Below are 129830 nucleotides of genomic sequence, written 5' to 3' on the forward strand. Positions count from 1 at the left end.
CAGTGTCATGCTCGTGGACGGATCGCTCGGGCCTTGATTGCGCGATTCGGGCCCGTGCCATAGTGTTCTCACCTTACATTGACATTCCATCTATGCACGGTGATGCTTGATGCAACGAGATAATTGAATAAGCAAAAATAGACCCAATCCCGAACTGCTGGCTCAAAAAGGCATTCCCAATGGCATCGCTAGCGCTCGCACACACAGCAATGTGAAACCCAATTCTGTACCAGAGATTCATGCCGCGATGTAAACGTTACAGTCCTTTATTGGACAGTCATGGCACGAAGGCGGGAGGTGTGTTTCCTTTTGATGTGACTTGATTAGCTTGTGATGCCAAAGGGGTGACTGTAGAATTCTTTTCGTGGGCAAAGATTAATGAAAAGAGTTTGCAGTAGGCGCAGGTTTGAAAGACTGAGTGGAATTCCCTTCCGACGTGGTACGACAAACAAGACTTACTGCATGTTAGACGCTACATTTGGTAGAACAATGTTTTCTGTGTCAGTATTTGATTAAACCAGCGTTTGTGGAATGAAGTAAAAATAGTCTTTAGAATTCAATCAATTAATTACACCATATGGACAAGCATTGTTGACGATGTCGCAGAGCGATTTTCTACTGTGTAAGACTTATAATGAATTAGCATTGTAATTCGTGACATTGTTGCTATATTCAATCGACAAGTGAGATGTCTTTGCATTACTTGTATTTGAAGTCTTATTGACTTTATTAGCTCGTCTTTATCAGCAACGCAAGAGTTTTGAATTCATTTGTTATTTCTGATCAATAATTGTTGGAGATTAGTACCAATAAGTGTTCAAGTTTCCATTGTAGTTGGAAGAAACGACTGTTTCGCTGGACGACTGAGAGAGATGCGATCAAACTGCCTAAAACAGAAGAGGTTATCTCTACAAAAGATTTAAAAGCAATCTGAGTAAAATAAGATAAAATTGTAAACGAAATACGCGATCAATTGAGACAACGGATCATTCACTGAAGTTTTTTGACGAATCATGCCTGGAATTTTGTAAGGAAACAAATCTAATTGCATAATTAAAGTGCTGTTCATTTAAAAATCGATCACTCATCACAAGCTGTAAAAGGACCTTTCTTAAAAAAAAATTTTCACATCAAATGAAAGGTTTTTTAATTGTTTTTTTTTTACTAAAACAAGCAAAAAATTATAATTTTGATGTACGGATGAACTCACGGACTTTTCTTTTTATGCTTCCCATCAGCTGCCGCACAACCGATTTAGCAACTTCAGCAGCTTTTTTTCCAATAATATGCCAATTGTGAGGCTGTTTTGGTGGTTTTGCCTGTCTTTTTCAATTTTCTATTCATTATCTCCCAATATTGTTGTATCGGCCGGATTCTGGACAGTTCGGTGGGTTCAAATGCTTGCGGATGACGTCCACGTTGTTATTGGTGTACCATTGTACCACATCCCGACTGTAGTGAAAGCTTGCACATCTGTTCAGAACATTATTGGGCCTTTGTAAGCCTTGATGAAAGCCAAAACACACTGTTCCAGACACTACTATTTGTAAACTGTTGAGTGTATCGATTTATTGGTTATGAAACCCGGGCCGTTGAGGCCACAGCTGCAGATGGCTTGCCATACCATCAATTTACGGGCAAATTTGTCGGCAAAAACGAACTTATATTTATCGGGGACATCACCCCGAGCTGTGGCAACATAAAATTTTTGACCAGGAACCTGTCTGAAATCCATTTTCATGTACGTTTCGTCATCCATGAGAATGCAACCCGTCTACCTCGTCAAAACCTGGTCATACAATTTTCGGGCGCGTGTTTTTGCGATTAAATTTTGCTCTGTTGGGTACTTTGATGCATGAAAAGAGCGGTATCCTGCTCCTAACCGGATTCTTCTGACGGTACTTATGCTGGCACTGTATTTTTTGCAACATCCCCATCGGATAGTCCAAAGTAAGCTTTCAGCGTCTTTGACACCTTCCCGTTCAGCTTACGATCCACTGTTTTTGATCGACGATTTTGTTTAACCTTTCTAGTAGTACTTTGACACTCCCGAAACCGTTTTAATACACATCCAACTGTAGAAGCGGCGATTTTCTGGAATTTGACAATTTTTCTGCTGGACCAAATTGGATTTTCTAAGTGAGTGTGCACAATTAATTTACGACGTTCCAGTTCCATGGTCAAAAACAACTGTAAACTTGCACGGACTTGCAAAAACACTTACACTACTTGAATGAGTGCTCCAATACTGACACATAAATGTCAAAAAGTTCCATATAGCACCACTGGTGGCGCTACTATACATAAAATTGTCTGACCGAATTCTAAATGAACGCACTTTGTTTTTAATGATCTTCAGGTGTAAATGAACAACTTAAAGAAAAAAGAACGAAACTCATTGATGAAAGTTAACGTTTCCAAAGGCATTTCATTGATTATTGTAGAATAATGTTTCTACATTGAATATTTGTAGTATTTGCAGAATATTTTCGCATGTTTTTCTTGTACAGCAAGTTTGTGAATAGGAATGGATGAATGGCATTTCAATTAAAATCAAAGAAATTGTTTGACACGAATTATACCTGCATCTTCTGATACAAATGTGTTTTCACTGATTTCCACTCCAACGTTATACTTGTTATCTTTTAAAAACGCATTCTTAACACATCTCCGAGACACTCAAAATCGAATTTCACAACTTCCTTGCACTTGCCTGATTAATTCAACCAGCTACACGTTTCTTTCAAATCAAATTGGACAAAAAGGTTCGTTTGGTATGACTTTAGTGAGTCGTCGAGCAACAGCAAGCGTTTGAGCTACAGATAATCAGCCTGTCAATTTCTCAAACTTAATCACCTCATGCGTTAAAGGAGAACCGATTATCCTGCACGAAAAAGCCAATCAAGCCCACTGTACTGTACGAAAGGGAATTTTATTAGATCGTACTTTCACAAAAAGAAACACACAATCCAACGAACCGTCGTGTGGAGCATATGAGCGGTAGAGTTCTATGCCGCGTTTGGACAGGCTTGCAGGTTCCAGCTAGTGGCAGCAATGCGCGGATCATCAACATTATCATCATCCGCACCGTACCAGACGTCATGTTTCCTAAATTGTTTGGCCGGTAGGTGGCGGTGTGGCACAAGCACTTAACTGGAGCAGCCCAAAACCAATTTTCCCAGCCCACATTCGCTGAAAAATTAATTGACCCTTACGCAACGGTTTCCTAAGCCCGTTACGCCGTCTCCTTCCAAGTTGGCGCTCAGCCCGGCCGGTCTGTGACGGAGTGCAGTATCGCATTACCATCTGGGTGCTGCTGATAAAAATCAACCTTCCCTTTCGCCCAAGCAGGGTAGCTGATCTTCAGGTGCCGTGACATTCCATCCCGTACTACTACTGCTCTCTTTTCCATGCAGTTCGAAGCGTGGCACACTTCTTATGCTTCATCAGCGTTCGGAAAATAAACCTTTGCACTCGCGCTGGCCCATTTATGGCAGAGAAGAAGGAATTATCGCACACGAATTATTGCTGGGAGATTAGAAGAAGCAAATGGAGCAGCAACGTGTACACTCTAGCGGCCACTTCTTCGAGCACAATCAAAGATCCATTAATCAATCCTTCAAACATTTCAATTTCCACGCCGTTGTTGCCCATTGCGTGTTGGTTCCCATGCCCTGCATGAACACATACACAACCGTCGGTCACCGGGCATTTCTAACTAGTGTTGTGATTTTCAGCATTTCCTTCGCCCCTTTCGGACTAAGCTTTGGACCATAAAAGGGACATCGTATGGTGCGATCGTAAGGAACTTCGTTCCCCTGCGGCAAGATGGAAATGGAGACAGCAGAACAATTACTGTTTCGTGTCATCGTTACCTGGAGCATGGATCAATCATACCCTCACCATCGGCGCGGTGTGTTTGCGCGAGCTGGAAGATTATGTAAAAGCGCCACCCGACATCCCATACAAAACGCTTGCAAACTTCCAACATCGACGTGGGAAGCGTGCAGCTTGTTGCGTTTTGGGGGACGAAATTGTTGTCCCGAAGGTTGTGCGATCGTTGCTTCATGGGATTCGCGTTGGTGGGTGGCTGTCGATCATAGTCGAGGCGTGTTCGGACGCACCTCTTTGGCTTATGTTTCCATTATCGAGGGCTGGCAAACGATTAGCATTATTCAACGTTGTTGCTGTTTTCCTCTTTTACCAAGGAGTTTGCTACAATTGGATGCCTAAAATTGGATTAGCAATTCTCAACCATCAAGGGGATCGCTTACGTTTATGATTTATGGACCACCGTCCACCATGCCTGGCGTTTCATGTGCGCAAGCTCGCAAAACACGACGTAATCACGAGCGCTTCGTTCGTTGGGAAAACTATTTATTGAGTATGGAAAAAGATACACACTGCTGAGATCGATTCTTTGGTACCGCTTGATGCGAACCGCTTGACCCCCGATTACGCCTACTCCAGGTGTTGATTGCTGTAGCTGTAGCCGTGCTCACCGTGAACCTCCCCGAGATAGGCGTGCTCCTGGCCGTGCGACTGCACGTGGCCACCATGGGTGATGTGCTTGACGTGCGCCTCGAATCCATGCAGTTTGTCGGCCCGATACACCACCACCCGCTCCGTTCCGTCCGGTTCGAACAGCGAGTAGACACCCTTCACAACATCGCCGTCGCGCTCCTCCCAGTGGCTTTTCTGGTCGCCGGTGTGCGGATCCTTAACGCCGTACTCGAATTTGTACTTCGGGTAAGCGTAATAATCGTGCGGTTCGTGGTGCTCATAATCCTGCGCAATCTGTGGCACGACCTGCTCGTGTTCACTGGACGCTTCCGCCTCTTCGAGGTGTTCCACAGCGACGGCTGCTTGAAGCGCCAGGAGCAGACAGGCGATGAACAAAAGCTGGAAACAGAAACCCGAATCGGAACACTATATTCAGCACATTCTGCACAATAGTTTTCACCACAGAAAAAAAAGACGAATCAAAATCACTGTTCTTACGCACTTGCTTCATGGCGACCAACGGTGTTGCGCACGATTTTTCCACACACAAATCACTTTCGCTGCGTCTGCACTGAACTGACACTTCTTCGCGACTGCTTCTCTACACCTGTTAAGCTTTCGTTTTATATGAAAAGCATAAAATCATTTACGGTACCACACGCACCACTCGTTTGGCAAGTCCATTGGAACGTTGAACGAGGATTTTTCTCCAATTACTATTGGCAATCGAAAGGAGGGTAAAAGAAAACACAAGGCACACATCATCAAACGTACCTGCCCCATAATCACATTAAGTTGCATGAAGCAATGCTCACATTCCCTTTGTTGTAAGGCAAATAGTATTAATTTTGCGCGTTTGTTTGCACTGCCGAACTGCCGCATGCCAAAATAACTGCACCGAAAGGGAATTTGGCTCCAATTTGCGCAAAAACCACAGGAAATGGCGGTATTTGACCGTAAGGGTGTTTTCAAAGGCTCTGTGCGTGAGGCCAGGAAGTGCGTCGAATTTATGTTGAAGGTTGGCCAGAGAATGGATATTCTGTTTGCGACATGTTCGTGTGCTTCACCAAGAGCTATGAGCTCGACGAGCAATTTTTTTTCTCAATCATAAGTTCTTGAAGTTCATTGCCTTTTTTTACTAGTTTGATGAACTTTGATTATGAAAAAAACAGTACATTTGTTTAACCAAATATAAAACCCAATTAGTTTTCAATCATAAATGCTATAACATTAAGATAACGAATCGAAGAATTTGAAACAAAATAATAGATATTAAAGGGAATATTAATTTATGTTAAATTAATGGTTGCTTTTAAAAATATTACAATAGAATAGACATAAAAGAATTCAGCAACACAGTAATAATACTTCTTCGCTTCTGGCCCAACAACATAAAGAAGTCTAGAGCTCTGCAATTTCTTGCTTTCTATGAGTTTATATATCCGCAGCTGGATGATCAGTCCTGCGTATGGCGGACTGATCAGGATGGGATTTTGGACCAGTCCTGTCATGTGAAGACACCGCTTAATACAGCACATTCATTCAAACCTGATCAACTGCTTTTAGCACCTACATATTAACACCTACAGACGCTTTTTGTTTTGTGCTATTTCTTGTTTGAATTGCTGCTTCTCATCGTCTCGTTTAGCTTACAATTTGTAGATTATATTAAGATTCAAACAGTATCTCGAATGACATATCATTAGGAGCGCACTATCACGTAATGCGCGTCCGTGTCTTGTGTGGCTCGGTGCGCACTACGACTTGCGCAATGCTAACATTAAATATGGGCGTTGCGCTGTAATTGATAAAACTCGCTCAAGTCTCGGTGCCCCACTGTACTTGCAGTTTTCTTTTGCGTCTGCATTTCTCCGGCAGTGCAGTGACTAGCCGGTCGGTAATGGCTAGACGAGTGTATCGACACTCGATCCGGCCGGTTCGGTGGTGAGTGTGGTCCGGTTTAGAAAATATCATACCTGCCCACCAGGGGGAAATGAATTATTATACGTTTTAATAACAACACTTCAGCTCGACCGTAATTGATTGATGACTTATCACCAAACCGTCACCATTCCTACGCGCATACTTACCTGTGTCTCATTTGGCTACTTAGCCAACGTCTCCCGCGTCCCGGTACACCCTTTCCCAACAGGGTACACATGGCTCATGTAATCACGCCCGTGATCACAACTGGGCTAAACAGAAGCGATAATCATCATTAAGATATTATCATGTAATTTCTTCATCGATGCTAGGCGGTAAATAAATTGCGACATCTCGCTTTGTCGCTCGGGATGGGTTAGGTATGAGCAACGGATCCCATGGGGATTATATCCAAGTGTTTGGTGGGACTAATAGGCCAAACACTGTGCAGTGGGCAGCAAAAAAACAAAATAAAAACACTTTGAAAGATGGCCATCATTCTCCAAACTGCTCTGCACAAATTAAGATGCTGCAGATTGTGATAAATGGTCCCCGCAAGGCACTGGTGATTCCCGCCAGTCGAGAGAGTGTTCCAAGCTGTTGCGAGCCTGTTTGAGCGTAGCCAAGCAGTTAGTTTTCCTTTCGTGGTTCATTTATTCACGAGCAAACCATTTGTGGAGCTTTCGGTAAAGGTCGAACGACAAAAATGGGTTGCTTGATAGCGATACACGATCATTTATCAATGGGTTATGGTTCAAAAGTGATTACGTTCCGCTGAAAACTGAGCCTTCATTGACTGCATAATTAATCTTAATATTAATAAATCAACAAAACTGCATTTTTTGGACAACACTAAATATACTCTGTATTGATCATTTCTTTTGTCATAGAAAACGGAACCAGCTGCTTTGGTTCTACTAGTGGTAGCTGCAAGCGTGTCAGCGATAAGGGTAGATTGGAACACTAACACTGGACCAATAGTTCCCCCCACCAGCACGCCAGCCCCTGTTCCACAACCACCGTTCCGTGATCCAGCTCCAGTGTGGGAAGATCAATCCGATGACATCCCGAATCCTAACCCTTACAGGTGGGTACTTCGCTTGCTTTTGGATATTAAAATTTCTTCTAAATCGATGACTTCTTTCACGAACCATAGGTACATTCTGCCACCTCCATCGCGTCCCAAGTACAATGACATCACACTGGAGCAGCGCAAACAATCGCAACAGCAACATCACCAGCAACCCCAAAACGGTGCTCAGCCCACCCCGCTAGCGAATCCTACGCAGGCCTCCACGACTGCCGCTCCGACAGGACAGATAATTGATAAACCACAGCCCAACCAGCAACCGGCTTCCGGAGTTAATGGCGTACCCCCGGCACAGCATTCGACAGCGCACAGTCAGCCAGCTCAGCAGCAACAGCACATCGTGCCCAGTCTTGCCGTGCAGTACGTGCCAAACAAAGGTCTCAAGTACTATGCCGTCGTACCGAGACACGCGGAAGTGTCGTACGGATCGGCCAAGCAGGCCCTACTAGCCACCAACGATCTCTACCACCAGCAGCAAGCCCAGAGCAAGCACGATAAGTACGATAAGCTCAACGGAAAGTACAATCCCAAGCTGAAGAAGTACAAGGCCTACGAGAAGGTTAAATACATGCCGTACATTGTGGTAAGTGCATTCGGCCACGCATACGATCCACTGTGAAATGTGTGAAATAATGCAGCATTTTCGCGAGTTTCCCGTGTCGCATGATTTATGCACGAATTTCTAATTTAATTGAATGCTGCCACCGGTGCTGGCTTTATTCGGCATTCGGCTTGAGGTTCGTGGCTGTGGTTGCGTTTAAGTCTTTTGTCATCGTAATTCGCCACCACCGCAGCGTGCACAGTACCTTGTGACAAATATGTTCCTTTCATCGCGCTAATGCTCCTTTTCTTTGCGCTTTCGATCGAATTGTTATTGAAAAATCTGTTTGTTGTATGTTTGGGTCCGGCCGGTAGGTCGTGAACGCCCTGCTGAACCCGGCCGGGTATTACAGTACCTGTCGATACACGCTGCCCGAGCAAGTGGCGAAAGGTGGCTTAGAAAGGTGCTTTTATTTTCCGGTTACGGTTTAGATTTTTCGCTACGGTGACTTCACATCTGAATGTAACTGATCTCTTCGTGCCACTCCTCGATACAAGCGACGCCCCGGCTGGATGGAAAGAAAGTCTATCCACACCCTCCACACACGCTCCCATGATCCAGATGTCTGAGCTTATGCGCTCATGTGCGCTTATGTCATCGGGCGACCATGGGCCACGATTGTCGCAGCCCTCTTTTGCCGCGACCTCTGCCATCTACTGAGCTTTCGTATGTGCTCGAGTACGGGAGCATGGCAGACGAGGGCATACGAGGGCACTTGCTAGCGTAGTTACCGTAACGAATAACCCGTCTGGTCGTGGAACCAAGTGGGCAAGTGGATAATAATAAGGCGCTTCCCTTTACGAAAGGCGTACTGGGTAGGGAGCCTTTTTTGTCGTCTATTTTTCGTTACTTTCTTTATCTAGACACACACACACCGGATGCTGCATCGGTGCTGTGCTAATGAATGACCGCATAATGAACGCAGGCACACCCCTGTTTTTAGACTTAGGCGTAAGGGTGCAATTTTGTGCTTTTGTCTTCATCGCGATCCACAGGCAAATTAATCGAAAACTACTGCCATCCAATTGCGGCTAATTAACTTTCCTTTGCTAAGGGACGGGATCTCGCCGGTAGGATAAGCCGCGTACGAAACTTCGATCCGATCACGGACGCGATCAACCGTCGTGTCCAAATCCAATCCACAGACTATATCAGGTCAAGATTATCAAATTGCAATTACGTAATTGTGGCACGGGCACGGTTCATTTCTTCGCCGCTCGTTGCTGCCGGCGTTGTCGGCACTTTATCTCGTCTACACCCCTTTTGCGATAGAGAGAGAGCGCCACGAGCTAAGCAAACCGACCCAAAACCCCGAACGGCCATCATCGCCTATCGATGGCACGCGAATGGAAAGCATCGAGTACCGGTCCCGGCCGTGGCACCGTGTGGCAACACCACCAACGACACGGATTGGGAATTGATTGGGAAAATGGGAACACTTCTTCATGCGGTCACGTGCAGATATGGGAGCGATGTAGAAGCTAATGGCCGGTGGTCCCTAAAATAGGGAGAACCTTTCAACCTGACACGATCGGATAGCGGGAACGGTTTGCAAGGGAAAACAGTAAGACTGTTTCGTTTTTTCAGCGTTCCTCCTGTTTTTGTCACGGCAATTAGTTATGCTCGTATAACTGCAATTGCGACAAATATAACGTGTTGCGTTTGGTCGTGAAAGGAATTGTTTGGTTGCTTTGTTTGCTTTTCTTTCGATTCCTCGCTATGATGTGGTTGAAACGAGAGGAGTTTTTAAATTTACATCTATTTAACCTCATTAATGAGGAAAAATCTCTTCCTTCAGATAACCTCATTGAGCTTGAAGAGAAACATATTTAACCTCTGCTAATTGGCTGTGGATTTTTTTTGGTAGTCTCAATTATGGTTTTCCATAACTTTCTCTGGTCCTGTCAACAGAGTGTAGTATTTTTTTTACTTTCCATGAATAACCACCAAGTTTACAAGCATGCGCTTGAACTAGTGTAACAAAACAATAAAAAATATACCAGCTAAAGTTATTAACAGGAACTTATTGCCCTGTAATGAGCTTAATTTAAAGTCATTAAGATGATTGGTTGTCATTAATTTGCCGTTGAGTTTCCGTTGATAAAACATCGAATATTAATCGAGTGCCTTCCCACGTGTTCCTTCAGCTCCGGCTCGACTGTAACTACCGTTCATGAAACAAAACTACATGACCCCATCGATGCTATCCAGTTCGGCAAGTCATCGACCCATAATTAACTGGGTCCAAGCTTAATAAATTCTTTCTATTTGCCCTTCGTTTTGTGGGCAATATTCGTAATTTTCGCGCTACAGACAACTGTTTTCACATGTTGCATGATATGAGATAATCACGCCACCCAAAAACAGGCCCGAAAAGAAGGTGCCAAAATGGGAAAAACTCTACAAAATTGGCACTCGCGTTTTGGTTAGCGTGCGTCAAGCATGCCCGATGACATAACTGACATTTAAGGGTGTGTCTCTTCTGGATGGTCAAACCGTACTTAGCGCATTAAAGAGAAGCACCGTTTCTGAATCACTGTAAACGCATTAACATAAATTATGCTCTGCATAGCATCTGCTTTTTTTTGTTGTCGCTTGCATCTCCTTATGTGACTCATTGTTTTTGTTTCTCTTCTTTTACATCTCTTTTCAGTACTACGATGCTACCAAGCAACAGTTTTACTACACTAGTGTTCCTTCAAATATGGTCATAAATAATAGTTTGTAATGTACAGAGCAGGAAGGCAATCGTTGGAAAAGTAAATGCATACAGAAAGAAAAACAACAGCATTGTTAGAAAAATGATCCCGTACCATGCCAATCCCATACAATCCTTTCTGTTGTGAGATTTAAACAAAAAAAAAATCCCCAAAGCAACTGGACTGGAAGAGACAGCTCATGTTGCGTATTTTTTTGTCATGTTACCAAAATTTGACCTACCATATTCGCTAAACGTACGTGCATGATGATTGACGGTTCGCTTTAACCGATGAAAATATCTAAGCATAGGGCACGATAGTAAGACACAGCATGCCATGGCAAACATTTTCATTATATCAGACAGAAAAAAAGTCATTTAGCTCAACACAATCCACAGATGCACAAAAAGAAGCACGCATTTCATATATTTAGATTAAGCAGTAAGAACAGGTAAGGCAAAACTGATGAAAGCATTTGAAGAATTTCTAATATAAAAAGGTACATAAGAGAAACACACAGTTATAAGCGCATTGAAGGATGGAAAATAAAAGAACGAAACGACAGGTAGAAACAAAATGTAAATAAAGAAGAAGATGAAATAAAAAAAAATAATGATATTAAAATTGTATGTGAGTTCAAATGTGCATAGCGTGAAAGAAACATTGAAACACCATAATAAAAATGTATTGTATTAAGCATCGCACACACAACTTCAACTCTTCTTGGTAAAGTAATTACTGATCTGCTTGCAACTATTCATTAAACCGCATCCTCTAAGGCTGAGGCCCATTGAAAGTGTGCCTTCCACGTGCTAAAAATAACATATGATGAGCAAACATCCTATCGCAGCAAGCCGTTGATGCACAGGTGCCATTAAGCGGCCCATACCCGCGATGCTCAATGTCGAAAGGGAAAGGTGTCTTCGATTGCGGACTTATTCTAGTGGTGCGATCTGCGTGCGTTTTGTGCCGGCGAATGTAAACAACTTCTGATCGTACCGACTGCTATAAAGTGAACGTCCTAGGATGTTCTTGGACGCTGTGGAGCTCGCTGCTCCACATTCACTTTATGATGAAGATGATGCGCCATGCAAACTGGCACGTGTCTAGAAAGGGATGTTATGATTTAACAAACGTATGCAAAACTAATTGATTTTGAAAGGTAGACAACCTACCATAATCAGCCTGTATTTGTGTGATTGTATGTAGATTGAAATTCCTCAGACATAGAGGACATTTATGGTGTAAAGATGATATGATTGAATACGAATGCCAGGTGAGCTACCTTTAGTCGACCTTCATCATTCCGTACACTAACGCGATGATTCTCCGTCAATGATGCGAATGTACTGCCGGTGCAAGAAAAATCGTGCCAATTTTATCTTAATTGGAAGTTTTCGAAGATTTCATATGACCTCCGTCCGCGTCAACTAGCGGCGACCTTTACACGCCGACTGACCGCTTACCAAAACCGGCCCCAAACAGTTTGACATTTTCCAAGCGCAAGAAGAAAACCAGCGTGAAGTTGAACTTTACGACGTGAAAAAACGATCTCGCTTAACTAGAGCACCGTTGGACGGGGCTTAAAATTTCACTCTTTTACCCTTTGCGTTCTTGACGGCACTCGGAAATGGCGATCGAGGCTTCTAAAGATCATCAACTCAAGGTGGTACCGGGCGGTGCGTTTTGGCCATTCCTTTTTGTTGGTGGATGCCCACTATTGTAGCATTAAATGCCATCTTCAAGGTGCACTAGCCTCCGTTCGGCATGGACTGAATGCACTCGGCTGCCCTTGTGAAGATGCAAGTGAAATTTGAAGCTCAAGCCCCTTTTTGAAGCGAGCCAAGCAAGATTTCGATATGGTTGTATTGTTGCTTGCTGCGTTTTTTTTTCTTGCATTATGTGCGATGGTGCAGCTGATGCTTCTGCTCGACAACATCCACACAACTACGTACGTGGCGTAGTGTGGCCCTATTTGATCGGGTTCCGGTGCAGGGACTTGTCGTTCGCTTTTTCTAGACACTCTTCCTTACGATGCACCACACTCGATTGCCATTTATCATTGCAACCACAGCGGCAGAGGACATGAACATGAACTTTATCGCCTTCCCACCATAATCCTCTCTCCCTCTGAACCCTTTTTGCAAAACGCCTCTCGGCATCACTTACGTACGGCCTGTAAAAACGCTTTACGATTCATTTCGCCGCGCGCGATATGTTTGCTTATCGTACTAGCGAATGGATTTTTCTGTTCATCATGCCCCATCTACGGGTGACCTGAGGCAACATAATGTACAGTGCGCTATAAGTTATGGTGAGTTTCGGGTGTTATTTTTGCGGTACGGTTTTGTAACGAGTAGCTGCACGCGTTCAACCTTTTCTGCGCATCCTTCGTGAGCTTTATCGTCACCTCGGCTCGTAAAACTCGCGTGCTTTTTTGTACTGGGTGTTGGCTGTTTGGCACATTTCACCGTAAAAGGTAGTCCGCATGCGTGAACAGGATACAGGGTTGATATTTAAGTACACTGACTTTTGTTACTTTTTAAGTGGGTAAGCTTTTTATGAGGCCGATATTCGATGTCTTTAAAAGAACATGTAAATTAAGTGTGGTTTTAAGAGGTTTGCAAACTTAACTCAACAATGAAGTTTATCTTCAATAAAATAATCCCAACAAACATAAAATGTAAATACATGTTATCATGTAAAGTTTTGAATAACATAGCGTTAATTTATTATTATTATAACAACAATTGCGACTTCTTAAAAATTGTCATCAACTTTTTTATTTCAAAACGATTAAGGTCCTTTGAAATCATTATATTCCCAATTTATCCCATTTTATGATTTGCCATAATATTTATTAACAAAACACATATTAACAAACTGAACGTCGAAATGACACGGTATGACACGGTATGAGATTATTGACACTGTATAAGAAGAAAGAAGAGAAATATAGTCAACACTCTCTAAACAATGAACAATAAACATTGTGTAAATTGACAAATGAAGTAAATTCTGTAAGCAAAGATAAAAATAAACTTTAAAGGCCTATACTCTCTAGTAAATAGAAAATTCATACTAAATCTGCTAAATAAATTGCATCTCTAAAAATGCTTGCATCAGACCCCTACTAATGTACGTTGCTCCTGCATGGAAGAGTTGCGGCAAAACCAACTTTAAGAAGTTACAAACTTGTCAAAACCAATTATTAAAAAATTATCTTAACTAACCTATCATGGTACCGCACTGTTGATCTGCACAAAAGAACAAACTCCCATCTTATTACAAATTATATCGATCTCATTTAATGAAAATATTACAACAAATGCCAGATTAGTACAAATTCGTTTGTACAACAACTAGTAGAAAAATCTGGGTAATCAAGTGAATGTAGGTAAATTAGGTTTTCTAAGTATTTATTTGTTTTGTTCTTGAGTTTTCTTTAGTAAACGATTTTTCTCGCGTCATCCAGTCCTAACACTCATTATAAAAAGACAGCTGGTTTCACCTGTTTACGCTAAAGCAAAAATTGTATCATGCCGAAAAGATTGATAATTAACTTTAAATTTCAAATGTGATGTCACATCAAGAAATTGTAAACGATATAGAAATACGTAACTAATTCAACAATTGAAACAAGTTTGAAAATAAATACGAATATTGAACTTTTTGAACAACTGAGGTTAAATCTCTCTCGAAACAACTTTCAACTCACCATCGTTGCCTACGATCAACTACTCAACCATCAATAAATCATCCTTAATCACTACAATTGACTGCAAATCACGCCTCTCCTTTCAACAGTTCCCAAAGCACCAACTACCTCAATTTCCATTCCGGGCACGGTAGCAAATGGACTCCTTCCCCGTCGCCGACACTTATCAGCCACTGATCATCGCCATCTGCCCGTTCGAACACCATCGAAAGTGTAACATTGTAGCACCCATCTGTGCAAACAATCCGATCCGTCTAATACGTACATACGAACCGTTTGCGGCCGACTTTGAAATTGATCTCCATTGATCGTAGTATGATACAGAGTGGGCAAGCCTTCTCGGTGAGTGCTGCATCGACACCTTGCATCCCTTCAGGCCGCACAAGGAGTTGGAGTTGCAGATCAATCAGTCGATACATATGGCACGGCGACACTTGAAGCACCGTGGTGACTCTCGAGATAAGGTGTGCAGGTAGAGCTAGAATTAGAACGGGTCGCCATTTACAGCGTGCGACTGGTGAGCGTTGAGAAATGGCAAAGTTCTTGCACAAAACTTAATTTAGCCGCCGTCTATGATCGAGTTCAATAAAATTCGTTCACCAATCGCCTCATACAAGGTGAGTCTGGTACGGGTGGGACACACAGTGACGGAAGCGGACGGTGACGGTACATTACGTCAAATCAGTGATCGTACAATCTATTCCGCACGATCGTCTAAAGTGGATGAGTTCCAGCAAACGACAAGTCAATTCGCAAATAAATTCAAGCGAACAAGTGGTTTTATTGGACAACCGCTTCAAAGCACCGTCCCAAATGGCGATCCTAAATGCCACTCAGACGTTGCTAATCGGGAAGATTAGGAAGCTATTTATCACGATATGCTACGCCTGTACGATCACTAGGCTGTCCAGCACACCAGAACAAAAATAAAACAGTCCCAAACGACTTCCTGAATGCACTGAACCCCTGTCCCCCAAAAGGTGATCGCTGGTTGTGGGAGCGTTACAAAAACAAAAAACAGGTTTTCTTTGGCGTGCATTCTACAGGACACCAGCGCTAACGAGCGAGACCTTAAAGTGTAGCAAACCAGTTGCTTAAGATGCGACCCGGTACACCGGTGCCACCTTCTTGGACACCGTCCTCGGAACGGTTTGGGACGACCGGCCTAGCTATACGCCTCAGCGATTGCGTCGCGTTCTTGACCTTTAAGCGAAAGCGGTGAACGGAATCAAGATGCCCGCGGGAAGGATGTGAATCCTGTAATCGGTGCTGTGAGCACACCCTATCGACCATAACGCCTCCAGATGACCATGGAAGCGTAGAACGGACGGTCCTGCCCCGAACCAGCGATGCAGTAACCGCTTGCGGGGATTTGTAGATCGCGAGAGTCGTTGTTTTTCCCATGCGCAATGAACCATCTTTCCGCCCGAAGGTACACCACTACCGATGGGGCAAGTGTTCTGGCGCATCCAAGTAGTGGATATGAGCTGCGCAATGTGTTTCATTATTTTATTTCATTGATTCTCCCGGCGTGCGGTGCAGCTATCCTTGTCGGGATTTGGGATGTAGTAAGCAGTGAATGACGCAATAAGTGACTGACATTTCGTCACAAGGTCGACGAGTGCTCTTTATCGAAGGTACATCCGAATTCCACCGCCCGAAGGATATGAAACATTAACATTATCAAATCGATTGAAAACATGCGCAAAGGTCTAGCATGTTTAATGTTTGGGTTTTTAAACAATTTTGAAGGCCTGGAATCTGATTTAAACGTTTTAGACCTCGTTCTTTAGAATAGATATGTAAAAGTAATTAAAATGAAAAGTAATGTAAATCAACATAATATATATTACGGCTAAATTGTATGTACTAAAAATAGTTGTACTTAAATAGTTTTATAAAAAATAAATGTTACACAACAAATTACAGGCCTATGCTAAGTAACAGGTAGGTTGATAATTTGGCCTATGACAGTTAAACACGTTTTTTGGGATTTTTTTTTTTTGTTCAACTTACATCACTTCAAGGGTGGTACACTGATTACAGCGATCTTTCAATTGCTCGATACCATTTTTGTAGTAGTATTTGCCCCTTGCCTCAAAAAACGTCTTTGTTTTGGCGATCACCTCTTCATCTGACGAAAATTTCTTGCCACCGAGCATCCTTTTGATATCTGAGAAAAGGAAATAGTCACTGGGAGCCATCTCTGGGGAATACGGTAGGTGGCGAAGCAATTCGTAGCCTAATTTATGAATTTTTGCCATAGTTTTCACTGATTTGTGGCACGGTGCGTTTTCTTGATGAAACAAAACTTTTTTTTTCTTCAAATGTGGCCGTTTTTAGGCGATTTCGTCCTCCAAACGCTCCAATAACTTGAAATAGTAATCGCTTTTAATGCTCTTTTCTTTCTGAAGGATTGATGAAGATTATTCCTTGCGAATCTCAAAAAATTGACGCCATAACCTTGCCAACTGATTGTTGCGTTCTCCCCGTTTTGGAGCAGGTTCATCGCGTCCAGCAGCGGCGGATCAAACGGTAAGCGGAGTAGGCGGTCGCCTAGGGCCTCGTCGTGTTGGGGGCCCCAAACAATTTGTGCCAACTGTGCGATTTTTGGGAATTTAACAGCAGAGTTAATTTATAGGAAAAAAATTAATCGAAAAGGTAAAAAATTGATAAAATACATCTTCCTTGGTTATACAAAACATTTGTTTCTATGTAATGATTTAAATGCAAAGAAGAAAATCGACTTTGTGACTTTAAAGTATAAACGAAATTACACCAGGACCGGAGCACTAATTTTCCCGTTAATCGCGAAAAATTTCTTTGAAAACTACCGGTTTTCGAATGTATAGTACCAGGAGAGCATCCACGGAAGAGGTAGCACCTAGTATAGCTATTTTGGTCGAAAACCGCCGAAAAGTATGCAATATTTAAACACTAACTGTCCCGTTGGTGGAGAAAAATTTCTTCGAAAACTACCAGTTTCCGAAAGTATAGTACCAGGAGAGCATCCACGAAAGAGGTAGCTCCTGGTACTGCGCCGTAAGGTATGCAATGTTTATACACTAACTTTGCAACCAACTTGCAATGCAATGCGCCGTAAGGTATGCAATGTTTATACACTAACTTTGCAACCAACTTGCAATGCAATGCGCCGTAAGGTATGCAATGTTTATACACTAACTTTGCAACCAACTTGCAATGCAAGTTGGTGCATGCAAGAAACTTGCAAGATGGCGCCCAACTTCGTACTTGCATGCAACAAACTTGCATGCAATCTTGCATGCAAGTTTGCATACAAACTTGCATGCAAACTTGCATACAAACTTGCATGCAAACTTGCATGCAAACTTGCATACAAACTTGCATGCAAACTTGCATGCAAACTTGCATACAAACTTGCATGCAAACTTGCATGCAAACTTGCATGCAAGAACTTGCATACAAACCTGCATACAAACTTGCATGCAAACTTGCATGCAAGATAGCATGCAAGAAATTGTACGAAGTTGGGCGCCATCTTGCAAGTTTCTTGCATGCACCAACTTGCATTGCAAGTTGGTTGCAAAGTTAGTGTATAAACATTGCATACCTTACGGCGCATTGCATTGCAAGTTGGTTGCAAAGTTAGTGTATAAACATTGCATACCTTACGGCGCAGTACCAGGAGCTACCTCTTTCGTGGATGCTCTCCTGGTACTATACATTCAAAAACTGGTAGTTTTCAAAGAAATTTTTCACGACCAAAGGGAAAGTTAGTGTTTAAACATTGCATACCTTCCGGCGGTTTTCGACCAAAATTGCTATACTAGGTGCTACCTCTTTCGTGGATGCTCTCCTGGTACTATACATTCGGAAATTGGTAGTTTTCGAAGAAATTTTTCACGACCGAAGGGAAAGTTAGTGTTTAAACATTGCATACCTTTCGGCGGTTTTCGAGCAAAATTGCTGTACAAGGTGCTACCTCTTCCGTGGATGCTTTTCTGGTATCGGAAATCTGAAAATAGCTGGTTGGTAAGGAATTTCGTACCAGCCGACGGGAAGTTTGTGCGAGATGAACGATGTTTTCCGTTTCATCCATCTTCCTTACACTAGCGATCGCTCTCAAGGATTTGATAGTATACAATGCAATAGTGATGGGCAAATTTATTCCACACTGCAGGTGTCACCTCTTGAAAAACATGTTTTTCTGGTATCGCAAATCTGAAAACAATTGTGTTGTTCATGGTCTTAAACATCAACATGAGCGAAACAGGTTTCGAAGAAATTTCTCTGATTGTTACCGTGAAGTAAACCAATTGAAAACTGTACCTTGGGCGAAAAATCGTAGAATGCGTTGGACTACTCAGGATTCTTAAATGTACGTAAATCGTAAAAAATGTGGTGTTATAGTTTTCCTTAGCGCATACAAACGTTTATATAAAGACTAGCTTACTAGGCCCATTTACAGGGCTACGCAACAGAACTCTGAGGTGTACGCAATGGAGCTTTTTCCGAGACTTTGCTGGTGTTGTTAAATCATGTTTGAAGTACACCTCCCTAACACCGATAATGCCGATAATTATAAGCCCCTCTTTAAAAGTTCCGCCCTGGGCCTCCAAGGGGATTGATCCTCCACTGGCGTCCAGTCCACTCGGATGATTGTCTATTGAACTTTTAAATGAAGTAGAGAAGCCAAGACTCATCCATGGTTACATATTGACGCAAAAACTCGGATTTATTTCGCTTAAACAGCTCCAAACACTGCTCCGAATCATCAAATTGTTGTTCTTTTTATTCAAATGTGAGCTCACGCGGCAGCCATTTTGCACAGAGCTTTCTTATATCCAAATACTTGTGAATGCTATGTCCAACACGTTCTTTAGACATCTTTAGGGTGTCAGCTATCTCGATCAACTTCACATTTCGGATGCTTTTAATAACTTTGTGGATTTTTTTAATGTTTTCGTCAGTAACCACCTCTATTGGGCTTCCACTGTATTCACCGTCCTCAGGGCTCATTTCACCACTTTTAAATTTAGCATACCAATAGTTGATGGTTGATTTTTGTAAAGCAGTGTCCAAAGACTCTTCATCAAATCAATTTTTGGTTTCACTGTATTTTTCCCCTTCAAAAACTAAAATTTTATCATCACGCGAAATTTCTTCTTTTCCATGATTACTCAAAGCGCAAAAGCTACGTCACACAAAATGCTCTAGCTCATTAGGTTGTGGCCCGAGTGCTGTCAAATTTGGACAGAATTCCTTTGAAGGTTGGTACAAACGATATATGATATGGATATAATTCTTTTAGTGCGATATATGTGTTAGGACAACCAATTATTAGCCGACCTGTTATATAGCCATTTGGATAAACCTATCAAAGGACTTCATAAGAATAGAGTTACACAATGTGGCAGTTTCAGTATTTCGTTGTTGTTGTTTATTTAGATTTTAAATGAGTTCCACATACTTTTACTATATTCCTCGCGAACAGACAGTAGCGATGTTACGGACTCAGTACAAGTACTAAACTCCAATGTCACCGGACGATTTGCCAAAGATAGCAAAACAGCTTACCGCCAACATAACCGGTTGACGTCTTCATTACACAATCGTCCCCGCGATCGTCTTCAGCGACATGCATTTCCTCCGGCCTGGGCAACAATTCCGTCCCGTACCAACTGTTGATGCTACAAAAGCCACCGGTTTGCCCTTACCCGATGACGGCATGATTGCAGCCAATGTCAATCACGGCCGCTCGCTATGCAAATTGCCGACCATTGCGTTCGCTGATGGCAAATGGGCAACGAGTGCGAGGGCAACACACATATCGCGGTGGTTTGTGGTTGTGCCGGAACGTGTGGACATTGGTAATGTCCACTTGTGCGAATTAAATGTTTGGCCTTGACATAAACGGGTCATACCGTAGACAATGAGAATGAAAGTGATTTGCTATGCTACATTCTAAATGTGAAATTAGGAAGTACAACATATTTTGAAACAACTATGAGGTAGTTTATGTTAGAATGCTAATAAATTTATGAATAATCTATTTATCAATTAGGCGAGTAATAAATAATATTAATTAATACACAGTGTAGTAATTCTTTTCATAACAAATTAAACAATTAAAAGCTGTATACTTCATACATTTCTGAAAGGACTTTGTTCGACACTTCATAAAGACAAACCATGCCTGCTCGACCAAAAAAATTTAAAAACTAATTGCTACATTTTAATTATTTACATTGCAATACTCAAACGAAATTTCAATAATAATAACATTTTCCATGCTATATTATACACATACCACAGATGGTTCGAATGTTCTAGTTACAGTTGTAGTTGCACACGACTAACGAAAGTAAACCACTGTTTACTCAAGTTCAAGAATTAAGGTCTAGCCCAAGAACACCCAGCCCTTACGTCGCGTTCATTGAAGTGCATCGAACAGTTCACCCACTTTCTATTTACCCAGCTAAGGCAAACCTCAGAGCTCGCCGTCAGAATATTGTGCAATTGTTATAAAAGCATTGCATGGCCAAAATCGTACCATCAGTTTGGTTGCTTCAACCGCAGGTGCATCTTCAAGTAGTCAAAATGTTTAAACTCTTTACAATGGTTTGCCTCGTCGCGTTCGTGCATGGAGCCCAAATCAAGCAGCTCACGAATTACGAGACGGTGGTAAAACACGAACAGCAACACACAAGTCACCAGCTGGAGGAAGTCGATGCGGGTAAGGAGTCGATCGAGGAGTCGCAGGATTATTACGCCTATCCGAAGTATCAGTTCGAGTACGGTGTCAAGGATCCGCTGACGGGCGATCACAAGAGCCAATGGGAAATGCGGGACGGTGACATCGTGAAGGGTATGTAGAACGGCGACATTGTGCCGGTAGTGAGTAGAATCTGATGATGGTCTGCCGCCTCCAGGATCGTACACGTTGGATGAACCGGACGGAACGCAGCGCATCGTCGAGTATCGTGCCGACGATCGGAACGGGTTCGAGGCGATCGTGAAAAAGATCGGCAAACCGAAGCATCCGGAGGAGATCGATGGCAAGAAGCTGCAGGAGTCGAAGGGAGCAGACGCCCACCATATCGTCGGGCAAAGCTACAGCAAACTGAAGAAGTACAGCTGATTCAAGACCTAGACCCTTTGACTCGTGATGGAGTCATAATGCAATTTACATAAAAAATATATAAATCCAATGGATCGTTGCAATACACTGTTCACGATGAGTTTCTATTGGATAGCAGTCGCTGTGACTTCTTGGTGAAGTGGTTCCAAGCAGGAGTAGCGGTTCTGCAGGAGCAAAATCATCATGTAAATGATTAGTAACGCACAGCGTGGGTATTGAACGACAATAGACAAACAGTGACGAAGAATAATACCCCAAGGAATTTTGCGCTGTGCTGTTTGCTTTTTATCTTCGATTGCTGCACGGCATTACATTATGATGTAAGTGTAATTATACTCATGTTGTGTGTCAAATTGACCAAAGATTTTATATGCTGCTGATAGTGCACAATCTCAGCGATCGTTATCGATATCGACAAAATATTTTAGTTTCTTTAGAGCATCTTAGAAAACCTATGTTCTAAAGGTCTGTGTGAGCATTTCCGGCTTTATACTTTTGGTGTTAGTTGTCTCCGAAATTTCAGCTTCGTTTTTCTTTAAAAAATTCAGAAACATATCGATCTCTGCAAAGAATCTAAAAAATACAAACCACAAAACCTTTGACGAGCAAATCCTGCACATGTAACAGTTGACCTACTAGTAAACCTACTTCTTTTTTACACTCTCGGTACGACCTCGTATATGCGGGCAATAGAAACCCACAATTATGATTTAAGTGTATACATAAAAAAACATCGCGCTTAAGATGGTCCTGCCATGCTGAGACTCAGCGCTGGTTGCCGATGTACAGCACATAAAGAACAACAACACACCTGTCCACAATCAACCACACTAAAACGACCTAAACCCATCACCTTTCGCGCAAGGTAAGTCCTTCGAGGTTTTACCACTAAATGAAACGGTCCACCCGTTGATTACTCCATTGTACTACCACGTCTGTGCGCGTGTAGTTCGGCGAGCCTCTGTACAGCAGTTCCCCGCTCTGTGGCAACATTTTTTTTTCCAGAGCGTGCTCATCTTCGAAAGAGTGTTCGATTTTATCTCACATTTTAGACGTACACGGTGCATTGAATTAAAAATCATCATAATAGTTAAAATACTCACACACGTATACAACTGCTCCTTTCCTGCTGTTGTTTCGTTTCAGGCGTCGACCGCCAAGGGGGGTTTGAGTTGAGATCCGTCATCTGCCATCACCTGCTAGTACAGCACGATCGTTCTCCCCTACGGCACGCCGGAGGTTAATACCGGTGTTCGGCACGTTGATGCTCACAACGATGTTGTTGATGCTGTTGATTGCGTTCCATTGCGCTCGGAGTCTCCTCCAACACCCCCAAACTAATCGGTCCATTAATCGAAGATTTTTCTACCATTCTCCATCTCTCTCTCGCTCGCCCTTAATGGAGCTGAAGATTGCGATTGGACCCTTGCCGGATCCTAATGGCCGTGGCGTGCGGTCGCGATCCTAGGCGCACCGTCACGCCACAATCCAATACACACACACACACACAGCCACGTACATCATCGCATTCGATTCGAACAATTTCCTCTCGCGCACTCAGGAGGGTGCGCATCGGAAAACCTAATTTTGTAGCGCTGCTCCAGACGAACGGCAGGCAGAGTTTCATCATCCATCGATCGATCGATCGGTGTTGTTGTCGTCGTCGTTGCAAATCGTCGCTGCGGTTGCGACATCAGCGCATCAGCCGTGGTACAGGGTGGCCAAAACTGTTCGTAAGCTCCTATCAGCTACTGGCATAGTGTTGAGGTTTGAGAAAGAAAAAAAAAAGCAAACGACGAAGAAAGCTCGTTTACCACGGGTACCAAATGCAAAGACTATCACGAGGCATCGTAGAACTGGAGAGGTTGTGAGTAGAAGATCCAAGGGAAAGAAAGATTTCATGATTTCATGCACTGTCGTCTGTGTCATGGTGTAGCTGCAACTTCGAGAGGGAAAAAACACGAAAAATACTCAATTAGTGCTTCCCGGGTGTTGTTAATGGTGGTGTAGTAATTTGATAGTGTGCTAGCGATTTTGGCATCGTCCGTGCTGATTGATTGCGCCAAGTTAAGGCTTCCTGTCTCCTTCCCACCTGTTCGCTCCCTCTGTTTGTGCCATTCGCGAGATTCAAACACAATTCGTAAGAAGTTCTATCCAGCCAAACAACAGCAAGGTGAGTGATTGTACTACCATAAGAAACGAACCCGCGTTACTAACCCTCACCTTCACAAAACGGCGTCCATCTGGTGGCAAACGAATGAAGCATAAAGTACGTGATTGATCGCCGTTAGTCGTTCCTACGCGACCGTGTACCGGCGCTTGGTGAGTGCCGAAGAGGCTTCTTGATTTATGGACCACAGCGATTGCAAAACGACAAATTCACCGCAGGATTAAGTTCGTCGGCGAATGGCTCGTAGTGGTGGATGGCTCATAGTGAAATGGAATCATTCATTGCAGCCGTGGGCTGAACTTTAGCCACGGTTTACTGTCGTTTGGTGAATAAAAGCCCGAGCAATAGTTTGTAAGCCGGTCAGTTATGATGGATTATTACAAATAAGCATGGAATCGGTGCACGAGATGGGAACATTTCGCGCAAACTTCGTTAGTCTAATTGAAAATGGAGTGAAAAACTTTCCTGCCGTCACGATAGCCCAATCGTTCCGATGCTTCCCATTGACCACACGATCGTTCGGAGCGACGCGGATGGGAAAATTACTCAATCGCGTAATCAATTACCAGCCCAACGTTGTTGTGTGATAACGACTATCGCTGAAATATTATAAACTTTTATTAATCATGGCTCGATGAGCGCTGTTTCAAGTCGATTTAAATGGAAATTTCTATTTTCACCAGTCATTAATCATGTAGATAGCTTTTGCACAAAAGAAAATAAAACAAGAAAACAAAAGGAGGTCTATTGGCCAGCGTACGACACGGTACTGTGCACTGCAAATCGTTTTAAACCGGAGCAAACACCGTCGGCGCACTGCTGTGAACAACCTTCGCGCGAAATTCACACGTTTTGGAACGCTTTTGTATGGATGAGCCAGCAGTGCCGCTTACATTTTGACCTTTTTTTCGGTGTGCGATGTCACCCGCTTCGGCAGGCTCGGTATGTGGAATCGTTTGCACAGTGGATCATATTCAATTCGCATTCGACGATTTGATGAATGGTAAACCAGCCAGAGAGTGATTCAAACTAGTAATTTGTAGAATTCGTGCACGATTTGATTGGTTCGCTTCCTACGCTTAGATGTCTCCATTCGGCGTGAGTGATGAATAGTTGTGGTACATTCAAGACACCATCTGGTGAATCTGGAGGACTGTTGTTGCCCGCGAAGCTGGAACCTTGTGGTGGAGTGTGTTTGAAAATAATGTTTACCAAAGTGCCTTATGTCGATCACGCATTGCTGATGCTTAAGGCTACCTCATCGCTATTAACTTATAAACTCGTAAACAAGTGATGTCTGTCATGAACGTGATGGATGGCACGTGGGCAATCGTAACAACATCGAAAGACCAACAAATTTACATACTTTTATTAATTGAAGGTTCTATACCATTAGGCTAATGCTTTGTGCACCAACTCAATTTAAAATACACATCAAAATTAAAACTAAGAAAAATTGAGTTTATTTCTAATAAATTTAAGTTATGTCACTTTTGAAAAACAAGCTTGAAATGTTATATATTTTATCAAAATATTTGAATATGAGTAATAGAACTTTGCTATGCAATTTTAAAAGTTCTTCTACGCTTAAATTCGCACAGCTGGCTTCAAAGATCGCTTCGTCGGAAAGAACTTCAATGCCTCAACAGCGAGGAACGGACTTTAATCTAATTATAGCAACATTGTATGTAGCCAGAGAAATGAATTATTTATTAGACACAGGCCTTATTCATTAGACACAGGCCTAACCACACCAAAACAACCACCCTTAAAGTTTTCAATTAACGCCTAATGGTTTACTTCCCTCAAAATGGGCCTTCGGTTTGGTACACCCGAACAATCCTTTTCTTTTGTAGCACCAATAGACAACGCCCTGTTGTAGTGACTTATCACCGGTATGCTCAGTGAACCTTCACAGAAGGGCACTTTATCATAAGCTAGCGAATGCCGTACCGGCACCTGCCTTGATTGTGCAGCCTGCTGATCGTTGCATAAACTATTTTTACGAGATGTTAAGAAGATTTACGATCGATTTCGGCACGATCCAAACAACCGCTCATGCTGACAGTGTGAAGAGTTTGTACTGCCCGCTTCATAACTTATCCTTATCGGCATTCAAGCCAGTCCCGTACGCTTATGACCCGATCGCATCACGTAGCTTAGCAGTTTAGCGATCGATAAGTGACGGCAGCGCAGAGCGTTCAACGGCGTTCAAACGATGGCCTATCGCGAGTGCATCAAACTTCCCCACTGCAAAGCGACGGGTGGTGTGAATCGGCTTCAATCAAACCGGCCCAAGACTTGGACCAAATCGGTGTGGCGCTCCAATCCAAGCCCAGTGGGCTGATAAATTGTTAATAACCCACCCATAAAGGAAAATTTATTAGCCGCAAGGTTAGAGATGGCGATGAAGCCCTCCGCTCGATGCAGTAACGTGCAGCGATTTTATGCACTGGCAACCGGCATTGCTGGCTGCACTGCCAACGGGACGACCCGTTTCGTTTTTCCCCGTGGAGACTGACGCTCGTAGTCACGTGTCGCAAGAGATGCAACCGCGGCGATAGCCTTACGGACGGAAGGCCACTAGCATGCGCCCGAAATGGCCGGAAAATAGACTCAACCTAAATTTTCCAAATCGCTCCGATCCTGAATTGGCAGTGTTTTATCACAGCAGTTCGTTAGGATCTTGCACGTTCGGGCAACAGTTAACACCTGCATACGCGCAGTCTGTTGGCCACGTTCATCTGTTGCGGTTCTCACCCTACCATGGAAATTTTGTACAAATCAATGCTTAACACTTACTGCAATAAGTAGTGAGCAAATCGATTTCTTACACAGGGGAATACTGGCTGCTCTAGTGGCGGCTGTAAATCGATCGATGTCCATTCCCTTCGACGGCATTTAGCTATATGTCACGAACGTACGCTTGCATGTGTAATGATGGTCGATTTTCTGCCTGCTCGCGATGTGATCAATGTGCTTTTCAATCGCAGCTTAATTAGTACCTTTAATTTACATGCAAATCAGACCTCTCGAATGGTGTTAATTTGAACAAATAGAATGGTATTCGCAATTATTGATGATGGCAAATCGATTTTGAATGCATGTAGTTGGACGCAAACTAATGATAAAATTATGTGCGATTGCTTTGGAAGTATTTTTCCTCTTTGCTCTTTATAAGGACAGCATCTTTATTGGATATCATTAATAATTATTGAAATCAACAAAAACCAAAAGAAAACACATACCTCATCAAGTACCGATTCTTCAGCATTTAAGAAATTTTAATACGATTTAAATAGCAGTAGCTGCATATCTAAAAGGCAGCAGTATATTAATGTTAAGGCTAAAAAGTATGCTTAATTAGCACTAAATTATTGTAATAGAAAATGAAAACTATATCGTACACTAGGCCGACCTTAAGATAAGCGTGCTATAGCTGGAATTATCCAAATTTCAAACTGATCCAACGATGATAATCGGGTGATCTTTCTTGTGACCTTTCCACCGGCTAACCCTGAACCGTAGGATGGAAACGCCAGCCGCACCATGCAGACACCCGGGTGGTGAAAAATTAATTATAACGGATTAATTTGCTGCACCGTAACGGCATTGTGATGACCGCAAAAGTTTGGCGCCATTACAAGGAGACAAGGCAACGAAATAAAAAAAATGCCACTTCCATCCAGCGACCTTCACTCATCCCAACGGACGAGCGGCGTTGGCGATACGCTTGAGATGGTGCTGGACAAAACTATGCGAACCTTCCAAGCCCTCCGGAAAGTAATTAACATTTCAGATCATCGCTCAGTTGAGCACAATGGTTGGGGAATGGGTTTTTTTGCCTCCCATTTTTTTTTCCTCGTCCACTACAAGTAATGCACACGGCAAGATCACATCTTTACGATCAATCCATCAAGTCCACTCTCGGGTGTGAAAAGGGTTCATGAACTCTTAGCTTTCAGTGTGCTGGCTTGCTAGCAACACTCACCCATAGGTCAACCGAGCTGATGTTTATCAATAAATTAACGACGCTTATAGTTGCTTTCAGCGAGTCACATCGATGCTCATAACAGGTTACGAAAATGCATGCTTTACGACAGAGATCGAAATGTGGTGATATGATTTAGAAAAAGAATGAAAAATTGAAGGGTGATATAAATAAGGCATTATGGGCTGTACAACTATAGCCATAAGTGTGGCTAAGCGTGATTGCTGCAACGGCCGAACACTCAACAGAGCCGGTACCAAATCACATCCAGACAGTACAGACAGTGGCTTACTGGCAAAATGTATAGATTTGACAGTTTCGGATTCTCAGTATTCTAATTCTACCAAAACCATGTCATATCTAACCAAAGCTAAATCAGGTCGAGCCTACTTAAGCCATTGGAGTATCAAAAACATGGTAATTATAACTGAGGCTTGATGACGAGTATACACATTTTTAAAAAAGCATTTAATTTTTTTAAATACATATTATTTATAACAGTGTTCTAAGAGTTCCTAGTAAAGTCGATGCAATGTCCGTAATAAAGAAATAAAATCGTAAAGCAACTTTACATCATAAATATTAAGTTTAAATGGTTGTTACATCCTGCCATCATCTTTTTCTTCAGAACTGATTTGGAATTGATTTGGAAAATATTTGGTTAGTAGTCTAATAATACTACTAAACGACTGCCAATCTACTCAGGGAAATTTGAATATTTTTTCAACGAGCCAACGCGATGTCCGAGAACTCCATTCTGAAGCAAGGAATGGTAACATGAACTTCTTGCCCTTAGTCATCGGGGAATACGGGAACGGCACAATGAAACATAATACCTGATTCTATGATATTGTAAGAACAGTTATGCATTGATTGTCTACATTACTTAGTAATACGACATGGCCGTTCTTCGTGAATTAAAATAAATACTGTACTACTAAATTATTTTTCATTTATATATATCAACATTTTCCTCCCTTTGTTATTATTAGAGCCATTATCTACATAAAAATCTTATTCAAACTATCTAAAGTGATCTCATTTGCACACAATACGGTCGATCGATTGCTTCGCTTTGATACAATCTTCCTTCCGTTGTAATGTAAAATTGAATTTGCTACCTTACCGGCATAATGCAATCACCTGAGCAAGGTCATATGTAAGACAAGAACGTATATTTATATGTTTCATAAAATCAATTCCATTTCAAAACACGATGAATATCTAGCAATAATATAAACTGCTCGGGAACGGCTGATGACGCAACGGCAGCACGCAGGGTGTGACATTTATCATTTAGACCTTGAGCAATTTTAAATACAAGGATGAAAAAGCCGACGCCAGCGCTAAGAAGCATGCAAGTAAACAACATCCCGTGAAATCGGTTCATCATAACCTGATTTGCATAAGAAGAAACAATACACACCAGTCAATCCAGCCGGAGCGGGTCCAACGGCAAGAAATTGAACGCGCCACCATATCGCTCTCGATCGCATCGGATCTCTTGCAGCGCAGTAGCCAATGCACGATCTCGGCACCGGTTGAAAATTGGTTCATCCCAGACCAGTTGTAAACCAAACACCACGAATAAACCGTTCGCAACTTGTCGCACCTTTTTTCCCAACAGTTCGTAGCAGTTGCTTGCAGTGGCGGATCTAACGGTGGGCGGAGTAGGCGGCCGCCAGGGGCCTCCAGGCGCCAGGGGGGGGGGGTGCTTTTTAGTAGACAAAGGTGTATAGAATGTATGTCAGAAAGCGAAGAATAGAGGGGCCCCGAGGAGTACAACAAGGGACCCCGCGAAAAAAATTGTTCGCGACCACCCCCCCCCCCCCCAGCATTTTTAATTTGAGGCCCCGACTATCATTCCGCCTAGGGCCTCCAAGGGGATTGATCCGCCACTGGTTGCTTGATTCCCTACGTCTTGATCGGCCAAAGTGCCCGATTGCCCTTGAGCAGCTTATTATTTTGCACACGACAGTACCGGTCATGCTGAAGCGCTTCAATGCCAAGTTCATGAAACTACATCGGAAGCGGTGTGGCGAATGATGACATCACAAACAAACAAAAACTGACACCTAGTACGGTGCGCGAAAAACAACAATTGGGAAGTGATTCCGGTCCGCCAAACTGCCCGAGGGAATCGCGCAATACCGTTCACCCCAGAATGGAGGAACGGCTGGGCGCTGAGTTTCTATAGGAAGAAACAAAACCAAGCTGCATCGCTAATGATTCATCGTCGAATGCGAGGATGGTAGGGGACCATATAAACAGACAGAAAACTCCATAAACGACAGCAAAAAAATCGAGTGTTCCGTTTCCTCGTGTCACTGATGGACAGGAAACTGATAGAGATGAAACCGACCGCTTCCATGTTAAAGAAGACGTTCATCATCATGTCTTCAACACGTCAAACGGGCTCTTGTCGGTATCTAACGAGCTTCAATATATCCTAATAAGCCACCGTTAGCTAGAGCACGAAACGGATGGCAAAAAAAAAGCACTCACACTGTACTTAAATGTTCCGTTTCCTGTAAACAAACAAACGGTTGGATTTGCGGAAAGGGAAAAACCCTTCGGGGAGTTCAGCAACCTGCACCTGCCATTCGTCACGACAATGGCCGAGAGGAAGCATCAAGCAATCAAGAACCACTATACTTGAGGTTTGTTCGCTTTGTCTAGGTCCGAGCAGATGATCTTCTTGAACAATCGGTTCTAGCAGATCGTGACGAGCAATAGTACTGTTGAAGGCTTAAACGATTCTCTGCCATACTTGCTGTTCCCGTTATAGTGACTCATCCAACAAGGAAGATGAGGTTTAATTTGTTCAAGGATTCTTCAAACTTAAAAACATCATTTTATCTATGTTTGACCCGAAATATCATAGCAATTGAATGCATCATTAACATAGGTCAACAAATTGTGTACATTACGAAAAGTTTATTAATACCTCTAGAAAAATGATAAAAGCCGATCTACACTAACATCAACAAGAAAAACAATTAAAAAGCTTATACATCCACAAGTCCCGAATAACAAACCAAAAATGCAAAACAAGCTTACATTGATTTAAAACCTCTAATGACTCGAACGATCACAATAAAATAGTATATAAACATTTATAAAGACGATATAAAAAGAAACCATTAATTAAACATTAATGAATCTCTACCATCTTCCAAACGCCAAATTGCACTGCAATCAAAAATTGAACCAATTATCAGTATTGAGTCATACCTTAATTGAAACGCTCCTGGTTAAACATTAATGCAGTAAAAAAGTTCTTCAATAATTCATAAGACGGTTGCTTTGCTTCGGTAAATTCCAACATCTGAATCATATTCCACAGGCTTCACATTTGGCGAATGAAACCAATGCTCCGAGAAGCGTAGCTTAAATTTGATCAACCTAATCAGCTCAACTGTCCAAAAATAACCGGACAACTGAACTTTAGCGTTCGATCAATCAAAACAATTTCTGGAAGTATTAACACACTGTCGGAAGCGGGATAAATATCTCATCCAAATGTCAGACCCATTTTCGGGCGACCCACGCACATCGACGGCTGCAAGAATTTGATCGTTCCCCACCGGCACTGTTTACTGTGTTTACAGTGGCTGCTCCTGGCAGAGGAGACACTGGGGATACTTCATCACCCGTTCCACGAGCCTCAAATTATATTCACGAAAAGGTGACAACTGGATGGCCGGCAGCTGTGTGACTGCCAGGCAACTAAAACAGTACTCCGTGCTGGAAAGAACACACATCGCGCAGCGTGATTTTCACCCTCAATCCTGCGACGCAAATACCAAGGTCAATTGCTTAAAATTCGGGAGCAAGTGAACGGAACGGCAAAACCCCTTGCTGGCGAGAAATCGCCGAGAGGTAAATGACACACGGCGATCGTTCGGAAAGTTTTTGAACTTTAACGAGCCGCAAGCGACGAACCGGAGGAACACACGAGCGATGGTTTTGCTAGTCAAGGGACTGCGCGTGCCTTTATGACAGGAAGGAGAACATTTTTCATCCATCCACAGCGCTACCATTGTTGGCTACACCCGGGCCATTGTACGTTGGAGTTAAAATTCTTGTTGCAGATCGAGAAGATAATAAAGAATGATTCTCAAAAACCTCATTCGCGTATGATTAACGTACGATGCTAATGTTAAGCGTTCTTGTTGTATTTTGGAACGATCCGTCCAAAACAATCTTCAATCTTCCATCTAGCAACATTAACATGCAGATGTACACTTTTGGACGCCGTGCTTGTCTAAAGCGCTAAGAACAATCTCTCCGTCTAATTCCTTCTTATCTTCACCACATTCCAGATGAACCTGTTCCCAACGGCCACCTGTATATGGCTCGCGGTACAACTTTGCCTCCTGCTGACAGCCGGCGAACACTTGGTCGAGTTCGTGTCAAATTACCAACAGAACGCTGAGGTAATATGTGGCTGAGATATAATTGCACAAACAAAAAATCGCTTCCTTACATCAGGTGTAACACAGCGCGATACGATACGAATTACATATCAAATACTAATTAAGGTACCAGTTTGTTCATTCGCGCCCTCCCATTTGGCACACCCGATATTGCTTGGGGAATGTGAAGACTGGCTTTTTTCGCTTCGATCGTCTAACATTTGGGCCCAGTGCGCGTTTTACTCAATCTGCTTCAGTATCGAGATACCCTTGCACTGGCAATAAATCAAACCGTGTGCGCCCGACAAGAAACCAAAACAGAAAAAACAACCAGACACCCAAGCCCTCCGTAAAGCGGCGTCAGTGTGCCAAAGCTTACAGGGGTCTGAAATTTTCGTCGAGAATTTACGACGCTTAAATTACTTTCAATTAGCGAAAGTGCACATATCTCCGCACTAACCCTTGCGTTCGTTAAATGCCCGAAGAAACCATGGAAAAGCAAACGAAGCAGGTTGCAGTCAATCATACAAGATCGCACGGACCTGGACTTTGACTGGATGCTGGTAAAGTTCGATGTCGAATGCGGCCAGAACTTGACCGGTGGCAGTCAGTTTGCGTGCTTCGGATGTTAGCCACCTTGCCATGGTTAGTTACCGAGATAATAAGCTCCACCTCATGGGCCCATGTTATCTGGAGGCCATTTCGAGATCAGTAATTATGGTTCAATTAGGAAATTGAGTAGCTCTGAGGCGCTCTGTGAGAAATTGTAGCATATTTTTAACGACAGCTCAGCAAAAGGTTCTAAACGATCTATTTTAATGTTGCAGATTGATTATTCGTTTCGGTACTACATCGATCATCCTCCTTCCGGGGTGTCGTTTGATCACTGGGAGAATCGGAAGGGCGATCACGTGCACGGTGGCTACGGTGTCCTGGATCCGGGAGGATTCGTACGCACGGTGCACTATGAGGTCGATGGCGATAGTGGCTTTAAGACGGTTATTAAAACAACCGCTCCAGGTAAATGTTCACTCAAAAGTGACTCCTAGTCAAGTAAATGAAATTGTCACATTATCCATACTTGCAGGAAGCTCCCAACAGTACAATATACACACTGGTGGCAGAAGGACACCTCCTCCACAGCCGCTTTGGAACACCAAACCGGTTGCCTTCGTGCAGGGAGCCCATAAATCGTAGTCAAGCCCTTGGATGCAACAAAAATGCACTTCGATAGTGTTCCAGCAACAGAGCACACGCGATCCAGCCATCCCTTTTGGAAGTGCTTGCAGTTGCATAACATGAAACTACAAACATAGTTTCCCCACAAATCATCCCGGTAAGCAAAGGAAATGGTTTGACTTTACCCATGTTGTCTTCTCGCGTGACATCGACCAATGTTAGGTGATAAGTTGTGCTTATGTTTTCGTGTTAATAAATCAGCGTTCTCACCAATGCTCCTAACGGAAATCGTAAATGAATTCATTATGTGTTAATTTCATACGCACTGCTGGAAGTTGGTCGGATATCTTTTGTCATTGAAGACTTTTATCGACCAGAGATGATTTACGCACGAACACTATGATTATGGAAGGAAAAGGTAAAGGTCATTTTTATGATTTATGCAGATGGATTCTTTGTTCGCTATTGTATACTTTGCCTTGAAGAATTACACTGAAGATATTTGAGATGCTATTCATATTTAATATCATATTTAGTTAATTTTTTTAAAGAATATCAAGGAATGTAAGAGTAAATCTCGAGATTGTACTACATCGACGACATGAAAGAAACGAAACGTAACAGATTTAAAAAAAGACAGTAATAGCTGGAGATGCAAGTTCCACTCGAACTGTAACCTTGCTCGCAGGTCAAATTATTATGTCTACTACTTCAGTGCTTAACATAACTACAAAGATTTGTTGTCGTTTACTTAAAATTCATTCATTGCAATGTGCCATAAGTAATAGGGCTGAACATCTTACAAAAATACTAAAGGCTCAAAAGTTATAACTACATTTATTTGTTTTCTAAAAGTTTTCTTAATGCGATTACAATATATTCTTATGTAGTGAACATGAAAATTTTAGACACACATTTTGAATTTTCGCTTTAAAAAATGTTTAAAAATGATGTTTGTCGTTAATAAAAACATCATATTTATTATCCTTATAATAATATCAATTACAACAATCTCGAAACAATCCATCACAACAATCAATTACCAATATTATTTTTTAGTTCAAATTCTTCGAATGCCCATTCGTTTTCTACCTCAGTTTGTTCCGTTCCGTGTTGCAACACCCAGCCAGTCCTGATCAATAATTCTTAAACATATAAGACGATGTTAAAGAGTTTCACAAAAGAAAACAACAAGGGATACTAGGTCTGAGGTCTTTTATTATCTAAAATCTTGCTCGTATTTCCAACCCAAGCATCGCTCGTCCGGCATTTCGTATATTGAGTCACTCGTATTACGAGATACTAATATCTGGAGGTATCACTCTACTTAATATTAATTAATGTGAATTAATAGCGAAAAGAAAGTGCCGATTGATTTTCTACATTATTGCCATAAAGTCACAAGAGCATTGAAGTAAATCCGAACAATTTGTAAATCTACCCATTAAGAAAACTACGTAGAAACGTAAGTCACTGAGAGTTAGTTAAAAATATAGAATTTAGCAACATACATTCTTCCTTTGGGCTAAACCATCGAAGATGCCAAAACATTTGTTTTTTTTTCCTGAATTGCCGCTCCGTAATCAGATTTCATTAAAGCACCACTTTAATTTTACGTTCGATTATAAGTGTTTATCAAGGCAGCGGCACATCAAACGGTAGACGGAGTAGGCGGTCGCCTAGGGCCTCGCCGTGTTGGGGGCCCCAAAAAATTTGTGCCGATTGTGCGATTTAATTTGATGCAGAATTAATTTATAGCAAAAAAAATTAATTTAAAAGGTAATAAATTGATCAAAAATATCTTCCTTGGTTATATAAAATATTTGTTTCTATGTGATAAATTAAATGCAGAGAAGAATATCGACTTTGTGACTTTAAATTATAAATGAAATTGCACTACCAGTTTTCGAATGTTTAGTACCAGGAGAGCATCCACGGAAGAGGTAGCACCTGGTAATTTTGCTCGAAAACCGCCGAAAGGTATGCAATGTTTAAACAATAGCTTTCCATACAAACCAGCTGTTTTCAGATTTCCGATACCAGGAGAGCATGCTTTTCAAGAGGTAACACCTGATACCAGGCGGGCAAGCACAAATCACGCGCTTCCCGGTAGTTGCAATCCCAAGTTGTTGCATGTAAGATGTTGCTTGCCAGATGTTGCGCAACATATGTTGCGCGACATATGTTGCATACCAGATGCTGTGCAACACATGTTGCGCAACAAGTGCTGTGCAACATATGTTGTGCAACATCCTGGTACTCGGCTGGTATCAGGTGTTACCTCTTGAAAAACATGCTCTCCTGGTATCGGAAATCTGAATATAGCTGGTTTGTATGGAAAGTTAGTGTTTAAACATTGCATACCTTACGGCGCAGTACCAGGAGCTACCTCTTCCGTGGATGCTCTCCTGGTACTATACATGCAGAAACCGGTAGTTTTTGAAGAAATTTTTCTCCACCAACGGGAAAGTTAGTGTTTATATATTGCATACGTTTCGGCGGGTTTTGAGCAAAATTGCTGTTCAAGGTGCTACCTCTTCCGTGGATGCTTTCCTGGTATAGGCAATCTGAAAATAGCTGGTTTGTATGGAATTTCGTACCAGCCGACGGGAAGTTTGAGCAAGACGTAGGATGCTTTTCGTTTCATCCATCTTCCTTACACTAACGTCCGCTCTCACGGGTTTGATAGTATGCAATGCAATAGTGATGGGCAAATTTATTCCACACTGCAGGTGTCACCTCTTGAAAAACATGCTTTCCTGGTTTTGTAAATCTGAAAACAATTGTGTTGTTCATCGCCTAAAACATCAACATGAGCGAAACAGGTTTCTAAGTCATTTCTCTGATTGTTACCGTAAAGTAAACCGATTGAAAACTGTACCTTAAGCGAAAAATCGTAGAAGGCGTTGGACTAATCAGGAATCGTAAATGTACGTAAATCGTAGAAAATGTGATCCAAGCAATTCTTCTTAGCGCATACAAACGTTTATATATAGACTAGCTTACTAGGCCCGTTTACAGGGCTACACAACAGAACTCTGAGGTATACGCAAGGGAGCTTTCTTTCCGAGACTTTGCTGGTGTTGTTAAATAATGTTTGAAGTACACCTCCCTAACACCGATAATGCCGTAGCAAAATTATAGGCCCCCCTTTAAAAAATCCGCCCTGGGGCTCCAATGGAATTGATCCTCCACTGTATCAAGGTTCCAAACGATTTTGCAATGAAACACATTGAAAAAAGGCTCATGGTAGCAGACAACAGGCTATAAATACATCCCCATTTGATTAGATCGAATACATTTTTTGCACCGTTCATCATAAGCCTCCGCCTGCCATGCGCTGACGATCAATAGACATTAAGTTCAAGGGCACAACGGTTACCGAAACTGCTCCAAACTATCCCGAGTTCAATCAACTGCTGCCGTGCGAATAAATCGATTCGTCGATAGTGCGAAGCGAAGCATCACCACAAAACCCTCCCCAAACTCCGCGAGCATTCCGATGGAGTTGAACGAAAGTGAACGATTGCTCAAAACATTCAGCACTCGAGCAACAGAAGCTGCGAGACGATCAAAGCTTGTAGTGCTATAAAGCTCGGAAAGCTTCAAAGCGAAGCTTAGTACATTTTATAGCAATTCATGCTTACAGAAACTTAACTGAAGTAAGCTTCGAACTGTTTAGTACAAGCAGTCGTTTGGAATCAAGGGTACCCTCTACCAATGCAACAAATTATCGTTATTTTCACCAAAATTAAAATCCTTTTGAATAACCGTTGGATAAAGCAATTGATTGCATCTTTCGTTAAAACTAAAGAAACGAATTTACGTTTGAATTGATTTTCTATTTAAAACTTATCTTAATTGTTTAGAAAATATATGTGTTGTAGCTTCAAAAAGCTCATTGACATGTTTTCACTTAAATTGAGGATGGATTATATGTTACGATTCCATTGCAGCTTGAAAACAAACCCAATCCAACAATAAAAGATTGACCAGTAAATAAAAAAGGTATCAAGCCTTTGCCAAACTGTAATCCTTTAAAAAATGGACTCAACAATGTACATTAATTTAAATAAATGAGTACCAGGACTTAGTCAGCTGAAAACACAGCCTCCCTCGGTGTCGCATAATCCGTTGTTTCAACCCAATTCGTAGCCCATTCAACTGGGAAGCCACGTTACACAACCGGCCCGTCCATTCGGTACACCATCCCGGTCCGGTTTTTATTGTTGTTCATCTTCGGGAAAAACAATCATCACATGAGCGCTCGACCAGGGTCTGATATAAGAAAAGTGCTCGTACGCGTCAAGAGCGCACCTCCTTCAACAAGGGAAATACTCTCACTCTCATTAATCACAAACAAATAAACGTGGAGCTGGCGCCAATCCTTGGTGCAGCCTCTTGTCGTTCAATAAGCGCTTGTGCGCCACCAGCATGTGGTGAATTCCAAGCGGAGAATAGTGGATAGTGCCACAAACACACAGCGTACGTATCGCCAGAAGAAACATAATAAAGGAAGAGTGGAGCAGCAGCAACAGCAAAAAAAAGGAACACGAGTGGAGCAAAAGAAAACTAATAGCACCAACCACCACCCGCAATGCTTCACAGCAGCACCAGCAGCAGCAGCAGCAACCGAAGCATCGAATTCAAGTTCAACATAATTTTCTTCACTTTCAGCTTCATTCGCGCACGCTTATTGCATCAATCGTGAAGGCTCTAGTTATTTTTTTTATTACACGCTGCTCTTTAGTGGAGCAGGCTTCAGCGCTCAGAAGTAGGTCATTCGTTCGGCGCCGACTTCGTACCGGTCGAAGCACGAAGATCACTGCTCACAACGGTAGCACACCGCATCAGGCACGCGTCAGAAGCGCGATTGTTTCCGCGAATTAAATTAACTTGACTTACTGACTGCGCAGTGCCGACTCGGTTTGAGCTAAATATGCAAAGCTTGTAGACGTTTTGGGTGGGAATTTTTGACATTCCAAATTAATTACTAGTGTGGCTAGCAGCAGTCGAAACCAGCTCCTGTACAGTATTCATTGAACATGATTAAACTATTCCCTCTGAGGTAGTACGAAAGTGAAAGTATACATATATCCACTAATAGTTGAACATACAATTAAAATTAATATTAAATGAAGACATCTATTTAATACAGTTTTTTTCAATTCAGTCACTTATATTGACAAAAATGTTTTACTAAATATTAACAGTATAGTTTAGAAGTATGAATTTGACTTTGATATAAAAGCCTTGCATTTGCATTAGTAAATATATTGCTAACTCATTTTATTCCGTTTGGAATTTAATGAAAATACTGGCAGTCCCCGAGAGCCATTATTATAGCGGACCGCAATAACCAAAGAAAAATCCGCGTAAGTCGAATCCTGGTGTAAATTCGTTTATACTTCAAAGTCACAGAGTCGACTTCCTTCTCTACACTTCATTTAATCAACGAATCATGCGATTTTTAGAAAGAATGCGTAAAAATAAGTTAGAAAGAAATGTTTTATATGACAATACAAGTATTTTCGACCAATTTTTAACATTTGTGCTTAAATTTTGTGCTATAAACTAGCTCAGCTGTCAAATTTCCAGAAACCGCGTATCTCCGAATCCACGTGTAAGAGGAACCGCGAATCTCGGGGACTGCCTGTATAATACAAAATAATGTAAAGTTTATCGCTTTATTGTGGATCAGCTAACTGTGAATAAATTGAATTTTTATTTTATTTATTTATGATTCATGACGGCATTTGTCTTTTTTTCAGGTAGATTTGCATATCAACTGATTATGTTTTAGGTATCTGAAATTTTAATCCGAATTTCGTAGCTTAGGAATATTTCAAAACAGGGAGCTGGGACATTATTTTCATTTACATAACTTTTGAAATTGCCATCCGTAAATGCTTGTCCCAATCTCTGTGTAGTTTTATTTTTAAAATCTTCCCATAATTCCTTTGTTTCTTTTTGGGCAAAGACTGTGCAGTTACCAATAAAGCACGCAACCTTTTTAAAGATTGAGTTAAAACTTTAGGAAACTTATTTATCTAAACATACTAGTAGTTTTATTTTTAAAATCTTCCCATAATTCCTTTGTTTCTTTTTGGGCAAAGACTGTGCAGTTACCAATAAAGCACGCAACCTTTTTAAAGATTGAGTTAAAACTTTAGGCAACTTATTTGTCTAAACATACTAAATATTACCCAGGTTTGCTGGGTTTCGAAGGGCTTAAGGATTGAACGTGACTTTAACTCAAAACTTACAAAAAAACACTTAAAAATGCTAAAGTATCCCTCTTCATAAACACTTCTCCTACTGACGATCGTTTGTTTCATCAGATTTCATCGAATAATAAGCATGTCATCTCGCCCATACGCAACACCACACGCACAACTTTATGCCATCGATTGGATCAGATTGAATTCAACTCACTATTTCGATTTCCCTACGCAATGCGTTCCCGCCTTAGCAAAAGCACCCCAAAAAAATCAATTTGAAGAAATTTTTAATTGCATACTCGTGGAAATTAACCACCATCATTATCATCCAACAGGGCCCTACTAAACAGTTATTAAAGTGTCATCTGTGCGTGGAAACCCAGCCAAAACTCGGGCACCCCACCGAGGCGAACCCCTGCGTGGATCCGGCAGCATGACGATCAGCATTCATAACGAAATAAAGCGATCAATCAGCCCACAGCCGATGCAGCAATTAAGGCATGCTTTTTTACGATTGATCCATAACACGGAACAACCCTATGGCTTGCCCAATGCATGCGGGCTTCGGCAGGCGCTCTCTTTCGCTGAGGCAATAGTAAGCCACCGCTTTGCTTTGGGCATCACGAAACCGTTTCCCGAGTGTCACACGTACGCCACACGTATGCTTATTCGTGTCTACCCTTCTCCGGCATGGTGGCAAAGCATAAAATGATGAATAAAAAAACTAAAAACACACACATAGTTCTGGCATCTGGGAGAAAAAAAAAGATTGCCACTGGCCTAGTGGCCCCCAAACGGGAGCATAAAATATCGTAGTAGCTTTTTTTCTTCCCTCCCTTCAATCAAACCCGCCGTTGCTGAAGGGAGTGCAGCATAGTATTTTTTTTGCGTTCCTTTTTGCCTTTGTCATGTTACGCTAATCGAGCATCGAACGACGATCGGGCAATAGGCCCGCACCGCACATATGCTGCACAACCTGAACTCATTTCGATAAGTACCTGTATTTACCGGCGAAACCCACCCTCGGCCCCGGGAATGTTCATACGTCCGTGCTCTTAACACGATTGCTTCACGATTGCAGCAAAGTTTGGTCAATTTTCCTGTCCACCATTTGTCGCACCACCTATTTTGTATCGGTCTGCATTTGAGTTTGATTCTTTCGATGACAATGCCGACTCCGAAGCGGCAAGGGATAATTTTGAAGCGCAAACAATGTTAAGCATTGCAAACATAATCGACACCAGGTGTTGGAATGGCAATGTTGCGATAGTACCCCGTTGTTCCCTTTTATCGACTGCAAAAAACTACGGCAATGAAAGCACGTTGCGCCAAGCAATCGAAGCAACTTTACCTATCGTAATGCGCACCGATAACGCTCATCCATGCAAATCATTGAGTAAAGTTTTGTTTCTTGATAAAAAACCGAATTGTATGGTTTTGGAAACACATTGCTGAATGTGAATGTTGGCGAATCATCGTAGCTTTATATTTCGAGAATGTTTTATTAACACATTTACAATAGAAATACATTGATAACATCAAATCCATTATTGAATTTCTGCTTTGTTTGATAACGTTTAACTTTCATGATGCCGAATCAAAGCCAGGTCATTAAATCTCTCCTTACTTCATAGCATTATACATGTTTTTTTGTTTTGGTTTTAATCTTCTGGTGTATATACATCACTTGCTGTGATCATTTTTAAGTTCTTATTGTTCTGTTCTGGTTGTTGTTTTTAGTTATCACGCTTTTACACTTCAATAATTTGATGTTTTTGCTTCAAGTTATTTCGTTCTGTAGGAATTATTTTATTATTTTTAAATTCTGCGATCATTCTGCTATTGTTTATAAATTTTATATAATTAGTTTAGATATTTATCACACATGTTAACTATCAAGAATCATTGTAACCCAATTTTTATTTTTTTTTTTCAATCCAGAAGTTAATACAAGAAAGGAAAGCTATACAAGTATATGATTTACTATCTTATAAGTGTTCTTAAACCCTCTGTGCAAATTTGTTTGTTTGTGCAAGTACCAGCCCATTTACAGCCTCCCATAGACAGTAGTTAACTCAAATTTGACGAAAACAAAAACATCTCTCTTCCTATTTCCATTTCTCAATTCTCATTTTTAGGAGCTTATACTATCACTTCATGTGATTGAAAAAACAAACTTTTCCACCTTTCATTACAGTTTTCCACCCAAAACACCCCGGCCTCATTGTAAATCAAACGCCCATCATCACCTTGAGCTAACCGCATCCCCTACCAACATGCACAGTGGTGACAAAGATTTCTTTGCCACTATTTTCTAGCCGTTTGCCTTGAAAATGAAACATCGAAAATTGCGCTGGTCATGGCACGACATCTAACTTTCATCATGAACCATATAAAAACACCTCTTCGGTGCCCCTCTTGACTAGGGGTGGATTTCTTTTTTCCCTTCTTCTTGTAATGCTTGTACCGATCGATCAAGCTCAATGAGATGAGAAAGGCCGTCCGTCGCAACTGTGGCGGCGTACTTGAAGTATTATAACTGCGTGCTGAATTTTATAGAACACGAGACATTGATCGCATAATGATGCTGTTAGACGATCAGTTCTCAATTAAAGAGGGCTTTGAGATTCTAATGCCCATCATATTCACGGGCTTTCGTTTCATTAACCTTCTTCGCAATGTGTTCAGAAGGTTTTCATTGGAAATATGATTATTAGTTATTTTTCTTGTTATTTTATTTTATAATGTTGAAGTTTTTACCCATTATAACAAATTTGTTATGTATTATTGAAACCTTATAAATGTCCCGCTTTAAACTACAAACGAAACCTATCAAACGATTAACACATAGTGTAGACAACCGATCCAGTAACACCGCACCGTTTCGATAGCGCACCACAAAACATCTCAATCATTCACTACGAATCAAACGAACTGCACCCAATTGTTCGCTGCAACGGATGGGAAAGCGCTGTTTTACGAGCGACCGACGGGTTTTCGGAACTTCGGACCATAACTTACGTTGCGCTGACGGACGCATTTCCGGGCGACTTGGCACAGCGGGTTGATAATTATATTTTCCTTCTCTTTTGAGGTTTGTCTCAAGTCTCGAGACAAAAACGTGCTGATAAACATCTGAGCCAAAAACAAAGAAAGGAACTACTTCATAAGGAAAGCAAGCACACATGCATAACACCTTAATCAATTTATGCAATATGCGTGAGGTTTGGTATTTCGATATGGTGTGTTTAGGGTATATCGTTATGCAATGGAGGAATAGATCAATCACAAACTTTAACAGCCAAGCAAAGACAAATAAACGATTGATTTTGTTAATTCTTTCCATTATTAATTGTATCATTATATGAACTACCATAATCTTTAATTTGGAGTAGTTAAAGGACCAAAAATGTAATCGTGTAACAGTTTAAGATATTTCTAAAACGATTAGCACGACTAATTAGCCGGAACGTTCAATCGGTACGAAACAATGATTAAAATAACTGGTTTGCTACCTTCATTTTCGAACCATATCGTGGTCAAGATCGTGGAAAACGATTTCCTTATATCACGAAACACGTTATTTAACTCACAAACATTGTCGACCTGCCCGAGTGACACAGAAAATCGATGCACGCAATGCTAATCCACCATCGGAATGTCGCTCAATTACTAGCGTCAGCGTTAATTAACACTTCACATGCCTCATTGCACAGACAAAGTGCATCTGAATGCACCTTCTCGGTATGCATTCGACAACTACCGATGCGTTGTGTGGTTTTGCTGCACCAAACAAAAAACTCAAATTTTGGCAATATGTTCTTGTTTTCTGTTTTCTGCGCTAATGCTTGCAACATAAACCACCTCCAACACAAAAGCCCCTGCTGCTGTCGCAATCTGGTTCCCATCGGAGTGTGTTCGGAAGCAGAAAAAAAACTGTACGCATTCGAACCCTCTATGCACGCTAATGGGGTACGCTAATTAGCCTGTGCAGTAGCGCTTTTTGGTCGATTTTTTTCAATTTATTGCACCCCGCACCCGAAAGCACCTTTCAGCACAGCCGAACGGGGTGTGACACGCGCTACCCTTTACCCTCTTAAGCTCTGGCTTGATGGCACGCATGCGTGAAGCGCTTTTCATCATACTTCCACTCAACTTCCACCCAGCAAAGTGGAAGTGGAAAAATTAATCTCAATGTCTTCGCGGTCCGCACACGACTGACACACTGACGTAGTTCTTTACGGTTTCTTTTTTTTTTGTTTTGCGCCTTTACTCTCCTTTTGGCACGCTCGGAAAAGTGGCGCTGGAAAACACCCGTTGAAGACATCCATTGTGTGCGCACTGTTGCACTGTTTTCGGTTGAACCGTGTTGTTAAGGTTTATGGCCACAGGTGTTGGGCCGGACAATGCGGTGCGAGAACGCGATACCCTTGCGAGGTTCAAGCAGACTCAAAGCGCTGCACACCAACACCTTCAATTAATTGCCACTGATGTCCGTTTGGAAGTTCTTTGAACCGAACCGTAGCGACGGCCTCAGGGGATGCCTCGGCGGGAAGGAGCGTGGCGGTGGCTGTGTCCTCGAGAATCAATGGCGCACGGGCGTGTGTGTGCGGAGTGCGTTTGGGGTGTTTGCAGTCGAGCTTCTTTGCAACCCCGAGCTTGGTGGAAAAATGCTTCAACCATATAAAACCGTTCGGTCGAGCACAGAACTCCATCAGACGAGCAGTTTAACGTGCAAAGGTACAGACCTAGTAGTTCCGGAGCAGCAGAAGTTCCTCAGTGCATCAAGCAATAGACTGTGGTTTTGCATTCGTCGTAAGCGAGCGATCAATTCCGTTTGGAAAGAATGTTGCGAGTGAGTTTCCTCCAGTGATTTTATTCCTAAAAAATGTGAACTAGTTTGATAGACATGGAGTGTGGAGTGATTGGAACTTCCAAAAAAATGCTATAACTCGTGAAAAGTGTGAAGTTCTTTGATGCAAAATTGTGCAAAGTAGTGTTTGCAGAAACTAACTGCATGTATTAGTACTAGATTGAACAAATCATCACTCTACACTTCATAATATTAGTGAACAAAACTCTTAATATCTCAGCCTGACACGACGCAGTTCTAAATTTTAAAAATGATCAATTTTGATTCTCTTCACCAGTTTGTGTCTGCTATTGCCATACTGGCAGCAACTGCCGTCCAATCGGCCCCAGTTGAACCGGCTCAGTATGCATTCGTTACGAAGCACCACCACGTTCCGGAGCATCATCACGTGCTCGAGCATGTTCACCATGTGCCAGAACATCAGCTGGCCGTACACTATCCGGTCGAGCTGCTCCAGGACCACCATCATCACCAGGAGCCACAGCTTGTGCTGAGCAACGATAAGTACATCGGGGAAGCTCACGAGTACCATCATCACGAGGCTCCAGCCACCAGCTACAGCGAGGGCAACGACTACAGCACACTGTATGGTGGCAATCATGGTTCGCACCTGTACGATAACTACCAGTACGGAGGGCATGACACTGGCTACGCCAAGAAGTACGACGAGTACAACGCATATCCCAAGTACAGCTTCGAATATGGAGTAGATGATCCGCATACCGGTGACCACAAGAAGCAGTGGGAATTCCGTGATGGTGATGTTGTGAAGGGTACGCCTCGTAGTTAACATTTTCTTGCTGGCAGTTATGAGCTTACATTACATTTCCCTTCCTCCGACCAGGTGGATACATGCTGAAGGAAGCCGATGGAACGACCCGTGTCGTTGAGTACACCTCGGATGACCACAACGGATTCAACGCGGTTGTGAAGAAGTTCGGCCATGCCCACCATCCGGAACCGGTAAAGCAACATAACGCCTACGGCTACATCGGTAACTATGCTGGCGCGTACGCCACCGGGGACCATTACAGCAAGGGTGCCACCAGCTACGCCAAGGTTTGGAAGCAACACTAAATCGCAATGCAACGAACACCAAACTGCCTCAGCGATCAGCAGATGTTTCGGCATCGTCCAAGATGCTCTACCTGGCTGACCGGGAAATGCCGTTGAGATTAATCTAGATTATTTCAAACCAATCCGAACCGCATTCTGTAGGAGAAGAATATTTATTATCGTTACTGCAAATACTGCTAGACACAGCCACGCCAGTACTAGCTGGCTGATTGCAAACTGCTCGTGCTCTTTTAAAATAAACCCTATCTGTGATTGAAGTCAATCGATCGTTTCTAAATGAACAGTTAAATGAACAGTCACAACAGATTTTCAGATCGATATTCGCTCATCAACATAATTCTGGAATAAGCGGCGGATCAAACGGTAGGCGGAGTAGGCGGTCGCCTAGGGCCTCGCCGTGTTGGGGGCCCCAAAAAATTGGTGCCGATTGTGCGATATTTGGAAATTTAGCAGCATAGTTAATTTATAGCACAAAATCTAATTAAAAAGGTACTAAATTGATCGAAAATATCCTTGTATTTCCTTGGATATCCTTGGTTATATAAATCATTTGTTTCTATTTGACTAGCTATATCGGCCCGGTTACACGGGTACGCAGGAGAGGTATGCAATGTACTCAAACTCCTTCTTCTTTATCGGCACGACATCTTCAGGATGTATAAGCCTACCATTTCTAGTTTTTTTTTACTTTATTTACCCGTAGGATAGTCAGTGCTGCGTACGGAGGTTTGGTGGTCCAAATGAAATTTTTCCGTGGTCCTATCTTGTACAGACCGACTGCGCTACCAATACACCATCTGGCCGCCCCGTGAACCCTTATATGCCCTTTTACTTCAACCTATTCATGTATTTTATTTCTTGAACGGGTTTTTGTCATCTGTTCGTGAGAAAAATTAGTGAGTGCTTTGTGGAGTTGCATCCCTATAAATGGCTACTGACTATCAAATTGTGCCTGAGGAGCACGTAGTGTGTTTCATACTGATGTAAATGTAACGAAATGATCGCAAGTGTCTTCACGATGACCGACGAGATTGGCCCAGAAATTCTTGGATTTGTTGACGCACGGACAACCGACCTAAAATTGAAACATCAAATTTAATACGCAAAATTTTATCGAACGATCGAAATTCACAATAATATGTGCAGGGCCACGAGAGTTGACAAATTTGTCCAATGACCAAATAAACTGGGCAACTTTGAAAACCACTATACCAAACACGTGAGAACGATCGCTAATAAGTAAGATCAATAAAACGGAAAGCATCCTTCATCTCGCTCAAACTTCCTGTCGGCTGGTACGAAATTCCATACAAACCAGCTGTTTTCAGATTCCCGATACCAGGAAGGCATCCACGGAAGAGGTAGCACCTTGTACAGCAATTTTGGTCGAAAACCGCCGAAAGATATGCAATATTTAAACACTAACTTTCTCGTTGGTCGAGTAAAATTATGCAGCAATTTTGCTCAAAAACCGCCGAAAGTTATGCAATGTTTAAACACTAACTTTCTCGTTGGTCGTGAAAAATTGCTTCGAAAACTACCTGTTTTTTAATGTATAATACCAGGAGAGCATGCACGGAAGAGGTAGCTCCTGGTACTGCGCCGGAAGGTATGCAATCAACTTGCAATGCAATGCGCCGTAAGGTATGCAATGTTTATACACTAACTTTGCAACCAACTTGCAATGCAATGCGCCGTAAGGTATGCAATGTTTATACAGTAACTTTTCATACAAACCAGCTGTTTTCAGATTTCCGATACCAGGAGAGCATGTTGTTCAAGAGGTAACATCTTCCATCCCCCTCCCCCCTTCCCCTTACAAGATGGCGGACAAGATGGCGGCCAAGATGGCGGCCAAGATGGCGACCAAGATGGCGGACAAGATGGCGGACAAAATGGCGGACAAGATGGCGGACAAAATGGCGGACAAGATGGTGGACAAGATGGCGGACAAGATGGCGGACACAAGATGGCGGACAAAATGGCGGACAAGATGGCGGACCAAGATGGCGGACAAGATGGCGGACAAGATGGCGGACAAGATGGCGGACAAGATGGCGGACAAGATGGCGGACAAGATGGCGGACAAGATGGCGGACAAGATGGCGGACAAGATGGCGGACCAAAATGGCGGACCAATATGGCGGCCAAGATGGCGGACAAGATGGCGGCCAAGATGGCGGACGAGATGACGACCAAGATGGCGGACAAGATGGCGGACAAGATGGCGGACAAGATGGCGGACCAAAATGGCAGCCAAGATGGCGGACAAGATGGCGGACAAGATGGCGGACAAGATGGCGGCCAAGATGGCGGACACAAAATGGCGGACCAAGATGGCAGACAAGATGGCGGACAAGATGGCGGACAAGATGGCGGACAAGATGGCGGACAAGATGGCGGACAAGATGGCGGACAAGATTGCGGACACAAGATGGCGGCCAAGATGGCGGACAAGATGGCGGACAAGATGGCGGACAAGATGGCGGACAAGATGGCGGCCAAGATGGTGGACAAGATGGCGGACACAAGATGGTGGTCCAAGATGGCAGCCAAGATGGCGGACAAAGATGGCGGACAAGATGGCGGACAAAATGGTGGACAAGATGGTGGACAAGATGGCGGCCAAGATGGCGGCCAAGATGGCGGACCAAGATGGCGGACAAGATGGCGGCCAAGATGGCGGACCAAGATGGCGGACAAGATGGCGGACAAGATGGCGAACCAAAATGGCGGACCAATATGGCGGCCACGATGGCGGACAAGATGGCGGCCAAGATGGCGGACGAGATGGCGACCAAGATGGCGGACAAGATGGCGGACAAGATGGCGGACAAGATGGCGGACAAGATGGCGGACAAGATGGCGGACCAAAATGGCAGCCAAGATGGCGGCCAAGATGGCGGACAAGATGGCGGACGAGATGGCGGCCAAGATGGCGACCAAGATGGCGGACAAGATGGCGGACAATATGGCGACCAAGATGGCGGACAAGATGGCGGACAAGATGGCGGCCAAGATGGTGGACAAGATGGCGGACACAAGATGGTGGTCCAAGATGGCTGCCAAGATGGCGGACAAAGATGGCGGCCACGATGGCGGACAAGATGATGGACAAGATGGCGAACAAGATGGCGGCCAAGATGGCGGACCAAGATGGCGGCCAAGATGGCGGACAAGATGGCGGACAAGATGGCGGACAAGATGGCGGACAATATGGCGGACAAGATGGCGGCCAAGATGGCGGACAAGATGGCGGCCAAGATGGCGGACAAGATGGCGGACAAGATGGTGGACAAGATGGCGGACAAGATGGTGGACAATATGGCGGACAAGATGGCGGCCAAGATGGCGGCCAAGATGGCGGCCAAGATGGTGGACAAGATGGCGGACAAGATGGTGGACAAGATGGCGGACAAGATGGCGGACAAGATGGCGGACAAGATGGCGGACAAGATGGCGGACCAAGACGGTGGACAAGATGGCGGAAAAGATGGCGGCCAAGATGGCAGACAAGATGGCGGACAAGATGGTGGACCAAGATGGCGGACAAGATGGCGGACAAGATGGCGGACAAGATGGCGGCCAAGATGGCGAACAAGATGGCGGACAAGATGGTGGACAATATGGCGGACCAAGATGGCGGACAAGATGGCGGCCAAGATGGCGGACAAAATGGCGGACAAGATGGCGGACAATATGGCGGACCAAGATGGCGGACAAGATGGCGGCCATGATGGCGGACAAGATGGCAGATAAGATGGCGGACAAGATGGCGGACAACATGGCAGCCAAGATGGCGGACACAAGATGGCGGACAAGATGGCGGACAAGATGGCGGAAAATATGGCGGACAACATGGCGGACAATATGGCGGACCTAGATGGCGGACACAAGATGGCGGACTCAAGATGGCGGCCAAGATGGCGGACAAGATGGTGGACAAGATGGCGGTCCAAGATGGCGGACCAAGATGGCGGACAAGATGGCGGACAAGATGGCGGACAAGATGGCGGACACAAGATGGCGGCCAAGATGGCGGACAAGATGGCGGACAAGATGGCGGACAAGATGGCGGACAAGATGGCGGACAAGATGGCGGACAAGATGGCAGACAAGATGGCGGACAAGATGGTGGACAACATGGCGGACAACATGGCGGACAAGATGGTGGCAAAGATGGCGGACAAGATGGCGGACAAGATGGCGGACACAAGATGGTGGACAAGATGGCGGACAAGATGGCGGACAAGATGGCGGACATGATGGCGAACACAAGATGGCGGACACAAGATGGCGGACAAGATGGCGGACAACATGGCGGCCAAGATGGCGGACCAAGATGGCGGACAAGATGGCGGCCACGATGGCGGACAAGATGGCGGACAAGATGGCGGACAAGATGGCGGACAAGATGGCGGCCACAATGGCGGACAAGATGGCGGACAAGATGTTGGACAAGATGGCGGCCAAGATGGCGGACAAGATGGCGGCCACGATGGCGGACAAGATGGCGGACAAGATGGCGGACAAAGATGGCGGCCACAATGGCGGACAAGATGGCGGACAAGATGTTGGACAAGATGGCGGCCAAGATGGCGGACAAGATGGCGGACAATATTGCGGACACAAGATGGCGGACAAGATGGCGGACAAGATGGCGGACAAGATGGCGGACAAGATGGCGGACACAAGATGGCGGACAAGATGGCGGACAAGATGGCGGACAAAGATGGAAGCCACGATGGCGGACAAGATGGCGGACAAGATGGCGGACAAGATGGCGGACAAGATGGTGGACAAGAGGGCGGCCAAGATGGTGGACCAAGATGGCGGCCAAGATGGCGGACAAGATAGCGGGCCAAGTTGGCGGCCAAGATGGCGGACAAGATGGGAGATGAATGGTGACCAGTGGGAGGTGGGTGGTGACCCGTGGGAGGTGAGTGGTGACCCGTGGGAGGTGGGATTTGACACGTGGGAGGTGGGTGGTGACCCGTGGGAGGTGGGTGGTGGCCCGTGGGAGGTGGGTGGTGACTCGTGGGAGCTGGGTGGTGACCCGTGAGAGGTGGGTGGTGACGCATGGAAGGTGGGTGGTGACCCGTGAGTGGTGAGTGTTGACCCGTGGGAGGTGGGTGGTGACCCGTGGGAGTTGGGTGGTGGCCCGTGGGTGGCTGGCCACGGCCAATGACGGCTAATTGACGGCTAATTGAAGGTCAATCGACGGCTAATCGACGGCTAATTGAATGCTAATTGAAGGCTAACTTACGGCTAATAGACGGCTATTTGACGGCTAGTTGACAGCTTATTGACGGCATATTGACGGCTAATCGACGGCTTATAGACAGCTAATAGACGGCTAATCGACGGCTAATCAACGGCTAATCGACGGCTAAATAGCATGGAACTGGCATGGAATTGCTTAAAACGTTGCGCGCCATCTACCGCCATCTTGCTCGGCTAGTACCAGGTGTCACCTCTTGAAAAACTTACTCTTCTGGTATGGGAAATCTGCAAACAGCTGGTTTAGTATGGAATTTCGTACCAGTCGATGGAAAGTTTGAGCGAGAGAGATAAGGGATACTTCCCATTTCATCCATCCCACTTGCATTGGCGATCTCACGTGTTTGACAGTATGCAATAGCAATTACGATGGGCAAATTTGTCCCAAGCTGCAGATGTCACCACTTGAAAAACGTGCTCTCCTGGTATCGTAAATCTGAAAACAATTGTGTGCGCGGCTATGGTATAGTGGTTTTCACAGTTGACCAGTTGATTTGGTTGAAGAAACGCTGTTCTTCAGGGATATTTGCCATGCAACATTCAGTTATACTTCTTCGATCTTAACTTAACTTAAGAAAACACTCAAGCACCAGCATTTGGTGGTGAAGTCATTCGCTATTGTTTATCCTGCAGCGGGTATTAATCACACATAATCTCCTAACACGGATGTTCAGTCATACGTATGAACGCATGTCTGTTCGCGATGAACTGCGCCTTTGCCTCCTTTCACGTAAACCAGGTATTGACCAGTGCCGGAACAACACACCGACTGCAGGCGAGATGGGTCATGTGTGTTTGTGACGATATCACCGGTATCACGGAATATACACGGGAGATTGTGCTGCAACATCGTGCCAACATCGTCGATTAGCCGTTGATTAGCCGTCGATTAGCCGTCTATTAGCTGTCTATAAGCCGTCGATTAGCCGTCAATATGCCGTCAATAAGCTGTCAACTAGCCGTCAAATAGCCGTCTATTAGCCGTAAGTTAGCCTTCAATTAGCCGTCAATTAGCCGTCATTGGCCGTCGATTGACCTTAAATTAGCCGTCAATTAGCCGTCATTGGCCGTGGCCAGCCACCCACGGGCCACCACCCACCTCCCACGGGTCACCACCCACCTCCCACGGATCAACACTCACCACTCACGGGTCACCACTCACCTCCCATGCGTCACCACCCAGCTCCCACGGGTCACCACCCAGCTCCCACTGGTCACCACCCACCTCCCACGGGCCACCACTCACCTCCCACGGGTCACCAACCACCTCCCACGTGTCAAATCCCACCTCCCACAGGTCACCACTCACCTTCAACGGGTCACCACCCATCTCCCACAGGTCACCACCCACCTCCCATCTTGTCCGCCATCTTGGCCGCCATCTTGGCCCGCTATCTTGCCCGTTAACTTGGCCGCCATATTGTCCGCCATATTGTCCGCCATCTTGGCCACCATGTTGGCCGCCATCTTGGCCGCCATCTTGGCCGCCATCTTGTCCGCCATCTTGTTCGCCATCTTGGCTGCCATCGTGTCCGCCATCTTGGCCGCCATCTTGTCCGCCATGTTGTCCGCCACTTTGTCCGCCATCTTGGCCGCCATCTTGTCCGCCATCTTGTCCACCATCTTGTCCGCCATCTTGGCCGCCATCTAGTGTCCGCCATCTTGTCCGCCATCTTGTCCGCCATCTTGGTCGCCATCTTGTCCGCCATCTTGTCCGCCATCTTGTCCGCCATCTTGTCCGCCATCTTTGCCGCCATCTTGTCCGCCATCTTGGCCGCCATGTTGTCCGCCATCTTGGCCGCCATCTTGGCTGCCATTTTGGTCCGTCATCTTGTCCGCCATCTTGTCCGCCATCTTGTCCGCCATCTTGGCCGCCATCTTGTCCGCAATATTGTCCGCCATCTTGTCCGCCATGTTGTCCGCCATCTTGGCCGCCATCTTGTCCGCCATCTTGGCCGCCATCTTGTGTCCGCCATCTTGTCCGACATCTTGTCCGCCATCTTGTGTCCGCCATCTTGTCCGCCATCTTGTCCGTCATCTTGGCGCCATCTTGTCTGCCATCTTATCCGCCATCTTGTCCGCCATCTTGTCCGACTTCTTGTCCGCCATGTTGTCCGCCATCTTGTCCGCCATCTTCTCCACCATCTTGTGTCCGCCATCTTGTCCACCATCTTGTCCGCCATCTTGTCCGCCATCTTGGCCGCCATCTTGTCCGGCATCTTGTCCGCCATCTTGTCCGCCATCTTGTCCGCCATCTTGCTCGCCATCTTGTGTCCGCCATCTTGGCCGCCATCTTGTCCGCCATCTTGTCCGCCATGTTGTCCGCCATGTTGTCCGCCATCTTGGCCGCCATCTTGTCCGCCATATTGGCCGCCATCTTGTCCGCCATCTTGTCCGCCATCTTGTGTCCGCCATCTTGTGTTCGCCATCTTGGTTCGCCATCTTGTCCGCCATCTTGTCCGCCATCTTGTCCACCATCTTGTGTCCGCCATCTTGTCCGCCATCTTGTCCGCCATCTTTGCCACCATCTTGTCCGCCATGTTGTCCGCCATGTTGTCCACCATCTTGTCCGCCATCTTGTCTGCCATCTTGTCCGCCATCTTGTCCGCCATCTTGTCCGCCATCTTGTCCGCCATCTTGTCCGCCATCTTGTCCGCCATCTTGGCCGCCATCTTGTGTCCGCCATCTTGTCCGCCATCTTGTCCACCATCTTGTGTCCGCCATCTTGTCCGCCATCTTGGCCGCCATCTTGTCCGCCATCTTGTGTCCGCCATCTTGTGTCCGCCATCATGTCCGCCATCTTGTCCGCCATCTTGTCCGCCATGTTGTCCGCCATCTTATCCGCCATCTTGTCCGCCATCTTGGCCGCCATCTTGGCCGCCTTCTTGGCCGCCATCTTGGCCGCCATCTTGTCCACCATCTTGGCCACCATCTTGTCCACCATCTTGTCCGCCATATTGTCCACCATATTGTCCGCCATCTTGGCCGCCATCTTGTCCGACTTCTTGTCCGCCATCTTGTCCGCCATCTTGTCCGCCATGTTGTCCGCCATCTTGTCCGCCATCTTGTCTGCCATCTTGTCCGCCATCTTTGCTGCCATCTTGTTCGCCATGTTGTCCGCCATGTTGTCCGCCATCTTGTCCGCCATCTTGTCCGCCATCTTGGCCGCCTTCTTGGCCGCCATCTTGTCCGCCATCTTGTCCGCCATCTTATCCACCATCTTGGCCGCCATCTTGTCCACCATCTTGTCCGCCATATTGTCCGCCATCTTGTCCGCCATTTTGTCCGCCATCTTGTCCGCCATCTTGGCCGCCATCTTGTGTCCGCCATCTTGTCCGACATCTTGTCCGCCATCTTGTGTCCGCCATCTTGTCCGCCATCTTGTCCGACATCTTGTCCGCCATCTTGGCCGCCATATTGTTCGGCATCTTGTGTCCGCCATGTTTTCCGCCATCTTGGCCGCCATCTTGGTGGGGGAAGGGGGAGGGGGATGGAAGATGTTACCTCTTGAACAACATGCTCTCCTGGTATCGGAAATCGGAAAACAGCTGGTTTTGTATGGAATTTCGTACCAACCGACGGAAAGTTTGAGCGAGATGAAGGATGCTTTCCGTTTTATTGATATTACTTATTAGCGATCGTTCTCACGTGTTTGATAGTATGCAAAAGCAATTGTGATGGGCAAATTTGTCCCAAGCTGCAGGTGTCACCTCTTGAAAAACATGTTTTTCTGATATCGCAAATCTGAAAACAATGGTGTGCGCGGCAACGGTATAGTGGTTTTCAAAGTTGCCCAGTTTATTTGCTCATTGAACAAATTTGTCAACTCTCGTGGCCCTGCACATATTATTGTGAATTTCGATCGTTCGATAAAATTTCGAGTATTAAATTTGATGTTTCAATTTTAGGTCGGTTGTCCGTGCGTCAAGAAATCCAAGAATTTCTGGGCCGATCTCTTCGCTCATTGTGAAGACACTTGCGATCATTTCGTCACATTTACATCAGTATGAAACACACTACGTGCTCCTCATGCACAATTTGATAGTCAGTAGCAAATTATAGGTTTACAACACCACAAAGCTCTCACTAATTTTTCTCAAACAAACTGAGTTTTCAATGCATAAAACGAGACCGCTTTCAGCACGCACGATATTGCGAACAATGTTTTAGCAAGACTACTATGATAGGTTCATCACTGAATACATTGTTTTTATATAAATACATGCTTGATTTCTTCAAGTATCTTTTTTCGTGGTTTTTAAATTTAGATTAACGATTTCGCGGTGACGATCTTCAACCGTATGGATTTAGAATTGGAAATTTTAGAACAATTCCAGTCTAACAACGATGCAAATGTTACCGAGATTACAACAATGTAGTTTGAACAGTATTCTACACGGGGATATGATGAAGTGTTTGGACAGTTTGGGATGGGTGAACATAAGCTGAACCTACAATCCAGCTTCGAATAAGTAATAATCAAGAAAGACAGAAATGGTATTCCAAGAACCATGAGGTATGAAATATCAAACGGAAAAGAGAGTTCTAATGATTGCAATATGATCTTATTCATATTCTATGACAATGCTAGCTATTTCGTAGTACACTGACAGATTGTGTCGGTTATAACATCATTACCGGCTTGCAAACTTGCAGAAATTGTGACAATCGAAATACTCAACACAACACACCACCACAATACTGTTCACACGGCGAGGCCCTAGGCGACCGCCTACTCCGCCTACCGTTTGATCCGCCGCTGGGTATAAGATAAGTTTCATCAGTAAATATTCAACCAGTAGCCATTGATTGGGTTCATGGCGTCTATCGAGTCGACAATTCTTCAAATATCCATAGCGGCTGGCGTTACGTGAAGCATATAATAATTTTTTAAAAGTTATCTAGGATAAACTAATGTTTAAAGCAGGAAGAAAAGCCAATTCTCACGGCTATTTGAACCAAACAATGACTGGAAATGACATGGAAAACATGAACTTAAAGATTAGTGAACTGAGGGTCCCTGGCTGATCAGAATTCTAACCTGATGTATTTTTCAAGCTGGTCGTATGTTGAAGCACTGGGCGGAAAAATATCTGACCGTAGTTGTGAAGATCCTGAAATCACTGATATTATGAACGAGGCAGTTGATATCTTAAGCCATATTTGCAAGTGATGTTCATAACAATGAGGACCGATAAAACAACCGAAATTGAAGTTCTTAACCCATTTCTCTCGTGGCGGGCGGTGGCATGATGGCAGCGACGTCGGTCTTCGCACGAATGGACCAGAACGAAATATCATCCACCGTAGCAAGGATTAACTATAAGGCTACTAGCCTTAGTTTACTAAGCCAGAAAATGCTATTATGACCCAGTAGAAAGAAAGACGAAAGAAAAAAAAAATGTCTCCATATCTTAAATTGCCTCATTACTTCATGCCACACACTGTACTTAAACAAACATTACATCTTTGACTACCAACTATCAACTCAAATGTGATCAAGTGTCTTAATCACACAGTGATTAAGAACGACAATAAAATGGTAAATTATTGCACTGAATACACAGTACAACATTAGTCGCCTTCAAAACTTACTTTTCACTCCATTCCTTGAAAAAAGTTTATAATACCTTGCAGTTTAAGTGTCCCGATTTCGTATTTCAATGACAAACTGTTATGAAAACATTTGTGATTGCTCCATGTGAACGAGATGTGGGTGAGAAAAATTCGGCAATAATCATTATGAAATGATGAGTCCAAAGGCACATGAAAATAATAACCCCATGTACGCAAATAGATTCGAAAAGTGGATCAGAGTATCGCATTATTTTGACGCTCAAGTTCAGGCGTAACGGTTGAAGCATATGTGTACATTGACCGAAACTGATATAGTGGGAGTAATGAGATGCGATGATTGCATTTTTGAATATAGAGGTTCATTTTCCATTTCTCATATAAATATTCATGATTCGAAACAAAGAAAACATCAGTCCATCAAAAGCCATCACAACGACAACATCGTTGCAGTGTAGAAAAATCAACACCATAGTATAATGTTCAAGGTAATATGAAATGCGAAATTATTCTACTCTGGAAAGCAATAAAAAACTTACAAGAACAATTTCCTTGCTTTAGATTCTCGCCCTGATTGCCTGTCTGGCTATTGTTGCCTCGGCCCAGTACCATGGAGAACCCGAGCACAAGGAACACTACGCACACCCGAAGTACAAGTTCGAGTATGGCGTCAAGGATCCTCATACTGGTGACCACAAGAGCCAGTGGGAAGTACGTGACGGCGATGTCGTCAAGGGAGCCTACACCCTGCACGAGGCCGACGGAACCGAGCGTGTGGTCGAGTACAAGTCGGACGGTCACAACGGATTCGAGGCTGAGGTGAAGAAGGTCGGACATGCCCATCACCCGCAGAGCTATCCAAGCCATCCCGTCCATGTTCCTGTGCATGTGCCAGTACATGCCCCAACCCATGCCCCAGTGCATGTTCCGGAGCACCGTGTGCACCATGGACACTCGGGTGCGAGCTATGTCAATGTTGATAAGCATTACTAAACAATTTCTGATTACTCTGTAAACAAAGAAAGCCAAACGTGAATAAGATGTAATAAATGAAAATCACATCCTGTTACACTGCAAAACGCCCAGAAATTTTAATTGCAACCAACAATGGTACCCTACAGTTTAATAATACTTATGCCTTTTATGTTAAGTCGTGTAGTAAAACAAGTATGACAAAAAGACATAATTTATATTCTTTATATTTACCGATTACAATCGACAACCCTGATATCAAAAATGATATTTTAATAAATCATGATAACAATTCATGAGCCATCATTAGCTTCAATAAAATTTATTTGAGACTGATCAAATATTACATAACAAACATTACAAATAAACTCAACACGTTTTCAATTCTTCATGTTTCTGCAGTATAATAAAGTCGTAAAACAGGCGAAAATTTAACAACAGCTTGTTACTTGGTGTGAAGGCTTCGTAACGTCTGACTTCTCCGTCACATTTGCTGCTCGAATCACCTCAGTAGTGTTTGTTGTTAATGTTGTAGTTTCCTCCTGATCCGTGACCATGTCCGGTATATTCGTGGAAAGAATTTCTTCGGAAGATCTGTGGAGGATAAACATGTTTAAAACTCTTTAGACTTGTTTCCAAACCGTTGTCACTGTATGACTTGTACTCGACTTCCTGTTCGAATCCGTCAGACTCCTGCAGGGTGTAAGCAGACTTTGCTACATTCGCATCAAGCACTTTCCACTGGGTCTTATGGTCACCGGTGTGGGGATGCTTGACGCCATACTCGAACTTGTACTTGGGATGTGCAGAGTGTTCATCATGTTCAAACTCATCGTAGTTATCAGCAGAAGCAACGATGGCCACGCAAGCAAACAAAACAAGTAACTTATATTACAGAAAAATTAACAAACGATTTCTTTTTTCATGGAAAAAAGTTATTAAAAAGCTCTTACCTTGAACATGTTCAAAGCTAAAAACAGGATTGTGATCGTTGTACAATATCAGAAACTGAACTGTTGAATGATACCCAACTGAACAGACGTTTTATACGTTGGATTCAAGGATATTCTCGGTAGAACTTTTTCGTAGCCTAGCAAAATTTAAGAAATAGCCATAAGAATCCATTTTTAAGAAACATTCAAAAGAAACTTAACACCACAACGATGCTTTCATATCCAATGCACATAACTACTGTGACATGATTTTAAAAATGTTTCATACTCTTAGTGAAAAAGGCAATTGATTGGCTTTGAAGTAATTGCATGCGCTAATGTGAAATTCTTCAATTTGCCTTGAGATGACGATTCAATTGTTTAAATTGACCCTGAGTACCGAGTATAAAGCTTCTCTTCGGATTCAAAGCATTCATCAGTTCATTCTTAGATTTCATCTCGTGAACATCCACCACAGCACCTCCAACATGTTCAAGGTATTCCTTTCGAGTGCAAAGTATAAATTGCTTAACCAACAGTTATTTCCATTCCCCTTACTTTTAGGTTCTAGTTCTTATCGCCTGTTTGGCTCTCGTTGTCTCGGCCCAGTACCACGGAGCTCACTACGAACACAAGGAACACTATGCGCACCCGAAGTACAAGTTCGAGTATGGCGTCAAGGATCCCCACACCGGTGACCATAAGACCCAGTGGGAAGTGCGGGACGGTGATGTCGTCAAGGGAGCCTACACCCTGCACGAGGCCGACGGAACTGAGCGAGTGGTCGAGTACAAGTCGGACGGTCACAACGGATTCGAGGCTAATGTCAAGAACGTAGGTCATGCCCATCACCCGCAGGTCTACGGAGGACACTCTTCTCATGGACACCATGAGTACGCCCATGGTCCAGGAGCCAGCTATACCAATGTGGATAAGCATTACTAAAATCACTGTTCTTCAAAACACCAAAATTTGATAACGAATTTGAAAAAAAATAAAAAATCTCAAACAGCATTTCTTGCAGATTTATTTACTGATATTCAAAAGATTCATATTACGACACCGAATGTCTATAAAGTAAATTTAATTTTATAAAATCAGATATTAGACACCGGATAAGAATCGTCAGGCGCGTCCGCGTTGTTGATCATGTCACGAGAAAGACATTGGACGACCCAGTCTGAAAAATTCTGTTAGGCCTTCTACATGGACAGTGTTGGTGTGGTAGACCCAACATGAGATAGAGTGACAGCGTTGATGCGTTTGCCAGAAAAGGCGGGATAACTGAATGGCAAACTTCGGTGCTCTTCAGTGAGTTATCAGTTAACAAACCAGTTGTTGCAGACATGACATTTGTAGATCGTTACACCAAGACAAAAAATAAGAATAAAAAGAAGAAGGAGGAGAAGATTTCATTACAATTTTACTTAAATTTTACAGTTTTTTTGCGATAACTTTCTATTAAACATACATCACGCACGATGAATAAGCTTCATGTAATTGTACTAGTTTATTGAGTTATTATTGCGTAGTAGTGAGAAGTATCATGGGAAGCTACTCTAGGTATCATGCACAGTAAGAATCTACTAAATCATAAGATAATTCCTTCAATATTTTACTCTCACGAGCCCTTTACTGCAGTGACTGATGAATGCTATCGTATCACGAGACATAAATTTGGGGCATAAACATAATAACATCGCTTGTTCAACAATGAATAAACAAAGAACCATTTTCTAATAATTCACCATATTGATCAGTTTAGATCGGTTGGAAAGTCTTAGTAAACACTTTCTGAAATAAATTTAAAAAAAATGAAAAAAAACAACGATAATGCATTAAACCAAATACCTAAAAACATATAACATGAACATAAATGTAACACTCAACATATAAGTATAATTAAACATTTTAAATAATAAGCCAGTCCCTTCGCTTATTTGCAGGATAGTTCTTTGCAGATCATTGTTTATTAATTATCACATTGTGATTTAGGATTACAATGGGCTGTAAGTACGTTAGGGTTTAGTAGTGCTTATCAACATTGACATAGCTCGCACCCGAGTGTCCATGGTGCACACGGTGCTCCGGGACATGTACCGAGGCATGGGTTGGGGTATGTACTGGCACATGCACAGGAACATGGACGGGATGGCTGGGATAGCTCTGCGGGTGATGGGCATGTCCGACCTTCTTCACCTCAGCCTCGAATCCGTTGTGACCGTCCGACTTGTACTCGACCACACGCTCAGTTCCATCGGCCTCGTGCAGGGTGTAGGCTCCCTTGACGACATCACCGTCCCGCACTTCCCACTGGCTCTTGTGGTCACCGGTGTGGGGATCCTTCACTCCGTACTCGAACTTGTACTTCGGGTGTGCGTAGTGTTCCTTGTGCTCGGGTTCTCCATGGTACTGGGCGGAGGCAACAATTGCCAGACAGGCGATCAGGGCGAGAATCTGAGGTACGAAATAATAGTTAAATTAATATGTTTACAATCTTGTTTTTGTAAATGTAATACGTACCTTGAACATGTTAATTTTTCTTTAGCTGCTATGTTCACCAAATGAAACCTGAAGATGAACTGACGAATAATTCGATGCCGAATCGAAGCTTTATACTCGGTACTCAGTGATGACTTTGCCCGATGATACTGTATTGCATTTCCAGCGATAATTATTTCATCTCTTCTGGCCTATTCGTAATTTTGCTGTTTAAAAGAGCACATTGGTTTGGTTTCCATCTTAGCATCCACCCAAGCGGCTTCTATGAATGAATGCAATAATTGCAATTAAACTGGAATGTTGAAAACGAAAAACAATCTGTTTATTCGATATTGTTTGTTGCTGTGCATTGTGAACAGTGATAATTAATTTGTTACTACACACATGAATAATATCATCCCCATTGAAACCACACATTTCACCAACTATTGCAAAAAGTCCCACCGTAACTTTTATCCAATATTGAGTATCTTGATTCGTTTGTGGACTGATCAACGAAAATCAACAATCATTTCAGAGAGATTTACATTTTGGATCATTCTCTTGCGCAGGTGTGTGCGGGTGGACAATGGATGGTGAAATAATTTCGCCAATGCGATCACTAGATGTGAGCAATCAGGGATAATGTCCCTGAGTTGCAGATATAAAGCACCTGTTGTGCATCTGTATCATCAGTCGCTCTTCAGATACCAGCTCGTGAACATACCACAGCCATCCAACATGTTTAAGGTAAGTTTCTATGAAACTCCAGGTCGAATCAAAAATCTATTCTTATTTTAACTTCAAACATTAGATTCTCGCTCTGATTGCCTGTCTGGCTATTGTTGCCTCGGCCCAGTACCATGGAGAACCCGAACACAAGGAACACTATGCACACCCGAAGTACAAGTTCGAGTACGGAGTGAAGGATCCCCACACCGGTGACCACAAGAGCCAGTGGGAAGTACGTGACGGCGATGTCGTCAAGGGAGCCTACACTCTGCACGAGGCCGACGGAACCGAGCGTGTGGTCGAGTACAAGTCGGACGGTCACAACGGATTCGAGGCTGAGGTGAAGAAGGTCGGACATGCCCATCATCCGCAGAGCTATCCAAGCCATCCCGTCCATGTTCCTGTCCATGTGCCAGTACATGCCCCAACCCATGCCCCAGTACATGTTCCGGTGTACGGTGTTCCAGAACACCGTGTGCACCATGGACACTCGGGTGCGAGCTATGTCAATGTTGATAAACACTACTAAAGCAATTCAGTAGTCTTCGATCTCAAAACAAACAAACATAAATCAATAGAAACGGAGCACTTTAAATGATTTTCTAAAACACTATATTCTCTTCTCCATTCTGCTATCTTCACGACGTCATGTTCCTATAAACCGGCGGTTCAATGGCAATAGAAATGTACTGAACTTATTTTTATCAACTTGATGTATTTTTCTGTTTGAATGGTGACAAAAAAAACTAATAGCAGTAAAGCAGTGATGATATTTCATTGCGCTTTCAAATACGATTTTGTTTCAATGATGATCGATTTTACTCAACTGTTGAATTCTATCATTTCTTTTTTTGCATTAGCCATTATACATTGCAAATGTCAATAATTAATTTCCTTTACCATATTATTATTCACGGACGTATTTTATTTACGATTTCAGCTCTTATTGGATTCACCTGGGGCGCTACTACTACCAAATCTCATTCATACCGTTATCCGGAACTAACTGGTTAACAACGAGATGAAATCAAATCAAGTAAGTAAATGCCCTAATAGCCCGTGAAGCATAGAAAAGAAATTTCAATTGTGAAGTCTTATGGTACGTTTTGGTCATATTTTAGTGCTTTTGGTGGATGTATTTGAAGTTGGAAGGGCTTTTTATTATTTTATTATTATTTATCCATTACTCTATTACATTTTGTAATCATGAGCTTTTATTAACAGTCGTTTGACTCTTTGGTCGTCTGAGAGACCGACGCCGACATCACTTTTCCGTTAATTTAATATATCAGCCGTTAATATATCGTTATAATTTGCTTTGATAACTTTGTGTTATTTTCTCACTTCAAATTAATGTTATAATGTTGCCATCCACCTTCTTCAACATTTCTTCGTGAACAACACGTAAAGAAAATATTGCAAACAAAAGAATTAAATTCAAAAACCGTTTATTCTTCTGGACATCACCAAAAAACCAAATTGTCCAACGCAAATCTAAAATGGTTTCGTTTTAGTAATGCTTATCGACATTTGTGTAACTGGCTCCTGGGCCATGGGCGTACTCATGGTGTCCATGAGAAGAGTGTCCTCCGTAGACCTGCGGGTGATGGGCATGCCCTACGTTCTTGACATTAGCCTCGAATCCGTTGTGACCGTCCGACTTGTACTCGACCACTCGCTCAGTTCCATCGGCCTCGTGCAGGGTGTAGGCTCCCTTGACGACATCACCGTCCCGCACTTCCCACTGGCTCTTGTGGTCACCGGTGTGGGGATCCTTCACTCCGTACTCGAACTTGTACTTCGGGTGTGCGTAGTGTTCCTTGTGTTCGTAGTGAGCTCCGTGGTACTGGGCCGAGACAACGAGAGCCAAACAGGCGATAAGAACTAGAACCTAGTAGTAAGGGGAATGGAAATAACTGTTTGTTAAGCAATTTATACTTTGCACTCGAAAGGAATACCTTGAACATGTTGGAGCTGCTGTGGTGGATGTTCACGAGATGAAATCTAAGAATGAACTGATGAATGTTCCGTAGCTGAGGAGATACTTTATACCGGACTCTCAGGGACATGTTCATGCATCTTCAATTAATTAGATCCCAATCATAATTATCGTTCTGGAGGATAAATTTAACTCCAAGCAAACAAATCTCTTCCACTTTCGCACTTGCCAATAAAGCTCAGTTGATGCTCGATACACGATCACGAAAATTTTCTCACTTACTCTCACCTTACCCACGCAAGGAGGTCATTTTTCGGCAATATATCCACTGGCGAAGTGCACCTGCATCAAATGAAAATCGCTCATCACGCGACCATGTGGTGGTAGAATATCATTTCACATGCTGCAACCAAACCCATGGAAAAGAGCTACAAATTTTCCAATGACGGACACGACGACACTCGACGAGGGTGGCATGGTTTCAAGCGGCTCAGACTGGGCACCTTAATTCTACTTTTGCCACCAGCTGTCAGATCAAAATGGATCGCAAAATAATTGCTGCCCGGGCACATTACTGATTGAATTTAATGGCATTATGTGCAATCCGCGTGAATGGCGCTGGTGGCTGTGCAGGTAAAAGAAAAACCGGCGGGTAATGGCGGATGGCAACAGTGCGGACGGTTGGACAGTAAAAACAAACAGCAGAACATAACACAGGCAGTGTTCGTGTGCATACATTTCCCCCCAAAACAGTGCCATAAGTGGACCGAACGGGCCGAAACCTGGCTGCCGCGCGCGAAACTCCGGGTACACCCCCTTGTTAGGGGTGTCGGTGCGTGTGGGGAAAATCTGGGCCATGCTTGGCCTCCGCTGACCACCGGGCTGTCATCGTGTACCAGAAGCAACAGCGAACCTCGGTCGCATGTTCGCTCGGACCATCCTCCTTCGGGTAGGCCGCAACCGTGCTGCTTGACGTACTGAAGCTCACAGATTCCCCACTACCAAAAGGCACCGCGATGCATGATGTTATAACAATCGAGTTATGCTGCACATACATTTCGGACGCTTTGGTTTTGCGCTACCGTAAAGCTTCCCCGGCGTATGCCCGAACCGAGTAGAGGGATAGAGAATCGTCACGCGGCGTATAAATAGACAGGCGCGACTTACGGTAAGGTATCAGTTTCACATTAGCCTTCTCAACGTCAACATTCAAAGCAGTTAATTAGCAGCAAAAATGTTCAAAGTAAGTGTGGTAGCTGTATCCAAATTCAACAACACCAAGAAAGTGTATTCCCTGAAGTATTCGAACTTATTGCGATCGTTGTCCATTTTGCAGATCTTCGCTATCGTCGCCTGTCTGGCCGTGGTTGCTTCCGCCCAGTACTACGGAGGAGAGCACGGTCTCAGTGGATACGCTCATCATCATGAGGAGCCCAAGGACTACTACGCATACCCGAAGTACAAGTTCGAGTATGGAGTGAAGGATCCCCACACCGGTGACCACAAGAGCCAGTGGGAAGTGCGTGATGGTGATGTCGTCAAGGGACAGTACTCGCTGCACGAAGCCGACGGTACCGAGCGTGTGGTCGAGTACAAGTCCGACAAGCACAGCGGTTTCGAAGCCGTTGTCAAGAAGGTTGGCCATGCCCATCACCCGCAGGTGTACGGTGGACATCACTACTAGGAACCTTGTTGTCATGCCCCTTCCTTTCAAGGGGGATTAGTCCAATGTCCTATCCGCTGCATCTGGCCTACGTTAGAGCTGGAATATTTTTTCCTAACCCAGAATGTGATATCTCAACTGAGCTCAACAAACCTCAATAAGCTGAAAGGCACTCAGAAATATACAATCTAAAACATGTTACTTCTTCTGTTCTTCTTTGTTTACGCAAGAAATTGCAAATTTGTACTATTGTAAACCATTATTGCTTTACAGTTATGGAACACTGATTTTACTTTGTAATTTAATTTATTGAATACGTAATTACTTATCACATATAAATAGTTTGTATATTTTGCCAATCATTTGCGCTTTTAGTTCAAATTTTTTAAAGGAATCTTCTGTAAACACACCTTTAATAATTCTAAGTTTTTTGCTCACAGAGCAATGCACCAACTAAACAAACAAGCTGAAAAATCGAGAATGAGAATGAGATATGAAATTCCTATCCTAACAATCGTGAATAAAATAAGGCATTCCTTGATTTTGGTTTTGTTTTCAAAATTTCTCGTATACCGTTTCTCGTTTTGGTGTAAAATGGGTTTAGGTATTTCAAAATTACCCTAAACTTTGAATAACACACTATTTGAAAATTCTCCGGTTTTATTTTTCATTAGTCTGATTCAGTCATAATGTAGTAATAGTTCACAAAGACATGGTATGGCATAATTCGCATAGTTTACTTCCTTTCTGACCCTACAACATCGGATGTTGAGGTTCTTGAGGTTGGCTCTTTAGGTTATTGTGCCGATAAAGAAAGAAGAAGTTTTCAGTGAAAGGGTATGTGATAAATTTAATTACAGTCCTTTCGTGTGATATCCCGGACACTCTAAACCTCGAGCCCCTAAGAAGTGGGCTGTACAATGAATTCGTTAATTCTGAAAATTCATAACCTCAACCAGACTTATGCAATGATTTATATCTGATTATAAAACTAATACCTCGTACGCCAAGTTAAATCAGATCAAGAAAAACATCAATATGAATAATGGAATCCATCAAAATAAACATTTTTCATTCAAACTCATCATGAGACATCAAACTCACCATGCATGCGAATGTCATTATTAACAGGGCAAAACTGTAAACATCCAACAATCTTGTCTCATTGCATGCAGCATCTACTGTCTTTATAATATTATATCATAGAATAACAGATATTGACGCAAGCCAACACATGACACACCCTGTCCCAGTGGAAGCATGATTGGAGGAAACGATTGCTGTGCTGTCACCACTCGTGACTCTGCACCGAGTACTAACGCATGTGTACCATCGATCGTAAGCAACGAAGCCCGCCAGGGAATCGTAAATAAAACAACATCATTAAAATCATAACACTTCTTCGTATTTGCCAGAAACACATTTGTTTGTAGTGAGACTGCTTACATAAAAACTCGAAATACGAACATGCCACTCACCCACTTGCAGTTAACGCTGGAAAACAAATTGCCGTTTTCCATAATTACTTCTTCCAGCACATGTCAGCACCATGTAACAGTTTTCTCACTAAGGGGTATTTTATGAAAAAAAGTGCAAATCTAATAATCCAACGTGTAATTAAGCATTTGTACTTAATATGGAAACCACATTAAATTAATTAAAAAATGCAACATTCAAACATTTCGTGAATCGAATATAACCTAAACCAATAACACATTCACTAGCCCATTCCAAATACGTAAAAGAAAACGATGATGGCATAAACGCTCACTCGCACATGTTCATAGGAAAATCATCTCAAGGTTAAGACAAAGTTGGTGGGATGGTAACATGCAACCACCGACAACATGTTAACATTTGAATGCTGGTTACTATTTAAGCAAAAGCGTTGGTGCGGTAAAGCCACAGTAGCCATTCGAACTCGTTCAAAACAACTGTTCAGCGAAAAGGAACAAGCCAAAGAAAAATTCCCAAAATGATGAAGATCACAGTGGCCGCCCTCGCCCTTCTGGCCGTCGCAGTTGCTGCCTACGAGCACGAGGACTACCATTCGCATCCCAGCTACAAGTTCGAGTATGGCGTCAAGGATCCACACACCGGTGACCACAAGAGCCAGTGGGAGCATCGGGATGGAGATGTCGTCAAGGGAGCCTACACCCTGCACGAGGCCGACGGAACTGAGCGTGTGGTCGAGTACTCGTCCGACAAGCACAACGGATTCCAGGCTCATGTGAAGCGTGTGGGTCATGCTCATCACCCGGAAGTGTACGGACACCATGAGGGTGGACACTCGTCCAGTGGACACGGTCATGGACATGCCAGCAGCTATGCCAACGGCAATCTGTATCAGCATCACCATTAAGAAGAACCCTTCACGGTGTTGTTAAAGTTCCTAGTTATGCGATTGGAATAAAATAGAATTATTTGTATGTCGATTTGAAACTTTCTTAAGTCGGATCTTTTTCCTATTCTATATGACTGTTTATAAAGCTGTTCGATTGAAGGTAATATTGTCTTGTAAGAATAAGTAACCGTATTTAAATGTTTATTTTTTGTATTGGTCGATTATGATCATACAGTCATAACTCCTTAGCATTCTTCAATTTTTATGTAAATTATAGGATTGAACACCCTTAGAATATAGTTCGAATGCATACTTTCTTCAGTAAGTAGGTCAGCTTCAGTATACTTATTCAATATTGATATAGTAAACTTGTGTGGATGAGGATTCCGAACTCATGCACCACCAGGAACGTTCTTGCCAGCAACTCGTTCGGCACGAGACGCAGAGGAGCGCAGCGAGTTCGTTGGCTGGATCAAGAGGAGCAGGATCTGTCGGAGATCGGGTGCAGCTAAGGGTGGAGGAGAGCAGTCCAGGACTGAGTTTCCTGGACACGGATAGGTGACCTGGCCATGTCAGCACGATGTGCACAACTGTGAACGGTCCGAGTAGAAGAGAAAACGATTGTCAGCTTAATGTTTTTTAATGGTTTTAAGAGATTAATGAATTCGATGAACGCTGGAAAATTTTCCGTAGTGTTTTGTTTTGGTATTTTATAACAGGTATTTGGTATTCATTCGGAGCGACAAAGTGCCTTAAATATTCACTTAAGAGTGTTAGTTGTTTTGAAAATATGTCAATGGTTGTTTTTACAGAAGTAGGCATGCTGGAATGCTGGCGAAGGGTTCGCTTCTTCGGACAAATAATTGTTCATAAGGCATAAACCACACGAGATGCAACAAGACCGGGTGTAGTATTAACGGTTAAAGAATATTATGCAAATACATTATGAACATCTTTCGTTGCTAAGTCCATCGGCGATATACAATATCTAAAGGAGGAATCTTCTTTGGCATTCATTGAAGAAATAACGTCAAACTTAACGTGGTATACTGTAAGCTTTAGATATTGAAGGAGGTTTTCCTATCCAGCCTTTGAAGTTTCTACGGAATTGGGTAGTACGTGTTCTGGCAGGATGGTTTATGATACAATTTGGCGTGTGAGGCAAACCTGGAGTCGGAGAGATGGAACTGATTCCCTAATTAAAACTTTGTGGTCTGCCCTGTTTTGAGTCGGACGTTTAAATTTGGTCCAATACGATGTCAGTTCTCAAGGATTGCAGGAATATGATAACTATGCAACATCTTTTAAAAACTTTAGTTTTACTGGTGCTAGTAGACTACAAAAACTGAGAAAACACAAAAAATAACACTTTTAGAAATCCCGTGGAAACCCTTGATACTGCTTTCAAATACCGAGGCAAACCTCAAAACTTGGTTCGAAAAATTTAAAAGATAATTACTCAAAAATTTGAGAAAAACTATTTCTAAATTTATGCGAGATTCTATAGGAAAATGCTCTACAATCTATGGAAAATTACTAAAAAAGGTATAGAGAACTTTGGAAAATTAATTTAAAAAATAGCTACACCGTGGAAAACAGCTGACTCCGGAGTCAAGTCGTAATAGTATTGCAAGTTAAATTTTATTTTTGGCTCTTTATCGGAGTCGGAGTGGATTCATATAACTATTGCAGATTTCCCATCACTACACCAAACACTGTAAACATGTCTATTTTCTAGACCTTGGCTCGTTTTGGTAATTGCAATGTTGAGTTACTCTGCGAAGAAAACTTTATATTTGTGCCCTCATACGAGTTTGTTTAAGGAGGAGTCAAAACGGTTTTATGATGTTCAATACTGTTATTTCTGTGATAAGTTTTAAGTCGGGGAGACCCGGTGGCATGATGGTAGCGGAGCCGGTCTTCACACGAACGTACCGATCCAAAATTCCATCCGGTCCAATCCCCCGTAGCAAGGACTGACTATCCGGCTACGCGGTACAATAAGTCGATACGGTCGATCTAACGAAAAAAAAGATAAGCTTTAAGTTCAGCATTAAATCACACGACTTTGCTCTGGATTCAGTACGCAAATTCATTAATATAGATGGGAAAATTTAAACGAGTTTCGTACACAGTACAATGCATTGTCCGCTGCACTTGACAATGGTAGGTACCGGTTGATATTATTCTATGATGGATTGAAATGGGTTCTACAAAATTATTATTTTTACAATGCAGAAAAATGAAAATGATTTTCTTTTTATACGTCGAGCAGTTCCTTTAATTTCCACGCCCACATGCAAGGTCAACCTTTAACTTGCCAACCATAACCCAACGAAAGGCATACACGCATTCATGCCCTACTCCTTTCGAATCATATTTAAGCGAGCATATGCAACCCAAATGCTAACAGTCGATCACCAGCCGTCGCTCCATCTGCATTCAGCAAACCCACAAGCCAAAGAAAAATTCCCAAAATGATGAAGATCACAGTAGCCGCCCTCGCCCTTCTGACCGTCGCAGTTGCTGCTTACGAGCACGAGGACTACCATTCGCATCCCAGCTACAAGTTCGAGTATGGCGTCAAGGATCCCCACACCGGTGACCACAAGAGCCAGTGGGAGCATCGGGATGGAGATGTCGTCAAGGGAGCCTACACCCTGCACGAGGCCGACGGAACTGAGCGAGTGGTCGAGTACACGTCCGACAAGCACAACGGCTTCCAGGCTCATGTGAAGCGCGTCGGACATGCCCATCACCCGGAAGTGTACGGACACCATGAAGGTGGACACTCGTCCAGTGGACACGGTCATGGACATGCCAGCAGCTATGCCAACGGAAACCTGTATCAGCATCACCATTAAGAAGAACCCTTCACGGTGTCGTTAAAGTTCCTAGTTATGCGATTGGAATAAAATAGAATTATTTGTATGTCGATTTGAAACTTTCTTAAGTCGGATCTTTTTCCTATTCTATATGACTGTTTATAAAGCTGTTCGATTGAAGGTAATATTGTCTTGTAAGAATAAGTAACCGTATTTAAATGTTTATTTTTTGTATTGGTCGATTATGATCATACAGTCATAACTCCTTAGCATTCTTCAATTTTTATGTAAATTATAGGATTGAACACCCTTAGAATACAGTTCGAATGCATACTTTCTTCAGTAAGCAGGTCAGCTTCAGTATACTTATTCAATATTGATATAGTAAACTTGTGTGGATGAGGATTCCGAACTCATGCACCACCAGGAACGTTCTTGCCAGCAACTCGTTCGGCACGAGACGCAGAGGAGCGCAGCGAGTTCGTTGGCTGGATCAAGAGGAGCAGGATCTGTCGGAGATCGGGTGCAGCTAAGAGTAGAGGAGAGCAGCCCAGGACTGAGTTTCCTGGACACGGATAGGTGACCTGTCCATGTCAGCACGATGTGTACAACGGTGAACGGTCCGAGTAGAAGAGAAAACGATTGTCAGCTTAATGTTTTTTAATGGTTTTAAGAGATTAATGAATTCGATGAACGCTGGAAAATTTTCCGTAGTGTTTTGTTTTGGTATTTTATAACAGGTATTTGGTATTCATTCGGAGCGACAAAGTGCCTTAAATATTCACTTAAGAGTGTTAGTTGTTTTGAAAATATGTCAATGGTTGTTTTTACAGAAGTAGGCATGCTGGAATGCTGGCGAAGGGTTCGCTTCTTCGGACGAATAATTGTTCATAAGGCATAAACCACACGAGATGCAACAAGACCGGGTGTAGTATTAACGGTTAAAGAATATTATGCAAATACATTATGAACATCTTTCGTTGCTAAGTCCATCGGCGATATACAATATCTAAAGGAGGAATCTTCTTTGGCATTCATTGAAGAAATAACGTCAAACTTAACGTGGTATACTGTAAGCTTTAGATATTGAAGGAGGTTTTCCTATCCAGCCTTTGAAGTTTCTACGGAATTGGGTAGTACGTGTTCTGGCAGGATGGTTTATGATACAATTTGGCGTGTGAGGCAAACCTGGAGTCGGAGAGATGGAACTGATTCCCTAATTAAAACTTTGTGGTCTGCCCTGTTTTGAGTCGGACGTTTAAATTTGGTCCAATACGATGTCAGTTCTCAAGGATTGCAGGAATATGATAACTATGCAACATCTTTTGAAAACTTTAGTTTTACTGGTGCTAGTAGACTACAAAAACTGAGAAAACACAAAAAATAACACTTTTAGAAACCACGTGGAAACCCTTGACACTGCATTAAAATACCTAAGAACCCTCAAAACTTTGTTCGACAAATTTAAAAGATAGTTACTCAAAAACTTGAGAAAAATAATTTCTAAATTTATGCGAGAATCTAAAGGAAAATGCTGTACAATCTATGGAAAATTACTAAAAAAGGTATAGAGAACTTTGGAAAATTAATTTAAAAAATAGCTACACCGTGGAAAACAGCTGACTCCGGAGTCAAGCCCTAGTAGTATTCGAAGTTGGATCGTCTTTTTTAATTGTTTTCGGAGTCGAAGTGGATTCATAGAACTATTGCAGATTTCCCATCACTACATCAAACACTGTGAACATCTCTATTTTCCAGGTCTTAGCTCGTTTTGGTAATTGCAATGTTGAATTATTCTGCGAAGAAAACTTCATATTTGTGCCCTCATACGAGTTTGTTTATGGATGAATCAAGACGGTTTTATGATGTTCAATACTGTTTTTGAGGTTGAGAAAGGTTCGCGATATGAAATAATTACAAATATCGTACATTTTCGTACACAGTGCAATGAATTGTCCGCTGCACTTGACAATGGTGGGTTACAGATTGATATTATTCTATGATGGATTGAAATGGGTTCTACAAAAATATGATTTTTACAATGCAGAAAAATGAAAATGATTTTCTTTTTATACGTCGAGCAGTTCCTTTAATTTCCACGCCCACATGCAAGGTCAACCTTTAACTTGCCAACCATAACCCAACGAAAGGCATACACGCATTCATGCCCTACTCCTTTCGAATCATATTTAAGCGAGCATATGCAACCCAAATGCTAACAGTCGATCACCAGCCGTCGCTCCATCTGCATTCAGCAAACCCACAAGCCAAAGAAAAATTCCCAAAATGATGAAGATCACAGTAGCCGCCCTCGCCCTTCTGGCCGTCGCAGTTGCTGCTTACGAGCACGAGGACTACCATTCGCATCCCAGCTACAAGTTCGAGTATGGAGTGAAGGATCCCCACACCGGTGACCACAAGAGCCAGTGGGAGCATCGGGATGGCGATGTCGTCAAGGGAGCCTACACCCTGCACGAGGCCGACGGAACTGAGCGAGTGGTCGAGTACTCGTCCGACAAGCACAACGGCTTCCAGGCTCATGTGAAGCGTGTGGGTCATGCTCATCACCCGGAAGTGTACGGACACCATGAGGGTGGACAGTCGTACGGTGGATACGGCCATGGACATGCCAGCAGCTACGCCAACGGAAACCTGTATCAGCATCATCATTGAATAGGATTAGTGCGATTTGAATAAAAGCTCCTACGAATTATTTTAATTCAAATCAAGTTTCTGAATTGATATCTTGCAACGTTTGTGGATTGTTATTCTTCTTCTTGGCGTTAGGATCTGCTAGACTAGAGGTCAAGACTGTCATAACTGATTGACTCATCTTATGTTTTCTACGCAACCGAACAGTCAGTCCTAGCTACAGGGCAGTGGTCCAAATAAGTGTTGTGTCTTCCCCTATCCAAACCGCTATATTTCTGTAGAAACTACACCAAAATTCGTAATGTGTTCTAAACACCAACTTATTGAGTTTAGGTGTAAAGAGTCGTACCAATACCAATACCAAAAACCAAAATTGTTAAACAAAAGCTGTAAATGAATTTGTACTTCTACCATTGCTACTACAACTACTACTACTGCAGCTACTACTACTAGTGCTGTCGTGCAAGACACGTGTTGCCGGTGTTCAATTTCACCAAAACCATGAAATAGCTCATCGTGTTTCATTTAGATACTTTACCGTCAACAAAATGCTACTGTTTTTAATGAATTTTCCATATTTAATGACTGACCTATGATTATAATTTAATTTTAAACAATCAATTTCAAACTCTCAGATTTCACAGCTAAGCAAGAAATATTCTTTCATTGTTTGTACTTCATTAACAGATATAGTACTATATATGAGATTAATGATAGTACACAATCATTTGTCATTTGGGAACTTACTTTACACCGAAGCTATACTTGACCAGTCATTCAGGTTTCATTGAGCTTCTAACAGAGCATCGTTTTTGGTGTTCACAGCAATGGATGCATGACTTTTGCATACGTATGTGCTTTCGTTACAACAACCAGGACTTATCGACTTCTGTTACCACGTAGTTGGATGATCAGTCCTAGCTACGGAGGATCGGTACGGATGGGCTTTTGTCTCGATCCTGTCGTGTGAAGAATGACACCGCACCGCGCCAAATATCTGTTCTATTGAAGGCAATGTAAATAAAAGTAATAAACGCTCATAGCACTAGATATTTCAGGAGTTGAAAAGGTGTTACTGGTTTCAAGCTTCGTCATAATTTTGAGAAATATTCGACTTTACTATTTTCGAACCTGTAATTTGTACAATTTAGTTATTAGGAGTAATTGTGATTACATTTGAAATAAATGTATTTATGCTATAAATGTAAATGTATTGCATTATTAAATTCTTTCGCATCACTTTGTAAATTCGTTTGAAATGAACCACAAAACCTTCCAATGCTCTGAGTTACGCATTGACGATCGAAGATTGGCAGTATCTCAATTTTCATATATTTGGTTTGAGTATACAACAGCTTACGAGCCAAACTTGTGATTTGTATCTGGTTTATTGCCGTTTAAAACAACTACTATTTTGTTATACATGTCTAATTCAGAATAAACACATGTTTCGAACTGTAGGATATAGTAGAATGAACTTTCTACACGTCTTACATTTTATCAACGTATAACTACAAATGATTCCTTATGGAACATATACCTCATGTGGACCAATTAGTTATTAGTACATTTAAATTTATTTCATATTCTACATAAAAGCCGAAAGGGTGTGAAAATAAACGATCGAACGAGTCAATGGACGAATTTGTGGAGTTCGTTTCATATGCCGTGCATTTCCTTTAATTTCCACGCCTACATGCAAGGTCAACCTATAACTTGCCAACCATAACCCAACGAAAGGCATACATGCATTCACGCCCTACTCCTTTCGAATTATATTTAAGCGAGCATATGCAACACAAATGCTAACAGTCGATCACCAGCCGTCGTTCCATCTGCATTCAGCAAACCCACAAGCCAAAGAAAAATTCCCAAAATGATGAAGATCACAGTTGCCGCCCTCGCCCTTCTGGCCGTCGCAGTTGCTGCTTACGAGCACGAGGACTACCATTCGCATCCCAGCTACAAGTTCGAGTATGGAGTGAAGGATCCCCACACCGGTGACCACAAGAGCCAGTGGGAGCATCGGGATGGCGACGTCGTCAAGGGAGCCTACACCCTGCACGAGGCCGACGGAACTGAGCGAGTGGTCGAGTACTCGTCCGACAAGCACAACGGCTTCCAGGCTCATGTGAAGCGTGTGGGTCATGCCCATCACCCGGAAGTGTACGGACACCATGAGAGTGGACACTCCTCCAGTGGACACGGTCACGGACATGCCAGCAGCTACGCCAACGGAAACCTCCACCAATACCATCACTGAAATTATTAGAGATTTAGGGACAAACAAAATAAAACCTGATGAACGATATGTAAAACTAATTTGGTTTTTTATTAACCATTTCTAATGGTACAGTTTTTAATAACGAAATAACAGTTTCTGCTTGTGTATGCCGCGAATTATTTTCATAATTCTTTCCGATAGTTTTAAAGAATGTTAACTTTTAAATTTTTCGTACGTTTTTGTATAGAACAAAATTTGCACGTAGTTTTGATTATCACAAAATCAATTAAATTATTATTTAAAATCACCAAAAATAAGATTAAGCAAACCTTGTTCGACACAAGTTTGGAACTTTACAGCAAAACTTTAAAACCAGAACTTCACTTTAACACCTTCTGCAACCATTTTTAACCCATCATATAGTCGATCATTAACCATCGCTTCATCTACATTAATCAAACCCACAAGGCAAAGAAATCTGATATTCATAATGAAAATGTTTCACCCCAACCATCGACAGATTGCCATTTTATGGCTGAATCATGCATAAACATGAAAATGTTTATTGCCATTATTTACAGTTTTGCCAGTGCGATTCATTTTCACTTATTTATCTACACATTGATTCTAAACAATTCGCCACTTAGCGTTAGTTAATTTAGTTAATTTTGTTAGAGCATTTTAGTTAATTTTTTTAAGTTGTTGAAAACAGCATTCACAAGTACTATAAAAAATTCAATTTATCTTTGTTAATTTTTATTTTAAACAGTTTATTTGACTTGATTATTCAATTATGCAACAGCAAAATTTAGTACATGTTGCCAGACCAGTGGCTCGAATGCCGTTCAACAAGAAATGTGCCACTTTTCCATACGCACACGCCACCATAACTCACATGCACACGTACACTATAGTCGTGTGAAAATCGAGCGTCGCTGAGAGTAAGTTAGTCTGGCTATTTCAGGAAATAGTGAAGCGTAAAATCGCTTGAACTTCAAATTCCTTTGGCCACCACTTTAGCGTGCCCCTAGGTGGTGTGGAAAATGTGCGGCTTTCAGTTTTTGCTTTGACGGTTTCGTGTGAATTATGAAGGCAAGGTTGATTTGTGGGCTTTTCGAGTTCATTGCGCCATTTGCATCGTTTGGTAGGATCGAATATATTGTTTACTATTGACACACCTTCGTCATTTGCATCATGTCAGCAGCAGAAGCAAAAAATATAAAGCAACACAACTGGTTAATGCGTTCATCAGCCACGCTGTTTTCAAATGAATCCGTTTTTATTTAAGCTGCTCCTAATTACTTTAATGGCGTTATCTCATATGTGCACCCAACGATATCTGGTATATATAAGAAAGATAAAGATATAAAGATATTTTGAGTAAGACGGCTACATTCGCTGGCTACTTATCGACAAGCCCTTATTGTGTTATGATTTGTATGATCTTGACACAACTAATGATTGCTAAAAGTTATGGTATTAAATACACGTATTATTGTTGTTTTTGAACACAGTGCCCGTACAGGTACCAAAAAATGTAGCATGTTCCAATAGTGGAAGTAGCATGTTTAAGATTTACAGTTACAAAAAATCTTTCTAGGAATTCACGAATCGTTTCAGGAATCTGTTCAGAAAATATTCAGGAAGTTCAGGAATCAAAGGTTTTAGATTTCCTGTTTCCGAGAAATCGCTAGGAAATTTTTGATGATTGAAGGAATATTTTTAAAGCAATATTTACCGAAAATAGCTATTCAATATGATGAAATCAGTGGCAATAGAACTGGTGTCAAACATCAACGGTTCGATTCAAGCCAGTGACAGAACCATTTGACGGTGTTGTTCGTAGTGGATTTGAAATGGAGTTGTTCGTTACAAAGTAGACGTTGTGTCAAGGGTCATTGGTTGACAAGGGCCGTCCAAAGTTGATAAAAGAGACCAGTGAACGAAGAAAAGGTTTAATTTTATATATTGTGCTAATATAGTGACGCATTTTTGTAACCCGCCCAGAAACTAGACTGTAACTTTTTAGAATAACTGCATCTGTTGTTAATAAACAGATATGTCGCAACAACGTTCAAGAACGCCTTTTAGATTGTCCATCTCGAAACATGTCAGCTAATGCTCAAGGGTTTGCGCTATTTATCAGTTTACTGCCTGTAAGAAACTACCAGAACTACATAAAAAGAAACTCATTCCGTTGTTACAGAAAAGAAAAAAACATATTGTCCGGCTTTCCAATTGCTGCATAACGGGTAAAATTACAGTAGTGATCATGAATTAAAAAAGAAAATAAAATATTATGAATTATTCACTCTCCTATTATTTAACAATTTTTGATGAATGTTACCAATCACAAAAGATATCGAGAAAAAAACCCAAACTACTGAACAGAAAACATCTACCGAAAACAAAGCAATTTAATTAAAAAACTTTTAATTCATATTTTTTACACTTTCAATCGCTACATCAACTCGTAACATTCAATTCGTAAGGTGGTTCAATGAACATTCAATGATGGTGCTGATACAGGTTGCCGTTGGCGTAGCTGCTGGCATGTCCATGACCATGTCCACTGGAGGAGTGTCCACTCTCATGGTGTCCGTACACTTCCGGGTGATGGGCATGACCCACTCGCTTCACATGAGCCTGGAAGCCGTTGTGCTTGTCGGACGAGTACTCGACCACTCGCTCAGTTCCGTCGGCCTCGTGCAGGGTGTAGGCTCCCTTGACGACATCTCCATCCCGATGTTCCCACTGGCTCTTGTGGTCACCGGTGTGCGGATCCTTGACGCCATACTCGAACTTGTAGCTGGGATGCGAATGGTAGTCCTCGTGCTCGTAAGCAGCAACTGCGACGGCCAGAAGGGCGAGGGCGGCTACTGTGATCTTCATCATTTTGGGAATTTTTCTTTGGCTTGTGGGTTTGCTGAATGCAGATGGAACGACGGCTGGTGATCGACTGTTAGCATTTGGGTTGCATATGCTCGCTTAAATATGATTCGAAAGGAGTAGGGCGTGAATGCGTGTATGCCTTTCGTTGGGTTATGGTTGGCAAGCTATAGGTTGACCTTGCAAGTGGGCGTGGAAATTAAAGGAAATGCACGACATGTGAAACGAACTCCACAATTTCGTTCATTGACTCTTACGATTATTTATTTTCACCATCCGTTCGGTTTTTATGTAGAATTTAAAATAAATTTAAATGTACTAATAACTAATTGCTGCACATGGAGCATATGTTCCATAAGGAATCATTCGTGGTAAAAAACCATTGATAAAATGTAAGACGTGTAGAAAGTTCATTAGTCTTTATCCTACAGTTCGAAAGACGTGTTCATTCTGTATTAGGTATGTTTATATAATAAGAGTTGTTTAAAACGGCAATAAACCAGTTACAAGTCACAAGTTTGGCTCGTAAGAAGTTGTATACTCAAACCTTCAATATGATAATTCAAATACAGGCAGTCCCCGAGATACGCGGTGCCTTTTATACGCGGATATCTCCGAATCGCGGTTTTTGGAAATTTGACAACTGAGCTAGTTTATAGCACAAAATCAAAGCAAAAAGGTGTAAAATTATTCGAAAATATTATTCTGTAGAACACAAAACTTTTGTTTTTAACTTTTTTTAATATATTCTTTATAAAAATCAAATGATTCGCCAAATAAATTAAGTTCACAGAAGAAAGTCGACTCTGTGACTTTGAAGCATAAACGAAATTGTATCAGGATTCAACTTCCGCGGAAATTCGAGATACGCGGATTTTTATCGCTATAAAAGTGGTCCGTTATAATAGTGTATCTCGGGACTAACTGAACATACAATCTTCCATCGTCAGTGCATAACTCAGAGCATTGGCTGGTTTTGTGGTCAATTTCAAACCATACCAGCAAAGTGATGCAAATCAATTAATTAATGCACTACATTTACATATATAGCATGAATACATTTATTTTAAATGTAATCACAATTCATAATAACTACATTGTACAAATTACAGTTTCGAAAATAGCAAAGTCAAATATTTCTCAAAATTATGACGATACTTGAAACCAGTAACACCTTTTCAACTCCTGAAATATCTAGTGCTACTAGCGTTTATTACTTTTATTTACTTTGCCTTCAATAGAACAGATATTTGGCGCGGTGCGGTGTCATTCTTCACACGACAGGATCGAGACAAAAGCCCATCCGTACCGATCCTCCGTAGCTAGGACTGATCATCCAACTACGTGGTAACAGAAGTCGATAAGTCCTGGTTGTTGTAACGAAAGCACATACGTATGCAAAAGTCATGCATCCATTGCTGTGAACACCAAAAACGATGCTCTGTTAGAAGCTCAATGAAACCTGAATGACTGGTCAAGTATAGCTTCGGTGTAAAGTAAGTTCCCAAATGACAAATGATTGTGTACTATCATTAATCTCATATATAGTACTATATCTGTTAATGAAGTACAAACAATGAAAGAATATTTCTTGCTTAGCTGTGAAATCTGAGAGTTTGAAATTGATTGTTTAAAATTAAATTATAATCATAGGTCAGTCATTAAATATGGAAAATTCATTAAAAACAGTAGCATTTTGTTGACGGTAAAGTATCTAAATGAAACACGATGAGCTATTTCATGGTTTTGGTGAAATTGAACACCGGCAACACGTGTCTTGCACGACAGCACTAGTAGTAGTAGCTGCAGTAGTAGTAGTTGTAGTAGCAATGGTAGAAGTACAAATTCATTTACAGCTTTTGTTTAACAATTTTGGTTTTTGGTATTGGTATTGGTACGACTCTTTACACCTAAACTCAATAAGTTGGTGTTTAGAACACATTACGAATTTTGGTGTAGTTTCTACAGAAATATAGCGGTTTGGATAGGGGAAGACACAACACTTATTTGGACCACTGCCCTGTAGCTAGGACTGACTGTTCGGTTGCGTAGAAAACATAAGATGAGTCAATCAGTTATGACAGTCTTGACCTCTAGTCTAGCAGATCCTAACGCCAAGAAGAAGAATAACAATCCACAAACGTTGCAAGATATCAATTCAGAAACTTGATTTGAATTAAAATAATTCGTAGGAGCTTTTATTCAAATCGCACTAATCCTATTCAATGATGATGCTGATACAGGTTTCCGTTGGCGTAGCTGCTGGCATGTCCATGGCCGTATCCACCGTACGACTGTCCACCCTCATGGTGTCCGTACACTTCCGGGTGATGGGCATGACCCACACGCTTCACATGAGCCTGGAAGCCGTTGTGCTTGTCGGACGAGTACTCGACCACTCGCTCAGTTCCGTCGGCCTCGTGCAGGGTGTAGGCTCCCTTGACGACATCTCCATCCCGATGTTCCCACTGGCTCTTGTGGTCACCGGTGTGGGGATCCTTGACGCCATACTCGAACTTGTAGCTGGGATGCGAATGGTAGTCCTCGTGCTCGTAAGCAGCAACTGCGACGGCCAGAAGGGCGAGGGCGGCTACTGTGATCTTCATCATTTTGGGAATTTTTCTTTGGCTTGTGGGTTTGCTGAATGCAGATGGAACGACGGCTGGTGATCGACTGTTAGCATTTGGGTTGCATATGCTCGCTTAAATATGATTCGAAAGGAGTAGGGCATGAATGCGTGTATGCCTTTCGTTGGGTTATGGTTAGCAAGCTATAGGTTGACCTTGCATGTGGGCGTGGAAATTAAAGGAACTGCTCGACGAATAAAATGAAAATCATTTTCTTTTTTCTGCATTGTAAAAATCATATTTTTGTAGAACCCGTTTCAATCCATCATAGAATAAGATCAAACGGTGACCCACCATTGTCAAGTGCAGCGGACAATGCATTGTACTCTGTACAAGAATCGTTGAAATGTTTCCATCTATATTAGTGAATTTGCGTACTGAATCCAGAGCAAAGTCGTATGATTTAATGTTTAACTTAAAACTTATCTTTTTTTTCGTTAGATCGACCGTATCGACTTATTGTACCACGTAGCCGGATAGTCAGTCCTTGCTACGGGGGATTGGTCCGGATGGAATTTTGGACCGGTCCGTTCGTGTGAAGACCGGCTCTACTACCATCATGCCATCGGGCCTCCCCGATTAAAAACTTATCACAGAAATAACAATAAAACAGTATAAAGATTTTAAAGAAAATAAAAGACACCATCACAATCTAGATATTCGTAGTTATTTTGTATCGCGAACCTTCTCAAGTGAAAACAGTATTGAACATCATAAAACCGTTTTGACTCATCCATAAACAAACTCGTATGAGGGCACAAATATAAAGTTTTCTTCGCAGAGTAATTCAACATAACATTTACCAAAACAAGCTAAGATCTGGAAAATAGAGATGTTCATAGTGTTTGATGTAGTGATGGGAGATCTGCAATAGATTCATGAATACACTTCGACTCCGAAAATAAGCCAAAAAGACGATTCAACTTCGAATACTTTTACGACTTGACTCCGGAGTCAACTGTTTGCTCGGTGTGGTTTTTTTAAATTAATTTTCCTCAGTTCTCGATACATTTTTAGGTATTTTCCATAGATTGTACAGTTTTTTCTATAGACCCTCGGAGAAGTTTTGAGAAGGTTCTCAAAGCTTTCTCAAGTTTTTGAGTAATTATCTTTTAAATTTTTCGAACCAAGTTTTGAGGTTTGCCTCAGTATTTGAAAGCAGTATCAAGGGTTTCCACGTGGTTTCTAAAAGTGTTATTTTTTGTGTTTTCTCAGTTTTTGTAGTCTACTAGCACCAGTAAAACTAAAGTTTTCATAGGATGTTGCATAGTTATCATATTCCTGCAATCCTTGAGAACTGACATCGTATTGGACCAAATTTAAACGTCCGACTCAAAACAGGGCAGACCACAAAGTTTTAATTAGGGAATCAGTTCCATCTCTCCGACTCCAGGTTTGTCTCACACGCCAAATTGTACCATAAACCATCCTGCCGGAACACGTACTACCCAATTCCGTAGAAACTTCAAAGGCTGGAGAGGAAAACCTCCTTCAATATCTCAAGCTTACAGTATACCACGTTAAGTTTGACGTTATTTCTTCAATGAATGAATGGTGCCTGCTTTAGAAATTGTATATCGCCGATGGACTTAGCAGCGAAAGATGTTTATAATGGATTCTCATAAAGTCTTAACTACATATACTACATAACACTACACCCGGTCGGGTTGCTACTGCGTTATGAACAATTATTCGTCGGAAGATGCGAACCTTCCGCCAGCATTGGCAGCATGCCTACTTCCGTAACAATTGACATACTTTCAAAACAATCAACACTCTTAAGCGAATATTTTAGGCATTTTGTCGCCTTTTGGAATGAATACCAAATACCTGAGTACCTGGCATGAATATAGATCGGTAAACAAAACACTACGGAAAATTTTGCAGCGTTCATTGAATTCCTTAATCTCTTAAAATCATTATAAAAAACGGTAAGTTAACAATCTTTTTCTCTACTTTGCTCTGCCCGTTCACAGTTGTGCACATCGTGCTGACATGGCCAGATCACCTATCCGTGTTCAGGAAACTCAGTCCTGGACTGCTCTCCTCCACCCCTAGCTGCACCCGATTTCCGACAGATCCTGCTCCTCTTGAACCAGCCAACGAACTCGCTGCGCTCCTCTGCACCTCGTGTCGAGCGAGTCGCTGGTGAGAACCTTCCTGATGAGGCATGAGTTCGGAATCCTCATCCACACAAGTTTACTATATCAATATTGAATAAGTATACTGAAGCTGACCTACTTACTGAAAAAAGTATGCATTCGAACTGTATTCTAAGGCTGTTCAATCCTACAATTTACATAAAAATTGAAGAATGCTAAGGAGTTATGACTGTATGATCATAATCGACCAATACAAAAAATAAACATTTAAATACGGTTACTTATTCTTAGAAGACAATATTACCTGCAATCGAACAGTTTTATAAACAGTCATATAGAATAGGAAAAAGATCCGACATAAGAAAGTTACAAATCGACATACAAATAATTCTATTTTATTCCAATCGCATAACTAGGAACTTTAACGACACCGTGAAGGGTTCTTCTTAATGGTGATGCTGATACAGGTTTCCGTTGGCGTAGCTGCTGGCATGTCCATGACCGTGTCCACTGGACGAGTGTCCACCCTCATGGTGTCCGTACACTTCCGGGTGATGGGCATGTCCGACGCGCTTCACATGAGCCTGGAAGCCGTTGTGCTTGTCGGACGAGTACTCGACCACTCGCTCAGTTCCGTCGGCCTCGTGCAGGGTGTAGGCTCCCTTGACGACATCTCCATCCCGATGCTCCCACTGGCTCTTGTGGTCACCAGTGTGGGGATCCTTCACTCCATACTCGAACTTGTAGCTGGGATGCGAATGGTAGTCCTCGTGCTCGTAAGCAGCAACTGCGACGGCCAGAAGGGCGAGGGCGGCAACTGTGATCTTCATCGCTTATTCAGTTATTTTTACTTTACGCTTTGCAAAGAAGGTATCCGTGAGGTATAAACTATACCGATGAACTGTTGCCTTCTGGTGTAGTTACCTGTTCTTAAATACCACCCACGGCTCTCCCTAAACTTGGTCACTCTTACTAAACCACACGTTTTGTGATGCAACGCAGTACGCACAGCCTTGCATAGAATTAACACGAAATCAACCTAAAACCACGTGTGCCTATAGGCTGCTGGTGTTGGTTTCTGGCCAATACTTTTCCTGCAGCAACATTAAGCGCTCACTTTCTGATTTTCATTCCGCGTTTCGGCATGAGATCATTTATTGGTTTGCTCACCCTTCAGCGCTACCCTTGCACGTTTCTTGATTTAGCTATAGCAGTTTCGTCAATGTTCGATCAACACTACACGCAATTCATGTAGACTAGAGCAGTGAGCTAGCAATGTGTTGATATGCATAAAATATTTCCGTGTGATTGATATACATTTAGTAGAATAAAAGCTTGGCCATTTTGATAAGAATAAAAAAACCAATTTTAGTATTAAAAATTTTGAATAATATAACATTACATTTACTGTTTAGCCTAGATTTGGTACTAAACATATGATGTTATTTAAAATGCCAATTAATCCATGATTTAAATTATAATATTTACAATATTGAGAATACAAAAACACTCGTTAAAAATGACAATGATTTGTATATTTTGGCGTAATGTGATCAATGTTTAACCTTCAACAAAAAGAAATACCAAATTCTTCGTAACACACTACAGGGTGAAACCGATCATGGGTCAAAGAGTCTACATCTGTGCTTCAAACATGTTTTTGATTTCAATCTTGCCAGATCTAGAGGTATTTAGTAATACGGGCTGAGCACAAATTAAATTTTAACAGCATGACTATCAGATAGCTTTTCATATGTGAAGTTGTAAATGTCAAGTTGTATGACCTGTTTTTGGCTGTTTTTTTGGCTCGCATTTAAGCCCCGAGTTAGCAACTAATCTTAATCCTAACTTGAACAAACTGTCTTTTCCGAGCCGCAGATTCGATATCCGGTGCAAAGAAACGTTTTGGGAATATCCTATTTCGCTGCTATTTACAACAAACGTAAGATCCCCGAACACGAAATAAAACCAATGTATTTCTTTTCATGGTAAACCAAAATGCAAACTGTTTCCCCCAGAGGCCGAGTGTCGTATCCGCATTGTAAGGCTCATATGATCATATGGCTAAATTTTCAAAATCAGGTCCAATAATGTCCAATCATAACATTCCAATGAAAATGTTATTGATACGATAAAAGGAATAAAATAAAAGAACAACATCAATTTAAATAGCAATCACTCATTTATTTGCTTTTAATTCAAAGAAAAGCTTAGACAACGATAACATGTAATTTTTAATGATGGTGCTGATACAGGTTGCCGTTGGCGTAGCTGCTGGCATGTCCATGACCGTGTCCACTGGACGAGTGTCCGCTCTCATGGTGTCCGTACACTTCCGGATGATGAGCATGACCCACACGCTTCACATGAGCCTGGAAGCCGTTGTGCTTGTCGGACGAGTACTCGACCACTCGCTCAGTTCCGTCGGCCTCGTGCAGGGTGTAGGCTCCCTTGACGACATCTCCATCCCGATGTTCCCACTGGCTCTTGTGGTCACCGGTATGGGGATCCTTGACGCCATACTCGAACTTGTAGCTGGGATGCGAATGGTAGTCCTCGTGCTCGTAGGCAGCAACTGCGACGGCCAGAAGGGCGAGGGCGGCTACTGTGATCTTCATCATTTTGGGAATTTTTCTTTGGCTTGTAGGTTTGCTGAATGCAGATGGAGCGACGGCTGGTGATCGACTGTTAGCATTTGGGTTGCATATGCTCGCTTAAATATGATTCGAAAGGAGTAGGGCATGAATGCGTGTATGCCTCTCATTGTGGTTCGGCTACCGTGTTGTAAGCAGATCGTGCGTGAGTGTATTGTACATTCAATAAAATAACTGATCCACTTTTAAACTATTTGTCATTTGGCCAATTTTCTTAGTAACGTGCTTTTTTGGTAGAATAATCTGGGTTTGTTAAACGACGTTTCATTTAATTTGACGTTAAATCGTAACGTTAGTTCAGTAGACTTGTAAAACATTTAAAACCACCTGGTGCTGAACTTACACTGGCGCAGATTATATTTTAAGGAGAAAGGCACGATAAAAAGAGCCTCATTTATCCATTTTTAGTTATGAAGATTAGTTTTAGATTTAGATTTGGTTTATTTAGATATTAGTTTTGACTTACTGCTATCATTAACTGAGTAAAATGAGTATTTAACGACCAATCACGTTCAGCGAAGGCTTGACTTGTGAATTACTCTGCTTGCCCGTTAGCTGTAAAAAAAGTAGGGTTCTGCCCAAAAGATGTTGGCTATACCTAGAGATTCGGGAAATTCTCATTACACGATTAACGATCAATTGCATCACACAATAACTCACAGTTAGAAAACAGCCAAGAAGCGTTCGGTTGAGAGCAGCGTACCCTGATGAGATCCTATTTAGTACTAGGTTGAGAGATAAAGGAATTTTCGATTGTAATACGAGTCATTTTCCCATAAAGTTAATTAATTGAGACTAATTTATTTTATATACTAACTATATCTCATAACTTTTGAACATGTACGCAAACACAGTGAGATGATGTTGATTATTCTACTTTCCTTTTCTACTACATTCTATCCTAAATTATGTGGTATGGAGGTATGTGCTGCGATTTTTTGCAGCATACGGAGGTCCTGTAGCATGTGACACTTTGTTCTGATCGTTTGTTCTGTTCAACTTGAGTTTTTTTTATAAATTGATGTTGAACTTTTATATTGTTTAAATATATCGTGTTTCTTGACAATATTGATGCAGTGCTTATGCATTTTCTCACATAGCCTTTTTATGTACCTTTTTCGTTAGAATTTTAAATTATTTTGCAGCACGCAATTAAAACTCGTTAAAGCATAATTTTATGACATGGTGCCATAAAAAATACTTCAACAAAATGATGGTTTCATTTGAAACGAAATATATCATCTCGACATTTGCGAATCGAGTTGTTTTAACTTGTAGTCTAATAGTAGTTTTTGGTCCGGATGGGATTTTACCTCCGCTTTGTTGTGTAAAGACCGACCCCGCTAACAATACAGCACCACACAGCGCCAGCCTATTAGTATTTCTTCGCAATTTCAGATTAGATCCGATCCACGATCTGCGGTGTTTACGAGGTACGAGGTAATGGAGCCGCCTTCATTTTGTACATGTTTGAAATAGTGTTAATAGAGCAATTCAGTTCAAGACCAATTATTGTGTGTCCCATGACGAAAAATGGTTCCTACAGGATATGGCAAAACAAAACACGATTTCGTCTTGTGGTCTGTTTTTCATTTCAAACAACTCAACGGCATCTCGGCAGTAACGGAATCAAATCACATGAAACAGAATTCCCATGTACTGTATTAACTATGAAAATCTATGAAAAACCGTTGTACCTTCTGTAGAGTTCACTGTTCTTTATTCCGTCTAAGTCAACCGCTCGTGTGCGTCTGCTCTTCGAATCCCAATTTAATCTCGAGCCATTCTTTCACTCACAAAGTTCTCATCATGCTTAACCACACCGCTCTCACACGTTCTCATAACTCTTATCCCTACACCTTCATTTGACATATTTCAAATATCTAAAAATAGCAAAAAACTGAACATGATTTAGTCATAAGTTATTCTATGCATTATTTTCCAGGATTTCAAACGATAACACATCACAGATGTTCAGAAATGTTCTCTAATGATGATGCTGATACAGGTTGCCGTTGGCGTAGCTGCTAGCATGTCCATGGCCGTGTCCACTGGAGGAGTGTCCACTCTCATGGTGTCCGTACACTTCCGGGTGATGGGCATGACCCACACGCTTCACATGAGCCTGGAAGCCGTTGTGCTTGTCGGACGAGTACTCGACCACTCGCTCAGTTCCGTCGGCCTCGTGCAGGGTGTAGGCTCCCTTGACGACATCTCCATCCCGATGTTCCCACTGGCTCTTGTGGTCACCGGTGTGGGGATCCTTGACGCCATACTCGAACTTGTAGCTGGGATGCGAATGGTAGTCCTCGTGCTCGTAGGCAGCAACTGCGACGGCCAGAAGGGCGAGGGCGGCTACTGTGATCTTCATCATTTTGGGAATTTTTCTTTGGCTTGTAGGTTTGCTGAATGCAGATGGAGCGACGGCTGGTGATCGACTGTTAGCATTTGTGTTGCATATGCTCGCTTAAATATGATTGGGAAGGAGTAGGGCGCGAATGCGTGTATGCCTTTCGCTGGGCTATAGTTGGCAAACTATCGGTTGACCTTGCGTGAAAAGAATTGAACATGCAAAATATTTTAAATAATCAGTGTTTGAAATATATATAGTAAAATCGATTTCTTAAATACCGTGCATTAAACGTCAATAGATTCATCGCTCCTAAGACAGTCTTGAAAAAATGGATATAGTTCAATAAAAAATTGATAGATGTATTCGGTAGGGGTGCCTTTCTTAACACAACAGAACCGGTACAAAAATTCACTAATCCGCCATGCGCAGAATTGGCTATCTACATACGGGTAGATAAGGGTATAAAACTTCTCACACGATATGTATCGCAAGATAAATCATTGGAATGCAATCCTGGATCTCTTGGGGTTGTGCGGATAAAGGAGAAGCGTATCAAATTTATTTTATTTTATTTATAAAATTATAGGAAATTCATGTGGTACAAGTGTCAATTTCATATGAAAAGACACGTGACCTTTCACTGTTTGGAGAAGGAAATGTCTTCAAACGAATGTGAATTGTACAATAGATTAAGTTACCCTTAGTTGTAAGCAGGCCTTAGGCCTGGCCGTTCCTGAAGAAAAGAAAAAAAAGGCATATACACCTTTTCTGCTTTCAGCCATCAAATCTGTATCCCATAGTAAGGGCCGACTATTCGGTCAGAAAAAGGTCCCAAATCCTCAAGCTGGAAAATGCACCGTACACAGGATTAACTATCTGACTAGATGTAAAAATAAAGTTAAAGAAAGCCAGAATTGCATTTTGAATCCAATGTGTTCAAGCGGACTACAATAAGGAATTATGGCTATACGCATGCAGAACGCATCAAGAAACTATTAAAAATATAATATAATTTTAATGACAACATCAGTTTTAATAATAACATAAATATATATATATTTAAACATAGTGCTGGTTATCCATGAATTATTAAAAACTAAGGACGATGGATGCAAGAAAATCTGCACCAATGCGAAAACTGGAATCGGGAAAAAATGTATATGTTATTGCAAGCGATTTAAGGGCAACACAAATAAAAGTCAGAGAAATTTGAGTTGAAAAACAATTTTTTCACTCCAAAAATAGTGAGTTTTACGCACCAAGTAACATTGAACCTTAAAAAAAAACTAACACCAAAAGAAAAGTTCGATATAGAAAAAGAAAGAAATAGCTGTCAATGAGTAAAGGTTAAAAAAAAAATAAATGAAGTTAAATTAAATGTTGGAAACTTCTACATCATATGAGGAAGTGGATCATCAATCCCACGAGAAAGTAGAATCATTTATAAGCACAACCGAAATAACCTAAATTCAGCATAAAGTAAACAGTTTGCTTTCATGTCTCTGAATTTTTGTTTAGCTGCCCAAGATTTTACGAATCTTTATCACAGTGATAACGGCACCCGTTTCTCGCACTTTAGAAGCGGTACCAAATATCAGCCGGACGGTTTCTTGTGCAGGACTAATTAACATCAATTTTCAATGACCAATCAATCAATGAACATAGAAATAATCTACATCTAATCTAAATAATTATTGGAGGCAGTTTGGCATTGGAATATGGGTTTAAAAGGGTCAATAAGTGTAATAGCTATTGTATTCAAAGTAGGTTGGTAACAATAATTTCAGGACGGTGTACAACTTCAAAAACAAAATAAAACGACTAATTAAATTACTAATTTCCAATTTCTAAAAACAAATATTTATAAAGTGTTCTATGCTTTATTTTCCATAATTTCAGACATTAACGTACGGAACGATCACAGATGTTCAGATATGTTCTCTAATGATGGTGCTGATACAGGTTGCCGTTGGCGTAGCTGCTAGCATGTCCATGGCCGTGTCCACTGGACGAGTGTCCACCTTCGTGGTGTCCGTACACTTCCGGGTGATGGGCATGACCCACACGCTTCACATGAGCCTGGAAGCCGTTGTGTTTATCGGACGAGTACTCGACCACTCGCTCAGTTCCGTCGGCCTCGTGCAGGGTGTAGGCTCCCTTGACGACATCTCCATCCCGATGCTCCCACTGGCTCTTGTGGTCACCGGTGTGGGGATCCTTGACACCATACTCGAACTTGTAGCTGGGATGCGAATGGTAGTCCTCGTGCTCGTAAGCAGCAACTGCGACGGCCAGAAGGGCGAGGGCGGCCACTGTGATCTTCATCATTTTGGGAATTTTTCTTTGGCTTGTGGGTTTGCTGAATGCAGATGGAGCGACGGCTGGTGATCGACTGTTAGCATTTGGGTTGCATATGCTCGCTTAAATATGATTCGAAAGGAGTAGGGCATGAATGCGTGTATGCCTTTCGTTGGGTTATGGTTAGCAAGCTATAGGTTGACCTTGCATGTGGGCGTGGAAATTAAAGGAACTGCTCGACGAATAAAATGAAAATCATTTTCTTTTTTCTGCATTGTAAAAATCATATTTTTGTAGAACCCGTTTCAATCCATCATAGAATAAGATCAAACGGTGACCCACCATTGTCAAGTGCAGCGGACAATGCATTGTACTCTGTACAAGAATCGTTGAAATGTTTCCATCTATATTAGTGAATTTGCGTACTGAATCCAGAGCAAAGTCGTATGATTTAATGTTTAACTTAAAACTTATCTTTTTTTTCGTTAGATCGACCGTATCGACTTATTGTACCACGTAGCCGGATAGTCAGTCCTTGCTACGGGGGATTGGTCCGGATGGAATTTTGGACCGGTCCGTTCGTGTGAAGACCGGCTCTACTACCATCATGCCATCGGGCCTCCCCGATTAAAAACTTATCACAGAAATAACAATAAAACAGTATAAAGATTTTAAAGAAAATAAAAGACACCATCACAATCTAGATATTCGTAGTTATTTTGTATCGCGAACCTTCTCAAGTGAAAACAGTATTGAACATCATAAAACCGTTTTGACTCATCCATAAACAAACTCGTATGAGGGCACAAATATGAAGTTTTCTTCGCAGAATAATTCAACATAACATTTACCAAAACGAGCTAAGACCTGGAAAATAGAGATGTTCATAGTGTTTGATGTAGTGATGGGAGATCTGCAATAGTTCTATGAATACACTCCGACTCCGAAAAAAAGCCAAAAAGACGATTCAACTTCGAATACTTTTACGACTTTTACGACCGGAGTCAGCTGTTTGCTCGGTGTGGTTTTTTTTTATTAATTTTCCTCAGTTCTCGATACATTTTTTAGGTATTTTCCATAGATTGTACAGTTTTTTCTATAGACCCTCGGAAAAGTTTTTAGAAAGTTCTCAAAGCTTTCTCAAGTTTTTGAGTAATTATCTTTTAAATTTGTCGAACCAAGTTTTGAGGTTTGCCTCGGTATTTGAAAGCAGTATCAAGGGTTTCCTCGTGGTTTCTAAAAGTGTTATTTTTGTGTCCTTTCTCAGTTTTTTGTAGTCTACTAGCACCAGTAAAACTAAAGTTTTTAAAAGATGTTGCATAGTTATCATATTCCTGCAATCCTTGAGAACTGACATCGTATTGGACCAAATTTAAACGTCCGACTCAAAACAGGGCAGACCACAAAGTTTTAATTAGGGAGTCAGTTCAATCTCTCCGACTCCAGGTTTGTCTCACACGCCAAATTGTACCATAAACCATCCTACCAGAACACGTACTATCCAATTCCGTAGAAACTTCAAAGGCTGGAGAGGAAAACTTTCTTTAACGATATTTCTTCATTGAATGCCAAAGAAGATTCCTCCTTTAAATATTGTATATCGCCGATGGACTTAGCAGCGAAAGATGTTCATAATGTATTTGCATTATATTCTTTACCCGTTAATACTACACCCGGTCTAGTTGCATCACGTGTGATTTATGCCTTATGAACAGTTATTCGTCCGAAAAAGCGAACCCTTCGCCAGCATTCCAGCATGCCTACTTCTGTAAAAACAACCATTGACAGATTTTCAAAACAACTAACACTCTTAAGTGAATATTTCAGGCACATTGTCGCTCGTAATGAATACCAAATACCTGATATAAAATACCAAAACAAAACACTACGGAAAATTTTCCTGCGTTCATTGAAATCATTAATCTCTTAAAACCAAACCAAGAACATTAAGTTGACAATCGTTTTCTCTTCTACTCGGACCGTTCACAGTTGTACACATCGTGCTGACATGGCCAGGTCACCTATCCGCGTCAAGGAAACTCAGTCCTCCTTGCTGCTCTCCTCCACCCTTGGCTGCACCCGATCTCCGACAGATCCTGTTCCTCTTGATCCAGCCAACGAACTCGCTGCGCTCCTCTGCGTCTCGTGTCGAACGAGTCGCTGGCGAGCATCTTCCTGGTGAGGCATGAGTTCGGAATCCTCATCCACACAAGTTTACTATATCAATATTGAATAAGTATACTGAAGCTGACCTGCTTACTGAAGAAAGTATGCATTCGAACTATATTCTAAGGGTGTTCAATGCTATAATTTACATAAAAATTAAAGAATGCTAAGGAGTTATGACTGTATGATCATAATCGACCAATACAAAAAATAAACATTTAAATACGGTTACTTATTCTTAGAAGACAATATTACCTGCAATCGAACAGTTTTATAAACAGTCATATAGAATAGGAAAAAGATCCGACATAAGAAAGTTACAAATCGACATACAAATAATTCTATTTTATTCCAATCGCATAACTAGGAACTTTAACGACACCGTGAAGGGTTCTTCTTAATGGTGATGCTGGTACAGGTTTCCGTTGGAGTAGCTGCTGGCATGTCCATGACCATGTCCACTGGAGGAGTGTCCACTCTCATGGTGTCCGTACACCTCCGGGTGATGGGCATGTCCAACGCGCTTCACATGAGCCTGGAAGCCGTTGTGCTTGTCGGACGAGTACTCGACCACACGCTCAGTTCCGTCGGCCTCGTGCAGGGTGTAGGCTCCCTTGACGACATCTCCATCCCGATGTTCCCACTGGCTCTTGTGGTCACCGGTGTGGGGATCCTTGACGCCATACTCGAACTTGTAGCTGGGATGCGAATGGTAGTCATGATGTTCGTATTTGGCTGCAGCAACCAATGCTACCACAGCAGCAATAAAAATGATCTGAAATGTAAAATAAAGTTATATTTTCCATTTTGACCTGTTTCGGTTCACCTCCTACTTTGCAAAACATTGTTATGTAGATGCGTTGTTAGTTCTCAAGAATTTGAAGAAGATGTGATGTTTGTGGTCAACATTTCATTCACATTTATAGCATAAGTTTAGGTTGATCATAATCACTCCCCATCCCCAGTTAACCCCACAACGCTCTAATTTGTTATTGCATTTTATTTTCAAACAAATCATAAACATCATTACAGTCAGAAAATTGAAAAGTAGTGGCACGTGCCGTAGACCTGTCCGAAAACAAGAAACCTTTAGTGAAGCCTCTCCCACCACGACTATGCAATACATCAATACATATACACACTCGATGCGGGGTTGCTTGAGCCCTTGCCGTACACGTGTTTTGATTTAACGGTCGAATAAGCAGCAATCTACCTAATTACCAATTCCTTCAATTCGAGCTAAAACTCACAATCGATGCACGTTAGCAGATGCGTTTTCACATGTTCGTAATCAATCGACCTCCTTTTCGGACGTACCACGAACAGGAAGTGAGAGATCAAACATGTCCGAGCGATGTCTTAACTAATACCTGCAAAATCATTTCTTATTTTCGCAAACTGCTCTATTTCGAACTGGCCATTCATTCTAAACTCTCAACATTTCCACTAATCCAATGCTTTTAAGTGTGTGTTTTTTTTTTTAGTTTCCCATTTATCGCTACTCAAATTTGCAAGTCCCTTACCAAACCGTCAAAAGCCGGTAAATGCACGGTGTGATCGTCGGCTCGCCTGCTCGTATAACCTTGCTAGCTCGTGCTGCGTGTCCACATCGTTGGAGCAGGAAAGTGCAGCTAATTTAACGATTTCGTCACCCGTCATTGGGTGGGTGCGGTGAGTTTTCCCTCAAGCAAGCAAGGTGGCTGCGCAAAGAGGAAATTATCAACCACAATTCGGTTTTTGGGTGAGCGTAGTCGTATCTCAACAATGGTCACCGCTCGAGTATAAAACCTACGCTCGCGAGACAACTTGACATCAGTACTCGACTAGCGCTCGATAGACACAGTTGCAGCTTAAACCAAACCATTCAAAACAAAATGATCAAGGTAAGTTCGGTTAGGACACGGTGTGCTGAGCACAATTTAGCTTTAACATTTTATCATCGTTTTATTACAGATTGCTCTGATTCTCGCCATGGCCGTCGCCGTTTTCGGATACGGTCATGAACATCATGACTACCATTCGCATCCCAGCTACAAGTTCGAGTATGGAGTGAAGGATCCCCACACCGGTGATCACAAGAGCCAGTGGGAACATCGGGATGGAGATGTCGTCAAGGGAGCCTACACTCTGCATGAGGCCGACGGAACTGAGCGAGTGGTCGAGTACTCGTCCGACAAGCACAACGGCTTCCAGGCTCATGTGAAGCGAGTGGGTCATGCTCATCACCCGGAAGTGTACGGACACCATGAGGGTGGACACTCGTACGGTGGACACGGTCATGGACATGCCAGCAGCTATGCTAAGCTTAACCAACATCATTGAGAAATCAGAACATTGTGATCTTTTACCATCATCTTCGACTACCACTGTGATCTTATCTGTGTAAATAAATTTCATTTCCTCATTTCTTCAAAACATGACATATTGAGGTTTTATTAAATATAGAAAAAAAACCGAAATCGTACTTGGTATAACGGGCACACCGAGAGTGAACGAATTGTTTTGATGGTCTTGAATAATTTCTGCCGTAATTTGTAAATTTTACATTATGGAATGTGTTTGACGTTTTTTAACAACAAATATGGAGATAAGATGTCTGATTAACCGATAATCGAGCATATAAATTAATAGATGGTAGCAAAAATGTTCAAAGCAGTATTCATACTCGCTTAAATGAAATGAAAATTTATTGTACAGCACATTAGACAATCCTTATTACACTGATATGTTAACTTTATAACAGTTATACAGAACATTTCAGTCCGTGATTTATCTTTACGCCATCCTCAAAAAGCGAGCTTAGCACAACCTGAGATGGTAGTTACATCTTATAGTAACGATGTGTAATATTTTATAGTGTTTTATGATACGTTTGTAACTTACCAAACTCGGCGTGTGGTTGTTGAAGTCTCTCACACTTTTTCTCTTTTTCGCTCTCTCACTCTCTGTCTCCCTCTTTGTCTCTCTCTCTTTCTCCCTCTCTTTTTCCCTCTCTCTCTCTTTCTCTCTCTCCCTCTCTCTTCTTGGCATAAGGTTCCTGCTAGGTCATGTCTGCCATTTCTAGCTTACTATACTTCCAGTTCCATTTCAATTAAACCACGTAGTCGGATAATCAGTCCTTGCTATTTGGACCTACCACTATGTGGTCCATGTGGATGACCTAAACCTACCTTTCGACTTGGGTCTTCCGATTTACGATAGTAGCTACGCCGTACAGCTTATAGAGCTTATCTTTATCATGAACTTATCGGCTAAGATGGTTTCATCAGTTTCGACCTAAATCAATGTCCTAGAGGTGTGTGTGATTATTGAAACAATGTAAGTTCTATTAGTCCCAGGTTCGATCATCAACGTAAGACCGCCTGTGTGTTATTTATTCTTTTATCGCATCGAGCATAATAATATCACGCTTGCTCGCTGAAGGATGAACGTTGGACATAAACAAAGTTATGTGAAATATATCTGTTTCACAAGGCAAGTTAAAATGCTGCAATTTTAACTATACTATATCACGATTGTGATATAAAAGTTATACAAATAACACAAATTATTTTGCATCTTACATAATTCATTCAAGTTTTATTTCGAGTTTGCATACAAAGATTTAATTATACTTGAAAAACTTGCTATAACTGTGACCCAATCCATGACCATAAGAACCACCATATCCACCCTCATGGTGTCCGTACACTTCGGGGTGATGGGCATGACCCACTCGCTTCACATGAGCCTGGAAGCCGTTGTGCTTGTCGGACGAGTACTCAACCACTCGCTCAGTTCCGTCGGCCTCGTGCAGGGTGTAGGCTCCCTTGACGACATCTCCATCCCGATGCTCCCACTGGCTCTTGTGATCGCCGGTGTGGGGATCCTTTACTCCATATTCGAACTTGTAACTTGGATATGCGTAGAAATCATCAACAGCAAACGCTGCCCCCGCCAACACAATCAGAGCAAAGAAAAGCTAACAAAAATAAAAAATGTCTTTATCAAAGAGCAAACCATTAAAAAAGTACCGCGCAAATGTATACCTTGAACATTTTGTTGGGGCTGTTGGCTAGAATGTTTTACTGTGGCAAACCAAAACTGAATGATGACACTACCAACTTTACTTAGTTCTTATATACCTGCAGACACCATGCCAGTGAAAGGATAACAGTTTGATGCAGTCAAACATAGTAGCTTCCCTTCGGTATAAGCTAGTACCATCGCGTGCATGAATCAGTTGGAAGTGGAACCGAATTGTAATTGCTAAATTAAAGTTTCTAAAAGTGAACTTTGGGTGTTAGCTTAAAGTACATCATTCTGTAGGGTTTTGCCATAAAACATCACATACAACCAATTTATTTCCGTTGCTATTTTATTCTTGTTTTAATTATTGTGAATACCAGGCCATATAGTTTACGCATATTCTAAAAATTTGATACTCTTTGATTAAAAAAAAATTCTTATGTTTTATCTCTCTTTTATGTTTTATCTCTCCTAAATATTACGAGGATTTCAAAAAAATTTGTACTTAAATAAATTTACCGGTAATTAGGCGATAGTAATTAAATTATAGTCAGTATAATAACATTACTAGAAGAACGATTAAAACTCATTTTAATAAAGCGCTACATATACAATAAAAAATTTTCAATTAAAACTAAATCAAAAATAAAATAATATGTCAGTTGTTGCTATAATAATATAGTGAATTTTTAGTGAATGATAACAATAATTGAAATAATAATATTTAATCGAAAACAAATATTATCGGAAGAACGGCCGCGTGGTACATGTAAAATCGATAAAATTTAAAATACGAGCAATAAGGCCGTTCTCCTTGAATAAAAAGAAAAAAATAAATTATGAAAATCAGAATTGAACGAGCAGAATAAATTCAAATAAAATACGAAAGCAACGATTGCAATAGAATAAAATTGTCGCATAGTATTGATGGATATAAGCAGTCAAAATCAGAATGTCAGCAATTGAACCTTCTAAATTCCTCGATTTACATGAGCAAATGGTATCTATAAACAATATAGACTTTTATTTGTTTCATCGGCATTTATAACTTAAGGGTGGGAAAGATTTCCTTTGTACTCTTCCCATGTATTAACATTCACTTATTTTCATTCTGCTGGCGTAGCCTGCACCCATCGCATTCACAAAACCGACATAATTTGTTAACATGTAAAATAATCTGATCCAATTTTATGCCTAGTTAACCACGCAGCGCAGTTCCCACTTGCCCACTCTATGGCTAAATTCCTAATTTACCAATTCCTCTTTACCTCTCGATCATTCCAATAGTGATCGCAGTTTCTTAACGCATCTCATTTCAATCTCCCTTTCACAGTCTACAAAATCTTGACATCGTATGCGGTATTTCTCAGCTTCCATTCATGTTTTCCGAACGTTTTCATTTCAAGGTTTCATTTCGCTGAAAATCACATTCAAGCAAAGCATACAGCACAACATCGCCCAAAAACCAGCCAACCAACTAACCACCGATCAAGGTCATAATTCACGTAAGGTGAAAATTAGGATTTTCGCCTCGGCCAACCTTGGGCGATGGATTTCGAAGGCAAAAAAATGTTACCGCCCTAGTCAGACCATATTGCTTCAGACGCCTATGGTCAATGAAGACATAGGAGAGAAAAACGTTAAACGCATCGACAATCGTTTGGTGCTATAGTTTGCGTACCAACCATGGACATGTTGTTCGTTTGACTGACTGCTGCAGCCATGAAACGTTTCGCTCGCTACGCCCACGAATTCTAGCTGTCGCATGCCATGACCAATCGTCGTGTCACAGAATTGAACCTCAAATTAGCGAAATCGTAACGATTGCTTATTTTTTAAGGGCCTGACCACTGTTTCTCGGCGTTAATTAGTCAATATTTTATTTCGCATAGAACTCAACTGTCAACCGTCCGTTGAGCGAGCCACGACAATATAAATACCCAGCGTTAGCTGAGCAAAGAGCATCATTCGGCAGTTAACCGTTCTTACAAGCAGCAGCAAAAGCAAACTATCCCAAATACATTAGCAAAGATGTTCAAGGTAATGGCACATTTTAGCAATTATTCTTGCCAAGCTTAGACACTCCATCGTAAGCCATATTCTGCTCAATATTCTTCCAGATCATCGTACTAACTGTTGCCTGTCTGGCTGTGGTTGCATCGGCCCAATACTGGGGTGGTGCTGGATTCGGATACGGTGCTGAGCACCATGGCCATCATGACTACTATTCGCATCCCAGCTACAAGTTCGAGTATGGCGTCAAGGATCCCCACACCGGTGACCACAAGAGCCAGTGGGAACATCGGGATGGAGATGTCGTCAAGGGAGCCTACACCCTGCACGAGGCCGACGGAACAGAGCGAGTGGTCGAGTACACGTCTGACAAGCACAACGGCTTCCAGGCTCATGTGAAGCGAGTGGGTCATGCCCATCACCCCCAGGTCTATGGACATCATGGTGGCTACTACGGAGGACACGGTCATGGCGCAGGCTATAGCTACAGCAAACTTGATCAGCATTTTTAAATTGTTTGTCGATCGCATATGTGATGAATTACAATTCAAGACTTGTTAACGGATGATTGTTCCTGAATAAATATGTTGTTGATCTTGCAAATTAACCGCCGATCGATTTGTCCGTTAAAAGAATTCTTGATGACTTTCGATGTTTGACAACTGCAAGAGGATGTCTTGTTTTGCATAATGAACCCTTACCACCCATATGTATGAAACGTGTTTACAGTCTTTGGATGTATTTGAAAACCAGTACAAGTACAGTTACAGTTAATGCTTACAAACAAACTACAACCCTTTTTCAGGTACACAGGGCCAGGATGCTGCAGATATTGAAGAACATTCCTCCTTAGTAGCCTTTGCCATGTCCATAACCATGATGTTCAGGCGCCTGGTAGTGGTAGTGGTGCTGATGCTTATGCGACACCTGCTCGTCAGCCTGATGATGGTGATGCTCTTCCTGGGGTTCCTCATGTGCCGGCGTTACGTGATGTTCCTTCTTGGGGATGTGCGAGTGTTCGATCTTCTTAACCACCGCGTTGAACCCATGGTGAGGATCAGCCGTATACTCGACCAACCTGGAGCTGCCATCGGCATCCAGAACGGTATATGCACCTTTCACCACATCTCCATCACGTTCCTCCCAGTGCGTCTTATGATCACCAGTATGCGGATCCTTCACGCCGTACTCGAACTTGTAGTTGATGGGAGCATAGTAGTCGACGAAATGATCCTGTTCTTCGTGATGATGCTGCGCGTGGTGATGTTCCATCGGTGCCGCCTTCGGTTCATCTTCAGCAACATGTTGGAATATCTTTCTGACCGCATGTTTCGAGCTGGGATGTCCATTACCGGATGGGACGTAGGCAGCCGTAGCAACGGCCACCAAGGCAAAGCAGCTAACAAACTAGCAAACGAAGAAAAGGAGCACGTTAGTGATGGAGTTCTAATCAGAACACTCTCAACATATCATTACACGCTGGCACCGCATGATAACACTCACTCGGAACATCTTTCTTCAAACACTTTCACTGAAACACTGCAACACTGAACGCTCCCTGTACCCGTGAACCAGGATGTCTATTGTTCGATCGCTATCGATTGAATGGTACTGACTGTACCACTTGAGATCACTTTATATACAACCAACGTTGTCTTAAAGGGTGAAAACGGTTAATCAACCGGGAGAAAGAGCACTGAGCTAAGAGCCTTCCACTAAGCCCCGCCGAGTGAAGCTAATCGTAAGTAATCTCACCGAGGCCCAACATCATGCTCCCGATTTTTAACCAAAGCAAGCTTGCAGTATCGATCGTACCGCAACAGCAGACGCATTACATAAAAACAAAAACCGAAAAGAAATTATTGTATCGCATTGAAGTCGCCTGATCCCGGCGAGGGTGAGAGAAAGGCAACCCATTGCTTTCGGTAGTAGTTACAGTAATTTAATTAGCGCTCTGTTACAATCGATTTGTGACGCGGAACCGATGCCACCGAGCGCAAGAAAGCTTACACACAATTGAACCCCCGCCGAACTGCTTCGATGATGTTGGGGAGTGAGTTTTGTTATTTTTTCATTTCTTTATTCGCTACATTCTGCTGTCTGTTAATCCGTCCGAAACAGTGGTCCGATTGGATGAGATCGTGATGAAAATCGAGCGTGAGAAATGGACAACTTGGTGCTGTTAGCTGTTCCGCATTTGCGGATGTTTGCATGTATGTGCTTTTAATTTTAATCGGCTGTACCGTGTACGGGTGATAAGTTAATCGACGCCTGCAGAGCTTTCATGCTATCAAAAGGACAGGATTGAACACATGCGGAGCCTTAACTATGACCAATTTATGAAACGATTAAATTGATAAAAATTTCCGCATTTCCCCTGAGGTAACATTGTATCAATTTGAAATTTAAAAAATGACATTAATTCAGGGCTATAATTTCTGTCTTTATTTGCCAGTAGCCGGATATTCAGTCTAGTGTACGGTGGATTGGTCCAGATGAGATTTTGGACCGGTTCTGTGGTGAGAAGTCCTGCACTACTAACGAGGGCTGCCCCAAAAAGAATAACTAGGAATATATTACATTTTCGTCACACAGTTAATTGTGAAAGGGGTATGCTTTTTATTGTTTATTTATGGTATGCTTTCTTTATTTCCAATATTCAAGTAAATTGAAAATTAAAAATCGGGACTGGAATCAGCCACTAGAAATAAAGCGTTCTGCTATACAGTGAGTGAAAAATCAAATAAAACAAAGCTCACAACCTGCCATCATTGCATCAATTAGTCATAATTTGCTAGCCTTTCATATTTTCTGATTTTCCCCAACCATTACCACGAAAGCTTGAAAATGGACCAAAGAAAAAGGGTGCAAAATTGTCCAAGAATGAATCGGCTTTATGTGGTGTGACAATAACAGCTTACAGTTGAATAACTGAACCGACTCACTTTCCCGCGCCCGGTTGCAGCTTTTCCTTCCACTCCCCAACACCATCATCCAACACTGTAAGAGGTTTAACGCGAATCTACGAGTTAACCATCGCCTGCAGAGCAGCACGTGCCCGTGCATTATGACCATACAAGTGATCGTTTAATCCGAACCGATCGTTTCCCGGTGCAATACCAGACCCAGACGATCGTTTCACTTTCCGATGAAGTAATTGACATTTTATTGTTCATTCTCTTTCGCCCTTACGCTCATTCCAGCGCTCGAATGCAAGCCCCTTTCAAACACGCCCAGTCCCATGATGTCCAAAGCCGAAGAAACATTTCCACAAGTACAACCCGATGGTAAATGTGAGACTTCTATTCTCGCGAACAAACTAATCTAAATGGAAACATTTGCTCAGTAGCGTACAAAATCTCACGCTGAAACCATTTCATGCCGGCGTTCATTCATCTGGCATTAGCATGCGAGAAAAAGCTACCCCTATGTGATGAGAAACTTACGGCAGTATTCGCTTTATGCCGACTCGTCGCTCTAGCAAATCACACCCTCACGCACTTCATTCGCATGCGAACAGGTGCACGAGAAGGAGGTTCAAGAGACGCGACCGTGTGCGGCGCACAAAACTGAGTCAAATTGGCAATCTTCAAGGAAGAGCCAGCATAACTGCTGCAATTATGCGCACCCGTTTGTGCAATTGATCTGTATCGTTTCTCATCCATTGCAAAGAGCAAGCCCGACGAACCAATTGGTCTCCCACCGGCGTGGAACGGTGGGTGAATCGATCGTTTGAAATCGGTGAATCGAATTATTCCATCTTTATCTCGCAAAGCGAATGCCCACCGGCGCACCGGTTACATTCAGCTGTTGGGAGGGTCAAAAAGATGTTACAAACAGCACATTAATCGTCTTGGTAAACGGTCGATAACAGTAGCGATTGAGATGAAGATGGGTAGCGATACTCAATGGAGGTTACGTGCTAGGGGAAAAAGCAAATGATTCGTTGTTAATGTGCCGGCAAACCATGGCACCTTCTTTAAACCTGATTTGTGAATAAATTGTTTGTTAACAGCTACGTATCAATGCTAATGTGTAAAATATTTTATTATAACTATAACGGGGATGTTACTTAATTGAAAAAGATGTTCTTGCTCAACTTAATCTTGCTTAATTGATTTAAAAAAAGTATAGATTGTTAAAGCATTTTAAGAAAAAAAATGCGTGCTTAATAAACGTATATAAAAATTTATTTAGGATAAACAATTAAAATGTTGTGCAAATGAGTGCATAAAAGGGTTCACAAACAGTAGAATTTAATTTTAATGAGAACGAAAAATAATAATAGTCCAAAAAACTTCTTCAAATGTAATTAACACGTTCGGCACCAAACCCAAATCAGCGTAGTTTGCAAATTAGCAAAAAAATGCAAGAATGCTTGGACCAATCAATAGAATAGGACTCGTAATGCTCTGAAATAATACAGTTTTTATAATAAATATCTACCATGAAATGATTATCACAGAAAAGTTATCACAAAAACATGACTCCAGCAATAACAAACGCATTAGATATCAGAAAAAAACATTTATTACCTTTTCTACATTCGAAATTCGCTAAACTTGCGAAAAATATTTAAAGAACAAAAGATAACACTATTTTAAGGAAAAACAATTCATCAATTAAAGTGTTTATGAACTCTGTAAAACCATCGATGATATGAAAAGGTTGTTTTTACATCGTGAGACAAAATTATTTTTCTTTCTTTCTTTATACGAAATACATTACTTTTATTTATAGATGCTTAAAATAACTTTTATTTATAGATGCTTAAATATAATAATTATTTATAGATGCTTATTGTGTTCCTTCCCTGATTTATAATAAATACTAATACTTACTGTATTGTACTTACTCCTGGTTTATAACAATAAGCTTGTTTAATTCATTCCGAATCAATATTTTATTATTAGAGAACCAGAACGTCTCCCACATTTATGTTATTTCGGGTTTCTGGGAAGATATCGCGTCTTCCATGTTTGGGTGACGTGTTACGGAACGTGATGATAGAAATAGAGCGGATACGCTAAGAGTCCACCCATTTTATTGGTTTCATTTTCGTCATTTTCATAAACTTCTTGGAATTTGCTATCTCTTATTTACTATCTTGGAAAATTTTATCAATTTTCTTGTAATTTTTATTAAAACATTCATTATGTGCAACAAGCGACATGGGATCGAATTGTTTGGATCAACATAAACCATTTGTTACAATAAATATGATTAAGAACCATATTTTCTTCTTTTGTATGACATAGAGTTGGATTCAAACTTAAAAACTGTTTCACCTTCTATTTCAAATTATTGACATCCAAATCTGTGGGTCATGCAAAGAAATTTGGAACAATATTCAGATCACCATTGCATAACAATCTGGTACCACATGCTCCAACACCATTCTAGTGTGCTCCAATTTTGGCATTTTAGTGCCGGTGAATAGAAGACACCAATTGTTTGCTGACAGCAACACACCGTCGAGTTGTTCTCACTTTCAGCAATCGAACGTGGGCTCATAGGTTCGTGCAACAGCACATTCCGGTTCGTGCCGGTCACAGGCTCACCGACGGGCGCATGTCAGCATGCACGGGTTTCAGCACAATGTGAACTGTTTGCTCATACCACGCATTCACAGACCGGTTTGCCGGCTACTAGCTGCAGTGCGTATGGATGAGACAGAACCGCGGGTGAAGAATTGCCAATTTTCCGGACCCGATCTCGATGCAAGTGTAAACAAATTCACGAAGGAAAGATTACGATTCTCACGCGCTATGCAACACGTACTGTTTTCCATGTGTGTTTAGCTGCTGCCTTTATTGCTAGATGGGCTTTAACCATGGGAGGGACGCATCTGTTTTAGAACAGTATATATAACTAAGGTGTGCACACGTGAATATCAGTAGTGCAGTAGACACAGTGCCAAACAGACTGAACTAGTGATTGTTGTGTTTTAACAGGACCCGCTACCAAAATGAATGTGATACCGGTACATTAATCGATTCTATGCAGTGGATAGTGATAAACTAACGCTAATTTGATTGATTGCAGGTGACTTCTGTGCTACTGATGGTGATAGCTGTAGGCAGTGCGTATATAACAGGCAACGGGTACAAGATCCTCACCAAACATTCGTCGCAATACTTCGGCAATGGTGCGAACTCCATCGATTCCTATCAACCGCTGGGAATTGGATCGGGATACAGTGAAGCCGGCCTAGTTGGTTACAAATCCAGCCAGGATGGAGGTTACCCAGAGAACGGTTATGACTACAGTGATCACTACGCTTATCCAAAGTACAAGTACGATTACGGCGTGCAGGACGCACACACCGGTGACCACAAGAGCCAGTGGGAGATCCGAGATGGGGACGTTGTTAAGGGTGGCTACACACTGTATGATGCCGACGGCACCAAGCGTGTAGTGGAATACACCGCGGATAAGCACAATGGATTCAATGCCGTTGTTAAAAAGATTGGCCATGCCAGCCATCCACAGGTGTACAAGACGGAGCACGGCATTTCTGGCGGTGGCTACGATGAAGCGGAGGGATACAGCTACAGCAACATCAATCAACATCTGTAAAAAGTGGCCGAGAAGCGGTAATACGCCTTTATTTATTTACACCGCCGGCTTTTCCCGCCTGCTTTACGTTCGGCGCAGCGTTCGACCGCTGCTCGAAATGAAACGTTTGAAGTTTTAACAAAACGCCTGAATGTATGCACTGCTCGAAGCACGTCAATCGAGTACGAAAATATAACAGCTTTCTTCATCTACATGTTGTGCCTTCATTTGTTGCCTTGTGTGAATTATCATTGCTGACTTAACAATTACTGATCGGCTCGGTTGATTCTTAAAAATTTATCCAATTGGGAGTTTGGATAAATTAATTTTTCCTTGTCGTTTTATACGCCCCAGTATATTAAATATTCGTATATTATTCTATATTTAATGGTTGCTGATTTTCGTAGTTGCTTTCGAATGGTTGATTGAATTTGTTTGTTGTTCCTGAACTTTATAGCAATATCCGAAGAACCGAGTGTGGTAATCATAACTCTTTAGTTACATAAATAAAAATCACACAAAGCAGAAGCCACAAACAAAAAAAAACCAACAGAGGTCATTTTTGTGTTATTAGTTTATTATTACATTACGACTGCTCTTTGCAATTGTACCAGCCGTATATGGACCAAATAAAAGTACAGTTTTTCTCAAGACATTTGAGATGGAGCTTTTGTTGGTGAAGATGTAGAAATTGTAGTTATCCTATTGAGAAGCGAAATGTTCTTATACTTTTTATCATTAATTGTAATATATTACAATTTCATCAGCGCACACAGGACGGAAAACATAGTGAAAATACTTCTTATCGATAACAGGAATTTAAACATTTTTTTAAATATTTTTCCTATCATCACTAAACAAGTTTACACACTTCTCCTTACACTTATGGCACGTCTTTCTTTATAACATCAACCAAGCCTATAATTGTGAAGATCAATTGAAATCGGGTGGAAGCAGATTGAAACGTAAACTATGAACAATTGAACAAGAATACAGCGCCATATATCAATCACTTTGCCCCGTAAACATTCTTTATCTGTTTGTGGTAAATTTGCATACCTACGGTGTGGTACAGCTGTAATCAATGGTGCGCAACGGTCAAGGTTTCAGTTGTAGCGCCTTCGAAATGGTCTTTCATCTAATCCATCATTATAAACAATCATTATAATCAATTGTTAACAGTTTTATTTTTGAAACCATCCAAAACCTCTCACATCGAGAGAAAGACAAACTTTTATCGTTCTCATCCACTCAGCTGATTAAGCAATTTAACCTGCTCGCCCCAACAAACAAATCCCTTCGATCGCAGATGGCAAAACAACGACCAACTGGCTGCGGTTGACCAGCATTACACTCACATCACTGCCCTTTAAATCATTGAACCTTTGAAAGCTGCTGTTGCTACCGTTGCTGCCTTGCACCGGAAAACTGGTTCCATCCCTGCGGGCCACCCGAGCCGGTTGTTGGGGCTGAGTTTTCCATTTCACCCATGAAACTGCGTCACCAGTAGTTACGCACACCAGCGGTAATTGGCCCAACGGACTGCCCATTTTCCCTTTTTTCGCTTATACGGTGGTACAAGGAATGAAGGGAATTTGGCCCCGACCCTAGCACGACGTGTTTGCACACCAACAACCAAGGGCTCGATATGCGACGAATTCGAAGGAATAACGCTTTTCCAGCGACTCGTTCGCATCGCAAGTTCGTCGCTTTAGCTGGCGTTGATGTCTTTTGACATAGTTTTGCTTTTATTTGGCAAATTTAAGCAAATAAGCTACGTTTTTTTTTGTAATGTTTATATGAAATGAAGAAAATAGGATTCTATTTTAAAGAAATAAATATTTTTCTTGATGAATTGTACGATAAATGAACAACTATTGTAAATAATGTTGCGCGGTTCTTTATTATTAGATGCCTAATGTGAGCAAATCACATTATTAAGGAGTCAACACTTTCATGTAATTTATCTCTTCTTCGTTCATTTATGTTCACACAATCATCATTTATCCCAGCAAAGCAAACACTATTGCTAAATGTCCCCATCCATTAAACACAAGTAATGTGCAGCAGACCGAATGCGGCGCACTTTTAAAATGTTGCACCCGCATGTAGAAAGGGAAATCCATCCCGCTGATCGATTTACCCGTTCAACGGTGCAAACGGAAACGATGCCACTGTGGGAAAGTGCCCCACCGATCCGGCTAGGAAAATGCCTTCGGAACGCAACGAACCGGTTTTTCACTTTCCATTCCCATCCCGTGCGTGGTTCCGAATGGTTCGGGATTGTGATTCGCAGCAAGATCAAGGCAACAGTCGTGCACTCCTTTCGTGCGCTCGTGAGGAAAAGCACTGAGAGTGCGGCGAGAAAAGGGATATGGGTAGCACAGTTAAAAAGCCCCACTACACGTATATGAAATGGAAGGAAGTTCGTTAGGGGTTTGAATGTGTGCTTCTTTCCTTAACCTCTCTTTCATGCATGAACGGCAAAGCCTCTTTCATCCCTGCTCCTGTCGTCCCCACACGCAACCTAATCCAAGTAGTCCGTGAACGAGTGGTGATGTCACTAACAGGTTCGCTTTAGCCAAACTGCACCACACGTCGTCACTGTCAGCGCCAAGCGGGAGAAAGGCTTTTACCGCCTCGTTCGGTGAAAACTTCGCTCTTGATCTTGGTCGAAGAAAACTAATGCCAGCACGGTGACAGGAGGGCAAACAAAACCGTGCCCACGGTTTGATTGCCACCAACGCGCCGGTCTGCGAACATGCGGTATATAAACGCGCAAAGAAGATGCACACCGGTTGACTGGTGAAAAGACCTTCAAACCGTGCAGACGTTGTGCGCCGTAATCGTTCCGGGTGAACACGCTTGGTGTGCAGTGTGTGTAAAAGAGGACGCGTCTTAAGGACAACCCGATGTGTGCGGTGCCAACCCCGATCCAGTGACAATCAGTGAACAAATTTGCACAAATGTACCAAGAACAGGACTTCTTGTTGAATTGAATTGGAACTGTCAAGGCAGAAAAATAAACGCTTCCACGCAACGACCAATCGCCAGTTCCTAGTGATCAAGCAGCGTGCTATTGTGGGTGCAAAATGCTATCGCCTAAGGTGAGTTGCTGTCGGAACTGTAAATCAACATCGAACTTTGCCGCGGTCTTCGCTGCCAGCCCAACGGTTTCTGGGCGGTTTGGCGAAGCTAATGTGTGATAAGTTTACAACATTTAATGTGACATTGCTGGAAAACAAATCTAACACGTTCGAGTTCTGGTCCACCTCCGGGCATGTTGGCGTTGCCGCAACCCTGCCCGCCCCGAAGTGCCACTCGTTGGAAGTCTGGTTGTATTTTCTAGTGTCTAGTGTCTCTGTGTGTGCAGCTGTGTCCACATGTCAAGAGACATTTTTTTTCTTGCTTTTTGCTTTTTCGCGTTGTCCAAATCGTTGCAGAAAATGCGAGGGCTTTGCACCTCGTTTTATGCTAAATGTGATTTTAATCTTACATTCGTCAAATGCGGCCACCTTTTACCGTGGTGGTCGTCGCTTGTCGACACCGCCACCATGCGACGCACTGGGTGGCTCAGAATGGTAGCCCCACGGCAGTGCCGGCGAAAATGGTCTGACGGATATGAGAAGCAATAAACCACCACTTTCGTTTGCGTACATGCGTGTGTCTGAGTGTGTGTGTGTGCGTGTATGTTTTTCCTATGCTACGGTGTGCCTTAATCGGAGAGGAAAAGCGCGGAATGCAAAGTGGGAGAGATAAATCGAACACTTAATGGCCGTGCTTGTGGGTGAGTGGGGAACGGGACTATGAAAGCTATAATTACTTCTACGCTTCGAGTGCGGCAACTGCACTGCAAGCAACCGAATGCATCGCCGTTTCGATCGCGTCCGTCCCAGAATGTTGCCCGCCGTTCGTTTGCCAATCGCAAGCTAATCTGAGCCATCGGAGGATAAGCAAGGAGTGTGCACACACAATTAATTACACATCTTGGCTGCTGGAATGCCGTAAGGACGGTGCAACACATCTCGATTTCACCTTTTTTTTCCCCAATGCTCTCAAACACTGAAAACTGCTACTGAAACCTACTTTATAATGCGCATTTTTCACAGTTTAAAACAAATCAACAGGAAATAACACGATTGGTGCTTAATTAGCTCACGCCAGTTGCAAACATTTATTGCACAAACTTTGGCTCATCTGAATCATCCGATGGAAGAAAAGGCAAAATTAGCAGCAAACAAACAAGCTGAGCAAACATTGCCCGCGAGCCATTTTACACACCAGCACTTCCATTACCCAACGCCGATCGGTTTGGCAGATCGGGGTGGTGATTGCAATTGCGTGTGCATTTAACACTCAATCGTACCCCTAATCATAGCGATTATTACGATTGACAGCTGGGGTCGTACGATCGATAAACAGAAGCATAATTCAATCCGTTTTTCGATTCGATTCGAGTCCACGCCGGGAAACGGTACGGACGAGTAGCAATAGCAGTAGGCGAGTGAAGGGGAGAGCAATAGACACAGCATAAATGGGATGCATAATGGGTTCTCGTGCTAGCGGGTCGTTGCATTGCCACAACCATATGGTTTCAGCACTGCCTGATTAGTGTTGATTAGAAATACATAAAATTTAATAATCGCCATAATGGTGCGAAATTAAACGCTTCGTTGCAGTACGATTGATTGATTAGCAGGTGGTAAAGGGTCAGTGCAATTTCGTTATCAATTTTCCGAATTGTTCGCCTCGTTAGCTTTGGAAGGAGATGCGCTTCAGTTTAGTTGGGAATGCACTTTCTTTTGTTGATATGTTTTAAGCAGTCTTATAATCTATGTTCTCCTGTTGTGTAACACACAACAATCTCTAACCAATACGTGCACCGGGCTATCACTTCCGCGATGCCTTTCAATCTCCCATCGATGCGCCGTGATCGAGATTCCATCGATCACGCAGCGGTATCAATGCGCCCTGATCGCTATTACACAATAGGCAACACAATGCTAATGCCCCCAGCAAACGGACAGCTCTTTTTCCGGGGTTCAATATACCGCCCCGTCAACCGACAAACAAAACCGTCAGGAAATGTGCGGAATCAGAAATTGAATGACTTTCGGAGCACGTTTTCTATGGAACTGGTTCCCTGCGACGTAATTGCACTTCCCGTGAGTCTCACCTAGTTGAATGGAAATGGAACAAATGAAGAAGCTTTAAAATGCTAATGTCACTGTCCTATGAAGCTGCCAACTGGTTGCATTCGATGTCATGTACTACACGGCTGTAAGGTGTTACTGGTTTGACTAGATAGATAATCTAATAAATTTTACATTTTATTGTCACACACGCAAATTCACATGCTGTGAGGAGCTTACTAATCGTATCTTGATTTCGAAACGAAGAAGAAGGAGTTTTAATTTTAGATTGAACTTATGTAAGAGAAAATTATGTTTAAAAATAAATAACACAACATGAAACTTTCAATTGGGAAAAGCAAACAGACTATTAGAAAAAAATGTATCGTGAGCATAAAACTTTTAACAAAAGCATAAAGTTAAAAGTTATTCCTTCATTCCGAAATAAAACCAGACTAATTATCATCTTAAACGTACCCTTCAATTAATTTTATAATCACATCCCACCCAATCGTGCCTTCTTTAATTAGTCGACTCGATCAGACACAAACATCTCATTAATCTTTTCCAACAAAACGCTTCCTTCTGTCTTCTTTCACGTCCTCCGTTGATCCGCTGGTCCAAGCCCGTCCCAGCCGGAACTGACCTACCCCAACGCAACGTAAAGCTCATTCGCAAACGAAGCGCGAAAGATAGATTGCGTATCCCACGGAACGGTTTTCGCTTTTTGTGTCCATTTTCACGTACATTCCGCTTTATCGTCCTTTTGGATGTATGCAGCATTACTTTGTTTTCGCTTCGCATGCCTACATAGCGCCCACAAAGTTGTAAATGCTTCATTTAAATGCACCACCCAACCGTTCGGCGATTGGATATCATGATACATGTACATGCCCGCCTGACAACTCACTTTCGCACGCTCGCGACAGTGTTCCGTTCCGTTTTCGATTCATTCCTTCTGGACAGCTTGCTGTTTCAATCTTTCGGATCGTGCACCACCGTGCCCGTGCGGAAGTTTCACTTTCGGCAAAGGGGAATTATTCAACAATTGCATATGCACTCTGCCACGATCGTGGTAGGCGACGGAGATAAAACCATCATCCGGTTGCGTTTGGACAAACTGGTTTTCCGGCCGTGGCGTTTTGCGTATTCCGCTAACGGAATGGAAAGCGGTACCATAAACTCAAGCTAACATCGCATCCGGTGAGTTAAACCCGGGAATTATGTGTCCCTCGCCAACCGGTTGGAAGGGTTTGGCACTAGCTTACCGTACGATACACGTGCGATTGTTTGCAAATCGTTAAAGACAGGCGATCGAGTGCCGAAAGGCAATGTAAGATCATTATCTTCTCACTGCTCACGAGCCCATCCGGCACATGCCGCTGGGAGATGTCGGTCGCGTAGGAAAACAAACCGTATAACGGTGACAACGACAGCGCCGACAAGTTCCGCAAAGCCGAGGAAACGCTTCCCGTTCATCTGCCAATTCCCGACAAATGGGCCTTTGGGCATGTTGCTATTTTCGTAATATATTGCATAATTTCAGCATACGTTACACAATCCAGATGGCATCACTGTTTATTTCCGTTTGGTTGGTACAATGTTGGGGAAAGTGTAGGCATTAAATTCACACTAATTAATTATCGTTGGATGCGCAGGGTGCTTAACGCTACAACCATCTTAAGAAACTATACGTTCAGGAGCAATCGAATATGATGTATGTATTATTGGTTTCAATTTATTGATGTCATATTTTTTTACAATTTGGCATTGGTGCATCCATTTTTGGCGAGCATATTTTTAGGAGGCTGGTTCTATAAAAATAACATTGAGCCATTAACTCAAAATGTGAAAGAGAAAATTTATAGAAATCAGCTTTCGCCAAGAAAGCAGTAATACTAAAAGTCTGACATCAGTTTGAACTACGTTTTCGTAAAAAAATTAACGCATTTAACTGTAATTGCTCATACATTTAAAAATGGACGAGTTTCAAAGAACAATGTACAAAATTATTAAATATAATTTATTGCATAAAAATTCACTTGGAGTTGGCCCGGTGGTGTATTGTTAGCGGCGCTAGTCTTCATAAGACAGAACCTGACACAGGACCAAAATCCCATTCGGACCAATCCTCCGTATGCAGGACTATCCAGTTGCGAAAAAATAAAATCAAAAAATGCCAGAAATTGCAGGCCAAGAGCACTTGAGGTTGTGATGCTGATAAAGAAGAAACAAATTTCATTTAGATCGTTACGATCGTAATCGTAGCAACCCAAGAAACTGCTGGCCTAGGGGACGGATTGTTAAGGTGCGTCGTACGACCGACAATCAGGTGCGACGCGTGACAGTGCAAACGACGTTAATAACGATCGTTAATAAGCATTTAGAAAAATATTTGTAAATCGAGTGGTCATGCGCAAACTGATAACAACTTTAGCTAACCAAAAATATAACTCTGTGTTGAAAAAAAAATCAATTTGATTCTCTTGCTGTGATTCTCCAAAATTACATACATACGGTACGGTGGTAGACACTCGCGTTATGGTACATTTAGGTGAACTAAACCGACCCACTTCTATTTGCCAAAAGAACGAATTGCAAACCGCCATTCTTTCGTTCTTTTTGTATTATAAATTCATTACTTTGTGAATATATTAAATTCTATTTTGCAAATTACAGTTATATAAAACAGTACATTACATCGCTCTTTATCCATTCGCAAACCGTTTCATTCCCGACCCAAATCTGTACATTATCGTAATCTACTCCGGAGGAAAGCAATCCTTTCTTATAAAGTAATCTTGTTATCCAAGCCTTTAAAAAGGCGCAAGATGAGGAAATCGACAAATTCTCTACTGACGGTGTGATTGGATTGTTATCTTTGAGCGAACTGATTCAGTTCTTTCTCACTTTTCACCAAGCAATATCTAGTCATAGTTGTTTAAGCTTTTGAAAAATCACCATCCCCTACTACTTTTTACGAACAAAAGTATTTTTGTTCTTTACAAATTTCCGCAAAAGGGTTTATGGTCCCAAATTGTTTAAGCAGAACCCAAGTGAAAAGGTGATAATTAATCATTTTTGAAATAATTTTTACTAGTCAATTTCTCTTCAATTTTACTAGATTTCAGGCTGACTATATGCGATTGGTGACCGACAAACACTTTCACAAAACAAAGTCCATCGTTATCTTGGTACTTTTTCAGTTTGTAGTGAATTGCTTCAACCTTAGCAGCATTCTGTTCCGGCTAGAACAAAGCTAACAACACAAAACACTTAACTTAATACTTTGGCCTTTCTTAAGGTAGGAGAAGACATGAAATCAACCAGATCGACCATATCGGGTAAATCGGAAGAGTTTGACCATGTTCTCGTTTAAGCAAATCCTCAGAAGCTTTCTCCTTACTGTGATGATTTAAGCTGGCAATGATAGGCTAACTACAAAGCACGAAATAGTGCCGAGTTCTCTTCAAGGTGCCTGCTAACTTGTATGAAAAATCGTTGAAATTTATACCTTTTTTTTAATACCTACACTACTGTAGCTCAACACAGTAACTACAATGTCACTTTTTCTCACGTGATTCGATGCAAGATCCGCAAAATGCACTCTGCTCTGCACTACAAGAGTGACCCACCCAAAAACTCGAATTCCATCTTCGGCCTTCGTAAACTATGTCTGCGTGCAGCCATCGCATGGAAGGGGGTTCCATTTTTAGCCACAATCAACCCCAACCGTCAGCAGTCGGGCCAAAAGTTGAAAGCCATTCCACTGTCGGGAACTAGGCACCAGGCTAGCTAAACTAAACAGTTGCAAACATTTCCTTCCATACAGCATGCGTTGCAGTTCAAAATGGACATATATTTTATCAAACTGTCACCAACGGGCTGCTCCAATTGTAGCCGGTCACCTTTTATCACCACGCGCAACGACCAACCGGCAAGAAACCGCCCGACTTTAGACCATTGATCGGGAAAACAGCACGCTACCACCGGGCGGCATGGTGGCTGCTGCCGAATTGAAGATTTATTTACAGCCTTTTACGACGCGCCCGTTCGCGCCACCCGAAGTCAGGTCAAATTAATAACCGACGCCAAAGACAGAGCAAGTAATACAAAAATCAAGGTGCGTTTTGTGCGGCCGGCCGGTAATGGCCCGCGGTGCGAGTAAATTTTGATTTTAATTGGCTGGGAAACGGTTCGAAGGCTAATAAATCATCAATGAAATTTCTTCCCAAAGTTAAACAGTGGTAAAGGTGTCCAGGCGGCGAGTGACTGATGTTTCTAATCGGACAAATGTCTGAATGCAGCTGTCAATAGCCGTTTAAGCTTGCACAAATCGTTTCATTTGAATCATGCAAAGTTGCTTTCGCATCTGATTCATGCAACCAAGTAAAGTTGCAATAAGTTGTGAACTAACAGATCACACTTTAAGACGACCAAATCCCAATTATTCCTCAAGCTGAAGACATCAAATACGGATATAAAAATTATTTTCATTTTATTTACCATTATTAAATAAAAATATGTTTGTGCAAAAAAAATCTATCGTTAATTGATAATGGTTACATAAGTAAAGTTTAGTTTATCACACTTAATAAATTACATATTATTAAAATTTCCAAAGAATCGTTTAGGAAGCAATAAATTTAAGTACTTCTATTTTAAAAAACCAGCATAACTATTATACGCCTTCCATCCACATTAACTGATTCTCCACTTACTTCTTTCGTTCGCAGCAGTTTCTAATAGTAATCCTCGTCTCTACCAGCATCGGTTTAGCATCCTGCTATAAGGACTCCCTGCACGCCTACGCACCAGAATATGTAAGTACATCTCAACGCGCAACCACGCCACTGACCTTGGCCACGCTGACATTAACGTAACTTACCTCTTCGTGGAACATTACCGCTGAATCAGCGCGATCGAATAATTAGCACCGGCCATGCATGGTCTCGTTGGTCCATGCTTAGCCAGCCCCAGTTTCACTTTCCACACGGGCCGCTTCCACATCGGTCACGGACTCATAAATTTGGCACTTTACGACCAAAAGCACGGGCCAACGGTGCGAAAGTGTCACCAAGGAGGTCAAGATTGGCTTTACAGATGTGATTTACTTTACAACTGCCTACCGGTCGCGCAATGGCACCAACGCGCACCTCGTCGGATGCTTAGTAAACGTTCTCATTTACCACATACGACGATTCGAAGCAACGGCAATCAAAACAAACTTATCGGCATTAAGCAATAATCATCCACCATCCATATACAAACGCACACTGGCTGGTCTCAATCATTCGAATAATTGTCTTATGCAATTCGGTTGTGGTCCAAATAAAAAAAATGCTTCGTTAGTACGCACGATATCACTTATAAGCGGTTTATTTTTCTTCCTTACCTTGCGCTATTGCATAATTTCTTCTCCTAATTAATCTCGGCCTATCGTAATGACGTTCATCAGCAGGTTAAAAATAAGTCACCCTCGGCTAACCTCGTCAATGTGCGTTACATTCCACGGTGAATGCAAATAAACCCTCAACCTACCATTTACACTTATCGCTTCCTGAACCGAAACATAACGCACTTTGCGATAAACATTCCTAATGGAGTTCTCCCCCTCCGTAGAAAATGTTTTCCAAAACTGATCGTTTTTAAAAATAACCTTATTTGCAAACCTGTCTCCTGCTACTGACGGCGAACACTGATTGGACGGTTTTTGCAGTTTAATTTGCATGGCAATGTCTGGCAAATGGCCAATGCACGGTAGCTCTGATTTTTTTTTACTGCACTTTAATACAACTGATGCACTGCTTGTTATCTTCTGTGTCGACCCCCAGTTTCATTTGGAGCGTTGGAGCGCCATTTAAATTTCAATACACCATCATAAACCAACATTAGTGACAGCGCTTGGTGAAATAAATCAATCGAAGGGAAGGCTCACGACTGCTGTCATCTGACAAATCTGCATTTGCCGAGGACATCCGTGAAAAGTGAACCACTCAACCGGGTGGTAAATTCACAAATGGTGTCCATTTATAATGCTGTCTTATTTTACGCTGATGCCACACGTTCGTTCGAAGCAAAATATGACATTATAAGCAAGTGGTCACGTTACAAAAATTAGATTTAAAAATAATAAATTACACTTTAAGGACCTTGACGACTGGTGACATTTGATTCAAATTTGCTACAAATTTCTCCTAAAAAAATAGATAACCAAAAAATCATTATATTGTTATCAATTTCTCATGATTTAACATGCTAACACACTATGAGTTTTGAAATTTCAAGATTAATATTGTTGTAATAAATTTAAATTCTAGTTCAATTTGTTCAATGTAAGGAAATGTCATGTACAAACGCGTGCACGCAACTTGACTTACATCCTATCAGCATGTTGCACGCTGAAAAGCACGAATGTTTCTGCGCCTCGGGCAGTATCAACGCGTCCTTACAACGCTCTCTCTACCACCCGTAATCGTGCGTATCAAACAAACCTTTTATTACACATTAGATTTAACATATTTTTCTAATTAAAAAGTTATCATAAACTTCTCTTCGGCCGTTGGTGCACGCACTACATTGTAGCCAACCCAACCGTAGCTGCAACTCTGCTCGTTCCCACTGCGCGGTCATGTACCGATGTTGCTTTATGCTGTTAAAACATCAAACGAATGTGGTGGTAGGAGTGCGAAGACCCACACACCCTGCTTTGGGGTGAGAAAAAGGAGGCGGCCGTACGATGGTGAATTAAATTAGACCACACTGCACACAGCAGCCGCCGTGGTAGAGCCGTTTGGTAGCGGTGGCGGTTGCAAACTTCATGCGAACCTCATTTAAATGCATTCCTCCATGATTCGCACGTGATAAATTATGCACATTTAAGCCGGCACGGTACGCGCTTGTCTCTCCAAGCTATGAGATGTTGAAAAAGAATGTCTCAATATTGGGATTAGGATTCCTTTCAATACAACTTTTCTAAATTATTTAAAATTGAAATCAATTTCAGTCTTATAAAAATCATTAACAAATATTGTCTCTTTATTATTTTTATTTTTTTCCAGGCCCATCCAGCTTACTCTTTCAGCTACGGTGTTAAAGATCTACACAGTGGCGACGTGAAGTCGCAATGGGAAACGCGTGACGATGGCATTGTCAAGGGACACTACAGTGTCGTAGAGCCAGACGGTTCCATTCGCGAGGTGGACTACACTGCTGACTCGAAAACAGGCTTCAATGCGGTCGTTAAAACCCACGGCCCGAACGCCCATCCAGTGCACGATCATGATCACCACGAGCATAAGACCCACTACTACGATGAACATCATTCCCAATCGAAGATCAACCATTTCAGCAAGGGACAGGATCATCTAATCCTTAGCTCCGATCTACCGCAGCGCGAGAAAGATATTGCTGAAATCAGTGAGAAGAAACGCCCAATACCTTCCATCTTGGAGCTGAAACCGCACGTCAACCTCGAAAAACCGCTGGTGGCGTACAAGCATTACGAACCACCGAAGACTGTATTCCAGCACTACTCCTTCGACGAGCTGAAGCCCCATCACGTCACGGTAGAGACGGAACATAGCCATAAACACTACGTTTCCGACTCGTCCGATTTCTTCTCCGAGCAGGTCGACACCGAAAAGGATCTATTCAAACCGAGCATCCGCATCGAGGAAGTGAAAGCACCGGATCTATCCAAACTGAAACCCATCTCGCCGGATGTGGATTTTTCACAGCTCTCCGAGAGTGATCTCGGCCCTTACTATACCAAGGACAGTTTCCGACCCTTCGCACAGTACACCAATCACGTCTCACATCCGGTCACACTGCAGAAAGCAAAGGTGCACACCATCCAGGTGGACAGCAAGCCGAAAAAGAACCTTCTGAAGCCGCTGACCACACCAGGGCTAAAGAACTTTGCCACCCCGTCGGTGTACAAATTTTCCGCCCGTGGACCGGCGCGACCCGACTATGCTAGCTACTTCAAGTCGAAAGCAAGTCGTCAGGCCCGTACTGGTCCGGTTCTTTTCCATCCGGATGAGCAAAAGCGTGCCTCACAGCGAATGGTACAATCGATGCTATCGCGTCAACATTCCCGCAACCTTCCCGTGTACGCGAAGAATTATGCTTGACCGGGTGCAGACCTAAGATGGTTCTGATGGTGCAATAGAAACCTAATCTGCTTCGTTCTGTTGGGTTCGCGAGTCGCATTTCCGTAGAAGCAGTGATACTCTTGACTAACTGCCAAAACATTCGTGCAGTTGATGAAGACGTTCATCGCTGAACCAGTCACGCGGGCTGACAGTGTATAAACCGGATAATGGGTTTCATAGAACATTAATATTGTTATCTATTTAATAAATATTACGTAATACAGAATAACATAACTCCAAAAAATGTTATTTGGAATGAGTTTTAACTGCAATTGATGGGTAAGTAATAAACAATTACTTTTCTTTTCTGCACTTTATTCATGATTATATATTATTATTTAATGATTGGTCTTTAATAACGTTGATCATTCTTAACAAGCGTCATGTTCGACCTGGGGTCGACTAATCCAGTGGTCGACAAATTACAGTCTGTGGCTTATTTCCACTTTCAAGGTGGCTTTTAACTTTTTTTTTAATTAAACCTTTTTCGAAATTCATGAAAATATTCGAATAAATTCTGGCGATGTTTGAACTTTTCCTAGAGAGCATACAGCTAATACACTGCCGCATTTGTCTCGAACATGACTTGCCTCACGCACTTTCATAGTCTGGAGCCAAGATTCAGCATCGGATGTTTATCATCCCAGGCAAAGAAATGGTTTTATATGAGTTAATAGTTTGATATTATAAAATGTAAAACATACAAAAATAATTGTAAGCACAAACATACTAAAAACGATATTACAGATATGTACATCGATATCTTAGAAAACGATTTGAAATTTAATATGATTGTCCCCAATCATCAGCGGCTTATTTTAAATTGGGATAACACTTCGCTTTAGGCGTTATCTTCACTTTTTCAAACTGATGTCTTGTGTATTTATATGATATTATGCGCTTTGACTCCAGAAGTTTAACGACCTCAGTTGTAATCATCTGGTTCGACTGAATCATATAAAATATGTAGTTTTCAGCTATTTAGTCTTGGAAAGTCATGCGAAATGCTTGTCATAACTTGGACGTACTGATTCTTTTCTTTAAAAAAAACCAACTGAAGTTAATTAAGTTATATCTCGAAAGTTCTTGGTGAAGAAAGCAGGAACTCTTACCAGCATCATTATCTACATGACATTTACTACTCATCTTTAAAAATGAACACGATGAATAGAAGACTTTATTTTTATTGCATCAGTCGCCTCCATGTCAGACTCGCAAGTAACACTCTTAATCATGCAAAGTAATGGTACCATCCTTCCCTCTCAAAACATTCTATTGACAGCACCTTACGGGTAGGACAACGATAGAGAATTATTTAATGGTCACAGCGTTAAACGAGAGCTGTTAATAACCATTCACCACGACACTAAGGTGACGAGTTGCAGCTATCTAGAATCCGTATCCGGAATGTTGCTATGTAACGCCACGCATCCGGGTACTGACGTAAGAAGGGCTTGCGAAAGGCCTGAAGAAACCGGCCAAGAACCTAGAACTCACAGCCCACGCTGTGGCATTCATCTTTGGAATGTCTCCACCTAATTATCCACCTTCCTCTACGGCAATGCATGCCCGATCTATCAATCGCAGATCAAGCGCAACCTTCGATTCGGCCAACCAGGTCACAAATGTGCGCGTGCTTCGCGAGGAATGGGATGCGGAGTAGCACAACTGCGACCCAGAGAACAGCCTTATAATTAACACGCAAACATGCCACAGCCGAAAGGACAACCGACAAAGCCGGATTCTACCGGGCCAATGCTGATGAGATGCAGCGTAAAAAAAAACACCCATACCCACCCTTTTTGCACGCACTCAAACATTCGTGTGCTGGACATAAATCATCGACGTTATTGGTCCCGATTTGATCGGAGTGCTCTGGATGTTTTTTTTTCTTTCGATCTTCGTCCCATTTGCAACTCTCCTTGCATTAAATTTTATTTGACAGCGTAACCATCGTGCCAGGGTTAACAGTGGAGTTATCGCTGGCCCGGGCGCCAGAGAACGCGTTAGTGCAAATAATAATCCATTCCGCCTTCTCGCACGTTGTCCGCGCGTTTTTCTATATCGGATGGGGTGCGAAAAACGGGTGGGTAAGTGGTGCTGTGGCGCCAAACTAATCCACTGCAAGCGCAACTATCTGCAACACAGTGTTCGTTTTCATCGTCCCCATTTTCTGGCCCGTTTTATTCGACTCCACCCCACGGTCAACCTGTGCGCTGTCTGGGGTCACCAAAAGTTTTGAAGCAGGCGATGCCGAAAAGCAACACACGGTTATTGACTCAACTGTACGGCAAACAAACGCCTTCAAGTGAGCCAAAATGTAAACTGCCACAAAAACATTCCAATGCATACGCCACCGCCCTGGTTATGACAAGGGAACGAATCAAACCCCCAAACCTACTTTACTGGGTCGATGTTGGATAATGCACTCCCGTGACCTCTGACCACATCCACGAATGTTTGGGCGTCTGGACTGCAGATTAAATTTCACTTTTGTTTTACACGCTGTATCCTTCGCAAGCCAACCTGCGAGCGGATCCCTTTCCCAATACAATGACACAACCAAACCACTTCGCCAGCGCGAATCTCTTGCAGACAAGGTCAGTTGACGGTGGGCACAGTTGCCATTTATCTCGCCACGATCCTTATTTCCGAGAATGAAAGGCGAAAAACTGTACAAGAAGGAGAGATCGGTGAGGAAAAAAAAATACATTCAATTCCATAACGTACTTCAGTCCAAAATAGGGAACCAGGATAAAGAACGAATGCCTAGGGCAACTGTGCTAAACCGGCGCAAAAACGTGTGCTGCGTGTTTGGTGTCCGCACCGGCACAAACGTGACTCAGCCAAGGTGACACGAGACCCAAGGCGGCTTGATTCTGAGGCGGCGATTATTCATGCACCAGTTTCTGGACTTCCTTGAGGTCACTACCATCCGCCAACACCAGGAATAGTAGGTGGCTACACGTGAAGAGTGTAGATATCGGCAGATACTGCAGGTACTGGGAGACACTTTGGGCTGGCAGTGTCCAAAACGCTTTCCAAGGTTCTCTACCTTTCCGTACCACACCTGGTGTCGGGTGTCAAAATGTGCCCGTTGTTCTCACCGAGCAAGCATAAGGGAAATCACATAACATCCGAACCGTTGAATGTTCTTGGTGGTTGGTGGTTTGATTCCGAAAATTGACAACACAATGTCAAAGAACTGAAATCGAGGGCGACTAAGGAATCGGAGGAACAGCGCCACCAGACAACCTTGCAAGGAGATAAGCCAATTTGATCAAATACTTCTCAAACAATGTGGCGATCTATAAGTTACAATAACTTATTCAAACCATGATCAGAAGAGAGATCATTTAGGTTAAGTAGAACAAAGATATCAGAGGTAATTAACATCATTTAAAGAAGTACTATAACTATATGAAAATATAAGAATGTTTCCTCGCCAGATAATTTTTCCTTAAATCCCAATACTAAAAATGTCTCCGTTTAAAAATAACCAACAAAAATAAGAGTAGAATCTACAAAACCTTAAAAACCAGAGTTAGAAACTCTAAAACAAATGTATCCAAACCGTATTTTCCACAGTTTTTAATAAGCTACTTTACCGCTTCTACACCATTAACCAGTTCACAACCAATAGCTGCTATCAAATCAAATCTTTCTCCACGTCACACGTGTTGTCATTTGATCAGTCGTAATACAAGGCTTTATTTCAAACTAGCATCATTACCGGTACACAGCACGGGCGCTCGATACCAGTTCTGTGCATAGTTTGTCAGCAAGTTTATCTTTCTCACCATCATGGCCGCCAATTCGCGATCATTCGGATTTGTCAGCAACAAAGTAGAGTAGATGACTATTTTTTCTACCTTTATCCTTTCCTTCGCTTGACAAAATAATACAGCAGCAGCAGCTGCAGCAGTAATAACAGAACAAAAAACCAACGAAACACACTAAACGTTCATCCGTTTAGACACGGTAAGTACTAGTTAGCGCTGGATGATTTACGGCTGCACAGAAACTCCACCGAAGGGGAGCGAATGGGTTTTTTTGTTTTGTTTGCTTCTTTCAAGTACCTTCCACAATCCCCGTGGGCAATACGATTAAATAGATTAAATCGAACGGAAAAATTGTATTACCTTCCACAAACGGGTTCCTCATGTCTAAGCATTTTAGACGGCTCCGTGCCGGGCAGTGCAACATTATCGCAAGCTGGCATGTTGGTATTAGTTTTGGTTTTGTTTTATCCACTCCATGTGGGTCCAAGGATTGCGGAGGACTTCATCATGGAGAGAATTGTTTTTTTTTTTAATTCATTTGGCTCATCCGGGGCTAGCGACTTTTGGTTTTATTACACACATCCAACACGGTAAAACCGATCCGTCTTCCCACACCGTGAACTTAAACGGACGGCCCAGACTGGCCGGTACCAGGCCAACCTTTCACCGTGTCATTCAACGCACTAAATTCTTCGTACTCCTTGCCGCAATGCTGGGGTGCGCGCGATCAAGACTTGATTTGACATGTTTCTGTCATGAAAATTGCTACCCCCAACGTTGGTCCGCCCGAAGCTGGGCAAGATCCGCACCGCGCATGGAAAACCACCCGTTAGCGGCATGCATCAAAGCACCGCTATGCAGTGCACTGCTGTTGCCAAGTGCACTAAGCTATCTCCAGAGTGCCCCTACGCATACGACCACCGCTATGTAGACATAACCTTTGTGTGTCCGGGACGTTCTACGAACTCGCGATCGCGGAATAGACACCGTATGAGGTGCGTTTCGATCGAACCATCCCGTCCCATCAGCGGTACGATTAACCAAACCGACACCCATCGAGCCCCAAGAGTCCCTTTTGTAACAGTCACCGACTTGAAGAGACGCCGAGAACTAGACATAGGCGTCTAAGGATACAGTTTGTTGCAACCAGTGGACAAGAATGTACAAACGAATTAATTTCAGTCACGCCAGAACCAGGATTAATAGGCACGCACGCACACGAATTTGCCACAATTGGTTGTGGAATGCGTCGAACGCTATGGGTTCACTGACGCGCTTGGCTCGTGATCGGGAAAGTACCCGTCCAGCGTACCAATGAGTGCCACCATCAGTCCGGGTCTAAGTAATATAAATGAAGCAATTAAAAGAAAATTTAAATCAGATTAACCGACACGGGAAGGTGGCCGGCCCGGCCTCATCAGTCAGCTTCCAATCAGCGCGAGCGAGAGAAAGATAACGGCCTCTCGGGGGCTGTGTGTGGAAATGGAAAATCTACCCAGCTGTTCGTACCGCTCCGACATCGCTTGGCCTACTAAGTCCTTGGCTGCGGTAGGACACCCTAGGGGGTTTCCGCGCTCCGTCTCCATCGTGTTGGATTCTAGCAGCCAATTAATAATTTATCAGCGGTCAGTACACGCAGCGAAACAAGGGTACCCCGAACGGTAACGATCAGCCGGACCAACCGTCCATCACAGCGTGGCGTGTGACGAAATTCTCTCACTCTTTCACCCTCGCCGCATCCAGCAAACCGGGTGAAGCCTAGAATCGATTTCAAATGACCGACAGGACCCATTTGGTCCGTTTGAGTAACGAGTAGCGTCACAGCGTCAGCTGTGCAGATACAGCTGTTGATGCAAAAGCTTCACTGCAAAGAGCATTCGTAAGATCGCTGCTATTACTTCTTCAAGTAAAATCGACACTGGTGTACCATGCTGCCCGTGTGCTGGACGGCCGGTACACGGTAAGCGAACCTGTTCGCGCTCATTACGTACCATAATTTGATATCGTCCACAAACGGAAACGTCAAAAGGTGACATTACGACCGTTGGATTCCGTCAATGACATGTACGGTATTCATTAAACGGAATCTGCAACCGTTGCTAATTGATTTCCACAATCATACGTTCTGCAGCGGGGAAAAGTGTCGGTGTCCGGCGAACTGGCGAACGTGATAACAGTTGACCGGTTCGATGGATGGAGGCACTTGACGCTATCGTTTCTGTTTGATTTGCATATCAACAATTTCAAGAAACACACCAATCATCAGTATGCACTCCATTTAGTGCTCGTTTTGACATCTGGGCTCACTAATCCTGTCCGTTTATAGTCATATGTTGAAGGGTTTAGAGTCGAAGTTGGAAGATAATTGACCACACAGCAGTAGTGTTCTAAAACCTTCGAGAATAGTAATCTAATAAGTAGTAGCTCGTCATCAAATACTAATATTTGCATAAATGGTAGTTTAAATTGTCGATTTTATCAACAATTTCAATGTTTAATAACGCTATAACCACTGCCAGACTGCCAATAATTTTCCGCTTACAATCGACACAATAAACACATTTAAATAATGGTTTACACCGATCATACTGGAGATAAGACGACCCCCAAATCACCACCATTTAGCGTAAGTATAGCTGTGCCTTCGATTCGCGATGACGCTGCGCTAAACTGAGCATTTTAGTACAACATCCAAATTATAGTTTCCACGCCTTCGTTCAGCACTGCAACTTTCGACGCGAGCGTCACGAGCTGGTTTGGGTTGTTTTGAATTTGCTAGCTTTTTCCATCGCTAGCGCTATGTTGGACGACGTTGTTTCTTCTCGGACTTCTCGCTGGTTTCTGTGTTGGCGGTGCGTTTGTGTCACCCTGCTTGCTCGTTCCCCCTCGATCTCGCCAAACCTGACCTGCCTGATCAACACCCTAACCAATCATTATCCGGTGATCTAAATTGATTTGTTACAATTACAGACGGCATAGCGGCTGGTTACATGTGTAGTGTATTAGCCTGATAACGATCGGCACACAAGGGGTAATGTTTGCTGTTCTATTTATTCATAACTCGGTGCGTGACTCCACCGCTCTACCTGGCGGCGCTATTCTACTTTAAGCGTTTATCCCGCCCGTTCGGCGCAGCTAGCGAGATGAATGGTATAGGGAATGAACAAAAAACCACTCTTCTCAGATACTCTACACGGCTCTAGCAACGTGGTGTGCACTAGTCCACGGTTATAACACATCGCTACGCTACTTTTACTACAGCGGACATGCTGCTGCACTTGCCGTGGCGGATAGTTTATTCAAGCCTCGAGGAGCAACGGTAACAAAAAAATCTTTACTTACCAACGCACACTACAAGTATCACCTGCAATCCACCACCTCCTTAAATACCTCTCCATCACCGCCATAAGGCCTGCGCTGCGCTGCGTATCTTCTGACTTTCCGAGATCCTTATCGTCGGACTTTAATTGCACGGCGAACAAACAGCTTATCCTAAGCGATACGCTTAAGGAGTACGTTCGTGGATCGGGCAGTTTGATATGCGATCGCCATCTTCGCACCATCCATATGGCAATGGCGCGTTTGACGGGGTGCATGCACGGTATTATTATCATATTCATACCTGATTCCAGTACGAGCAATGGTTAGGAAATGTGCCGATACAGTATAATTATATCAAAGTTTTCACCCACCCTAGCTACACCACATCGGTGCGTGTGGGGAACCGCACCTTTAGTTACACCACCAGATGACACCGCTAATCTCAAGCTTAACATGCTCGATTGGAATAATTGAAATTAAAAGATAGAAAAAAAAATCTAAATTAATATTTTTAAACTCATAGTCATGCGTGCTGCACGCCATTCAGTCACGCGGTTTATCCCGACGCGTGCTCAGGACCTTGTCAGTTTAGGTCGACTCGAAATGTTATTTATAGACATGATTAGAAGCGTGATCTTAAATGGCATTGAAGTTTCTTAATCCCTTTTGCAATTTTGTGAGATTTTAGTTTTGGTAAAGCCTTCTTCACGCCATCGAAAGGTAAACGGATTTGACATTTTTATTCTGAAAGTAAGGTTCTTCGGAGTTCAACTTCAACTACACAAAATAACCTCAAAGATAATGAACCTTTTCCAGCGCATGTCGTTGGCAAATCGTACTGAAATGGAAATTCCAGCCAGCAGTCGCAGCACGCTGATAACCCTCTTGTAAGACAGCTGTTATCGCACATTCCACCAAGACTGAGGCCGGTTTCTAATAGAACACTGGTTAAACTTGTTCCAAAACCTTCCAAGAGACTCTATTTTTTTTTTTTCGCTAGTACCCTTAGTCTCTTTCTCTGTCTACCTTTTAATCTCCACCAACACCACCAAGCCGACTGATCGGCATGCAAGGGTTTTCCTCGCGCTAACGATCTGACACCAATTTTGTCGTTCGTGAAACACATTTATGCTATTTAAATTTATCTCCACTCTAATAAAGCATGACAGTGGCAGCCGGCACCCTACCGAACGCACACACCAAGTGCAAATACTCAAGTGCACCCGCCGAAGGAAGCTCAAAGCGTCACCCGAACTGGTCCCACGATTGACGCGATTGATTTTCTCGCCCAGCCACCCCACTCGTTGACATTTTCGCACTTTTAATCCACTGCGAAAGCTGTGCTACAGCCACACTGGCGACGTTGACCCAGCTTTTCCGATAAACCTTGCCAGCATCGGCACTCTCGTCCATCAAGTGTCGTTTCTGATCCTAGCGCTGGAACTAGAGTCGTCACTTTCGAACGATTGAACGCGAACTCGACCATTCGTGCCGAGAATGACCGGTGGAGCTTATTTGGAAGGGGTGGTTTTTTTTAAAGCACCGAGTAGAAGCCTTCACCAGGGAGTGGCAACGATTTGACACTAATGCTAGCGGCGCTTGCTTTTGATAAGCATTTTTCATTTTAATAATTATGGTAAGCTAACGAAAGGAAATCCCATGAAACGTTAGTTTTTAACTATACCTGCAAATATGAGTCATTCACTTTCAAATACGTTTTAATGTGGTCTATCTTCGCGAATGAATACTTTTTATATATTCTAAGAAAATTTCCTGAACAATTTGATCGCAAAACCAGAGAGCAACTAGAATAGCACGCTTCTAAATGGATTATCCATTAGTGATTCATTACACTCTAGTACAGCGTATCTAAACATGCTCAGAAACATGGGTTATGTTTCGAACGGGTCAAAGTGTCACTACTGCTTGTTACATCACCTCTCAGATAGCTCGCTACTCATTGCCTACCTCAAATCACACCTTTGTATCGCCACCATCTAGTAGCCCAAAATTATTGACAGCCTGCAAAACACCAAAGTCCTCACCCTCCTCAGCAAAAACCATTAATCACGCACTCAATTATGTCTACCACGTGTCAAAAATTAACCAATTCATCGCCAATCGTTTGACCGCAGGCGCCCGCCGGTAGTCGGTACGTCAAAACAAACATTGCATTTGGTTGTCGGGTCAACGGGAAGAATTATGGATGGTTCGGTGGCCAACCGCGCGGCACGGTCACCGATAACCAGACGCATGCGAATGACACGCGCGCAAAAAGAAAAAAGTACCACCGCTCGGAAAAGGTATCGAGAAGAATGAAAACCCGTCACCAATAATGTGATAAAGTGCCTCGCAGACAGACAGTTAAGTGCCATTTCATGCAAATTCTTTACCATCCAGCGGCATGAGTAATAGCGCGGTGATAATGGAACCCCTTTGCCGGTCGGTGGTGCATGATCGTTAGGGAATGTAAATTGAGAATCAGCGTAATTTGTACAGCCAATGATTGCCAACAAATTGCCGACGATTAATGCTTCATTTGAACGATGTTTTGCAAATTGATTGATAAAGTTAGAGAGATTTCTAAAATAAATGTAATTTATCTACTAATCTACTCTCTACTACTAATCTACTAATATACTAATCTACTACTAGTACTACTTCTAGTAAGTCTACTAATTGAGAAACAAATTGACATTTTCATGCTAAATTTCATGCAAGACAAATGTAAAGATTCGTGCTTTAAATGTATCGGTCGAACACTTTTCGTCGTATTCAGGAAAAGAGCAATTATTTTACTCTTTTATTATTCTCATGGTCGAAAATTCACGATTATTTTATTGCAAAATTCTCTACCCTATCACCTCCCAAACGGACGGTCAATTCTTTCGTTCTCCACCGATTGCTGATTCCGATCGGCCAAACAGCCAAACAGAACTAGATCGCTCGATCTAATCATTCAGCGTCGCTGGTCGGCCATTATTGTGAAAGGAACCGTACCGCTCCAGTTTTGAAGGGTAGCCAGATAACGATCGGGCCCGGCTAAGAATGAACCATGGGAACGCATCGATCGCTACGTCGAGCACCGAACCAATGCTGCCCTGCACACACCGTACACATTGCATTCCTTTTCGGACTGTTTGACTGTTCACTCGGCGCGCTACTCTGCTTATCGACGACCAGCCGGCTTCTCCAGCTGGCTGGCGTCCCCAAAAACCGTATGTGCCCGGACCGGCGTCGTGATTTAGTGAGCGCGAACCTAGCGAAAACGGTAACGCACGATAAAATCGTGTGGAAGTGCACGCCGAATATGGAATGGCCCGGGGTGGCAATGGCAATTGTTTGCAAACACTGCCTTTAGGGGGGTCTGCTTTTGGCAAAAGGCTTTTATCGGCTCTCCCTGCGTTCGTTGCCCACCGTTTCGCTACCAACGGACTGCGGGCGGATTAGGTACGGTCGTTTGTGCAAAATGGTGCGTGAAATTCACATCAGCCAGGATCGAATGGTCAATTTCATGCCGGTAAGAAGTCACACAAACAACAAAATAAAAAGCATTATACCCATACATAATCGATTCAATCAATTTATAAACACGTTTTTGGGATAGTAACAGGTGGGCTGATAATTGTTTGGCCTATGACAGTAAAACACTTTTTTTTGGCCAAATTTTTTTTTTGTATTCAACATACGTCCCTTCAAGGATGATTCACCAATTATAGCGGTCTTTCAATTTTTCGATACCATTTTTATAGTAATATTTGCACCTTGCCTCAAAAAACGTCTTTGTTTCGGCGATCACCTCTTTATCCGACGAAAATTTCTTCTCAGAGGACATCCTTTTGGGATCTGAGAAATGGAGTTAGTCACTGAGAGCCAGATCTACGAAATACAGTGGGTGGCGAAGAATTTCGTGGCCTATTTCATGAATTTTTGCCATTGTTTTCACTGATTTGTTGCACGGTGCGTTGTCTTGACGAAACAAAACTTTTTTTTCTTCAAATGCGGCCGTTTTTTGACGATTTCGTCCTTCAATCGCTCCAAAAATTTAATGTAATAGTCGCTGTTAATGGTTTTTTCTTTCTCAAGATAATCGATGAAGATTATTCCTTGCGAATCCCAAATAATTGACGCCATAACCTTGCCAGCTGATTGTTGTGTTTTCCCCCGCTTTGGAGCAAGTTCATCGCGTCCAGTCCACTCGGATGACTGTCTATTGGACTTTGGAGTGAAGTGGAGAAGCCAACACTCATCCACAGTAACATACTGACGCAAAAACTCGGATTAAATTCGCTTAAACAGCTCCAAACTCTGCTCCGAATCATCAACTCGTTGTTGTTTTCGGTCAAATGTGAGCTCGCGCGGCAGCCATTTTGCACAGAGCTTTCTCATATCCAAATACTCGTGAACGATATGTCCAACACGTTCCTTAGACATCTTTAGGGTGTCAGCTATCTCGATCAGCTTCACATTATGGGTGTTCTTAATAATTTTGTGATTTTTTTAATGTTTTCTTCTGTAACCACCTCTTTTGGGCTTCCACTGTGTTCACCGTCCTTAGGGCTCATTT

The 129830-nt window shown here is 42.4% G+C and overlaps 21 protein-coding genes and 4 pseudogenes across 21 annotated transcripts; 15 read left to right on the forward strand and 10 right to left on the reverse strand.

The window, feature by feature from the left end:
- Window positions 1–4461: 4461 nt before the first annotated feature.
- On the reverse strand, window positions 4462–5149 carry LOC128302404 (cuticle protein 21-like). Its single transcript, XM_053039224.1, is given in 2 exon segments — window positions 4462–4902; window positions 5006–5149. Coding segments are annotated over 2 exon segments (585 nt in total).
- A 1983-nt stretch (window positions 5150–7132) lies between these two features.
- Window positions 7133–11376, forward strand: LOC128302806 (tyrosine-protein phosphatase non-receptor type 23). Its single transcript, XM_053039659.1, has 4 exons — window positions 7133–7186; window positions 7317–7513; window positions 7583–8099; window positions 10771–11376. Exons 1-4 carry the CDS (start codon window positions 7133–7135, stop codon window positions 10843–10845), a joined length of 843 nt encoding a protein of 280 aa, XP_052895619.1. The 3' UTR covers window positions 10846–11376.
- A 9740-nt stretch (window positions 11377–21116) lies between these two features.
- Window positions 21117–21657, forward strand: LOC128302408 (cuticle protein 8-like). Its single transcript, XM_053039227.1, has 2 exons — window positions 21117–21384; window positions 21449–21657. The coding sequence occupies exons 1-2, from the start codon at window positions 21117–21119 to the stop codon at window positions 21655–21657; spliced, it is 477 nt and encodes a 158-aa protein (XP_052895187.1).
- Window positions 21658–23770: 2113 nt separating this feature from the next.
- Window positions 23771–33433, forward strand: LOC128302414 (cuticle protein 8). Its single transcript, XM_053039234.1, has 4 exons — window positions 23771–23830; window positions 32144–32257; window positions 33064–33256; window positions 33324–33433. Exons 2-4 carry the CDS (start codon window positions 32144–32146, stop codon window positions 33431–33433), a joined length of 417 nt encoding a protein of 138 aa, XP_052895194.1. The 5' UTR covers window positions 23771–23830.
- An 11326-nt stretch (window positions 33434–44759) lies between these two features.
- Window positions 44760–45586, forward strand: LOC128302807 (histidine-rich glycoprotein-like). Its single transcript, XM_053039660.1, has 2 exons — window positions 44760–45282; window positions 45354–45586. The coding sequence occupies exons 1-2, from the start codon at window positions 44760–44762 to the stop codon at window positions 45584–45586; spliced, it is 756 nt and encodes a 251-aa protein (XP_052895620.1).
- Window positions 45587–56919: 11333 nt separating this feature from the next.
- Window positions 56920–57433, forward strand: LOC128302412 (cuticle protein 19-like). The gene is made up of 3 exons (XM_053039232.1): window positions 56920–56928; window positions 57002–57291; window positions 57397–57433. Exons 1-3 carry the CDS (start codon window positions 56920–56922, stop codon window positions 57431–57433), a joined length of 336 nt encoding a protein of 111 aa, XP_052895192.1.
- A 1276-nt stretch (window positions 57434–58709) lies between these two features.
- LOC128302808 (cuticle protein 8-like) lies at window positions 58710–59289 on the forward strand. Its single transcript, XM_053039661.1, has 2 exons — window positions 58710–58841; window positions 58909–59289. The coding sequence occupies exons 1-2, from the start codon at window positions 58710–58712 to the stop codon at window positions 59287–59289; spliced, it is 513 nt and encodes a 170-aa protein (XP_052895621.1).
- Window positions 59290–60369: 1080 nt separating this feature from the next.
- On the reverse strand, window positions 60370–60876 carry LOC128302413 (cuticle protein 19-like). Its single transcript, XM_053039233.1, has 3 exons — window positions 60868–60876; window positions 60512–60801; window positions 60370–60406 (listed from the first exon to the last, which is right to left on the reverse strand). Exons 1-3 carry the CDS (start codon window positions 60874–60876, stop codon window positions 60370–60372), a joined length of 336 nt encoding a protein of 111 aa, XP_052895193.1.
- A 690-nt stretch (window positions 60877–61566) lies between these two features.
- On the forward strand, window positions 61567–62086 carry LOC128302411 (cuticle protein 19-like). Its single transcript, XM_053039231.1, has 3 exons — window positions 61567–61575; window positions 61640–61929; window positions 62050–62086. Exons 1-3 carry the CDS (start codon window positions 61567–61569, stop codon window positions 62084–62086), a joined length of 336 nt encoding a protein of 111 aa, XP_052895191.1.
- A 981-nt stretch (window positions 62087–63067) lies between these two features.
- On the reverse strand, window positions 63068–63626 carry LOC128302407 (cuticle protein 8-like). Its single transcript, XM_053039226.1, has 2 exons — window positions 63516–63626; window positions 63068–63448 (listed from the first exon to the last, which is right to left on the reverse strand). The coding sequence occupies exons 1-2, from the start codon at window positions 63624–63626 to the stop codon at window positions 63068–63070; spliced, it is 492 nt and encodes a 163-aa protein (XP_052895186.1).
- A 1104-nt stretch (window positions 63627–64730) lies between these two features.
- Window positions 64731–65180, forward strand: LOC128302410 (cuticle protein 19-like). Its single transcript, XM_053039230.1, has 2 exons — window positions 64731–64745; window positions 64833–65180. Exons 1-2 carry the CDS (start codon window positions 64731–64733, stop codon window positions 65178–65180), a joined length of 363 nt encoding a protein of 120 aa, XP_052895190.1.
- A 1934-nt stretch (window positions 65181–67114) lies between these two features.
- LOC128302415 (cuticle protein 19-like) lies at window positions 67115–67521 on the forward strand. The gene has a single exon (XM_053039236.1). It carries the CDS (start codon window positions 67135–67137, stop codon window positions 67519–67521), a length of 387 nt encoding a protein of 128 aa, XP_052895196.1. The 5' UTR covers window positions 67115–67134.
- Window positions 67522–69980: 2459 nt separating this feature from the next.
- LOC128302809 (uncharacterized) lies at window positions 69981–73001 on the forward strand. Its single transcript, XM_053039662.1, has 2 exons — window positions 69981–70366; window positions 72551–73001. Exons 1-2 carry the CDS (start codon window positions 69981–69983, stop codon window positions 72999–73001), a joined length of 837 nt encoding a protein of 278 aa, XP_052895622.1.
- Window positions 73002–74856: 1855 nt separating this feature from the next.
- On the forward strand, window positions 74857–75411 carry LOC128302810 (cuticle protein 19-like; annotated as a pseudogene).
- A 2301-nt stretch (window positions 75412–77712) lies between these two features.
- Window positions 77713–79037, reverse strand: LOC128302811 (uncharacterized; annotated as a pseudogene).
- Window positions 79038–80315: 1278 nt separating this feature from the next.
- Window positions 80316–82476, reverse strand: LOC128302812 (uncharacterized; annotated as a pseudogene).
- A 792-nt stretch (window positions 82477–83268) lies between these two features.
- Window positions 83269–83652, reverse strand: LOC128301810 (cuticle protein 19-like). The gene has a single exon (XM_053038443.1). The coding sequence runs from the start codon at window positions 83650–83652 to the stop codon at window positions 83269–83271; it is 384 nt and encodes a 127-aa protein (XP_052894403.1).
- Window positions 83653–85056: 1404 nt separating this feature from the next.
- On the reverse strand, window positions 85057–85586 carry LOC128302813 (cuticle protein 19-like; annotated as a pseudogene).
- A 1356-nt stretch (window positions 85587–86942) lies between these two features.
- LOC128301812 (cuticle protein 19-like) lies at window positions 86943–94615 on the forward strand. The gene is made up of 2 exons (XM_053038445.1): window positions 86943–86954; window positions 94247–94615. The coding sequence occupies exons 1-2, from the start codon at window positions 86943–86945 to the stop codon at window positions 94613–94615; spliced, it is 381 nt and encodes a 126-aa protein (XP_052894405.1).
- On the reverse strand, window positions 92691–93138 carry LOC128301811 (cuticle protein 19-like). Its single transcript, XM_053038444.1, has 2 exons — window positions 93127–93138; window positions 92691–93068 (listed from the first exon to the last, which is right to left on the reverse strand). The coding sequence occupies exons 1-2, from the start codon at window positions 93136–93138 to the stop codon at window positions 92691–92693; spliced, it is 390 nt and encodes a 129-aa protein (XP_052894404.1).
- A 1282-nt stretch (window positions 94616–95897) lies between the features above and the next one.
- On the reverse strand, window positions 95898–96330 carry LOC128301814 (cuticle protein 19-like). Its single transcript, XM_053038446.1, has 2 exons — window positions 96322–96330; window positions 95898–96254 (listed from the first exon to the last, which is right to left on the reverse strand). The coding sequence occupies exons 1-2, from the start codon at window positions 96328–96330 to the stop codon at window positions 95898–95900; spliced, it is 366 nt and encodes a 121-aa protein (XP_052894406.1).
- A 923-nt stretch (window positions 96331–97253) lies between these two features.
- On the forward strand, window positions 97254–98826 carry LOC128302814 (larval cuticle protein A3A-like). Its single transcript, XM_053039664.1, has 3 exons — window positions 97254–97301; window positions 98297–98341; window positions 98422–98826. The coding sequence occupies exons 1-3, from the start codon at window positions 97254–97256 to the stop codon at window positions 98824–98826; spliced, it is 498 nt and encodes a 165-aa protein (XP_052895624.1).
- Window positions 98827–99163: 337 nt separating this feature from the next.
- Window positions 99164–99826, reverse strand: LOC128301809 (cuticle protein-like). The gene is made up of 2 exons (XM_053038442.1): window positions 99818–99826; window positions 99164–99721 (listed from the first exon to the last, which is right to left on the reverse strand). The coding sequence occupies exons 1-2, from the start codon at window positions 99824–99826 to the stop codon at window positions 99164–99166; spliced, it is 567 nt and encodes a 188-aa protein (XP_052894402.1).
- A 4456-nt stretch (window positions 99827–104282) lies between these two features.
- LOC128302815 (adult-specific cuticular protein ACP-20-like) lies at window positions 104283–104893 on the forward strand. The gene is made up of 2 exons (XM_053039665.1): window positions 104283–104297; window positions 104360–104893. Exons 1-2 carry the CDS (start codon window positions 104283–104285, stop codon window positions 104891–104893), a joined length of 549 nt encoding a protein of 182 aa, XP_052895625.1.
- Window positions 104894–107964: 3071 nt separating this feature from the next.
- LOC128301808 (uncharacterized) lies at window positions 107965–118139 on the forward strand. Its single transcript, XM_053038441.1, has 3 exons — window positions 107965–107979; window positions 114741–114827; window positions 117066–118139. The coding sequence occupies exons 1-3, from the start codon at window positions 107965–107967 to the stop codon at window positions 118137–118139; spliced, it is 1176 nt and encodes a 391-aa protein (XP_052894401.1).
- Window positions 118140–129830: the final 11691 nt, after the last annotated feature.

The sequence above is a fragment of the Anopheles moucheti genome, chromosome 3, assembly GCF_943734755.1.
Source record: "Anopheles moucheti chromosome 3, idAnoMoucSN_F20_07, whole genome shotgun sequence".
Taxonomy (NCBI): domain Eukaryota; kingdom Metazoa; phylum Arthropoda; class Insecta; order Diptera; family Culicidae; genus Anopheles; species Anopheles moucheti.

What these genes read in the sequence shown, in the direction of transcription:
- LOC128302808 (XM_053039661.1), top strand. Translation starts at nt 58,710, where the DNA reads ATGACGATTCAATTGTTTAAATTGACCCTGAGTACCGAGTATAAAGCT. An exon ending in GCACCTCCAACATGTTCAAG is followed by an intron (nt 58,842 to 58,908) that starts GTATTCCTTTCG and finishes CCTTACTTTTAG; the next exon opens with GTTCTAGTTCTTATCGCCTG.
- LOC128302814 (XM_053039664.1), top strand. Translation starts at nt 97,254, where the DNA reads ATGTCAGCAATTGAACCTTCTAAATTCCTCGATTTACATGAGCAAATG. An exon ending in TCGATTTACATGAGCAAATG is followed by an intron (nt 97,302 to 98,296) that starts GTATCTATAAAC and finishes TCTTACAAGCAG; the next exon opens with CAGCAAAAGCAAACTATCCC. An exon ending in CATTAGCAAAGATGTTCAAG is followed by an intron (nt 98,342 to 98,421) that starts GTAATGGCACAT and finishes ATATTCTTCCAG; the next exon opens with ATCATCGTACTAACTGTTGC.
- LOC128301808 (XM_053038441.1), top strand. An exon ending in ACGCCTACGCACCAGAATAT is followed by an intron (nt 114,828 to 117,065) that starts GTAAGTACATCT and finishes ATTTTTTTCCAG; the next exon opens with GCCCATCCAGCTTACTCTTT.
- LOC128302414 (XM_053039234.1), top strand. Translation starts at nt 32,144, where the DNA reads ATGAACCTGTTCCCAACGGCCACCTGTATATGGCTCGCGGTACAACTT. An exon ending in ATTACCAACAGAACGCTGAG is followed by an intron (nt 32,258 to 33,063) that starts GTAATATGTGGC and finishes TTAATGTTGCAG; the next exon opens with ATTGATTATTCGTTTCGGTA. An exon ending in TATTAAAACAACCGCTCCAG is followed by an intron (nt 33,257 to 33,323) that starts GTAAATGTTCAC and finishes CCATACTTGCAG; the next exon opens with GAAGCTCCCAACAGTACAAT.
- LOC128302806 (XM_053039659.1), top strand. Translation starts at nt 7,133, where the DNA reads ATGGGTTGCTTGATAGCGATACACGATCATTTATCAATGGGTTATGGT. An exon ending in CCGAATCCTAACCCTTACAG is followed by an intron (nt 7,514 to 7,582) that starts GTGGGTACTTCG and finishes CACGAACCATAG; the next exon opens with GTACATTCTGCCACCTCCAT. An exon ending in AATACATGCCGTACATTGTG is followed by an intron (nt 8,100 to 10,770) that starts GTAAGTGCATTC and finishes ATCTCTTTTCAG; the next exon opens with TACTACGATGCTACCAAGCA.
- LOC128302408 (XM_053039227.1), top strand. Translation starts at nt 21,117, where the DNA reads ATGTTTAAACTCTTTACAATGGTTTGCCTCGTCGCGTTCGTGCATGGA. An exon ending in GGACGGTGACATCGTGAAGG is followed by an intron (nt 21,385 to 21,448) that starts GTATGTAGAACG and finishes TGCCGCCTCCAG; the next exon opens with GATCGTACACGTTGGATGAA.
- LOC128302411 (XM_053039231.1), top strand. An exon ending in GGACATGCCCATCATCCGCA is followed by an intron (nt 61,930 to 62,049) that starts GAGCTATCCAAG and finishes CCATGGACACTC; the next exon opens with GGGTGCGAGCTATGTCAATG.
- LOC128301810 (XM_053038443.1), bottom strand. Translation starts at nt 83,652, where the DNA reads ATGAAGATCACAGTTGCCGCCCTCGCCCTTCTGGCCGTCGCAGTTGCT.
- LOC128302412 (XM_053039232.1), top strand. An exon ending in GGACATGCCCATCACCCGCA is followed by an intron (nt 57,292 to 57,396) that starts GAGCTATCCAAG and finishes CCATGGACACTC; the next exon opens with GGGTGCGAGCTATGTCAATG.
- LOC128302807 (XM_053039660.1), top strand. Translation starts at nt 44,760, where the DNA reads ATGATCAATTTTGATTCTCTTCACCAGTTTGTGTCTGCTATTGCCATA. An exon ending in TGATGGTGATGTTGTGAAGG is followed by an intron (nt 45,283 to 45,353) that starts GTACGCCTCGTA and finishes TCCTCCGACCAG; the next exon opens with GTGGATACATGCTGAAGGAA.
- LOC128302413 (XM_053039233.1), bottom strand. An exon ending in GGACATGCCCATCACCCGCA is followed by an intron (nt 60,407 to 60,511) that starts GAGCTATCCCAG and finishes CCATGGACACTC; the next exon opens with GGGTGCGAGCTATGTCAATG.
- LOC128302407 (XM_053039226.1), bottom strand. Translation starts at nt 63,626, where the DNA reads ATGTCCCTGAGAGTCCGGTATAAAGTATCTCCTCAGCTACGGAACATT. An exon ending in GCAGCTCCAACATGTTCAAG is followed by an intron (nt 63,449 to 63,515) that starts GTATTCCTTTCG and finishes CCTTACTACTAG; the next exon opens with GTTCTAGTTCTTATCGCCTG.
- LOC128302415 (XM_053039236.1), top strand. Translation starts at nt 67,135, where the DNA reads ATGATGAAGATCACAGTGGCCGCCCTCGCCCTTCTGGCCGTCGCAGTT.
- LOC128302809 (XM_053039662.1), top strand. Translation starts at nt 69,981, where the DNA reads ATGATGAAGATCACAGTAGCCGCCCTCGCCCTTCTGACCGTCGCAGTT. An exon ending in CTGTATCAGCATCACCATTA is followed by an intron (nt 70,367 to 72,550) that starts AGAAGAACCCTT and finishes AAATGCTAACAG; the next exon opens with TCGATCACCAGCCGTCGCTC.